The following is a 144,179-nucleotide window of genomic DNA, read 5'->3' as shown; positions in this document are numbered from 1 at the left end:
GGAATAAAATTTGCCATTGTATAAAAAGTATTAAAATATGGCTATTCTTTGACCCAGCAATTTAGTTTTTCAGACTTTACATTCAAGCAGCTATACAATTGGTCACCCAATGATTAATTCACTAAAAAACATTTATTGAATATATACTATGCATCATAAAGGAATACTAACGGTGAATAATGCTATTTATGGCAGTTATGATAAACTTATAAACATGGAGAAAAATGAAAACAATCCATCTCCAACAGCAGAGATATATGTAACCCTCCCCCTTCCTGCCCCTTTCCTCCATTCCCATTCCTGTTCCCCCACCACCCACCAGGCAACCACTAATCTGCTTTCTGTCACATTATATTAGTTTACAGTTTTTAGAATTTTACACAATGGAATCATACAGTATGTTTGTTCTCCTTTTTGTCTAGCTTATTAACTCAGGATAAGTATTTTGAGCAACTCAGATTCATCTGTGTTATAGCATGTATAAATGGTTCATTCCTTTTCATTGCCAAGTAGTATTCCATTGTCTGGATATGTCACAGTTTGTTTATCCATTCGTCTGTTGATAGGCATTTAGGTCGTTTCCCGTTTGCGGCTGCTATGAATGAACATTCTAGTATAAGTCTTTCTTTTCTCTTGGGTATGTTTTCATTTCTCCTGGGGAAATTCCCAGGAGTGAAATGGCTGATCGTTTGGTAGATGTGTGCTTAACTTTTTAAGAAACTGCCAAAGTGTTTTCCAGAGTTGTATTCCCACTAGCAGTATATGAGTTACAGTTCCCCCACATCCTTGCCAACAATTGGTATATTCAGTCCTTTTAATTTTAGCTAATGTAATAGTGGTATCTCACTGTAGCTTAAAATATGCATTTCTGTAGTAACTAATTTTGTTGAACTTTTCATGTGCTTAGTTGCCATTTTATATCTATTTTGGTGAAATGTCTGTTCAAATGTTTCCCCATGTTTTCATTGGGTAACTGGTGTTCTTGTTACTTAGTTGCAAGAAATTTTTATATAGTTTGGACTCAAGTTCTTTATCAGATATATGATGTGTACATATTTGCTCCCAGTCTGTGGCTTATCATTTTATTCTCTTAACTGTGTCTTTTGAAGAACAGTTTTTAGTTTTGATGAAGTCCAGTTTATGAGTTTGTTATAGATCATGCTTTTGATGTCAAGTCTAAGACATCTTGGCTTAATCCAAGTTCTCAAAAGTTTTCTCCTCTGTTTTCCTGTAGAAGTTTTATAGTTTTAGGTTGTATAGTTGGGTCTATATTACATTTTTGGTTCATTTTTGTATATGGTGTGAGAGTGAGTCAAATTTCTTTTTTCACATATGAATATCCAAGTTTCTGGCGTCATATGTTGAAAAGACTAACATTTCTTCACTAAATTGCCTTTATACCTTTGTCAAAAATCAGTTGACAATGTATATGAGGGTTGGACTCTGTTCTATTTATTTTTTTGTTTATCTTTTATTTCTTTGTTTTTGCCAGTACCACACTATCTTGCTAACTGCATCTTTATGACTTGAAATCAGGCAGTGTTATTTCTCCCATTTTATTCATGTTCTAGATCCTTTGCCATTCCATATGAATTTTAGAATCAGTCAGTTTCAACAAAAAAACCCCGAAGAGAATTTGATTGGGATCATGTTGAATTTGTGGGTCAATCTGGGGAGGAATTGACAATAATACTGAGTCTTCCAATTCGTGGCTATGGTACATCTCACCAATTATGTAGGTCATCTTTAATTTCTCTTATCAGTGTTTTGTATTTTCTCCATGTACAGGCCTTTTGTCAGATTTCACATCTTTTGTCAGATTTATTCTAAGTATGTTATATTTTACAAATGGTATTGTTTTCATAATTTTAATTTCTAATTGTTTATTGTCACATAGAAATACAGTCAATTTTTTATATATTGATCTTGTATGCTGCAATCTTGCTGCTCATTTACTAGTTCCGGTAACTTATTTGTAGATTCCATAATTTTTATGTTTTATTGAGATATAATTCACATACTATAAAGTTCACTCTTTTAAACTATACAATTCAGTGTTTCTTAGCACATTCAAAATGTCATGCAGTGATCACCACTATCAATTTTAGAACATCTTCATCTCCCAAAGAACAAACCGATACCCTTTAGCAGTCACTCCCCATTTCCTCCCCTCCCGATCGCCCCTGGCAATCACTGATCTGTTTTCTGTCCCTCTACTTTTTGTCTTTTCTAGAATGTCATATAATTGTGATTATACAATATGTGGCCTTTTGTTACTGGCATCTTTCATGTAACATAATGTTTTCAAGATTCATCTATATTGTAGCATGAATAAGTACTTAATTCCTTTTTATGGCTAAATAATATTGCATTGTATGGAAATCTGTCACATTTTGTTTATTCATTCATCAATTGTTGGACATTTGGATTGTTTCTACTTTTAAACTATTATCCATAATGCTGCTGTGAGCATTTGTATACAAGTTTTTGTGTGGTGATTCTACCAATTTTAAACTCAGTTTGCTACAAATAAAGTATTAATTTTGTAGAAAGGGAAAATTGTAGGACAAAAAACTTAGAAAAGATGTGATCATGGTGAGACAGTATTGTCACTAAAGGTTTAATTAAGGATACAGGGCTAGAAATGGGCCGTATAGGATGGGTGAGGTTATATAAAAATGTGGAATGGGGGAGTGGGGGAGTGAGGTTATTTCAAATGATAGGAAAGCATGAGGAAAGGAAAACAGAATGATGAGAGTGAAGGTTTGGTGCCAGGAAGTGGTAGAAAATAAAGATTATAAGCAGATCAAGGACAAATGATGCAGGGTCTTAAATGCCAAGAAGAGGTGTATGAATGGGCACTAGGAAGCACTATAGGTCTTTAATCCAATGAGTAATATAAAAATGTGATGTTTTAGGGCTGTTTATCTGTAGCAGCCTGTAGAATGTATTATAGTGTGGAGAGTTTGTGAGAGGAATACCAGCAAGGAGGCAATTGTAGCATATTCATAAAGTGACTGATGAAAGTGGAAAGAAAGGAATAAATACAAGTAACGCTGCCGTACATGTGGTAGATGTGCAACCTCAATGACTTTTTTTTAAGAAATAGAAAAACCCATCCTACAGGCTCTGTGGGATCTCAAGAGACTACTCTGAATAGCCAAAACAATCTTGAAAAAGAACAAAGTTGGAGGTCTCATACTTTCTGATTTCCAAACTTACTGCAAAGTTACAGTAATCAAAATGGTGTGGTCCTGGCATAAAGACAGACATATAGAGCAATAGAATAGGATGGAGGGATTTCCCTGGTGGTCTGGTGGTTAAGCATCCATGCTTCCATTGCAGGGCACACAGGTTCAATCCCTGGTCAGGGAACTAGATCCCACAAGCCACACAGCATGGCCAAAAAAAAAAAAAACGGATGGAGAGCCCAGAAGTAAACCCTCGCATATATGGTCAAAGGATTTTTAACCGTGGTGCCGAGTCCATTCAATGGAGAAAGGACAGTCTTTGATGTTGGGAAAATATGTGCAAAAAATGAAGGCTTCTCACTATTGACAGAAGAATGGATAAACAAAATGTGGGATATACATACAGTACTATATTATTTAGTCTCTAAAAGGAAGGAAATGCTGACACATGCTACAATGTGAATGAACCTTGAAAACATAGTGTTAAGTGAAAGAAGACACTCACAAAAGGACAAATACTGTATGATTCCACTTACATGATATACCTAGAGTTTTCAAACTCTTAAAGACAGAAAGAATGGTGGTTGCCAGGGCCTAGGGGTAGGGGAATAGGGAGTTATTTAATGGGTACAGAGTTTCAGTTTGGGATGATGAAACAGTTCTGAAGATGGTTGGTGGTGATGGTTGCACAACAGTGTAAATGTGCTTAATGACACTGAACTGTATACTAAGAAATGGTTAAAATGGTAAATATTATGTTATGTATATTTTACTACAATAAAAAAGAATAGATGTGCAATAAATGTTTATTGAATGAATAAATGGTTAAAAAGTCAACAGGTTTGATAGGGTGAAGGAAAGGCAGGGGCAAAGGTGACTACAACATTTCAAGCACTAGTGGTGCCATTGACAGAGCTGGGAAATGGTGGGGATGTTGATTGATTTGGTTTTGCATGACATCATTGTATATAACACAACAAGTGGAAAAGTTTTGGTGGACAGTTCGAACTTAGGTGGAAGATTAAGGCTGAAAATACAGACTTAGAAATTACCATGGCAGTACTGTTAAAGCCAGGGGAGCTTTCTGATTTTTCCCAAGCATTAATAAGGAATTAAGCACATACTGCCCTTGCTCCACCCTCTGATCTTATTCAAGGGTAGCGTCCTATTGTGTTTCAGATCATTGTTTTCAACTTTTGCTGTTTTCAACAATTCGTTGACATTTGTAGACTTAGGATAAAATTGACTTTTTTTTTTTTTTTTTTTTGCGTTACGCGGGCCTCTCACTGTTGTGGCCTCTCCCGTTGCGGAGCACAGGCTCCAGACGCGCAGGCTCAGCGGCCATGACTCACAGGCGCAGCCGCTCCGCGGCATGTGGGATCTTCCCGGACCGGGGCACGAACCCGTGTCCCCTGCATCGGCAGGCGGACTCTCAACCACTGCGCCACCAGGGAAGCCCAAAATTGACTTTTAAGGTGATTTCGTACTGTGGATTTTAAAATAATTAAAGTGCCTCGCCCTATTTTCATTTGATAGATAAAAACGCAAGATTATGTGTTTGAAAAGATACAGTGGGATTGGGGGAAGAATTATAAAATCTCTTACTAACTCATACCTGACCAGATGCCATAAAACAATAAATCTTAGGGTATTTGTCAAGTCAAGGCTTTCATCAAAAGCAGATAAGATATCTAAGCTGGAGCTGCCTGGATTTGCATAAACCACTAAAGGATTCTGTTTAGGAACAGTGAAAAATTATAGAACTTAGAAACTTGCACTTTATGAGATGTCTGTGGAAAGCTTATTTTGAAGGTTATTTTTATTCCCTTGGAGGAACAAGAAATAGATTAGCATGCTTTGTAGTGCTATAGACTCATTAAATACCAACTCACATCCCTGTCAGTAAAGCTAAGTTCACTGAGGAATGGAATTGCTCTCTTTTGAACGAAGGTATCAGACAAACCACTCATCTAGAACTCATAATCACACAAGTATACAGTCTCCCTGAACAGTGACAGCAAACTATTAACTGAAGGTCATACTTCAGGTGCTCAGTGTAGAAAGGACAATCCTGTCCAGATGAATCTATTCAACCATTCCCGTACCCACTAATGCTAATCATTAACAGTGTATTTAGCTTTTAAAACAAAGGTGTAAGCAACTATAAAGGAAAAGGTTGATAGATTTGACCATAAAAAATCTGACCATATTATAACGTTTGCACTACAAAATATGCCATGAAAACAGTTGAAAAGCAAACAGGCAAAATATTTGCAACATATGACAAGTGGTTTATATCTTAGATATATAAAAAAGTGCATAGCACTGAGACTGTTTTCTACCCATTACAGAGAGAGATAGAGAGAGAGAGAGAGAGAGAGAGAGAGGTAGTTAGTTGCTGGTGAGGGTGCAGGGAAATATGCTTTAATATCTTTGTATGAATAAATAACTTAAAAAGAGCCACGCATGAGCCACTGATGAATATGATTAATCTAGATTTTTACACCTAAGGTCCATTTATTTGCACATAAGTTCCTGTAAAAAAAACTGGTAAGAAAAATGGACCTTAGGCACAAATAATTTGATTAATTATAATTTTTGATCCATGACTCACTGTCTTGTCAGCAAATGCAGCTTCACATCATCACTTTTTTGGTGACTGCTTAGTAATTGATCATATGAGTATAAAGTAATATATTTAATCACTTGCCTATTGCTGAACATTTTAGATGGCTTCAAAATATTTAATTTTCTAAATAATGCTATGGAGCTATTTTTGTATATTTTCCAAGTATTTTCTTAGCGTAAATTCCTAGAACTGAAATTGCTAGGTTAAAAGATACCTATATCTATACATCTGTATGTATATAGATAGACTGATGCATAAATACAGATGTATAAATTATATCGATATCTTTAAATGCAGCAATATATATTATGATATATTCTGATATATTAACATATATATAATATATAATGTTCTAGTTATCTAGTAATATATAACAAACTACTGCAGGACTCTATATTTGTGTGTATATATATATATATATATATATGAATATAGATATCTTTTAACCCAGCAGTATATATAATGTTTTAGTTATCTAGTGCTATATAACAAACTACCCAAAACTTAGTACTTCAAACAGTATTTATTTTACTCATGAATCTGCAGTCTGGACAGGGCTCAGTTAGGATGGCCTATTTCTGTTCCATTTGACATTGGCCAGGGAGGCTGGAATCTTCTGAAGGCTTTCACTCACCTGTGTGGTACTAGGCAGGGAAGAGTTCAATAGCTGGGGGCTGGAACAGCTGGTACTCCCCAGACATTTTTCTCCATCTGTATGTGGTCTTTTTAGCATGTCAGCTTTAGGGTAGCTAGGCTTCTCACATGGCAGCTTTGGGCTCCAAAGGCTTGTGTCCCAGTAGAGCACTGGTAGAAGCAATGTGGCCTTTTCTAACTTGACCTTGGAATCCTGCAGCATCATTTCCATTGTACAGGCCCATGAAGGTTGCGGAGGGCACATAGACTCACACCTTTCAGCGGAGGGGCATTAGCACCACATTGTCAGAAGAGCATAATGGGATGATGGGCTATATTGGTGTGGCCATCTTTGGAAAATATAATCTGCTACATATGTTTTTAAGATTTTTTATACACAGTGCCAAACAGCCACTTCAAATATTGTACAGTGTTGAAAACTATTTTTTTTGAAAAAGGAAATGCTAAACAAGGGTATTATTATTTTCATCTTTGCCAATCTGATCAGCAGAGAAGATGTCTCATTTTTTTAATTTACTTTTTTGGTTACTGTTGGCCATTTTTATTTATCTTGTGAGCTGCCTGTTCTCACAGTTTCCAGAAATAATAAGATAGTCATAATATCTTATTATAAGTTTAATTTTAAATTCAAGTCCCAGAGGGCAGTTTCTTCAAACCCCTTCCTTTCACTGATAGGGAAACTGAGTCACAAAGAGCCCCAAGGTCAGAGTTCCATGAACTCAATGTAAAGCTTATGACAGGTAATTCAGCACTTCGAACCGATACTAAACACTGGATGGGTGTGGCTTTGATGGAAAATAAGCCACTATGTGGAATGGGTTGAAGATAATGTCTTGGTAGAAATTTTGTGAAAAGGAACCCTGTCTCTATAAAGAGGATCCTAACTATATAATATCTCTTAGAAAAGGTTTCAGTACTACTCCAGAGTACATCCCCAACAAAAGAATATGTGGTTAACAGATGCCTTTTTGCTTCCGCTTCCTCAACAATGAGTCAAGCACTGTGTTGGGTCCTGGATACACCATGGTTTGTAAAACCCACTCTCTGCCCTTAGGAGCTTTTCCTCTGCCAGTAGCAATGGATAAGAAACAAAGAGTCACAAAAACAAATATCAAATTGTAAGTTGCCATGAATGTCCTGAAGGAAAAGTGCAGGGTGCATGAAACACCAAGTAGGGGGTCTATTGAAATGCTATTGAGGTAGTGACACTTCAGCTGAAACCTGAAAGAAGTGTAGGAATACCGAGGCAGCGGGAGTTAGGCGAAGGGTTTTCCCTGAGGAGGCAAAGACCCAAAGAAAGGGGGAACTGAAAGGATATCCATGTTCCCTGAGGGGAGTGAGCAAAGATGAAGCTGGAGAGGCAGGCAAGGCCAGAGCAGGTGAGCCAACAATCAAGTTTCTGGCCCTTATCTGACCTACTTGTTAAAAGATCCTTTGGCTACTATGAAAGGGCTGGGGTCGGTAAGCAAAAATGAGAGTGTCTTGGACAAGGGTGCTGGAGGTAGATAGGCAAAAATGTGACAAATATTTTAAGGTAGGGGTTACTGCCGTTCTGCTTCACACTTCAGTACTCTCTGATTCATCCTGTATCCCGGGGCCCTGAAGTGCTTTGCCCTTATTGACGGTGTCCTCTTCTAAATCTGTCCCTGACATGTCAGAGCGACTTCAGTGTGGCCCTGTGGTGCCAAGGCTGTCCGGAGTGAACTGTGGTCTTCTGAGTCGATGCTCCAGCAGGGCAAGGGAGGGAAAGAAGCCGGCTGACATGCTCTCTGACTTCTCTTTGGCTTTTCCTCACTTCCTGAAGCAGAGGAGAAATAGCACAATGAAGGCCTAGGGTTTCAACAGAAGAGAATTGAGTGGCATGGAGCAGCTTAGAGGGAAATGGGGACAACTTCCAGATCCTCTGTTTTGCAGACTTTTTATTCCCCACTGTTTTATCAAAACGTTCTGTTTTCTCTGCGGCAGTGCCCTAAGAAAGAAATTCTTTGTAAGAGAGTTGCCTTCCATGAGGAAAAAAATAAATAAAAGCATCTTTGGACTAGAATCCTTATTTAATTAAACTGATTCAGATCCGCAAACATATACCAAAATCCTGCCATGTCCCAGGCACTGTGGTGAACTGACGTCGTCTCATTTATCCCTCACCGTACGTAGCCTTGGGAGAAGGATGTCATCACGTTCAATGAACAGATGTGGAAATTGACCTTTAATGTAAAACATCGACATCAAAGAATAATAAGAGAACCATCAAAACTTCCCTTTCCCCCAAGTTCAGCTGAAATGAGCAATGGTCTACACCCCATCTAAATGCATTTAAGCAGGACTGAACCTGGAGCAAATTCAGGTCATCTTTGCACCCGGGGAAAAAGTGTCTAAATCTAGAAATAGGATGGTTATTGTCAGGTTAAATCAACCATTGTGAAAACAAAATCAGCCCCCATCAGAGTTGATTAGCCCTCTGCTTGAGGATGTCGTGGACCCCACCCCCACTCCTCTGTGTTAAGAACACCAGACCATAATAAAGTTTTGTCTTATAATTACCTCAAAACTTACAGACTTCTGGAAGATGAATACTCTTTGAAGGACAGATGGACATCTGCTCTGCTGGTATTAATGTGTGAAATCAGATGAAAGTCATGAGAAACTATTAAACCTATAGAACTTTTTAAAGAGCAATTACATTCCAGATGTTTTCATTTCATTCTTGATTTTTTTTTTTTTTTACTGTTCATTCATCTAACATGACCCAGGTCTATACTAGGCTCCAAGAAATACAGAGCTACATGGCATAATATTCGTTTATTAAAAGTATACCCTTCTTCCTACCAAAAGGTGTATGCTATCATTCCCAACCTCAAGTAGTGGGGAAGATTGACAAGAAATGCAGACGATAAATATCCTGAGAGAGAGACGCCAAAGATCTGACAAAGCACTCGGTGGCTGGGGAGGAAGCACCTAACACAGACTGGGGTAGGGGAGTGGGGCACCCCCAAGAGACAGTCCCTGGAGGGATAGGTAAACTACACAAATATCATCAACACCGTCTTGCTGAGTATATGTGGTTCACGTTTTGCTCTGTTTGCTTCTTTCCTTGCTTGCTTGTTCCTGGGAGACCAACCACGACTTTAAGCGGGGGACTGGGTGCCTGGGCTCAGCCACAGGGTTGCTCTTGCATTTAGCCAGCTGCATGGCTGATCATTAGAAAGAAGTTTCGTAGGTTGTATTTGCTGCTCCTCCAGCCCATTCCTCTACATCTCAGAAACTTATGTCCCCCCACCCCCCAAGAGTTGCACTAGCGCAGCTGTGATTAAGTCCGTAGGCACATCCCCCATGGCTTGGGAGACGTCCCGCCACACTGTCTGCCTGATGGATGGGTCACATCATGGCAGCTGCAGTGGAGGAAAGCAGTAGAGGAGCTCCAACCTTGCAGTCTGCTGTTCAGCCTAGGAGTCAGAGTCCATGCTAGAGCAGATGCCGTTTTCTTCCACGTATCTGGTTGACATATAGAAAAGGGCAGACTATAACCCAGTGCTCACGAAATTTCCCTACCCTCTATGGCTATTCTCTCCAATATGGCTGCACATCATAGGGCTTTTGTGTTTTCTGAGTCCATTAATTCCCCTTTTTAAAATTTTTTATTTTTTGGCCATGCCGCGCAGGATCCCACATGTGGGATCTTAACTCCCTGACCAGGGATCAAACCTGCGCCCCCTGAAGTGGAAGCATGGAGTCTTAACCACTGGACCACCAGGGCAGTCCCAATCTCTCCCCACCTCCCCCGCACCCCCTTTTTAACCTGGATGGGTTTCCATCCATTGCAACAAAAGGGGCTTGACTAAAACAAATACTCAAAGCCCCACGTTTATGCATCTTTTTATCTGACCAGCAATCCATTGGCTTAATTCTCCGAGGTAAATTTCTATTCCTGAAATTTCATTCAATTGAGTCTTACTGAAGACGGTTTCTATGCTTGGCTCAGTTTATGTTGAGCCACTGAGGGAAGGAGTGAATGGAAGTAACCAAAGGGAATGATCCCTCCTGATTCCTCTTCCCCTCATTTCATCAAGAGACTTTTATTTCCAACTGAAAACCAGCACTTCTCTTATTCATTCAATAAGCGAATATATAACCAGCAACTGCTATGTTCCAGGCATGGTTTATAGGTGCTGGGGATGTGAGGATAAATAAGACATGGACCTTGTCCTCCAGGAGCTCACGGTTTAGTGGAGGAGAAGGACAAACCAGGAATTACAATACAGTAAATGCAATTTAAGGGAGCACTGAGTGATATGGAAACAGAGGGGCAGCACCTTTGGAAGAGATCTGGGAGGCAGTCAAGGAAGGCTTCTTGTAGGAGCTGACACCTGAAATGAGTCTTGAAGGATGAGTACGAGTTAGCCAGAGAAAGAAGCTGAAGAGTGTGTACCATGTACATAATCTAACATAGGCAAAAATAGGAAAGTAAAAGTCCAGTTCTTTCATGCCAGATTATGAAGTTTTTATATAAAGTTTTGTTCCCAAAAATTATCTTTCAGGATAAAGAGAGTTGCCTTATATTCAGGTCTGTAAAACCATTTTACATTATAAGACACTCTCACAATTACTTTATTTTGAACTACAAACAATTGTTTAGGAAAGACACAATAGCCCCGAACTACCTATGTCACTGCTGGTTTGCATGCTTATAGAGGTCATTTGACAAAGGAAGCAAAGAAATTCAATATAGATTTAATAAGTATTGGGGGGCAGGGGTGGGGAATGACTTCACAACTGCACATCTTGGATATCATTGCAAATGAACCTTTTAAAGATCACTTTAAAATGAAATACAATTAGTGGTTACTTTGTGGAGATCATGAGTATAGACCCACAGGATGAACGGAAAAATAAAACTGTTCTTATTTTAAGCAAATGGATATTTGTGGCTTGAGATAAAATTTCCAGTGATAACATCATGTACAGAGGAAAAAAATATTTCCGGTTTCAAGATAGTAAAGGAAAGCCATTTTCATTTCCTTCTCCTTTTTCAATTCCCTGAAATAATAAAGTGAACAAGAAGCAGAAATTCAGACTTCACCTCTGAGGACGCTAGAAGATGTATGTAACCTTGAACTAGAATTTTTGAAGACTGAAAAGTGTCAGAGGAATGGTCAGAGAACAGGAAGGTCAAACTTAGGTTCCCTCATTTTCAGGCATCCAAAGAACCCCTGAAGGAGGGAGACGCAAGAGGGAGGGGATATGGGTAATATGTATATGTATAGGTGATTCACTTTGTTATACAGCAGAAACTAACACACCATTGTAAAGCAATTATACTCCCATAAAGATGTTTAAAGAGAACTCCTGAAAAGCTCAGAAATAAAGGCGTCTGGGACCACAGGAAATGGGAGGGGTGGGAGGCTGAGAATAGGGGTCTTAGAAGAAAGTGTGTCCAAGGAGCCATTGTACCCCACTTCCCCACCCCCATTCCCAATGGACAGGAAACCAGGCCTCCTCCCCCTCCACCCTCACATAAAACCAGCAGTTTATCCTCTGGAAGAAGTAAACCAGAGGACCGCTGGACTCAGATATCAGGCACAGAGGAGGTAGGAGTAAGGAACCTTATGTACACTTGACAGTGAATGCCAGCAGCCTGCATATGCCAGGGGAGAGGTTGGACGATCCACCTCTAGAAGAAATACCTGGGGATCCTGACATTTGGGAGTCCCTGATTTGGAAAAGACTCTAAAGCCCCCCAGTATCTATTCTCCCTTTTATCCTTTTTACCAGCAGAATACCTCTGAGTTTTGGTAAGGAACAGGGCTGCCTAGGCGGGGACTACATTTCCCAGGCTCCCTTGCAGCGAGGTGCCACCACTGACTAAATTCTTCTGAGCCCTGTGAGCAGCTTCTTCTTCACTCTCTTAAACTTGCTTGTCCTCCCCTTTCTCTTGCTCCCTTCAAGGGTGGGATGTGGATGTGTTGCTGGTGAGACAGCCTCAGCTATGTGGACAAGGGCAAGACTCTGGGGGACAGTGGAACAGCAAAATAGGAAGAATAGACCAGCAGCAGCCTGTCCAGCACCAACCATCGACTATGGAATGTTAAAAGAGAAAGAAGTGAACTCCTAATATGTACGAGCCACTGTATTTGGGGACCTCTTTGTTGTAGCAACTTAGCCTGTAACCTATATACTATGTATTGAAAAACAAAAAATCAACCTGGCTTTTTGCTCAAATACTTTATAGTGAAGCCTACCAGTTCATATCATATGCTAGCTTCAAAACAGCTTTTTCGTGCTTCATTATGAAATATGAATAGACGGCTAAGAATCATTAGACATTTGATTAAAGCATCCAGCATGAAAGGCAGAGACCAGAGTGAAGAAACAGGAAAAAGGAACTCAAAAGCATCAGAAGCAATGCAGGGAGCAGAAGAAAACTTCAAAGAAAACATAGTTAAATCTTCAAAGAGATAAGAGAAAGGCAGTGCCTATGAGAAAAAAGAGTAGGATGCTCTTCATTCAGAGGATAAGAAAGAACTCTCGGAAATTAATCATTTACAAAGTAGATAGTTCAGTAAAAAGTTTGGAAGATGAAATTGCAGAAATTTCCCAGAGAGTTAAAAAAAAAAAAAAAAAAGATGGGCAATGGTGAGAAAAAGTGAGAAAACTGGAGAACATTCCAGTAAGTCCAACATATTATTAATATAAGTTTCAGAAAGCGTGAGAAGAGAAATAGAAAGATTATTAAAGAAATTATCAAAAACTGTTTATTATTGATTTATAAAATGTCATAGTTGAATAATAGAGTATTTCCAGATTAATATATTACTTAATTTAACATAGGCATAATTAAATTAATATAATATTTTAAGAACATGTTTGACTGTATTTCAACTATATCCCTAAAATATTATGTATGTATAGTGATCGAAGTCAGGGAATGGGAAGATGGTCTTCCTGGAAAAATGTGAGAATGCCTGAGATTCAGGACCACCTTATATTTGATATGTTCTGGAAACTTTAGAAGGTTCTGAAGACAGAAGCATAGAGTGTGAAAGAGAGAGTTGACCTGGCTCCCATCAAAATTCACGCAATGATGGTTCCCCCAAGCTAGGAAGGGGTTTCATATGCTGGCAATGATGTTATAGGCCTGATAGTGATTCCCAGATCATGACATGAGTGCCTGAGTAGTTTATGATGCTGTTTCCTGAAGTGATCATAAGATGTTACCTGCTTAGGAAAGAATATGACGGGTTTCGTTTTAGACTGACTGAGTTTGAGGTGTCTATGGGATATCCAAGTAGAGATCCAGTCCACGATCTGAAAAACAGAAGCTTTAGTTAGTTTTTGGCATGTATTTATTTATTTATTTGTCTCTCTCTTTATCTGTCTATCTACCTTACCTTAGAACTGAAATTCAGTTAGCATACATTGGTCTGGTTGTATCAGTTGCTAAAATTATGAAATACTCTGTACTCGTTGGTAAATGGTAACCTCTTCCAAGCCCCCCAGTGCCACCGCTCCCCATACCCTAGCTGTCCTAACGCTTCCTATCCTAACCCATTCAATCCTTTACAGGAACTAAAGAGTTAACATCAGGCCCAGAAGTGGGCTGTCCCAGCCCTGTAGCTGTCCTGTTAAAGTTTTTATTTCACTCCTGCTTACAGCTCGGGAAGGCTGAACCCACTCTCCATGTATCTGTGTGTCTGTCTAGTCTGTGTCATGACCTTCCACGCATCTGGCCTCCCAATCTGGTAGCTCTCCTAAGTCTTGTCTGCCTCCGGCAATCTGAACTATTCACTGCTCCCTGACTCCCTGCGCTTTCTCACCTTCATCTCTGTGCTCATTACTCATAAAGTCTTCACCCTGATTTCTGAACATTCCGTGTTTTTATTCATCCTTAAGGCCAGTCCCTTTTCCTCTTCTACCAGAAAGCCTTCCTTATCTTAGAAATGATCATTCCCTCCTTGAAATAACCATCCCCTTCCCATGTGGCATATCATTTCCTATCTTATATTGGTGATATCTTTATCCTTTCCATAGAGAGTTTTTCATAGTGGATAGGCCATAATCATTGTTGGGTGAATGAGAATATGAATCTAAATTTAAAGACTCTCTACCAATTATCATTGGCATATAGTTGCTAGCAGTTTCATCATTTCTTTAGAATGTCCATATAGTATAACCTCAGGTTCTCCTCAAATCTCCCTGGGCCTGATTTCTATAATATAATATTTCATTACATGCCAAAAAGACAAAATAAGACAAAACAGCAACAATGAAAAACAAACAGATGTAGAAATGTTTGCTGATTTTCTGAACTAAGGCTTTTGGTACTTTCAAGTCGTGTTGGGTCATCTCTCTTTAACGTAAAAGGGTGATAGTGATAGTGTTTTTCCATTTTCTGCACTGACTTTAATCTTTCAGAAATGCTACAGCAGAGTTTTTCTTCTAAGGAGTGTTACATTGTTTGCTCTGCTGCAGCAAATCAAGCTCCTGTTGTAACATTGGCAGCAGCAGATGAGTCATTGCTTTGGCTGGGAGAGTGTTTTCCTGAAGTCAGATGCAAGAGCAGAATACCTAATGGTACCTTGCTGCCTGTAATCTCTCTCAAACATTCACTCTCCTATTGCCCTGCATTGAAGTGAAATAAAAATCAAACTTCCAATGTTTGGTTGAGGTAGCAGATAATTTGCACTTAAGGTTATTGTTATATTAGCATACATCTAATTCCTTTCGTTCTCTCTTCTTTTAAATGAGATTCAGGCAAAAGATAGACTATGATGTGTTTCTCATGTGATGCCTCAGTCTGTTTTGCTCAGAGGCCGTGTCTGGCATTTGCTCTAGGTAGACATGATGGAGAGGAGGCATTGGCAGAGTCCTGCGGGTACTTAAGACTATGACATCCAGCCCCAACCTGCCGGCCTGAGTGCCTGACCGCATCTCCTGTCTGCAGTGCTCCGAAGATCTTTATTTTGCCAGATATAGGGGAAGGGAAACTTCCTTGAGATGCCATTTTCTTATCCTCTAACACTAGGAAATGCTGAATGGAACTAAAATATCTAATCTCTTCCCTCTCAACTCCCTTACTTTAATGACAAGATTATTTATCTATGTACATATCTTCACCTGGGGCCACGTGTGGGGGGTGAAGGTAAGTGAAGTTAGTTGGCGTACAGATAACTTCAGGGTCAGGAAGGAAAGCAGGCACAGTAGCGTGGAGGGCAGCTCTGCCGTTTCACACAGTGTTTCTTGGAGTAACTGTCAGGGACGGAATCCTGAGTTGAGTCCTCCGCTGGCCGTTTTCTCCTTACACGTCAAAAGCCAACCCCACGGTACCTGTACCTAACCTGAGTCGTGCTGTGGAAGATTTTACCCTACATACCCTACTGGGCCATGCATCCCCCCATATTGCAGTGTCTCTGACCGGGATAATTTGCCAGCTGGAAGAGTCTCATTTGTTTGATTGGGAAACTTCAGGCTTTAGTCAGCCCAGAAGGTAAGTGCGTGGAATGTGAAGAAAAGGCCCCGGACTTGCCGTCTGAAATTGGGCAATGGGGGGAAACATAGGCACCAGTGTCACCCTTAATGACATCAGAGCATGGCCTCCAGCTTCTGGCCTCCATCCAACAGTTTTCTATAGCAGTGTATCCCCTAAGCACTCTGTTATTACTAGTCAGGGACTTAAGTTCTCAAAAGAAGTCTGAGGGCATTCAGAGTTAGCCGTCTGCAAACCATTCCCACTTACCTTCATTTTAATAAGTTTTGTTGGATGTGAGGGAAAAGGATGCATTATTGCTAAGGCAGGGAGTTACACATAATCCAAGCTTTGTGGTCTGTGACCATCACCTGTCATGGGGGTTGTGGGAAACACTAAAAGCCTAAGAACCACTGTGGCTTGAGACCCTTCTGCAAACTGTTCCTCTGTTTCTGTCTCATCAGCTGAGAGTCGGGGCCCAGATGTAGTCAATATCTTTTGAAACTCTTAAGTCTTAAAAGAGTTGCTAGATCTATCCTGTACAATGAAGCACTGTTCTCCGCATGGTCTTTTCTCACCTGGCTTTATTTCTGTGTTGTGAGTGAGTCATAATGTATCAGCCACTTTTCCGGCTGTGTCATCTGGCAGTCGTTGAGTGGCAGCTGGTGGTGACTCCGGCATCTAAAGAAAAGCCCATTTTGGTTTGCAGAGTTACATAAGGGATCTCAACTCCTTTCCTCTCTTCCCGTAGTTGGGGACCTTCCAATCAATAACTGGGAGAGGAAAACTCACCAGAGAGTTCTGTCGTGAAATTTGGAAGGGGATTTTGCATGGATTGCTTCCTGCTTTCAGCATCCCACAGTATTTTATCAAGATAAATAATATGCAAGAGTGGATTCCGTGAGGCTGAGGATAATTCTATATGGTACCCCCTTCCCCAAATAGATAAGTAAATGAATAAAACATCCCGGCAGCCCCAGACGTGGAATTTCTTCCCAGTGGCAGGGCTGTGGGATCCCATTAGAGAATACTCAGCTTATCGTTCTCATGCAGGCTCTCCTTGCAGACAGACCAGGAGCCTGATTTGTTTCCCACTGAAAAGTCAGGAGCATCACAGAGGGTGGCACGGTGCGATTTGTTTTCAGAGAGCTTCCTTCATTCAAGTTATTAGAAAATATTTCTCGAAATAACTCGTCCTGAGTCAGAGCTGGCGCCTTACTAGGAAAAATGCACATTTGAGGGACCTGGTGTTGCTCATGCATGAAAGACTCTGTGTTTTAAACCTTTGGTAATTAACCTGCTCAGTTTCAGTGAGCTAGAAGTACAGCTCAGCCAGGAAATATTTATTAAGTGCCTCCTTGCTTCCACCACAATTAGGTGGGTCACATAAGGGGTGGGTGCAAGGAAGCAGAGAACACTGCCCTCGTGGAGCTTACGGTCTGCTTGGAGAGAAAACATCAGCATGGATTTTTAAAAATTAAGATGCAGTCAAGACTCAGTGCATTATTTAGAGGCACTATATTTCACTGAAACACCAGGTCCCTATCTTGACAGTTGTCTTTCAGAGTCTGCTAAAGCCTCCATTTCCAGAGTCCTCTTGGATTGTATTGGAGGGCGGAGGATTCCTCTAGGAATGTGTCTGTGTGCCTTTTACCCCAGAGCCTGGCAGCACCTGCAGAGATAGTGCTATTATCAGGACATAGGTCGGTTTCTAGCCCTCCTAGAAAACAAGAGAATGCCTCGCCCCATGGTTATTTGAACTTTAATTGCAAACTGTATATATGTCTATTATTGCCTGTATATCTGTATGTTACCAACATTACCTGTTTATATGTTTGTCTAGAATCGTAGGCACCCTGAAAGAGGGTTAACATTACTTTCACTATCTAGAATACTACCACGTGCCAGTGAGATTTAATATGTTCTGGGATTGGGGTGAAACAGGATCAAGAAACCTTATTTACATTTTCTGAGTAAATCTGAATTACTCTGACAAATATCTAAAGCTCTTCTCATTAAGTACTTCTTTTTTTTTTTTTTTTTTTTAACATCTTTATTGGGGTATAATTGCTTTACAATGGTGTGTTAGTTTCTGCTTTATAACAAAGTGAATCAGTCATACATAAACATATGTTCCCATATGTCTTCCCTGTTGCGTCTCCCTCCCTCCCACCCTCCCCATCCCACCCCTCCAGGCTGTCACAAAGCACCGAGCCAATATCCCTGTGCCATGCGGCTGCTTCCCACTAGCTATCTACCTTACTGCGTTTGTTAGTGTGTATATGCCCATGAAACAACCTAAGTGCCCGTCATCGGATGAATGGATAAAGAAGATGTGGCACATATATACAATGGAATATTACTCAGCCATAAAAAGTACTTCTTAACATTCTTTTTTCCTCTTTATTTTCTTCTTTCTCCCGTTTGGTCCCCTATTTCCCACTCTTCTCCTCTCCCTTCTCCTTTTCCTCATCTTTTCTCTTTTTAGTAACAACTAAGAAATGCCCCATAAAGGTCAAGACATACCCATTCATCAATTCAGTGAATCTCTTAATACTAACTAGCACTATAATTGCTAGCGTTTTTTGAGTACTTACCACATGCTGACGTTCTGCTAAATACTTTATATGCAGTATTTAATTTAATCCTTAGAAGTCAGTAAGCTTTGTAGTATTATTCGTGTTTTACAGACAATAGAACAGAAATTTAGGAGACTATGGAACTTGCCCAGAGTCTCATAGCTAGTAAGTGAATTGAGACTCAAACCCAGTATGTGACCCTGGAGCTCATCTGCCTCATGTACTTGACTTGGTGTCAAGTAGTGTCACCAAGACACACGTTGGGAATGCAGCAAAATGGTTAAGATCGTGGTATTTGGAATCAGACAGACTTGGTTTGAATCTCAGCACTGCCACTTCTTAGCCATGTAGCACTGGACAAATCGTTTCACCTCTCTGAGCCTCAGTTACCTGACTTATAAAATGTGAAAAATAATAATTTACAGAGTGGCTGTGTGATATTACATGTAAAACTTTAAGCCTGGCACATAGCCAAAGTTTAACAAAGTTTACTAGTCTTATTCTTTATGGGAAAAAATAGCATCTACCCCCTCTGCTAGCAATTTCATTTCATTACGAACGTATTTTGAAATATCTCTTAAGTGTCCCCTGTAACCACTGGGAATTTATCATTCATGAGTATATCTAAAGATTTCTTGAATCCATTCATATCTTCATCCTATGTGGTTGGGGGGCTGAGCACCAAGTTCTGAAATTTCCCACATGATTTGTAGCCTAATACGTTACTTCTGTTTAACAGCTCCAGAATGCCCTTCTTCAGTCTTTTGCCTAATATCCTGGTGCTTCATGTTGGTCTAGGAAAGGATAGATATTGGTCTAGGAAGGGAATCCTCGCAAAAGTGATGGAGAGGAATAGAGTATTCCTCAACAGACTGTCTTCTGATCTGAGTGCCTGCCTGGCTCAGAGTCCGGGGACCTGTTTTCTTCACTCACTTGGCATCTGACCTTGTTCAGCTAACTTAGCTTCTCTAGTCCGACATGGAAAGCAAGTAGTGACTTAACCGTGACTCCCAACTCCTTGAAATTGTTCTGTGAAAGGCACTTGAAAACTAAAGTGATGTGAATGGGCAGAAATGAATCTGGTGCAAGCAGAGTTGACTTCCTGCGTGAAATTTTTTATTGAAGGAATTTTATATTGAAGGGAAACCATATACAAAAGGTAAAGCATAGTACCTTTTTTAAAGTTAGGCCCCAAATTAGGAGTTTTAAAGTAATGCTCCAAAACCAAGCTCAACAGCCATAAAGACTCAAGTTTAATAAAGCTTTCTTCCTTTTTAAATTAAGAAGTGGAAGATTTTGGTCAACTCTGAGATAGAGTTTCTCTGCTCGAGAAGCAGAATGATCAAAGCCAGAGTAGAGATTTCAGCAGTATGAACGTCAGCTCTGACTTTGGCAGTGTCAGGGAGCTTATTTAATCACTTTGGCAGCTCTTAGCTTGTTTTTGCATGCATTACTTTCTCTCATTTAGCCAGAGTGCCTGCCACATATGCCATGGCTTGTGTCGATAAATAGTTGTTGACTCCTGCATCGAAATGCATGCCTAGCTTACTGGGAAGTGTGTTAATTTTTTTATTAGCATTTCTCAAGTATTTATGACTTGATCTAGAGCAAGAAATATATCTTATATCAGAACATATGTGGGTATAAAGTCATAAATACCCATAGACAGAAACACACATATATAAACTAGAAACATAAGTTTCATGAAATTGTACTCACCCTGTTTTGTATTCTACTCCACTTTCTTCTCTTCTTTCCTTTTCTACTGAGTTTTAAAACATTCTAAATCCCACTAAATTGGTCTACTAAATGGGTCTACTAAATGGGCTGTCACCCACTATTTGAAGGACACTGGCCTTAGGATTCCCCTTAGACCAAACCTCCGTGGCTTTATGAGCCCCCGAGGGAAGACTTTACATCTTCTTTTCAGCTCACGCCCAGTACACACACATACCGCCGTCGCCACTACCACTAAAACCTTTGGATCGTTGGATAGAGAAAACCCTATCAACTGCTATCAGGGGGTTTTCCCCTAGCAAGACTCCAGCTTTTTCTCATAGGAGGCCAGAATCTTGAAAACTTTGTGACTTTTGAAAAACAAATTATTCTCCTTCTAAATTTTGAGTATTAGCTGGTGTGAGGAACTCAAGAATTCCTGTGTTATGCCAATGCCAGCTCAGTGCCCTGTACCCAGTAGGACTGCAGTCAATATTTGTTGATTAGTCATCATCCCGGATCTGCACTGATCACCATGGAAACAGGGCTCTTGCAGAGGTAGTGCTGACTTGTGCTAGACAGAATAACACTGCTTCTCCATAGATGGACTGAGTTTGGTAGACAGGGCATAAAGTTGTGGGATTATTAGGTAGAATGAGAATCCAGATAGGGTGTACATTCCTTAATATACAACTGAGAAAAACAGGCAAATCCAAGGCTGGCAAAATCTGAATGTACTGGGGCAGAATTGGTCATCGACTAAAGCTGTCTCCATTTGTATCATTGACCCATAAATCTGAGATTGTCTGGGACCCATCTGACTTTGCCCTTCAGAACTTAAAAAGAACCCTGAGTGGCTAATGTAATCCCTGATATCTTAGAAGTGTGTCTCAAGGCAGGTCCACATGTTTTGCCCAGAGTTGAGGCTCATAGTAGTCATTTTTCTTAGAAAACCTCACTGAGTCCGACCCAGGAAGGCAGCTGGGGGATGAGGTTTGGGGATTCAGGTTCTAGGATTGTGGCACTATTCCTTCTCTATCAGCACTGTCATTCCTAGGACTGGGAACCTGGATTCTGACACAAAGAAATGGAATGACTTGGCTCTCTTTGCCAACTTGCAGACTATGATATTGCCTCTTCCAAACCCTGAAGGTCCTTAATGTTGCAAAATAAGCATGATGTAACAAAACAAGTGTAATTAGGAGACAAACCAGGAATGGAGAAAATATAATGAATATAATTAATAGATAATTTATGAAAAGAGTTACAGGTTTTATGAGCCAGAATACATTCTAAACTTCCCTAACTTTTTAAAGAAATGGTTCATAGAATTTTCGAACAGGGAGGGACTTTAGATAGTATATAGTTTAGTCTCTTTATTTTACAGACGTGGAAACTGAGGTCCCAAGAAGCAAGAAAATGGTAGCGGTGACTAAATAAACCCAGATCTTCAAGATTCTGGGGCTTGTTTCCCCACATTCTCATGACCTGTTGAGATGAAGAGCATGTCTCTTTATTGTTGAGAAAGAGTACACACAAAAACATCACAGTTGTAGCCACTGTTGGACTTGGTGATGCTAAACAGACAACCCAAAACGCAGAAATATTTGCCCAGAGGGCTGCATTTAGGTGATAAAATTAAAGCCATAGTGGTTCAGGAGTGACCTTTGTGAGGTTCCCTGATGTTTGTCGTAGAGCTCCTGTGACTCTCCTTGAAGGCTTTGGACAGGGAGTTGTGTGGCAAATATTTGCATTTCTAAGACACCTGTCACCACAGAACCTAGATTTCCTCACCAAAATGATTCCCAACCATAAAAGGCAAAGGACAGCTTTGGATTTTTTCCCCTGATCCCACATCACACGAACCCAGTGGTTACTAGTCAAAGAAGTAACACATCCAAGATACGGGTGTTAATTTAAATCACTGACCCTTGGAATCTCAGGATTAAGTTGTCATTTATTCTGCCAGTATCTGGTGCACGAATTAATGGAAAGGTTCTACAAAACAGATAGTGGTTGTGTCTTTTTTGTCTCTCCAGGATAGGACGTTGCCAGAGTGAATCTATTACCTGTCTGAGCTATTGTCCAAAATTTAGTCTGGGCATGAGAAACCTGGTGGGAGGGCAGTGATTCTCAAGGGACTGCCTCATCCCCACAGAGCGCTCTCCAGTGAGAACAGAGTAAGGGGCCAAAAGAAAGAAACTTGGTATTAGTGCAAAGGAATGGCGTTCGGATCAAAGAAGCATAGCCTGACCAGACTGTCTGACCCAACCTGGAGTACTGAGACAGACTATATAATTTCATCTGAAAATCTTTTAAAACAGTATTTTTTTCTGTTTTCAGAAATGATATCAGAGTAGCTCTACCCATAGGTAGGCACAGAGGACCAGGTGAGGTTGTATTCCTTTCCTAGACCATTTGAACACTAGCGGTTTCATTCTGCTTCCACTTGGGTCTGTATTTCACAAGGTCATCGACTCAGTAAGCAACAAGCACTTAGCCCAGTGGCTCCAAGACCCATGAATGTCACTCTGACCTTGGTTCATTTCCCACTAGTACCATCGAGAGTGCCTGCTAAATTTATCAAGAATCGATGCTCACATAGTAGAACCTAGTGGCTTCTGTCTTACGTCCCTAAGAATTTTACATACTCATGCAAGGTTTGAGAATTTGACCCTCAAGTCACCTTTTATCCTGTGGGGATTAAAACTGCACCTGCCCTTAAGTTTAAAAAATTATTAGTCAGGGACTTCCCTCGTGGTCCAGTGGTTAAGACTCCACGTTCCCGATGCAGGGGGCCCGGGTTTGATCCCTGGCCAGGGAACTAGATCCCGCATGCTGCAACTAAAGATCCTGCATGTCGCAACGAAAATCCCACATGCCGCAACTGAAGACCCCAAGCAACCAAATAAATAAATTAAAAAAAAAACTAGTCAATCAAATCATTCTGAAATCTGTAACTAATTATTTAACTAACCTTAATTGAATCTCTATTATCAATAATTACTACATTTTTTTCTCAGAATTTTCAGCTGTCTAACCACTTAGCTCATTTCCAGTTAAACCCATTATAGTCACATGAGTTACTAAATATCCTCCACTCATCAATCCTCAGTAAGCATTACATTCTTTTTTTTTTTTTTTTTTTTTTTTTTTGCGGTACATGGGCCTCTCACTGTTGTGGCCTCTCCCGTTGCGGAGCACAGGCTCCAGACACGCAGGTTCAGCAGCCATGGCTCACGGGCCCAGCCGCTCCGCAGCATGTGGGATCTTCCCAGACCGGGGCACGAACTCGTGTCCCCTGCATCAGCAGGCGGACTCTCAACCACTGCGCCACCAGGGAAGCCCTAAGCATTACATTCTTTAGGGCCCTTTTCTGGTTTATGAATACCACCCAGCTCTCACTTTAATGAAGGTACCAACGTAAAGACATAAAGATTTTGAACTTGAACTGTTAACAGTTCAATATTGAAAGAATAGCAAACTGAGACCACTGAATCTTTTAAAAATCGGGTTGTTTTTTTTTTGCGGTATGCGGGCCTCTCCTGTTGCGGAGCACAGGCTCCGGACGCGCAGGCTCAGCGGCCATGGCTCACGGGCCTAGCCGCTCCACGGTATGTAGAATCTTCCCGGACCGGGGCACGAACCTGTGTCCCCTGCATCGGCAGGCGGACTCTCAACCACTGCACCACCAGGGAAGCCCTAAAAATCGGTTTTTTTTTTTAAAGAAATAAGTGATGCATAATGATATCACAGAGGCTACGACCTTGCAAACATGATGATTGGACATGGTAAGCAGAGAAGACCAATTACTCTAGGCATATTGGTAAAATCTTTTCATGCCCAGAGGATGGGAAATAAATCCCACTGAAATTCAGGGGATTTTCATATTAATACAATTTCTAGAGGTCAGTGGCCTGGGGCATGTCATGATATCCCTTTTAAGGCGACGGATAAGTTGTTGCATCTGGCCCCTCCCACCACCAGCAAGAGGTCCAGCACCCAGTTGGCTTCTTTGGATGCTGGAGGCAACATATTCCTCACCTGGGTCTCGGGCCCATTTACCCAGGGACCTGAAAACTGTTCATTTGAGTAGGGCCTAGAACAAGAGAAGGTTCTGCAACAGGTCCAGGCTGCCGCACAAGCTTCTCTGCCCTTTGGGCCATATGATCCAGTAGATGCAGGGCTGCTTGAAGTCTAAGTGGCAGAGAGGAATGGTGTTTGGAGCCTTTGGTGGTCCCTATAGGTGAATCACAGCACACACCCTTAGGACTTTGGAGCAAAACCCTACCATCCTCTGTAGATAACTCTGTCCTTTTGAGAAAGAGCTTTTGGCTTGCCCATGGGTGTTAGCAGAGACTCAGCGCTTAACCATGGCCCACCAGTTACCATGCGACCTGAGTTGCCCTTTATGACCTGGGTGTTGTCTGATCCACTAAGCCGTAAAGCTGGGCATGCATGGCAGCACTCCATCATCAGAAGGAAGTGCTATAGACTAAATCAGGTTCAGGCAGGCCCTGAAGGCACAAGTAAATCATATGAAGAAGTGGCGCAGATGCCCCTGGTCCCCACTCCTGCTCACTGCCTTGTCTCTCCCAGCTTGCACCTATGGCCTCATGGGGAGTTCCCTATGACCAGTTGACTGAGGAAGAGAAAAACTGGGGCTCGTTATTGATGGTTTTGCATGATATTCAGGTACCACTTGAAAGTTGTAATGCTCTAGCCCCATCCTAGGGCAGCCCTGAAGGACAGTGGGGAAGGGAAATCCTTCCAGTGGGTAGAATGTCAGTCAGCACATCTGATTGTTTGTTTTTTGGTAAGGAGAAATGGTATAAGTCTATAACAATTCATAGGTTGTGGCCAGTGGTTCAGCAGGATGGTCAGGGACTTGGAAGGAATATGATTGGAAAATTGGTGACAGAGAGATCTGGGCAAGAAGTATGTTGACAGACCTCCCTGACTGGGTGAAGGATTTTAAGATATTTGTGTCTCAAGGCAAGACTATACAATGGTGGAAAGACAGTCTCTTCAATAAATGGTGCTGGGAAAACCAGACTAGCTACGTGTTAAAAAAAATGAAATTAGAACATTCTTTAACACCATACACAAAAATAAGCTCACAATGGATTAAAGACCTAAATGTGAGACCGGACACTATAAAACTCTTAGATGAAAACATAGGCAGAACACTCTCTGACATAAATCTCAGTAATATCTTTTTCTGTCCATCTCCCAGAGTAATGGAAATAAAAACAAAAATAAACAAATGGAACCTAATTAAACTCAAAGCTTTTGCACAGCAAAGGAAACCATAAACAAAATGATAAGACAGCCCACAGATTGGGAGAAAAATATTTGCAAATGATGTGACCGATAAGGGATTAGTCTCCAAAATTTACAAACAGCTCATGTGGCTTAATATCAAAACAACCCAGTGAAAAAATCGGCAGAAGACCTAAATAGACATTTCTCCAAAGAAGACATGAAAAGATGTTCAACATCACTAATTATTAGAGAAATGTAAATCAAAAGTACAATGAGGTATCACCTCACACTGGTCAAAATGGCCATCATCAAAAAATCTACAAACAATAAATGCTGGAGAGGGTGTGGAGAAAAGGGAACCCTCTTGCACTGTTGGTGGGAATGTAAATTGATACAACCACTATGGAGAACAGTATGGAGGTTCCTTAAAAAACTAAAAATAGAGCTACCATATGATCCTGCAATCCCACTCCTGGGCATATATCCAAAGAAAAACATGGTCCGAAAGGATACATGCACCCCAGTGTTCATTGCAGCACTGTTTACAGTAGCCAAGACATGGAAGCAACCTAAATATCCATCAACAGAGGAATGGATAAAGAAGATGTGGTACATATATACAATGGAATATTACTCAGCCATTAAAAAGAATGAAATAATGCCATTTGCAGCAACATGGGTGAACCTAGAGATTGTCATACTGAGTGAAGTAAGCAGACAGAGAAGGAGAAAGATCATATGATATCACTTACACCTGAAACTAACACAACATTGTTAATCAACTATACTCCAATATAAAATAAAAAGTTAAAAAAAAAGATATTTGTGTCTCATGTAGATGCTCTCCAAAGAGTGACCTGAGGGGAATTTTAATAGTCAAGGGATAGGATGACCCATTCTATGGATACCTGTCATTGCCCAATGGGCTCATGAACAAAATGGCCATGGTGTCAGGGATGGAGGATGTGGGTGAGCTCAGCAGCATTATTGACTTCCACTCACCAGGACCAGAAACCAACACTGAGTCCCCAGTATGACATCATTCCCTGGGGTAATCATCTAGCTACCTGGTACAAGTTCATTAAATTGGACTGCTTCCATCATGGAAGGAGCAGCACTTTGTTCTTACTAGAACAGACATTCTGGATACAGCTTTGCCTCCTCTGCATGCAATGCTTCTGTCAAAACTGTCATCCGTGCAGTTACATACTATCTCATCTACTATAATGGTAGATCACCTGGCATCACTTCTGATCAAGGAACTTGATAGGCCCATGCTCATGGAATTCACTAGTCTTGCCATGTTCCCCATCATCCTGTAGCAGCTGGCTTGATATAGTGGTGGGACGGCCTTTAGAAGACTCAGTTACAGTGCCAGTGAGGTAGCAATACTTGGTGGGGCTGGGACAATGTCCTCTCGGATGCAGTATATGTCCTAAGTCAGTATCCAATATATGGTGCTGTTTCTCTCATAGCCAGGCTTATTGGTCCAGGAATCAGTGGGTGGAAATGGGAGTGACTTCGTTTTCTTTTACCCCTAGTGATCCAGTAGGAAGATTTTTCTTTCTGTCCCCTTGACCTTAGGTTCTGCTTGTCTAGAGTTCTTAGTTCCAATAGGTGGAATGCTTCCACTAGGAGACACAACAATGATTCCACTGAACTAGTTGTTGAGACTCTCACATGGCTCCTTTGGGTTCCTCTCAATCAACAGGCAAGGAAGGGGGTTGCTGTATGAGCTGGAGTGATTGATTCTGATTACCAAGGGAAAATTGCTGCTACTATATAATGGAGGTAAGGAAGAGTTTTTCTGGAATAGAGGAGGTCCCTTAGGGCATACTAGCATTCCCATGTCCTGTGCGGTAATCAAAAACTACAAGAACCCAGTTCAGGACAGCTAATGGACCAAGTTCCTCAGGAATGCAGGTTTGAGTCAACTCACCAGGCAAAGAACCACAACCAGCTGAGGTCCTTGCCGAGAGCAAAAGGAATGTGGAATGGATAGTGGAAGAAGATAGCTATAAAGACCAGGTACAACCACATGACCGTTGCAGAAACAACCCATGATAGCTATGAGTATTTCTTCCTTATTTTGTTATGAATATGTTTGTGTATATATATTAACCAAATATGTTTTTCTTATCTCCTTGTCATCTAACATAAGATGTATTAATAATAACTCTATGTCTCATAAGTTAGAGGAAAAGTGTGAGCATCACTCAAGGACTTCACACCTTCTTCTGGGGAATGGGTTAGTGTGTTTTCAGATGTACGTAGGATACTTGTATCATGTCAGTGGAAGTATGGCTTTGTTATTGGCTTTATGTGGAAATGAAGCGTGGTTTGAGGAGCTGAGCACAAGTGCCAAGTTGACAGAGGGTGGAGTGTGATCATTTTGCTGCGTCAGCTTGACTAGGCTATACTCCCTGGTTATTTAATCAAACACAAATATTGTTTAATTGAGCTGTTGCTCTGCAGATGTTTTGTATGTAATTAAAGTCCATAATCAGTTGACTTTAAGCAAGGGAGATTAAGCAGCATAATCTGGGTGGGCCTGAGTCTATAAATTGAAAAGCCTTAAAAACAGGACTTGAGGCTTCCCTGGGAGAAGAAATTCCACCTGTGAACCAGCAGCAAATTCCAGCCTGCCCTTCCTGAGGACTTGCCCTATGGGTTTCAGACTTGCTTAGCCAGCCTCCACCTGGCATAAGCCAATTTCTTGCAATAAATCTCTTAATGTATTTTACACACACACACACATGCACATACTCATGCACATGCACACATGCCCGTGCAAAAACACCTCCTGCTGGTTCTGTTTCTCTGATTAAACCCTGACTGATACAGCCTCAGATATCCCTAAAGCTTTTGTTTTACCCATTAGTGCTGCCAGCTGGGCCCCGCACGGACCCCACAGGTGTTGGGTGTTCAATAGTATGTGTTGAATTGAATTGAATTTAAGGTGTTCAGCCCTCGTGTAGAGGTAGCCTTTGTTGAGGTAGTTGGCTGCTGCACCAAATATGCAGGGCAAGGTATCGGGCAGCTCCCCCTGTCCGTATTCTCCGCTCAGAGTCGGGCGTTGATTCACAGCACCCTCTGAAACTCAAGTGGCAGAAATTGGCAGTGAAAAGAACCACCACCCACATGTCTTCTAGCATGTGGGAGAAATGTGGCCAAACACTGAGACTTCACCTGAAAAATCGTATCTGCCTCTGTTACTGCTTCTCAGTATTATTTGGTTTCTCTTGTGAATTGTGAAACATGTAAAAGGGGGTTCTGAGATAGTCCAATGGGAAAAACCAGAAAAATGAACCATTAATGTGGTTTGGAGAAATAAAGGGCCAAAGAAACGATTGGTCCTTGCTTAGACCTAGTAAATACAGTACCAACCTATTTCAGTAGGTTCTGCTTAGCATGTACAGTCAATTTTGCTATAACATGACATATGTATTGCTGAAAATCAATGAGCTATGCAGAATCACAAAGTGAAAACCAAGGGCTAATGGGAAAATGGGATAGGAGCACAACACAAAAAATTGTGACTTATTGAAAAGGGTAGGCACCTAATAAAAATTGTAGCACAGTTTTACACATGTTAAATGATGATGAAATAAAACAGTACTCCAATATATATAGTACTTTACCTTGAAAAAGATAAAGTTTTCTCGTGGACTAGAGCATCGGATGGCTGCAACTTGTGAGTTATCGTGAGGCTGTGGAAGGGTTTTTTCCCCAAAATTGGACAGAAAGCTGTAATACCACATGTGCTTGGGTTTATCTCATAACACAGGTGGCAATCTGTGGGAAGTGGTAGACATTTGAGGTGTATGTGGCGGGGGGGGGGGGTTTGGGTGTTCCTACACACCTCAATTCAGCTGAGTGCAGTTTTCCGCACTCAGTGTTTCTCGTGGATGGGATAACATATGTCCATCACATTGGAACAAACTTGCATTTTCAGAACAAGTGTGATTACGGGGCTGACGGTGCTGCCTAAAGAGATCACCACCCTTTATCTGTACTTTCAAACTCCCAAAGGTTCTTTGTAAGTTTGGCGCAAATTCATTTGTTAGCAAAAAGTAAGGTGAATATAAATGTTTTCCAGAAACAAGCATTTGATTGTAAAGGGCTGTCACAGACCCCACTGGGGTTTAAATATGCCTCTGTACAATCTGAAAGCTTCTGATTTCTAAAGCATGTCTAGCTCTAAGGGAATAGGGAACAGTCCATCTGTATACTGAGTGTCTGTTTTGTGTGAGGCATCGTGTTAGGACACGGTACACAGCAGTTGCCTGAATCCTATCATTTTACTAATTTAAGAGGAATTTTGCAGTGCTCTTCTTAGCCCTGGAACATCAGAATACTTTAGAGAAGAAACTGTTCAGTTAAAAAAGATTGCTAGACGTACACTCTAGTAATGTAAACTCATGTTTACTGAGCAGTGTGCTCCGGAATTTAGGGGAGGAATTAGTGTGTATAAAATATATGGTACCTAAAGAAATTAAAAGGTATTTGAAAGAAATAGTGAAGACATTGTTTCCCCGAGTGTGTTCAGAGGAACACTAGTCATGATGGATGTCCAGAAAGTCAAGTTTGAGCAGCACTGCGTATTCTCTGCCCTTCTGGAGCACAATAATGATATCAGCATAGTAAAGACTCTGAAAGGTCCCATAGTAAAGAAGCATGTTTAACTTTGTTTTACGTGGATTCTCAAATGTACTGGTCTTTGAATAACAACCTGGTACTGACCCACAGAGCACATTCTGAGAAACTCCAGACTAAGGCGTTTATGATGCTCCAGAAGAACTATGAGAGGAAATTCTGTTTCTCATTTGGAAGTGTAGCGTATAAATCCAATGCGGAGAAATTGTATGCTTTTATTATTTTAGGTTTAGAAATGAAAATGTAAGAAGTGCATTCTTATGACAAATGGAAAATGAATCAGATTTGCTTGACTTGCCCAGCGATTTTTAATTTTTAGAATCTTCTATATAAACTAGCAATTATGATGATGCAGCCATCAAATGGTATGTAATTATATCCATGAAATAATGGATAGTGAGTACTTTTTTAAATGAAAACAAATTCCCTAAAGTAATTATTGGATGATGAAAATAAATTAATTCAATTCAGTACTTAAAGAATGAAGATTACTGTGATCCCTGAAGCAGTGTATGTGCAGATATAGGTTCTTTCATGTGAAAAATTATGGCAGAGAAATGCTGAAATATTAAGAAAATGTGATACCCACTGTTTTTTCTCCTATAAACTCAGTCTTACCATTTAAGATGGTCAATTTCCACAGAGGCTGGTAAGCAGATGTTTCATAGCTAGTAAGACATGGGATCAGGATTCAGGCCAACTGCTCTCATCTCTGGGGCCTACATGCTTAACCCCTAACTAGAGCTGCAGTCATTAAAAAAACAAATTTAGTAGAAATAACATTTCTTTTTCTCCCTCCCCTCCTCTCCCCACTGTCCCAACCATCCAACAAAAGTAAATTTCTGTTGTAAACTTCTAAAATGCCATTCTAAATACTTTAATGTTAGAGAATACTTTGCGAAGCCATACTCCTTCTATATGACCGTTGTATTTTGGAATGTTAATAGCATTGCAGAAGTGCTCTGTTTTACTGCATTGTGAAAATTGCTTTGATCTTTTAGGCCCCATCTGTACAAATATATTCACAATGACAATTGGCGTTATTTGTCAAGAAAAATAGCTGCTGTTGATGACCATGCACTTAATCCAGTTGATTCCAGGGAGACAGACAGTTATTACAGCCCCCAAATCATAAACTGATCATAAAATAGTTTATTGAGTGGCTATGTGTGGACACATGCTCAGGTTTTCATAATGGTGGTTGTAGCATAGAATTGCAAGTGCTTCATAAAATTTAGGTACTTGCTTTTTTTTTTTTTGGAAAGAAAATCACTTTAGTCTAATTAATTCACAAACAAAAGCATGTTTAAGTGGCCACACAAACACTCACCCAGCCCCAAACTCAACACCATCGCTGTGAGCTTCTATATGGTGAGAATACCCTCTTCCACTGCAGTCCTGAAGCACAAAAGCTATTAATGATCGAGGAGAGGTTTAACTGGTGGCTTCACACTTTATATCTTCACTATCAATTATATTTTTAATGCTAAACCAACGTGGTCATGAGAGATGATTTTTCATGCCTCCAACTGGAACTTCTTGATGAAGCTAACCCGTTCGCCAATCTGCACTGTTTTCAGCACCTCGCTGAAACCTGCACATAGCTTAAGTTCACCCTGGTTCTGGGCACACTCCAAAAACTGTTTCACCTCAAAAGAGCATGGGCCACTCTGCTGCTGCTGTGCAGGCTGGGTTCCCCAAGGCTCCTGGTGAGTGATGTCAAGCCTTGAGGGCTCAGCATTACTTCCTCCACTGAAGCCCCCAGGGAGGGCATGACCCAGAGTGTGGCCGATGGCAGAACCCACAGCCACGCCGGCTGCAGTGGCTGCCATCTGGGCCATCAGACCTGGCTGCCGGGAAGCAGCAGCAGGGGAGCCAACAGCAGGTGGTGAAGCCGCTGTGGGTGGCTGAGCGGCGGGCGCTGGCCTGGGTGCAGTTCTCATCTGAGGTGCCCGGCTGGCCGGAGGGGCCACGCTGGAAGTGAGGCTTCGGCTTCCACGAGGCATCTTAAATGTGTAGCGAAGTGGGATCTACAAGATTGAGACTCGGAGGAGACCCGGGCTGCTTCTTAGTACTCGCTTTTTTTTTTTTTTTTTTTTGCGGTACGCGGGCCTCTCACTGTTGTGGCCTCTCCTGTTGCGGAGCACAGGCTCCGGACGCGCACGCTCAGCGGCCATGGCTCATGGGCCCAGCCGCTCCGCGGCATGTGGGATCTTCCCGGACCGGGGCTTGAACCCGTGTCCCCTGCATCTGCAGGCGGACCCTCAACCACTGCGCCACCAGGGAAGCCCAGTACTCGCTTTTTTGATATAAAAGATCTTAGACCTAAACATTGAGAAGAAAATTGGGGAATCAAGTAAATAAGAGTATAGCTCCTTCCCTGATTTATAAAATTTTATTCCCTATTAATGTTGCTAAATCACAGTTTGCTGTCCGAATGTTGGGTGGACCTCGTTGCAATTACTGACTTTTTTCTAAAGTTAATCCTGGAAAAATAATTAATTGCCACAGTCGGTAATAAAATAATCATAAAAATAAACATTTAAATTTTATTTAAAATGTAAAGATATTTCTGACAGGAATGTATAATTAATTTCGGAAATGAGAATGGGAGAAATTTTTTTTTTTTATAACTGAGATGTCACCAAACACTAAGACTTTGAAGCAGACTTCTAACAAAAGCTTCTGTGTTCTGACTCCTCCTCCGAAGAAAGATTGGTGTTCTTAGGACTTAGAATCTTTTTTTTTCTCATGGTAAGAGGATTGTTTGTTGGATGGAGAGTTCAGGTAGGTTTTACTGTTCTTTTACCTTCCGGTTAATAAGTAAGGCATTGATGAAGCAGCCTTCCCCAAGTAATTTATGAGAAGGGCGGGTGCTATCTGACATCTGGACTTTGACACGTCTTCCAGGATGATGTGTATGGACTCATGCCAAGTGATTGCCCATATAACATGCAGCGCAAAGTGCTAGGCTGCCTGGATTACAAGCAGTCCTCAAGCGGCCAGCTCTACAGATAGGTCACCTGAAGGAGGCCATTCTGTACCCTCATGAAGCCCACCAAGTTCTCCGAGCTGAGGCTTCCATACCCTGGTGTCCTCTCCCAGACTGTCTGTTCACTTTCTGCCCCGCCCCCCCCCAATATGACCAGTGCAGCAAATATTTTATCTGGTGGCTGCCCCCATTCAAGACACCTGAAGCAGGACTTCCCTGGTGTTGCAGTGGTTAAGCATCCGCCTACTAATAATGCAGGGGACATGGGTTCGAGCCCTGGTCCGGGAAGATCCCACATGCCGCGGAGCAACTAAGCCCGTGCACAAGTACTGAGCCTGCGCTCTACAGCCCATGAGCCACAACTACTGAGCCCATGTGCCACAACTGTTGAAGCCCACATGCCTAGAGCCCGTGCTCTGCAACAGGACAAGCCACCGCAATGAGAAGCCTGTGCACTGCAATGAAGAGTAGCCTCCGTTCACCGCAACTAGAGAAAAGCCCACGTGCAGCAACAAAGACCCAAGGCAGACAAAAATAAATTAAAAAAAAAAAAAAGGACTGAGGCATTACTCAGCCATAAAAAAGAACAAAATAATGCCCTTTGCAGCAACATGGATGGACCTAGAGATTCTCATACTGAGTGAAGTAAGTCAGAGAAAGGCAAATATCCTATGATATCGCTTATATGTGGAATGTAAAAAAAAAGGCTACAAATGAACTTATCTACAAAACCGAAATAGAGTTACAGATGTAGAAAATAAACTTATGATTACCAGGGGGTAATGGGGGGAGGGATAAATTGGAAGATTGGGATTGACACATACACACTACTATATATAAAACAGATAACTAATAAGGACCGACTGTATAGCACAGGGAACTCTACTTAATACTCTGCAATGGCCTATATGGGAAAAGAATCTAAAAAAGAGTGGATATATGTATTTGCATAGCAGATTCACTTTGCTGTACAGCAGAAACTAACACAACATTGTAAATCAATTATACCCCAATTAAAAAAAAAAAGACACCGAGCATTACAAAGGCCCTCATCAGCCTTCTTGGCTGACCATGTAGACTAAGTCACCCATTAGTTAATACCCATGCAAGAAACTGTAATTTAATTTGCCTTTAATTATAGTTAACTCTCTTGCTTCCAGCTCAACTGAGCCCCACCAAATCCACCTTGATTTTAGAGAAAGGGATGACTTTTTTCCCCCATCAATAAATTCTAACATTCTAAAATTCTCTACTTAGCTTAAAAGCTAGATTTGTGGGCCAAGGCTGGAGGTAATGATGTTATCATAACTGATACTTTTAGAATTTTGCTATGGCCTTTTAGAATATTTCTGATTAGAGAATTTGGGGTTAGGTATTTCTACAGTGGGAAAAAAAGCAATTGATATAAAAGGAAAAAAAAAGAATTTTACCTCAGAAATAAGTGAAATGTAGCATAAGTGACTGTTTGACCATTTACTATGATGCTGTCAAACTTAGGAATCAGATGTCACTTACATATTTTGAGCCTTGGACAGTTGTAGAGAAAGTACTCACTTATTTCATCAGGCAGTGCCGAAGACCCATTCTATAGTAAGGTAATGATACTTGTGGCACCTTATAGAATTCTTTTAATTTAAATTTTTAAAATTGACTCATTTTGTATAGAATCAATTCTTCTAACATTTCCCTAATATTCTGTGGTGGTCTTCAAAAACTACTGATTATAATTTTTTATATTAGCCTTTGGAGATTTTACTGATGGGAACCAAAAGTAGGTTTCGTGAAAATCTCTGACCTATACTCCTGAATAAATAACCACTGAAAACATACAGACATTCTGAAATTAAACACTCCAATTTTAGGGTTTTTTTTTTTTTACCATTTTTAAATGATATGATCTCAATTATATTGCACATTTCCTTGTCTTTTAAATAATTTAACTCTGAGGACTACATGCCTAGCACAGTGTCTTATGTATGGGGGCATCTGCTATGTTGTAAATCTCCTTTCCTTTTAAGGGTGATACAGTATGTTATTTAAGGGATCGATGAAGTTTGAAGGTGTGTTTGTATTTATACTAAGGATTCCAGACTGTTATCTTTTTTTTTTTTTTTTTTTGCGGTACGCAGGCCTCTCACTGTTGTGGCCTCTCCCGTTGCGGAGCACAGGCTCCAGACGCGCAGGCTCAGCGGCCGTGGCTCACGGGCCCAGCCGCTCCGCGGCATGTGGGATCTTCCCGGACCGGGGCGCGAACCCACGTCCCCTGCATCGGCAGGCGGACTCTCAACCACTGCGCCACCAGGGAAGCCCCAGACTGTTATCTTTTTGTAATTGGTGATTATACTTTCTGCTTCCTCACTGTCTCACGCCACTGCTCAGAGCAAAGTAGTTTCTTCCTCATGTCAGATTTTCTGTGAACTCTTAGTAAGGCCAGAACTGCAGATCACCAGAGGAAATGAGATGACTACCTTGAACATCATTAACCTCATTTTTGTACCCAGATCTCTCTGTAGACTCTGGCCAGCAGAGATCTGGGGGCTCTGATACCCAGCTGCGGGCTCGTACCTGTGTGTTTTGTGCAAGTACTTTTCTATACACATTGTGAGTGTTCATCTCTCCTTTTCCCTCAAAGCTCCTGACTTCAGCTTCTAAGATATGTCTCCCATGACACAGACAAGTAATTTCATCTCTCTGGGCCTCAGGTTCCTCATCCGTGAAATAGGGATGTTAGTAGTATCTACTTCCCAGGGTTGTTTTGAAGATAACTGAGTTAATATCTGTAAAGGTCTTAGAGCAGTCATGCATAGTAAGGGTTAAATAATTTTAAAAAAAGATTGACCACTGGATAAATGACTCTTTAAGCTTCTTAAAGGAAAAGACAGATCTGAGAAGATACTTCTCCTAGTAGAGGGTGATTTACACTTTCTTTTCTGGGGTAGGAATGGAGTAATTTGGAGGGATTTGTATCTGAAGGAGCAGAACTGAAAGGTATTACCTAAAATATCTGTAGAAAGTGCTGGCAGTGAGCCTGGGTCCTGACTGGATCAAGTAATATATGGAAAGATGTTCATAGCAGCTCCTCTGGGGGCTCTTCATAGTAGACCTTAAAAGGAGACAAGAGGAATAAACTGGAAATACATGGGGATGAAGGGAATTGGGGACAAAGCTTACGCCATGAGTTAGCAGTTATCTTCGGTTACCTAACAAAGGCTGAAAGAGAGTGATTCTCAGGGGAGATGATATATATATGTAAGTCACATACATAGATATATAAATCTTTTAACCACCTGTCTGACATAGGTGTTTTTCTCAGCTTCTTCCGTGGAAAGGGGCCCTGGCCATCTGCTTTGTTAAAAGAAAGCAGGCAGCAGCTTCGTGTGGCACGTGCAGGGGATGCCCTGCCGACCACCGTGAAGCTTGGAAGCCCTTCGTGGTGCCCGCGGGCGCTTGTCGAGAGCCGGGGCTGGGGTGGGGTGGGGTGGGGTGCGGAGGACCCATGCCCGGGGCCCGCCTCGCCCACTGCTGCGGCTGCTGCGCGCACTGGCTGCCCAGCAACGGCGCTGGCGCGCGGCCGGGTGGCTCTTGGCTCCAACAGCTGGGCCGCCCTTTGCCCCGGCTCGCAGCCTGGTGGTAATTCGCTCTAGGCTCAGAGGGGCAGCCCTGTCAAACTGCAGCCTGTGTTTATCTTGTAATCCACAGACAAGAAGAAGGGAGGCAAATTCCAGCCTTTGAAGAAGTTGTTTGGCAAAAGGAAAAAGAAAGGCACGTCGACGGCCCGGGAGGCGTCTGCAGGGCGCAAGTGTCGCTCTCCCCCGAGTGTCAGCAATGGGACCTTCTCTTCCGACGAGGAGACCCTGGAGGACAGCCTGAGGTAATCACTCGCACTTTTTTTTCTGACCTTCAGCGGAGTTCCGGGGTGGGGAGTGGGGTCCCGAAGGAGGCAGAGCGGCATCCTCATGGGCTCCACTTCTGGGAAGGTGGAGGACCGGGGTGCGTGGTGCGCTCTGTGCGGAGACGTTACCTCGGGGAATTAGCATACGTGTCTGGCCTCACTTCGTGGGAGAGCATAGGGATGTGCGCCTTCATCTTGCTGCCCTCGCTGGGGGAGGAAGGCAGCAGCTCACTGCCTTGGCTCAACCCAAGCTCCTTGAGTTGGAGGAGACCATGTCCCCCTGTCCCATTGCCTGGCAAGGAGGAAGGGTGGTTCGTACACTAGGTTTTACACCCGCGTTGAGGATGCAAACTCCTGGGGCACAGGGTGTCACCCTTCATCCCCCTGGCCATGTCTAGCAACTTCCAGACCCTGCCTACAATGGGGCTTTTAGTTTCTGCTTCTTGTTCTCTCTCTCTCTCTCCTCCTCTCCCGTCTCCCTCTCGTCGTCCTTCTCCTCTCTCTCTCCTTCTCGTTGCTCTTTCCTCTTTTCTCTCTCTTTCTCTTCCTCTTAGAGCACAGGCACTACATCTGGCTGTTACCGTGTCAAGAACTCAGACAAGCAGGGTAAGGAGGTACTTTCTCACCTGAGTGCTGGGAGTTGAAGTCAGAGATGGTTACGTTCTGCTACTGACAGCTCAGAAGTCGGCTCCTCTGAGAAGCCCTTTCCCACTACCCGCTCTGATTCGTTTGCCCTTGACTGCGTGGCTCCCGCGAAGAACTTGTTACTTTCTCTGGAAATGATTGATGGGCTAGTCTGTCTCTCTCACTCAGCTGCCAGTTCTGTGAAGCCAGGGACCAGGTTTTATTCAGCCTCACCTTAGGCACTCAAAAAGTGTTTCCTATGAATGACTGGCACTGCATTAAGTTGCCCTAGTACGTGTTGAAGGCATAGATGATGTAACCTGTGATATTCTCACTGTGTTTGAAGGACAAAGTCGAAAACAGCCTCGGTGGTCTGTCTGTGAGTACAGTGTTGTCAACTACAGTTGAGCCCAGGTTACAGAATCCTCAGGCAAGCCGTGTACATTAAGCATTACAGTGCCCACAACAGCATTTGTTAGCCCTAAGTAATGCTGACTCTTTTCCTCCACAGGCCTATATTGGTTTTCCATTGTCTTTATTAGGGAAACTATTGAATTTAACCAAAGAGAACGATTTCACTGAAAGGAGAACACAGCTAGCACCAAACTAACCCAATTGTTGGAATGTTAGTATCAATATAGAATTGAGTATTGGCCAGCACGAATCAGGTTTGACTTTACTTTGGTTTCTTCCCTTGCAAAATAAGAATGTGAACGTTTTTTGCTTCACAGCATCAGAATGAGGTACAGATACTAAAATGTGACCAAACAGCAGTTTAAGGCAAAATCTGAGATCAAGTTTGGAAAGTTCTCCTTTGGAAGGACTGTCCTATGAAAACACAACTTGTTCTTTTTATAACAGGTTATGGTTTTGTCAAGTCTCTGATTTCTTGCTGAATTTTATTAGACTCTTAGAAGACCCTAGACCCTTGTTCTCTTCCCATTTAAGTGGTATTCTGTTTACCCCTTGGGGTTTTCCTTAAGGTTTTAAGTTTTAAAACTTAAAGATTTTAAGATTTGCCTTGGGGAAATCTACATTGGATCAAACAGCTACATTTCCATTAAATGTAGGTAATGTTACCTGTTCTTATTGATAAACCTATATTTATGAGACATATACTATATTTTAATTATTTAATACTTATTTGTATAATACAGAAAGCTAGAAGGATAAGCTTGGGACGATGAGTTTAAAAAAGGTTCTTTAAATGTTTTTAAAATTAAAAAAATAGGAAAACAGAAGTTGCTTAAAATATATATTCCCTCTTCCTACTCAGAAACTTCCAATTGAAAAATAATTCCGCCCACAAAGTAAATATTACATGCATCACTTACAGTATGGCTGAACTTTTGATTATTCGCCCTATTTACAGATGGAGAAAATGAAAAATGTTGCTTCCAACCATTCTTATTTTCAGTTCACTGTTCAATTAACAGATACGTTACTTCACATTGTGTAAGGATTCAAGAAATGTCTGTGCCTTTTATTTGCTATTTCCAAAATGGGCAGCTCTCACTACAGCACAAAAGTCAAAATTCCATTAACATGATATCTGGTGGAGGTTCCAAGGAGGCAGATTTCAGCCCAATGTGAGGGGAAATTTCTTAATTACTAGAGCTGCTTAAAAATGGGGAGGCTGGGTATGTGCCAGAGGCATTGGAACTGATGAAGGGCACTTCTGCACTAGGTGAGAATTTAAAGGAGCTGAACTTTAACATGCTGTCAAACTCTAAGAATCTGTAATTCTAGAAATGTCTCCATGGCCAAAAATAGCTCTTTATTGATCTCCTTCTGCCTGAAATTTCTCATTTCCTTTGGGTTTCAAAGCATTCTGTTCTCTCTAGGTTAGAAGCCTTTATTTCTCCTAGGCTACTACTTTTAAATTATACATGCCTATGGGAAAAGCAAAACAGTAAAACGTGATCAGTTTTTAACAATTGAATGTGACTTCCTTTAGTAACTAAATACAGCTAATATTGTGTTTCCCAAAGTGTGTTGAATAGATGTTAAATTTAAAAGGGGGAGAGGGTCAGTTTGACAAAGAGATCTGGGAAATCCTGGACCAAAATGAATTAAATAGGATTCTTTACATGGGACTTTTCAGATCTGTTACTATGCCAGTGTGCCCTGGGAATTTCCGAGAAGAGGGATGTAGTTTGCAGCATTTCCAAGATTTAACCACAAACTTTTGTTTCACAGAGAATATCCATTGGTGTATATTAAAGCTACCACGTATTAAACTTAATACAGTGTGTTTTGCATAGGTGAATTCCTGTAATATTTACCGTGACTCTGAGATTGACATTATTATTCCCATTTCAAAGATGAGAAAACTAGGGCTAGAGAATGACTTGCTAGTAAGTTGCTGAGCCACTATTCAAGCAGTAACGAGTGCATTGCTGCTATTCTGCCTCTGTATTCTGCTGCGGCCGTACTAGGGAGCTAGTCATATGGCCCTGAGTTGTCCTGCTGGTCCTAGGTCACCAGGCTCAGGTATCTTCCTGCCTTCAGCTGCCTGATGGAGGCTCTGCTACTTATTGGGGCACCACTTGTCCTACTTCCAATTTCTGCCTAATACCTGGCATTTACTGTGATCATGAATAGCTACAGCACTTTACAGTAAGCGCCAGCTGTAAGCATGGTGAGAACCAAAGGGGCTTCACGGAGGGTGAGCTCACTGTGGGGTTGGAGCAGATAGGAAGGGGCTCAGGAATGAGGAGAACTTGAGCTGTCTCCCAACAAGGGACAGGACTTGGAGTGCTGAGAGGCAAGGCACGGGTGTTTCAGATCAGGAATGGCATGAGCAGAGACTTTCACACAAGAATGAGTGTGACGCGCATAGAATAGGAGGAAACTTTCCAAATCATTGTGTGAGGCCAGTGTTACCCTAACACCAAAACATCACACACAAAAGAAAACTACGGACTAATAGCTCTTATGAATAAAGACATAAAAAATCCCAGACAAAATACTAGCAAACTGAATCCTCAAACATATAAAAAAGGATTCTACACCATGACCGAATGGGATCTAAGCCAGGAGTACAAGGTTCATTTTATATACAAAAATCAATCAATATAACACACCATGTTAATAAAATAAAGGACAAAAACCACATGATCATCTCAGTTGATGTAGAAAAAAGCATTTGACAGAATCCAACACCCTTACATGATAAAAACACTCAAAACTGGGAATGGAAAGGAACTTCTTCAACTTGATAAAGGACATCTACAAAAATCCACAGCTAATATTATACTAAATGGTGAAAGAATGAATGTGTTCCCCTTGAGATCAGGAAAAAGACAAGAATGGCTATTCAACACTATACTGTACTATACCATAGGTTATAGCTAGGACAGTTAGGCAAGAAAAAGAAATAAAAGGCATCAATTTTGGGAAGGAAGAAATAAAAGCTATCTATTTGCAGATACCATGATCCTGTACATAGAATATCCTAAGGAATCCACAAATAAACCATTTGACTAATAAAGTTGAAACAGACTCCAAAATACGAGATTAGGGTTTTTGCATTTCAATGTACCTACTTCTCCTGAGGAGAGTGCAGGCTTCCCACAGCCCTCCTGTTAGTCCCACTGGCCCTCCAACCAGCCAAGGGAGCTCGTCTCCCCTGTGTTGGACCCCAGGACTGGGGCACCCAATATGTGGCTTGAACCCCTCACTCCCCAGGGAGGTTCTCTGCCCGTATAATCTGCCTTTCCCTCTGAAACCCCTCCCTGGGACGCAGGTTCTGACCTGATCACTTCACACCCATTAGGAAGGCTATAATAAAAAAGACAGACAATAGTACGTGTTGGTGAGGATGTGGAGAAATTGGAACCCTCAAACATTGCTGGTAATGTAAAATGATGCAGCCACTTTGGAAAACACTTTGACAGCTCCTCAAAATGTTAAACATAGAGTTACCATATGACCCAGCAATTCCACTCCTAGGTATATACCCAAGAGGAATGAAAATATATTTCCACACAAAAACTAGTTTACAAATGTTCACAGTGGCATTATTCATAATAGCCCCAAAGTGGAAACCATCCAAATGTCCATCAAAAGATGAATGGATAAATACAACATGGCGCATGTCCATACAATGGAATATTATTTGGGAATGGAAAAGAATGAAATCCTGATACATGGTATCACATGGATAAACTTTGAAAACAATACGTTAAGTGAAAGAAGCCAAATAAAAAAATACCACCTGTTATATGATTCCATTTATATGAAATGTTCCAAACAGGCAAATACACAGAGACAGAAAGATTAGCGGTTGCCAGGTGCGTGGTAGGGTGGGGGTGACTGCTGATGGCTACGTGGTTTCTTTGGGGTTATAAAAATTTTCTAAACTTAGGTGACAGTGATGGTTGCCCAATTTTGTGAATATACTAAAAATCATTTAAATGTACCCTTTAAAAGGGTGAATTTTATGGTTTTGGAATTGCATCTCAAAAAGATTTTGTTTCTTAGGTTTTTCTTTCATATATATACAGCAGGTTCTTATTAGTCATCAATTTTATACACATCAGTGTATACATGTCAATCCTAATCACCCAATTCATCACACCACCATCCCTACCTCCTGCCACTTTCCCCCCTTGATGTCCATACGTTTGTTCTCTACATCTGTGTCTCAACTTCTGCCCTTCAAACTGGTCCATCTGTACCATTTTTCTAGGTTCCACATATATGCATAAATGTACGATATTTATTTTTCTCTTTCTGACTTACTTCACTCTGTGTGACAGTCTCTAGATCCATCCACGATTCTACAAATGACTCAATTTCATTCCTTTTTATAGCTGAGTAATATTCCATTGTATATATGTACCACAACTTCTTTATCCATTCGTCTGTCGATGGGCATTTAGGTTGCTTCCATGACCTGGCTATTGTAAATAGTGCTGCAACGAACATTGTGGTGCATGTGCCTTTTTGAATTATGGTTTTCTCTGGGATATGCCCAGTAGTGGGATTGCTGGATCATATGGTAATTCTATTTTTAGTTTTTTAAGGAACCTCCAAACTGTTCTGCATAGTGGCTGTATCAATTTACATTCCCACCAACAGTGCAAGAGGGTTCCCTTTTCTCCACACCCTCTCCAGCATTTGTTGTTTGTAGATTTTCTGATGATGCCCATTCTAACTGGTGTGAGGTGATACCTCATTGTACTTTTGATTTGCATTTCTCTAATAATTAGTGATGTTGAGCAGCTTTTCATGTGCTTCTTGGCCATCTGTATGTCTTCTTTGGAGAAATGTCTATTTAGGTCTTCTGCCCATTTTGGGATTGGGTTGTTTGTTTCTTTAATATTGAGCTGCATGAGCTGTTTATATATTTTAGAGATTAATCCTTTGTCTGTTGATTCATTTGCAAATATTTTCTCCCATTCTGAGGGATGTCTTTTTGTCTTGTTTATGGTTTTCTTTGCTGTGCAAAAGCTTTTAAGTTTCATTAGGTCCCATTTGTTTATTTCTGTTTTTATTTCCATTACTCTAGGAGGTGGATCAAAAAAGATCTTGCTGTGATTTATGTCAAAGGGTGTTCTTCCTATGTTTTCCTCTAAGAGTTTTATAATATCTGGTCTTACATTTAGGTCTCAAATCCATTTTGAGTTTATTTTTGTGTATGGTGTTAGGGAGTATTCTAATTTCATTCTTTTACATGTAGCTGTCCAGTTTTCCCAGCACCACTTATTGAAGAGACTGTCTTTTCTCCATTGTATATCCTTGCCTCCTTTGTCATAGATTAGTTGACCATAGGTGCGTGGGTTTATCTCTGGGCTTTCTATCTTGTTCCATTGATCTGTGTTTCTGTTTTTGTGCCAGTACCATATTGTCTTGTTTACTGTAGCTTTGTAGTATAGTCTGAAGTCAGGGAGTGTGATTCCTCCAGCTCCATCTTTTCCCCTCCAGACTGCTTTGGCCATTCGGGGTCTTTTGTGTCTCCATACAAATTTTAAAATGATTTGTTCTAGTTCCATAAAAAATGCCATTGGTAATTTGATAGGGATTGCATTGAATCTGTAGATTGCTTTGGGTAGTATAGTCATTTTCACAATATTGATTCTTCCCATCCAAGAACATGGTATATCTCTCCATCTGTTTGTATCATCTTTAATTTCTTTCATCAGTGTCTTATAGTTTTCTGCATACAGGTATTTTGTCTCTCTAGGTAGGTTTATTCCTAGGTTGCAATGGCAAATAGGAGTGTTTCCTTAATTTCTCTTTCAGATTTTTCATCATTAATGTGTAGGAATGCAAGAGATTTCTGTGCATTAATTTTGTATCCTGCTGCTTTACCAAATTCATTGATTAGCTCTAGTAGTTTTCTGGTGGCATCTTTAGGATTCTCTATGTATAGTATCATGTCATCTGCAAACAGTGACAGTTTTACTTCTTCTTTTCCAATTTGTATTCCTTTTATTTCTTTTTCTTCTCTGATTGCCGTGGCTAGGACTTCCAAAACTATGTTGAATAATAGTGGTGAGAGTGGACATCCTTGTCTTGTTCTGATCTTAAGGAAATGCTTTCAGTTTTTCACCATTGAGAATAATGTTTGCTGTGGGTTTGTCGTATATGGCCTTTATTATGTTGAGGTAGGTTCCCTCCATGCCCACTTTCTGGAGAGTTTTTATCATAAATGGGTGTTGAATTTTGTCAAAAGCTTTTTCTGCATGTATTGAGATGATCATATGGTTTTTATACTTCAATTTGTTAATACGGTGTACACATTGATTGATTTGCGTATATTGAAGAATCCTTGCATCCCTGGGATAAATCCCACTTGATTATGGTGTATGATCCTTTTAACGTGTTGTTGGATTCTGTTTGCTAGTATTTTATTGAGGATTTTTGCAGAGGAAAATTGCAGGATTCATGATATTGGTCTGTAATTTTCTCTTTTTTGTAGTATCTTTGTCTGGTTTTGGTATCAGGGTGATGGTGGCCACATAGAATGAGTTTGGGAGTGTTCCTTCCTCTGCAATTTTTTGGAAGAGTTTGAGAAGGATGGGTGTTAGCTCTTCACTAAATGTTTGATAGAATTCACCTGTGAAGCCATCTGGTCCTGGACTTTTGTTTGTTGGAAGATTTTTCTTTTCTTTTTTTTTTTGTTTTGAGGTACGTGGGCCTCTCACTGTTGTGGCCTCTCCTGTTGCGGAGCACAGGCTCCAGACGTGCAGGCTCAGCGGCCATGGCTCACGGGCCTAGCTGCTCCGCAGCATGTGGGATCTTCCTGGACTGGGGCACGAACCCATGTCTCCTTCATCGGCAGGCGGACTCTCAACCACTGTACCATCAGGGAAGCCCCTGTTGGAAGATTTTAAATCACAGTTTCCACTTCATTACTTGTGATTGGTCTGTTCATATTTTCTATTTCTTCCTGGTTCAGTCTTGGAAGATCATATCTTTCTAAGAATTTGTCCATTTCTTCCAGGTTCTCCATTTTATTGACATAGAGTTGCTTGTAGTAGTCTCTTAAGGTGCTTTGTATTTCTACGTTGTCTGTTGTAACTTCTCCTTTTTCATTTCTAATTTTATTGATTTGAGTCCTCTCCCTCTTTTTCTTGATGAGTCTGGCTAATGGTTTATCCATTTTGTTTATCTTCTTAAAGAACCAGCTTCTAGTTTTATTGATCTTTGACATTGTTTTCTTTGTTTCTATTTCATTTATTTCTTCTCTGATCTTTATGATTTCTTTCCTTCTGCTAACTTTGGGTTTTGTTTGCTCTTCTTTCTCTAGTTCCTTTAGGTTTAAGGTTAGATTATTTATTTGAGATTTTTCTTGTTTCTTGAGGTAGACTTGTATAGCTATAAACTTCCCTCTTAGAACTGCTTTTGCTGCATCCCATAGGTTTTGGATAGTCGTATTTTCATGGTCATTTGTCTCTAGGTATTTTCCGATTTCCTCTTTGATTTCTTCAGTGATCTCTTGGTTATTTAGCAACATATTGTTTAGCCTCCATGTGTTTTTTTTTTTTTTACGTTTTTTTCCCCTGTAATTTATTTCAAATCTCATAGCATTGTGGTCAAAAAAGATGCTTGATATGATTTCAGTTTTATTCAATTTACTGAGGCTTGATTTGTGACCCAAGATGTGATCTATCCTGGAGAATGTTCCATGCACACCTAAGAAAGTGTAATCTGCTGTTTTTGGATGGAATGTCCTATAAATATCAATTAGATCTATCTAGTCTGTTGTGTCATTTAAAGCTTCTGTTTCCCTATTTATTTTCATTTTGGATGATCTGTCCATTGGTGTAAGTGAGGTGTTAAAGTCCTCCACTATTATTGTGTTATTGTCGATTTCCTCTTTTAGAGCTGTTAGCAGTTGACTTATGTATTGAGGTGCTCCTATGTTGGGTGCATATATATTTATAACCCTGTAACTGTCGGGGAGAGTGGGCCCGCTGTGGAGATGACGGGGCTCCCCCGAGCAACCTTCCCTGACGGCCTTTCCAGCCGTCCCGGAGCTGGTCATAGCACACTGCTGCAGTGGAACTGCGCCTGGTGGCGGCCGGTCACCAACCAGGGGTCAGTCCCCCGCCGGCCCCACCCCCGGCCCCGCCCACCCCCTTGCGGACCCCCCCCCCCCCGCACCCGCCCGCGGAGACGCGGAGGGAGAGGCGAGGGGCGGAGGGAGGGCTGGGGGAGGGGTCAGGAGGAACGGGGAGCGGGAATGATCCGCTGGGGCCGCCAGCACAGCCAGACCCGCCGCCGGGTTGAATCCTCCGGGAGGACTGCGCGGACCCCACCCGTTTAAGATGTTTTTTAAGAAAGGAATAAATGTAGCCTTGATGAGGTTATACCTGGCTGAGGTGGTTAAGTTCATGTTGGCAGGAGAGACAAGGGGCGTATTTTCCTCCTCTGAAACCCTAAAATAGGAGGTAGGAATTTGAGGTGGAACAGAAAGGGATAATTTTGAAGTAGGACATAGGTGCAGAGTGTAACAGGCTAGCTTGGAAGGGTAAGCAGCTGCTCCCATTTACTTGAGGGTTTTGTGCCCTGCATTGGGGGGTCCATGGGCATCTTGATAGCGGAGAGAGGACCTGGGGAAAGATACAGGTCATGTTTGAGGCTGCCTACTTGAAATATGTGCCTCTGGGTGACCCCACACCCCTGCCCCCCTAATAATGTAAATTGTATGAGACCCTTATTCAGTAGTCTTTCCCCGCCACCAGCACACACAGTTACAGACAAACACACACGCGCGTGCGCACACCAGTGTTAAAATTTCAGGTCGTTTTTAGTGCTGATCCAGTACCTTCACAAGTGCAGTTAGTGTTAGAGATATGACTGGACTCCAGGTCAGCTGATTTTGCACATGGTAATCCTTTCGTCTAGAACAGCCCCACCTCCATCTCCACCTCCTTCCCCCAGCTAATTCCTCTTCATCCTTCAGTTTTCTGCACAAATGCACCTTCCTCGAGGGAGCAAGCTTTCTCTGGCCCCCTGAGCCTAGATCAGGACCCCTGCCACCAAAGTTCACACAACTTCCGTAAAAGCAGGCCTGCATGCCTTGCCTTTCATCGTATTTCCAGCCTCTAGCACTGTGCCCGGCACATAGCAGGCATTCAGTAATTATTCATTGAATGAATGAGTACATAAATCCTGCCCTTGTTACCATACTGACTCTTCCCACTGTACCAGTCAGTGTTCGTCTAATTCATCCTTCAGTTTCCCATCATGATGAAGAGTATCGCTGTCCCTCTGACCTGCTGGAAAAGGAAAATTACACGGTTGGTGTAGTGAGACAGCATGTCACCAGTGAAATTACAGTGAAGCTCAGGCTCCCTGATTACCACGTGTGCTTAGGTCCCTTGGCCTTGCTGCTTTTCAGAAGATGAAGTCAGAAAAGACTTATTTTACTTGATCATTTATCCTCTGTCCATAGGAACCTGGAATGTGCTGAAATTGAACAGGGAGTAGAGAAGAGGTACAAAAGCATTAAATGCATGAAAATTAGGACTAAGCAGGAGAACAAATAGAGCTGGGCTGAGTAAGTCTGGGGGAAAGAAGGATGATGAATCAGTTTCGGCAATTATTGGAGATACAAGATGTGGGAGAGCAGCAGATCAGGAGCTAGGGTCCTCTTGTGAATACAGGTGCTTTCACTCATGAGCTGTGTGACCTTAACCAAGCCAGCCTCTTTATCTGTTAAATGGATATGCCGTCTTCAAGGATTATTATGAGGACAAAAAAATGCACATGACATTACACTATCTGCTATAAAAAAGCACTTTACAAATGCAGGACATAATATTACTACTGAGATAAAGAGGTTGTCGATAACTAGCTTTCTATTTCCAGAGCATAGACCAAGACTAAACTGATTCCAACAGTGGCTAGAGAGGTTTTTTTGGTTTTTTTAAATAAATTTATTTATTTTTATTTATTTATTATTTTTGGCTGTGTTGGGTCTTCGCTGCTGTGCGCGGCTTTCTCTAGTTGCGGCGAGCAGGCGCTACTCTGTTGCAGTGCGTGGGTGTTGCAGTGTACCGGCTTCTCATTGCGGTGGCTTCTCTTTTTGCGGAGCACGTGGGCTTCAGTAGTTGTGGCTCGTGGGCTCTAGAGCACAGGCTCAGTAGTTGTGGCCCACGGGCTTACTTGCTCCACGGGCATGTGGGATCTTCCTGGACCAGGGATCGAACCCGTGTCCCCTGCATTGGCAGGCAAATTCTTAACCACTGCGCCACCAGGGAAGCCTGGCTAGAGAGGTTTATGAAAACATCTTTCTCCAGGTGGGGCATCTGAGGAGTGGAACAGATAGCGTGGAAGCCCGTGGAACCCCTACAGAGCGTTAGAGGCAGGCTAGACGATTGCTCATCCTACGTGATCTAGGCATGGGACTGAGCTAAGGGGCTGAAGTAGATGATCCTTTGACTTCCAGTTCTGAGAATCTGTGTTTTAAGATTCCAGACTTTCTTCCTCTTCCTTGAATTTTTTATGACGTATCCTGTTTCTATTGTAATTATTAGGTGATTTGGTACTCTATAGCCTATTGAGTACCAAATATTTTCATAAACTACCAGAGTCCAGGATGAACCTCCCAGACGCCACACAAAGTGTAATATGACTTCAGGCTCTTCCAGCAACTCTAGTTTGTTTGATGAGGATAGTTAATTGCTTTTTAGCATTTCATTTGAATGAGACTCACGGATCTGCTTAGGAAGAAAAGTGCTGATCAATTACAATTGCCCCTGTTGTCATGGAAACAAGCTGCAATTGGACTATAATTATATTTCCTTATTCCTGAAGTGAATCCCTAATCATTGCCATGGTAATTACCCAATATCTATGGTCCCAAATTACATGATGCTTGTCCAAAAAAGACAAAGGAGAAGTAGAAGGGCTGGCCTGAGACATGTGTTAACTGTGCAGCTGCAGAGAGCCTTCTCCTTTTTTGGGTGGGGAGAATTTCCCTCTGTAGGCTCATACTCCAAGGTTAGATGATGTCACTGGGTCTTAGATGTGCCCAGAGTTTAGAGTAGTGGCTAGAAGACTGTATCAGGTAGGATGATTTCAGTTGTAACAGAAAACACTTCTACTGGTATCTTCTTCAACAGTAAGGAAATATATTATCTGATTCCTGATAGTCTGGAAGACTTTCCAAGTTCCAAGGTCCATTAATGAAGCAACCCAGCAACATCAGCAAGATCCAGTCTGATTCCTTTTTTTCTCTCGTATTTTCAGGGAGTAGGCTCTTGTCCTCAGGCTTGTTTCCTCATAGCTCCAAGATGGCTGCCACTGCTCCAGGTGTCACATGCAGACGACACAGACCAGGAACAGAAAGGGGATCATCCCTGTCCTGTGTCACATTTTATTCATGAGGAGACCTTGCCCAGAAACGCCTCCCCCAGCAAACTTTCCCTCCCTTTTCATTGTTCCTTTCACAGCAGACCCCACTGCAAACAGTAGTTCCAGACAACAGAACTTAAAATGAAGATGGCTCTGCTTGACTCCTCCCTGCGCTCCTTAGCACTAACTGCACAGTGGGTGAAGGATGGAATAGCATGTCTAAGGGATAACTTGGTTTTGCTTTCCTTCTCACCTTCTCTCTTTACTGTCACCTTCCAGTGCCTAAGCTCCAGGCCACAGGCCCATCACACACCCTCTGTCTGATCTCTACCACTTCTGCAGATAAGCATGGGCATAGGGCACTGGACCTGGGCTTGGACATCCTAGGAGCGTGGGGCGTGTCATCCTTTGCTCTCAGGCAGCAGCATATGCCACCAAGAGAGAAAGGCAGCCTCTTGGGGGAGAAGTGATATCAGAACACCAGAGAACTGTTCAAATGAGCTGTCCATGCAGAGGGGCTAGGTGGGAAAGGAGAATCCAAAGGAGATCCAAAGGCATAGTGTGATGGCTGTTTTTGGTCATTCAGCTGTTAGCATGCGGTTCTTCTTCTCAACAGCACCCACATCTCCTTTCAGGGAATCAACTTTGCCTCGCTGTGTGCCCTTATGACAGGACGTAGTGCCTGCTTCCTAGGACAGAAGCCAAAAGGGCCAGATCTTTTACTTGCCCTCCCGCTGAAGCCTGGCATGAGCATGTGACCCAGCCTGGCCCATCAGTCTTTGTCTCCTAGGGCTTTGACTTGGCAGGTGGGTCCAGGAAGTAAGGACACAACCACGAGAGCAGCCTGTAACTGGGCTCTTTGCACCGTGTGATGGCCGCTGTGGTTCCTGATGCCTAGACCTCTAGACCTTTCTTTACCCCTGTCTTTCTCCAAGCTTTGACTCTAGCTTTCATTGTTCTTTGAGCCCTCACTGTTCATCTAGTAGATTTTCTTTTGGTTGAGTGAGACAAAGTTAGTTTCTGTTAACTTGCAGCAAAGAACTATAACTGACACGGAATGAAACCTGAAAAACTTGGTGGGTGAGAGAGACGGCATGAAATAGAAGGTGGGAAACAAAGCCTGGAGCAATTCCCTGGTTTGAGTTGAAAAGGAGGCCTGGAAGGAACCTTTAAAGGTGCTGAACATCCTGACTTGCCCACCCTTTGGCTTCTCAGAACTTTCTCTGATAGCCTCCTACATAGGCCTGCCCTCCCTGAACAATACCCACCATCAGAAAATGTTCCCCCTCCTCCCATCAGTATGTTTGCATCATGCTTTCACTCCCTCAGTGACCTCTCCATGGGAAACACATCCGGTTAACTACCCTTCAGTGTTAATCCTTTACTCATCCACTGAAAAAAAACTTATTCACAAACTTTATTTGGTAAAGTTCTGTGGGAGAAACAAAGATAACAGATGTGATCCCTGCCCTCACGCAACTCCTAGTACTGTGGTGGAGACAAGATGATACCATTATCATTATTAGAATCACATCTGTGGAGCATTTTACAACACGCAAAGCACTTTTATTTTCCCTCTCATTTAAGGCATGATTATAGTAACCATAACATAGACATGTATGTAACAAGAGATGCATGCATAGGGCTTTCAGTGGGAGAAAAGATCCCCTTCTTCCAGGGAAATAGGAAAGGCTGTGTGGGGGTTGATAAGATGTGAGCTGGACCTTGAAGGATGGGTAGGACCTGAACTGAGAGATTGGCATTGGGCAGTCCATCCATGGGGAGGAAGAGCCCATGCAGTGATAGAGCCCAGAGAGGGTATTTGGGGAACTGAATGGTTGGGTTTGCCTTACAGGATGTTTGAAGTAGGGTGACATTTGATAACAATAGGTAACACTTCTATAAGAACTTAACTCATTTAATCCTAACAAAAGCTCCATGAGGTAGGTCCTATTATCATCCTCATTTACAGATAAGGAAACTGAGGCACCTGGAGGTTTAGTGACGTGCCCAAGGCCACACAGCTAGAAGTGGGAGAACCAGGTTTCACAAGAGGCACACTGGCCTGAGTCTGAGCGCTGAATCCCTGCACTGCATGGACTCTGTTTCATAGAGCCAGAGTGGTTCAGTGTCCTTAAATGCCAAACATGAAGAGCATTAAATGCCAAGCAACCGTTACAGCTTCATCTGGTAGGACTTTGGCAAAAAGAGGTTTGGCACTAGAGGTTTCTGAGCTGGCAAAGTAATTGCTTGAAGATTGATGTAGGATTTGAGAGGAAGTGGAATTGGAGAGGACTTCAGTTGGAGACCATTTACAGGTGTCAATCATATTACAGAAATGAGCAGAGGATCCTCTGAGGGCAGTCGAAAGGCCAGCGAGTATTACTGTCACTGTCCCCCTGGTTTCAGTTCTGTCTTGATCAAGCCTCTCCAGGGCCTGAGCTCCCAGGGCCTGAGCTTCTTTGTCCGAAAGGATTCCAGTCGTGGCCTCCGTGATCACAGAGTCAGCAGAGACTGCTGGCTGTGCCAGGGCTGCCATCTGCCAGAGCTGCCGCTGCCCTGGATTCGCAGCTCCCTCTCTTGATGCTCATTTCCATTAGAGACCCACTAGAGACGTGATGAGCAGCTCTCCGGGCCTCCAAGCACAGTCGTGGAGGAGTGTGGCAGGCAGAATCCAGTGCAAGCCTAAAATGGGTCTGGGAGCTCAGGATTTGCAGTCCTACTCATTGATTTCTGTATTGTTTTTGAAGGATTTCTGCCTGTGAAAGGACAGATCATGTTACTCACTAAGGTCTTTTGCACAATACCTTTCCCCTAACCTGGGTCTGACCTTACTTACAAAATAATATAGCACAGAACCTGAGGGATGATAGTAACACAGAAATAGGAAAGATTGGAGTTTTGTGGGAAACGCTTGATGAGTTTGGTTTTGTTCATGTTGAGTTTGCAGAGACAGTGGGATAGCCAAGTAGCTGGAGACACGTGGCTAGAAGAGAGTGTAGTATTGGAGTTAGATAGACAGTTATTAAAAGTGATTGTTAAAGCCCAAAGAGTAGCCTCAGGTTGTTCTACCATCTCTGCCTTTGGAAAGATAACCATAGAAGTCAGTGAAGAGTTGAGGAGAAGATGAAAAGCTGGCCTCCATGGGCTGCTTAGACGCCTCTGATTAGATGTTTGGAATCCCAACCTCTCTGCCTATAACAATATCATCAATGACAACAACAACAAAACCTTTCTTTGCATAAAGACCCCAGGAACTTCTGCTCTTTGGACCTCTAAGTCCAAACGGACCATTTTTCTGGCATCTGTAAGTCATGGCTCTGCGATTCTTCTCTAAGCTTATGAAAACTGTTCCTCAGAGCCCCATGTTGTTCCAGATTTCCCAAGTGGACCTCTTTTCCTCTCCTTCTAGAGTTTGCTTTTCCCACATGTGCTTGACATTTGACCTCAGGTCTTGTTTACATTAAGATGTCTGTTAAATGACTGTATTGACAATCCTTCAGTTACAAGTTAAAAATCTGGGGGATTTTAGAGGCCTTTATATACCTCACAATCGATCAAGAGGCTACTCCGTGTTCTAAGCATCACAAGAAAAGGTTCCCACACAGCAAGTCCCATTTCTTCCATCTGAGCAGATAGTCTGAGGGTAAGTTGCGGCACTGAGGCTCAGAGGCCCCTTGCCTCTTGACCCACTCGTAATAAATGGAAGGGGGGAGAATTGGCCTACTGTGCAATCAGTTGTGAAAGATCTTTAAATGTCAAGAGTAAAGAAGTCCAGATGAACTCGGTTAAGGTACAATTTGTGGTAAATTGCCCCTCCATCTCCTAATCATGTAGTTTATAGTTCCCAGCTGGTTAAGGACAAATATTCCCACCGAGCTCTTTGTTCACTAGAACATAATTTCAAGCTGAGATCGCCACACGTGGGCTATTCAGTTTCCATTCCACCCCTGCCTGAAAATCTGGAACTTTGGGCAACCTTCTTACCCATTCTTTGTCTCAGCTTCCCCTTCAGAGAAAAGGAAATAATCTACATTGTAGAGTTGTTTGGAGCCGACATTGGTAACCATGATGACCGAAGATCTAAAGTGACACAAATTGCCAAGGATGTAATGTTAACTTGCATTATGTAAACTGAATTATTTAGAAGAGAGTGTTCATTAGTGTAACTAATAAACCAATGACCATTCTCCTGCACTGTTTCTTCTCAGAGCTTTAAAAACCAAATATAGGAAGAAAAAGGTACAAATGTTTTTTATCACTTTGAAAAGTAATCCTCTTAAGAACAATGGCCTTATCAAAAAGTAGGTTCTGGGGCTTCCCTGGTGGCGCAGTGGTTGAGAGTCCGCCTGCCGATGCAGGGGACACGGGTTCGTGCCCCGGTCCGGGAAGATCCCACATGCTGCGGAGCAGCTGGGCCCATGAGCCATGGCCGCTGAACCTGTGCATCCGGAGCCTGTGCTCCCCAACGGGAGAGGCCACAACAGGGAGAGGCCCACATACCACAAAAAAAAAAAAGTAGGTTCTGTCATGTGTAGAGAGTTAATAAATATCAAAAAATTATTTAGTTACTTTCGCTTCTGGCTATGACGAAGTAGCTTGTAGCAAATCGGTGCTCCCACCAAGAACAACTGGAAATACATATAAAATATTAAAACAGAGACATCTGTTTGAAGGTGTCAGATTGCTGCTAAGGCACCAGACTTGAGCAGTGAGATCCTGGAGAGAAGGGAGGCCCACTTAGTTGAGGCCAACTTTCTGCAAATTGCTTCTCTCCTGTTGGCATTAGTTGACTCTCAGGTGCAGGTCAAGGCTCAGAGTGGCTGCCAAGAGGAGGAGAAGGCAGCAGAGCTGTAGGCAATCTCATGGAGCTGGGAACACAAAAATTAGAGTTTGAGGCTGCCATGACAGCCAGGACTTGAGGGACTAAGTTCCCCCCAAGAGAAGAGAAGCCCAGAAAGAACCTAAATCTAGGCAACAGTTTTCCTTTTGAGGAATCTGTTGATACAGCTGCACAGGAATGCAGGCTGAAAAACAGGGCAGTCTATGGTGCTGGAAAGACAAAAATTGGAGTTTGAGAATCCACCAAGAAGGACCTTAGGAAATAACACGGATTCTTAGTTAAGACTCCAGGAGGCCTGTACCCTACAAGTGGGGATGAAGCAGAGGTAGTCTGAGCCTGACAAAGATTGCTAACCAGCCAAGATCAGCTTGGTTTCTGATTGGATTGAGGTGTTTTTGCTCCTTTGCTGCTTGCTAGAGGAGCGAGCAAGTCCTCTCTGAAAGGAGAGAACCCAGCCTCTACAGTTTTGTGTGCATTATGTGCAGAATTCAATTAAAAAATTACCAGGCAGTTAAGAATCAGACTATGAGGAAAACAAGATAATAGAAATAGACCCAAAGGGGACTAAGATATTGTAGTTTCAGAGAGAGCCTTTTAAACAATTGTGATTAATATATTCAACAAAATAGTTGACAAGGTGGATAATTTCACTAGAGAACTAGAATCTATTAAAAAGGATCATATGGAAATTCTTGCTTTTTCTTAACATCTTTATTGGAGTATAATTGCTTTACAATGGTGTGTTAGTTTCTGCTGTATCAAAAAGTGAATCAGCTATATATATATCCCCATATCCCCTCCCTCTTGCATCTCCCTCCCACCCTCCCTATCCCACCCCTCTAGGTGGTCACAGAGCACGGAGCTGATCTCCCTGTGCTATGCGGCTGCTTCCCACAAGCTTTCGATTTTACGCTTGGTTGGAAATTCTTGATTTGAAAAATGCTACTGATAGTAAGAACTCAGTAGGTAGTTTTAACAACAGACTGGACACCACTAAAGAGAGGATTAATGAGCTAAAAGCTAGGTCAGTAGAAAAATCCAGACTGAATCATATTGAGTAAAAAAAACAACAGATACAGAAAAGAGCATGAAAGACATGTGGCTCATGTTGAAAAGGTCTAACATTGGAGAATCAGAGGGGGAATAGAGAAAAACGGGGCAGAAGCAGTATTTGAAGAAATAATGGCTGAGAATTTTCCCAAACTGATGAAAGACACCAAGCCACAGGTTTAAGGAGTATTATGTACCCTAAGCTAGATAAATTAGAAGAAATTCACATCTAGCCACAACAGACTAAAACTGAGAAAACCAAAGACAAAGAAAAATCTTAAAGTCAGCTATAAGAGACCGACTGCTTGTCTTTTCAAAGAAGCAGTAATATAAGTGCATCTATAGAAGTTCTATAGCTAACATCATGACTTAACGTAAAATATTGAATACTTTTCTGCTCAGTTTGGGAATATGACAAAGTCCACCATTACCACTTCTACTTAAGTTCATATGAAGATCCTAGCTAATTGCAGTATGGAAGGAAGGAGAAAGGAAGGAAGGGAGGAAGGAGAGAAGGAGATTGACAATGAACAAATAAAGCTCTTTTGTCATAGATAACATGATTGTATACATAGAACATCCAAAAGAATCAACAGTCATTATGATTAACAAATAAATTTATCTAAGCCTAGTTATAACATCAATAATCAATAACCAAGTGGCACTTTAATATTCTGCCAATAAACAATTAGAAAAATAAAAATTTTAGCCTATACCATTTACAGTAGATTTAGAAACATCAAATATGTAGCAATAAATCTATCAAAATATGTAAAAGACCTCTATACAGAGAACTACAAAACATTATTGAGAGTAAGTAAAAAGGATCTAAATATTAATAAATGAAGGAATATCCAGTGTTCATGGATTAAAAGATTGACTGTTGTAAAGATGTCAGGTATCCCAAAGTTTATCTATAGATCCAATACCATCACAAAAGTAATCCTAGGAGTGTATTACAGTCTGTGTGTGGGGGGCGGCGGGGGGGAGTTTATGTAGAAATGCAGAGACAAGAGTAGCCATCTGGGAAAAAAAAACAAAGCTAGAGAACATAAACTGCTAGACATCAAGGCTCATTAAAAAGCTATAGTAACTAAGACAGTGTGGTATTACTGCTGTAAAAACAGACAAATAGACCCGTAGAACACAGTCCAGAAACAGGTTCACACGTATACAGTCATTCAATTTACGACAAGTCACTCATTGTCTTTAAGCCTCAGTTTCCTCATCTATAAATAGGCTTAATAATAGTGCCTTCCACATAAGGTTTAAGTATTATATATCACAAGGATTTAGGTGTTATATTAAAGAAGTTAGCACACATGGAGGGGACATAGCAAGTGCCCAGTAACATTTAGCCAGTATTAATATTACCACTGTGACTACCACTATTATTATAATTATCACTACTACTACTATTACGATTCATTTTCTCTATTTTTCAGTAAGATCATCTGGAAGTAGGGACATTAAATCCTGGTTGGCAACAAGGAATATTTGGGGCAACACAGAAGAGCAGGAAACTGTCAGTTCTTAGCCTTTCTGGAAAAAAGAATTAGAGCAGAGAGTTAAATTTCATGAATCAGTCAAAAGATTGACTTGGAAACTGGAAGGGAACTTGGCCTAGCGCTGGTGTATAATGTACATACAACTGTGCGACATTAGTAAGCATTTATTGAGCATCTAAAGTGGACTTGTCCATATATGTGTTTATAAGAATATTTCAGAGCCTGAGTGCGTATATAAGCCATTTGTAAAAACACTGTGTAGAAAATGAAGTCAGTTACCTCTTCTTTCATCTGAATCATAGCCAGGGATCTGAGAAAAAAGTTTAGACACAATATTAAAAGGTTTGATTCCATAACTTTGAATGGAAAGTTTATTTCATAGCATCTTTAGGTGAACTTGGAAGTTCATTTTGTAGCATAGATCACAAAGTCTCTGAGGACAGGAAGATAGTGGTACATTTAATTTCCTTTTCATATTCATATTCATATCCTAAAACAATGCCTCATATTTCATAAAGTGGGTTGCTGCTATATAGTGCCTTGTGCTATTTAGCTGAAGGCTTACCCATTATTCCAGCTGTTTAGTGTCTCCAGCCCTCCCATATTCCAGCCCACATGGCATTGGCATCCTGTCTTCCTCTCCCACTGATCCGCCCAAACCCCATCTCACTCATGGGAAGGAATACTAGAGACCTTCCACCACTTTAAAACACTTCAGCTGCCTGGCCTGGGATTATATTCAGCAGATCTGAATTGTTTCTTATGCTACAACTTCTATTTAGGCGACTTTAAATAAGGTTATTTACTCCCTGAGTTTTATTTGCCACAAAATATTGGTGATGAGACAATGAAAGTAAAACTCTCAGCACAGTGTTTTCATCAAAGTAGGGATTGGTGGTTATTATTATTATTGCCGGGGGCTTCCCTGGTGGTGCAGTGGTTAAGAATCTGCCTGCCAATGCAGGGGGACACGGGTTCGATCCCTGGTCTGGGAAGATCCCACATGCCGCGGAGCAACTAAGCCCGTGCGCCACAACTACTGAGCCTGTGCTCTAGAACCTGTGAGCCACAACTACTGAAGCCCACGTGCCACAATTACGGAAGCCCGCGCACCTAGAGCCCATGCTCTGCAACAAGAGAAGCCACTGCAATGAGAAGCCCGCGCAGCTCAATGAAGAGTAGCCCCCACTCGCCGCAACTAGAGAAAGCCCGTGCGCAGCAACAAAGACCCAACACAGCCAAAAATAAATAAATAAATTTTAATATATATATAGTATTATTGCCGAAGATCACACAGCCAGGAGGCTCACATCCCAGTCTTCTGTTTCTAAACCTCACATGCTTTGTTACCATGCTGCTCGTAATTTGGCAAATTTGATGAAAAAATTTGGTACTCAGTCTTTCCAAGTAGGTCTAAACTTGGTTGGGAACCTGCCTGCTGCATTTCTGTAATTCAGTTCAGAGGTACAGCTGGCGGCCCATTTCCCCCAGTACTGCCTCTTCTTTCTTGCCCTAGGTCACTGAAAAAACCTCCAGGTGGAACCCCTTTCTGGGGAGGGGAGAGGGAGAAGTAGGGCTCTCTCACCCTGAGAGAGCTGCCTGTGTGCCTGGCATCATGGAAATTTGCCTGCCTTGCCTTATGGGGAGTGTGTGATTCTGCCCCTGTGTGTTCCTTCCCAGAGGTAACTTAATTTCCAAAATCAAGTAAGGAACGGTTGGTGTCTGCTGCTTCCTCTTGCTGCAGTTCACCTGGCCTATACCTCACAGTCAGAAGTCCAGATTTCCTTGAAGTCCAACCTTTCAACTGAAAAGTGTTTATTGTTGGGTACCTACCACCTATAAGCCATCCAATGCATGACACCCATTAGAATCTCCTTAACACACATTTCCCCTCCTCTTCTCTGAATTCCTAGAGTCTCGACAGAGAGACTCTTTATTCCTGTAGTCCCTATAGCAATTCCAGCCCTCATCAAGTCTTTGTTTTAGATGTATATATCTTTCTTCCAATTTGATTGCAATCTGAAAGAAAGAAACTCTTGCCTCTTACTTCTAGATCTGCATGTTACTTAAAAACTACTTGTTGACAAGACTTTACTGGGCTAAAACTGATAGTGACAGCTCATCAGGAGAAAGGCTCCTACAGTTAACATTTCTGCAGTGCCTTCTGTCCTGGGTTCTCTACAAACAAGTAGCAGTCTGAGTTCTCCCACTGAGCGGCTCTGAAACATTGTTGTGTTGGAGACATGCTCCCTTATTCCAGTGGGACCCTTCTGTCTACCCAGCTACTTGGCTGACCTCTCACAGAAAAGGACACCCTGCTGGAAGTGCTTTCTGAATGAGACCGGGGATGTGGGTGGAGTCCCCTAAATCAGGAAGAAAAGGAAATTGAATTGCCAAAAGGAATCTTATCATCCTAATAAAATGAAGCACATGATTTGCATTCCAGGTCCTTCAACTATTCTGTGGGAACCCGGGCGTTTTCCCATGACAGTATTTTTATCCCTGATGGGGGAGCAGAAAGTGAGCAGACAGTTCAAGCAATGTCACAGGACAACATCCTGGGCAAAGTCAAAACTCTTCAGGTAAGACAGCTTGAGATTGGAAGGTCAGAGCCATAGGGAAGGGGCCCGGCTATGGAGGGAAGTGGGGAAAGTTCCTAACTTGGCCTTGAGTAGTGGATTGGGAGGTCCAGGGGATAGCTCCTGGGGAGAATGTTTGCTTTCTCAAACCTCACTCAGTTTTCTGGAAGCCTCTGTCCACCTGTGAGAGGTTCACTATCACCGTTGTACCCACCTACATAACACCCCCTCTCCTTTTCTCTCAAGTTGTTCCCTCATTTTTAACTGGACTTAATGAGGACAAGTACCCTAGAGAGGCTGCAGAACTTGGGTGAGAGGAAAGAGCTCCTGACCATTAAGTGTTGGCCATAATCCCCGAGCACAGGGTTGACTGCCAGCTGAGGGTATGCACAGCAAGTGTTCCCATTCCAAGTCTCCATACTTGGACAGTGAATGGTGAGACTCTTTATTATTCTGTTGTGTTTGTAAATCTGGCTGCCCTGAGCCACCCTGTCTCAGAGGGGTGCTGTGAAGCTCTTCAGCTTCGCTCCTGTTCACACTGCAGAGTTGGGCAGTTTTCCTACATAACATTGACTCAGATGGTAACTCCTTAAGAATGAAAATATAATAAAATAATTTTTCACTAAATGAGACTGAAATAACGGGAAGTCCAGGAAAAGCAAGGGAAGCAAAGACCCCTGGGATCTGCCCAAGTAAGTTTGCCCGAGTGCTCAGTAGAATTCACTCACCCGACAGAAGTGCATAAGCAAGCACTTCTCTGAGCTGGGGGTGCTTGGAGGCAACGCAGACGATGAACAGGGGGCTCTGGTCTGCTGGTTTCCATCTAAGTCTACAACAACGAATGAACCAATAAATGAATGAGTGAATGAACCAGCAAAAACATAAAAAATAAAGGGGACAGCTGGCTTGAATAGCTACTGACACTCAAATTTTTCTATTTTCTTGAAATATTCTTGTTTCTACTGGTTATTAGCTATGTATTTTGTGATCTCTGTTTGGTTACATATGCCACACACACTCAGCTGAATATAGCATATGGTGAGGTGGGAAATAGCCAACACCCTGCAACCACACCCAAACTTGCCTAGATCTTTGTACCTACCACACCCCTGCCCAAGGCCATAGTCCTGCCCTCAGAACTAAACTAGGCACTTCAAGTTTCAGCTTTCCTAACTAGCTCCCCCGTTCTGGTTCTTGCTGGTTGTACTGCCACACGTTTTATAGACTCAGAAGAAAAAGTCAGCTGTGTCTTTTCATAAGCTGGAGAAGGGGGAAGGGTGTGACGGCCAAAGAAAACCTCGATCCCCTTCCTCCTTACCTTTCCTTCTTGAAGTCTTTTATTTCCTGGAATATTATTGCTACGAAGTAATGAACCCTCATAATACTCCCTTTCTAAGGGGAATGACTTACAGATTTCAGTCTACAAAACAACTGTATTTTACAAGGGCTTTCAAGGAGTTCTTTAAAAATTAGATAATAGTCTGTCGTCTTAAATGGTATCAGCTTTGTAATGTCACACCACCTGCCACTGCCACTCCAAGAAGTGGATTTGGAGTTGTTAAAAATAGATAATTCCTCAGTATTGAATATACAGAAACTCAATAGAAATATGTGAATGCCAGTTGGTTGTCTTAATGATGTAAGCCATAAGTTTAAAGAATCTGATCTCATAACTAATAAAATGTAAAACAACTAACTTCCCTGAAGCAACAATTCTGATAAAACAGGAGAAGAAATGTGAGTGAAGCAGAATAGCTGTCTAATTGGAGTGCTCTCCTTTGGACATCATCTACTCATACAAGGTCTGCCTAATTTTGCTTCTGCTGCATGGATTCACGAGCTTCCTTACAGCTCTAAAGTTGTGTTTTTAAACAATAAAATAAGAGACTTTTGCTCTTCGAAGAGGGAAATGGGGACCATTATCATAGCAAATGTGATTTTTGGAGTGACATAAGATATAACTGTATCACCCCCAAAAGACTGTGCTTTATTTTTCAGTCGACTAAGCAGTATGTTCCTGGTAAGTTGTAGAAATAGTAGTTAACTTTATTAACTTGCATGAATGCTTTGCATTTTTCCATAAAAACGTTATGCTGGTATTGATGCTTAGTCAGCAGCATAAAAGACCGCCCCCTCGTAGACTCCAGCATGGAATGAGGGTGTTTAGTTACGTCAGAGGCATGTATGTTTTTTATGTCTGAAATTGTCCTTGTGTATGTGTGTATGTTTATTTTAAAAAGAGAGAACTAATGGCTAACACCTATTTGACAGTAAATGTCCTAGCAAGCTGATTTGCCACCATTATTAAGACATTCTTTTGAAATGAGATTTCTACTGGAATGTCATTTAAAAAAAAAAATGCCATTTTTCTCTGGCTTAAGAAACTTCCTAGTCCTTGGAAACCGGAGCCACGCCTGTAATGACTGCACTTGGAAAGGTTGCCCCCTAGTGTCCACACGTAGTCATCTCAGCCAGAACTGTCCTGTGTTGCACCCGTGATGGTTAGTATCTGTCTGCTGATGCTGAGTACAGAATGACTGAATACAGCGTAAATAAGCCTGCTCTTTTCTGAACATCTTCTCTGAACAAAGTGAATCTACCACCTGCCAAAATTTCTGTGGCAAGCAACTGAACCTTTAAAAGAAAAATTACTTTTTTCCCCTGAGTATAAAAATAATTCATGTGCAGAGTGAGAACAGATTTTAATATATAGGACAGTTACAGGGACAGAAACAACAGTGCTGCCCTTTTTTAGGACCCTATCCATAACAGCCGGTTGTTCTATGGCCAGTGGGTGAAATAAAAAGCCCCCGGCAGGCCTCTGCCACCACCTAGCTGTGCAGCCTTGGAGCAGGTCCTTTAACCTCTCTGACCTTCATGTGCCCTATCTGAAAAATAGGAGGATGCATGTGATGGATGATGTGAAGGGCCCCTCCAGTTATTAAAATCTGCCATTTATACAGAATCACTGTTCACCTGCTGTAGCACAGAGTGGCTTTGTAAGCTTTGCACTTCACTGCCTTTGGACCACAGTGACCTTGATGTTCCCTCCAGCTGCCCAGAGCACAGATAGGGAGGTGGCTGTTTATTTCAGATCAAACCAGGCTGTGAAGTGTGTATGCACCTATCGATGATAAGACTCAGGAACATCACAGTCTAAGCCTGCAAGTGATTTTTTAGAATTATACCAGATCTTTGTCAGAAAATGCTTAGTCTATTAGTCCACAGACTGTTTAGCTCAGGAGGGAAAACCTCCATATTCAGTAGCTGCTATCTCCTGCTGAGCTGGATTTCACTTTAAAAAATGCCAAAGTGTCTTACCTTTGAGGATTTGGGCACCTCATGCAGCTGTCGAGGACACAAAGAATAAATAGCTGCTCTTAGCCACTTGTGCACAGAGCGAACGTCTTTAAATCTGTGTGCTTTTGATTTTGCTTGTTCTTTTAAATTCATTTTAACTATGGGAGTATACGTAGTTCGCTCAAGAGGACAGCAACTTTATTCTTCTTCTGCCTTGTTCTTACAGACGTGGTCTGAAGGATGGCTGTGAAAAGTCTGGGGAAATCTAAACTGGCAGTGTGAGAGCTGCAGAATATGATGGGCTTGGAATTTCCACACCATAGGAGAAAAGCCTCATAAATATGGATGTGCATTCCTATAACATCATTCTCCAACATTCCATATTACAACAAAATGGCCCCATTTGAGTGAATAAAATATCACCCCTTTTAGCTCACATTCCAGTCTTACAGTAACTCCATTCATAGCCACAAGTAACATGGACTCAGTTTAGGCACAGCGGTTCCACTCTCCCCTCTGGCTATTATCTCAGTACATATAAAGAATCCATGAGTATGTAAAAAATATATATCTATATATGGAGGGAGTGGTAATAGTTTATTTTCCTGAAAACTTAAGGGCAAGCTCATCTCAACAGACTGGTTTTCAGTGATTGCTTATATCACAGTTCTTCCCATGACAATGCCTGAAAGGTGGGCAGAATAAAAGTCACCAAAAAGCCACATTTATCCCCATATTCAATTCACTCGACACCTGAGATTGCCAGATAGGTTTCAGCAGTCACCTTTTAGTTGTCAGTAAATCACACAAAGTGTCCAACAGCCCAGTCTCCTTCGAGTCAGCTGAAGGAAGCATTTGGAGTAGGAACCCCACAGGGCAGGTGCAAGGGCCTTGGCCTCGAGAGCCCAAGGCTCATTCACCATGGCCTTGGACCTTCAGCCCTGGCCTGGCCTGTTCCACTGTCTCGTTCCCAACCACTGCAGGGTGTGTCTGTGAAGACAGCCCTTTGTCTGCACAGAGAGGCTGGAGCCCTCTCCCTAGACGATGGCCGTCATTTCTTTTTTTTTTTTTTTTGCGGTACGCGGGCCCCTCACTGTTGTGGCCTCTCCCGTTGCGGAGCACAGGCTCCGGACGCGCAGGCTCAGCGGCCATGGCTCACGGGCCCAGCCGCTCCGCGGCATGTGGGATCCTCCCGGACTGGGGCACGAACCCGCGTCCCCTGCATCGGCAGGCGGACTCTCAACCACTGCGGCACCAGGGAAGCCCTATTTCTTTCATGACTTGGGTCCTCCCCTCCTCCATCCCACGCCCTCCTCTCAAGCTCCCTAGCCAGCAGCCCGAACTTGTTTTCTCTAGAGGGATTTTAAATCCAGCTGTTTTATGGAGATGCTCATCGTTATTCTCAAAGGCAACAGCATTGTGTTTCTTTTGCCAGGATGCCCATATCTGTGACATAAATCAACCCTCTGGTATACACACACATTCTCCCTCCCTCCCTCCCTCCCTCCCTCTTCCTCTTCCTTCTTTCCCACCCACCTTCCCGACCCCGACCCCGCTCCCTTCAGCTGTTGTCCCTGCCACCAAGGCTGCAGCTTCTCCCTGTGCCTCTTCTCTGCCCCCTGCACCCTCCTCTTAAGTTGCTTCTTTCTTTAACTCTCTACTTCATTTCTTAATATCACTCTCTCCATTTCCCAGCTTTGTCCCATGTACCTTATTTCACCTGTTCCTATTGCATCTACTATTTTCTCCCATTTTCTCTTTCATTTTCCATTGGCAGCCATGATACCCATCCCATCTTTGGAGTTTATTTCAATCCAGACTAGGATTACATTTGGCCATATTCTTTCTTTCTTTTTTTTTAACCTAAGCATCACGGTGGACCAACGTCAGTGTTCTAAAAAGTGCCCTAATGAAGAATAATATCAGCATATTCATTCTTTTCTGTGATGGTGGCAGAAATCCTAACTAAAGGGCATTTAGGGTATTAAGCCTACTCTTTTCTGAACATACCCTCATCTTAGACATTCAAGAGCATTGGTAGATGGTACACCCTGACAGCAGGGGGTCTCCATCTAAGGTGATTGGGAAGTTTCCAGCTCTTGGCCAGCACTCCTAGAGAAGGGATAACTGGTCAACCAAAGGCTGGGCTGGGGGTCCCAGAATGAATCCCTGCTCAGGCTGTCACTAGGATGCTGGAACTCCTCCGGCCACTTCTGCCCACGTCCGTGTCCCTCTCCCACAGGGTAGCAAGTGAGACGGGCCTGTGGCTTTGTTACACCGTGTCCTCTCGTCTGACGCCATCGGCTGTTCTAACTGTGCCTGCTTATTGATCTGCTTAGAGTAGATACTAACTGCCGCTTCCTGCTAAACTTGTTTTTAGAAGATACAATTTTTCAGCCTGCTCCTCCCCGAAACCCTTTTAGGCTGCTCGAGCTGTACTTCACTGGCTGAACTCGGGCTTTTGATGTGTGCTCCCTCCCTGGGGTGCCAGGGGAGCCAGGCTCAGGCTGAGATACCAGCAGATCAAATACGAGTCCTTGTCTCTCTGTGCTCCTGACTTGGCATGCTGGGGTGCGTGCCCCCCGGGATGTGGGGAGGGGGGCCTGGGGCTCATCTCTTTCATGTCTCTGCAAATCTCACCATCCACCATGCAAGGCCGAGGGGGAGCTGAGTGAAGGTGGGTGGATTTGATATCCTGGAGTTCAGAGAGAGAAGGGGAATATTTCCCTCGAGAGAGCCCTCTGCTGGGGAACTTCAGTGAGGTAGTAAAAAATGCTGCATCCTCTCTTTCTTTCTGCCCCTGAAAGAAGAAGGACGTGTGATGTTAAATTTATGAGAACCAGTGGAGTGCAATGAAAATAACACTGAATGTGGTTTAGAAGACATGGATTCAAATCCCTTTGGGGCCACTCATTCTTTCCATAAGCTTGAGCCAGTCGCCTCTCCCCACTGGACTTCTGACTTTTTTTTGTAAAGTGAGGGGGTTGGATAATGTGATTGCTAAGGCTTTTTGCAGCTTTGTGGTATTAAATATTGGCCACATTAGAGATAAATATCCGATAATGTAGTCTCTATTTTTTTTTTTCCCCTTGAAGCATAAAAAGACTGTGAAACCCAAGTACCTAGATCTAGAGCAGTAATTCTCAGCCGGAGGCGACTTTAGCCCCCAGGGGACATTGGACAAAGCCTGGAGGCATTTTCGGTTGTCTAAACAGGTTGAAGAGGGGTTGCTACTAGCATCTGCTGTCCCGGGGTGATGCTAAACGTCCTACAGTGCACAGGACAGCTCCCACAACAAAGAATTATCTGGCCTCAAATGTCAGTAGCACCGAGCTTGAGAATCCCTGATGTAGATAAAGGCAGTAGTTTGTACAATATGTTCGATTCAGTACAGTAGTCTTTCGGATGACCACGGCTTACCTCTTTTCCTTCCTGAGTGTCATTCACTTTCTCTACCCATTAAATATTTTATATCTAATATATCTAGCCCATTAAATATTTTGTCTCTTATTAAAAACTATTATGTTTATATATTTTTCTTCAGGGAATAAAATTCCTTTTTTTAATCTGGCTTTTCTCTAATTCTGAATACTATTTATCTTCCTAATTTCTATCCCCTGTTTTTCCCTCCTTCTCCCCATCCATTCAGCTCCCTCCCACCAGTGATCAGTCCCTCTTTGGCCCTTCCTCTGGCCTCCTTCTCTGTCCCTTACCCACTTGGTTCCTTCTGGCCGGTAGGGCACAGTGGGTAGCTGCAGCAAGGCGAAGAGGCCGTCCTATTGGCAGGACAAGATTGCTTCCATCTTTTCCGTGAACTCAGCATCAATCATGGAAAGACTTGTGGGCCCTGGGGTCTTCTTCCATTTGGCAGTGGTACCCACTGTAACCCGAACAGGATGTTCAAGCTAGGGGCTGGTGAGGAAGGTAGATGAAACCTAAATATTCAAGGGGAGATATGTCCAAAAGGGCTGAAGGGTTCCCTTCTTTGTGCAACCACAAGGGTCTTGATTTCCCCCAGTGGTTTTTGCATTTCATGAAACTATTTTCTATCCAATTTTTGTACCTTTAAAAGACTTTTATATAAATAAACTTATAGGTTAATCAAAACATTTTTGTCATGCCCAACTTTTGGATCAGAAATACGGTCTCTCTACCCCCCCTGGAAATGTTGGCATCTCCATGAAAGAGGTGGCTGGATGAAAAAGCTCACGGCTCGAAGGTGGGAAAGAAATACCAGGAGACAGATTCAGTTATTACAGGACTGCATCAGGGTTTACTGGCATGGTGTCTAGTCTGGAAACTAGTCGTGTACAGAATATGCCTCAGTGCCTGCTAGCTATGGGGAATCTGGCTGTGGTTATTGTGAACCGCTTCACTGCTTCAGAATGTCTTTCTTTTGTTTCTCTCCAGCGACAGTTGGGTAAGAACATCAAGTTTGGGCAGCCACCACCCAATGCCATTCCCATGAAGAAGGCAGACAGTGGCGAGGCTCGCTTGGAAGAGGATCCGGTCCTGACCAGTCCCATGGAAATTGTGACTCAGCAGGACGTCATCCTCTCAGACACCGAGAACAAAGTAAGGCTCCTCCAGGGAATGACTTGATTGCTAAGAAGCCCAGGAGGGTGCTGGGCAGTGGACAGGGGCATCAGTAACCCTGGGCTCTGCAATGTAGGGAATAAGGTGGGAGAAGCTTTCCTGATGAGTAGCCCAGGGCTGGAGGGCACTTCCCGGGCCAGTGCATTGATCTGCAGGGGGGCCAGCTTGGAAGAGGGGGAGGCAGGGGAGACGTGCCCCTTGCCCCAGCTCTTCCCAGTGTCTTCCACTTACTCCCGGAGACCCGGGCTGACCCACCTCTTCTGGGAGCCTCGCCTGGCTTCACCTCCAAGCTGCACTATCTCCTCTGTGCCTTCACTGTGCATCCTTAGTGCTTCTTACACATCTGTACTCCGTCTGCATCTGTGTCCACGTAACTATTTTCTCTGCATCTCTAAACGTTGAGTTCCTTGAGGACAGACTGGATCTTACGTGTCTCTGTCTCCCCAGGACATCGTTACTGCTTACTTGCACTGAATGATTACTTGTCAAATTGGACCAGTTTAAAGGGAAATGAGGAAAGAAGTAGGTGCTCAATAAGACAGAACATATCAAACAGACCCGCTTGAAGTCTACTTAGTGTGGAAAGAAAGTCACACTGGTCCAGCACTGTCCTATCTAAATTTGGTCTCTTGACGCTTTGAAAGAAACACTCTGAGCATATCCTGAAATGAGAGTCCCTCTAGCAGCAGAAGGGACACCCTCAGGCCTCTTACGGGAAAAGGAAGAAAAGCCCTACCAGTAGCTAGATAAACTGTTCTCTAGCTGAGGCTCCGAGTCTTCCCATGCTTAAAAGAAAGTATTCTCTGTGCTGTGCCTACCATGGTGCCTGAAATGACATTGGGTGTTATTAAGATGCCCCTGGAAGAAGTTGTGCTTGTTATCAGCTAACATGTCATAAGAGTAGAACAAAAGATAAGTGACTTGTAGAGCAAAGGAAGGAAAGAAAAGGTGGACAGTCTCCTCTGTTGCCCAGCTCTGCCTGGCCCTGGCCCTGGCCCTGATGACTCCTGGCGCCCACAGTTGTGGGTGGTGGTGAAGCAGGCGTGGGGCCCATCTCTCCCACTGGTCCAGCAATGCTCTCTCCAGCCTCTTGAGTGCTGGGCAGCAGTGTGGGTCATCAGCCTTGATTCAGGGATTTCCTATGGACCAAAGCAAATGTCTTCCCTGTTACTGAAGATGTAATAAGTGCAGGGCACTGTGGCCTGGGGGAGAAGGAGGGTCATTCGTTCAGCAGGTGCTCCCCCAGCTGTGGGCATCGCAGAGATGGGTCAGATTAGACAAGGGGCTGCTTCTGTGTCGTTTACATTCTAATGAGAGGAGAGTCAGACAACAAACAAGTCAACAAATAGATACATATCATAATTTCGGATTAATAAAAATGCTGCACAGAAAATAAAACAGGGTGATGGAAAAGTGAGTAATATGGTTGGAGAGAGGCTGCTTCTTTAGATAAGGAGGTCAGAATAGCCATGAGCAGAACCGGAGGGGTAAAGGGTGTTTTAGGAAGAAGGGAGAGCAAGTACAGAGGCCCAGAGGTGGGACTGAGCTTGTCCTGAAGGAGGAACAGAAAGCAGGCCAGTGGGGACGAGGGCAAAGGGTAGGTAGAGCACAGTATAGAGGCTGGATCATGTAGACCACAGGAGAAGGGGTGAATTTTGTTCAAAAAGTAATAGGAAACCTCTGAGTAGTTGTAAGCAGGGCAGTGATAATCTGACTTGTGTTTTCTAAAGGTGTTTCTAAGTGTGGTACAGAAAAGGGACTGAGGTAGGGCAAGCTGATGTTATGGCTCTGTAAGAGACAATGAGACTCTTTTTTTTTTGGCGGTACGCGGGCCTCTCACTGTTGTGGCCTCTCCCGCTGCGGAGCACAGGCTCCGGACGCGCAGGCTCAGCGGCCATGGCTCACGGGCCCAGCCGCTCCGCAGCACGTGGGATCTTCCCGGACCGGGGCATGAACCCGCGTCCCCTGCACCGGCAGGCGGACTCCCAACCACTGCGCCACCAGGGAAGCCCCCAATGAGACCCTTTTGTAAATATGGGCGATACAAGACGGAAGGTATAGCTGGTGCAGATGACGTGATGTGCATGTACCCAGGGCAGGCAGGGCGACTGGGAGGTGAATCATCAGCCTTTTTCTTCTCCTTCCTTGCTCCCTCCCTTCCTCCCTTCCTTCCAAGTTTTCTTGCCTCCTCTGGTCATCCACTTCCTCAGCCCAGCCCCTGTGTGCCCCTGGAAGGGCCCTTCTTTCCTTTTCATGGGGTGGAAGGCAGCCAGCAAAGCCGAGAGCTCTGAAGTTGGGGCCCTGCTTCCCAGGTAGGGTGGCAGCAGGGCAGCACCTGAGATTCTCTCATCAGTGGGGAAACACATCAAGGACGGAGGTTGGAGACCGCCCAGATGGGAGATGTGTTGAACTCGGGGGAGAGGGGAGCACACACCGTGCCCCGGGAGCCCTGGTGGAGTCCGGACATTAGCAGAGTCCCCGCCGTGAACCTGCCGGCTCTCTGCAGCCAGCTGCGCCCCTGCGTGGAGGAGGGGGTGGCCCTTGCCTGCACAGACACTGTCTGGTTGTCTGCCCAGGACTTCCTGTGCTGGCGTTTGACTTGAGCACTCTCTCTACTGTTCCAGTCCAGTGAGACGCCAAGTTCTCCGGGTCCTCTGAATCTGCCTGGAGCCGGAAGTGAGATGGAAGAGAAGGTAGTATGATTTGAACTTGTGTATGCAGCCTCCTTACTTTAACTTCCATTCTTCCTTTTGTTGGGCGATCTGCTGCCTCATTTTCCCATTCATAAATGCTACCTTTGTCCATTACTTTAACTTCCTTCAAAATGCAACCAGTGGTAGATGTTGGAGCATCTGTTTCTATGGTGATGTAACTGCTGGAACTGAACCCTGCTCTGAAAAAGAGCCACACTCCCGCCACGCCTGTGTTTGGGGTCTCAGGTGTTGGTAGTTTTCCTAGGTGTAGCATGTATTTTAAGACACCGGTAAGCCATTGAAAAAAACATTCAAAAACACCTGAACATAAAGAGTGTGTAAGGAAAAGTCTCCTTCTATTTAGAGATGCCTCCCAAAAGACCTTAGCATTTCTCTACTTGTGTGTATTTTTGGTTTTTAACTTACACACGTTCCACTGAAACCTGCGACGTTACCTGCAGGAGCCTAGGGAGCCCTGTGGAGATCACGTGCGCCACTTCTACAGAGGCCAGTCCGCTCGCATGAGGACCTTTCACCTGCACAGGGGTCCAGGGGTCTTCCCGGGGTCTGGCAGACAGTACGGTGAGAACAGGGCATGTCCCTGAGTCTTCTGAAGGGGATGACTCAAGACAGTTCCACCACCCAGATGAAGAGGCCCAGCTTGAATAACTAGAGACGAAACATGGCATTAAATCTCAGCTTGAAATGCTTTATCTGCGTCTTCAGTCTATCACATTTGGCTTTAACTCCTCTTACTCACACATCCATTAGGGGATGGAAATAAATGTTTAATTCATCTCTCTTCAACAGTAGTTTAGAATTTGACACCTATTATAAAGACAACCATAAATAAATAAAAGCTTAGGAGACCAAAGGCTGGGATTATTTTTCCTTACTTCCGTGCTTCTTGTCATAAATTAGTATTTACCGAGCGTTCGTTTTGCTCTTGGAGCTAGCTGGCTCCTTTATCTTTGTGCATAAATATGGAAGATAATTGCAAAAAGCAAAGCCACCAGCTCAACCCCATTGACTCTGCCCTTACTGTGCACGGACACAGTCAAAACAGGAGCACCCTGGCCTCCGCTGATGCTGAGCCTGTAGCTCAGCTGCTGGAGAAGGCAGTTAGGGCCGTGAGCGCCCTCTGCTGTGCGGTGGCGTGCTGTGGCCAGGAGCCCTTGCCTCGCTGCTTGCCTGTGAATACTCTGACGTTACAGGCGTGGCTCCTTACCATCTGATTCAGCGTGGACTGTGAGCCTGGGTCTCTCTGACCTAACTAAATGTATACGGTTGGTCTGAGGTTGCGCTTTGTAAGTGACCACACCTGTATTACAGAGCCGCAAGCAGGTCTGCGGCTCATCCTCTGCAGAATTGCCTTTCCCCTGTGTGTAGCACATTTCTGCCCTTCACCTTCTCACCCAGGCCTCCTCCTTTTCACTTCCAGTGCACCAGTGCTCGGTGACTTTGGCATGATCGTGCTAAAACATTTTTGCTGATTAGAAATTTTATGCCCTAGGCAGAGAGGTTATTATACTTTATTGTTCCTTCATTCTTTTAGCAAATATTTATTGAGCACTTACCAAATGAGATTTGCTACTTGGGCATAAAGAGGATTGATACAAAGGCCAGAAAGACACATTCCCTGTTTGAGGAGGCTAAAGTAGGAGCTGAGGTATGTACACACCATGTCTGTGGCAGTGGAAGGCTCTTAGAATTACAGAGTTCTTAGCACAGAGATGAGCTAGTCCAGCGCTTAGCAAACTACTACTTATTTTAGGCCTCGTGGCCATAAGTTGCAACTACCAGACTCTGCTTTGTTCTGCTCTTCCTTTCAGCGCAAAGGCAGCCAAGGGCAATGGTGTGGCTGTGTACCAGGAAAACGTTATTCAGCCAAACAGTCTTCAGGCAGGACTGGCCCACCTCGCCTGTGTCTTACTGACCCCTGATCTAATCTAACCCCCGTACCATTCAGAGTAGGAAAATTAGTCCCTGAAAGATTAAATGATTTTTACAAGTTAATAACAGATTATCACTGGCAAAACAAATACTCAACGTCTTTTGATTCTAAAAGCAGTGTTCACTTCACTGTGCCCACGAGCCCCGCCCGCATACCAGCATCTCCTGGGCCAGGTTGGGCAAGGTGCGAGCTCCAACCAGTGCCGCCATGCCGGGATTCCTTGCAGGTTGTTCTCTGATCCCGACTGACTTCACATTTCAATCTCCACCGTAGGCTGCTCCAGTTAAAACGTCTCGGCCAAAAAGGCACTTCTCCTCTGCCGGCACCATCGAAAGTGTCAACCTAGATGCCATCCCCCTGGCCATCGCCCGCCTGGACAACAGTGCCGCCAAGCACAAACTGTCCATTAAGCCAAAAAACCAGAGGGTGTCAAGGAAGCACAGGCGACTTGTCGGGGTACGTATGGCCCGGTAGACACCCTTGCTGGCTGGGCATTAATGTTGCCTAGCAGGATGGTGCTGTTGAGGGGCCTATGGAAGGAACTCGGTCTGTCCCCGTCGGGGATGGCTGTGTCTCAGGCACAAGGGTGAAGGGGCCCATTTCCTTTCCACCACCCTTTCTGACGTGTTGCCCGCCGGTGGCTGGTGGACCTCAGAGAGAGAGAGGCTGCCTGCGGAGGGGCTCCGGACACTGTGTGCTTTGCAACAGACGGGTGGCCCACTTTCCTGTGCCACGGCTTAGCCAAAGCTTCTTCAGTTTGATTAGAGGAGACTTCTCAGTCACAAGTTTCAGGGGACGTTGATGAAGCACAAATTGCATTTTTCCTCCCCTTTCTAATGCTGGACTACCAGTTTTCCTATGATTATTCATGTGTATTAAAAAAAGAAAAGAATTTGAGGATGACATGTAGAGAGGAAACACAAAGATGAAATTCTTTTCCCCACCCCCAGTTTACTCTTGGTGTGAGGGATACCCAAGGTTACCTGTCTCTGCGTAGAGAGGGGAACATTGCCCCAACTTTTGAGATTAGGAGGGCCACCCACATTGTGAGTAGGATTGTAATGGTAGCCTGTGCACAAGGAAAGCTAATTCTGTTTCCCTTACCAATGTTAGGATCGACAGAACGAGCAAGGTGGCTTCCCGCATCAGCTGTCCCTAGACCAGAATGGGCACCCTGGAGAAGACAAGCCAATCTGGCATGAAGAGGAGCCAGAGGCGCTGGACTCGGAGGAAGAGAAGCGACGCCAAGAAGAATACTGGCAAGAACTTGAGGCCAAGTGCAAACGGCAAAAGGCCGAAGCGGCAGAGAGGCGACGCCTGGAAGAGCAGAGGCTCCAGGCCCTGGAGAGGAGGCTTTGGGAGGAGAAAAGAAGGCAGGAGGAGCTCTTGGAGGAGGAAGGGGAGGAAGAGGAGGAAGGAGTCCAGCTAGAGGCAGCAAAGAGGCAGCGTGAAGAGGAGGCGCAGAGTCCGGAAGAGCCGGGCTGCCCAGGCCCAGCTCGGAGGGAGCAAGACGAAGAAGGGCGCCTGGGAGCCGAGGAGCCGGGTCGCCTGCAGGAAGAGGCGCGGCGCCTGGAGAGACGCGGGCAGCAGGAGGAGCTGGAGGCGCGGAGCCGGCAGGAGGCCGAGAAGCTGCGGCGGGAAGAGGAGGAGAGAGCACTGGAGGAACTCAGAAGGCTGGAGGAGCAGGGGCGGCGGGCGGCCGAAAAGCAGCGGCAGGAAGAGGAGGAGAGGCGGCAGGAGCTGGAGGCGCAGAGGCGGCGGGAGGAGGAGGCGGCGGAGGAGGAAAAACGGTTGCAGGAGCTCAGAAGGCAGGAAGAGCTGGAGGCGCAGAGACGGCAGGAGGACGCGGAGGCGAAGAGGAGGCAGGAAGCGGAAGAGAAGCTTCAGGAAGCACCGAGAGTGGAAGAGGAGAATCAGCCGCTGCTGGACCACAAACGGGGCTTGAGGAGCCCACTTCAGAGCGACACTGCAGAGAAAGCAGAACAAGAACATCTGACACCCGAGAAGCCAAGAGAAAACTCTGAGGAGCCGAGTGTTTGGGTGAAGCAGAGCCCAGAGGCCACCGAGCCATCAGGCGAGCAGGCCGGAAAGCAGGGGGATGTTCCCGGGGATCAACCTTGTGGATGGCGGGAAAAGAGGGAAGAAACCAACGCAGAGCTGCCCCAGAAACAAGAGGCCCAGGTGGAAGAGGCGTTGGCTCCAGGAGAGAAGAAAGAAGCTGCCGCTCCAGAAACAGACAGAAAGGTGGAGGAGCTCAGATGGCAGGAGGTAGATGAGAGGCAGACCATGCCCAGACCCTACACCTTCCAGGTGTCATCCGGAGGGAAACAAATTCTCTTCCCCAAAGTCAATCTGAGCCCCGTGAAGCCCATGAAAGATGAGGGGCTCGCCTCTGGTCCCCAAGAGCCAAAGGCCCCCAAAGCCAGCCCGGCCTCCCACGCCCTGCCCTCGTCCCTGAGCATCCCACACACGGCCATTCTGGTCACGGGAGCCCAGCTCTGCGGCCCGGCCGTCAACCTGAGCCAGATCAAGGACACGGCGTGCAAGTCCCTCCTGGGCTTGTCAGAAGAAAAGAAGCACGTGGATGTCCCCGCCCTGGAGAACCCACCCCGAGCCCCAGGCGACCCCCGGGCAGGCAGTGGGAAGACCAGGCCCTCCCAGGAGTCTCCGAGCAGCGCGGCCGCGCTCGCTGAATGGGCTTCCATTCGGTCCAGAATCCTGAGGAACGCAGAGAGTGACCAGCGCGGCGAGAGAGACCAGTCTCGGCCGGGTGATGAACACACGCCCAGGGGCCGATGTGATTCCCGCGGGAACCTCCGGAGGACCTCGCCGGTAAATGCAAAGTTCTCCATTAAGCCTGCCTGGCAGAAATTCTCTGATGGGGGCGGGGAGATCTCCAAACAGAACACGGAAGCGGAAAGCGTTAGAAAAAGATCCCAGCCGGGTCCCAGCGAAGAGGCCCGGCCCCAGCTCCCTGCTGCTGATACTAAAGAGCCCGTGAAGAGTGCAGAGAAACCGGGGGCACACCAGGAGCCAACGGACACCACGGAGGGGTGCAAATTTGCCAAAGACCTTCCATCTTTCCTTGTTCCAAGCCTTCCTTACCCTCCACAGAAAGCAGTGGCCCAAGCAGAACCCGTGGTCACTTCGGACAGCGAGACCACAGGTGGAGCAGGAAAGCCGGAGCCCGTGATGCCAGGTGGGGAGGATAAAGCTTCCCCTTTTGGAATAAAATTGAGAAGGACCAACTACTCCTTGCGCTTCCACTGCGACCAACAAACAGAACAAAAGAAGAAGAAAAGGCACAGCAGCACGGGGGACAGTATCAATGGGGTGCCGTCAGCTCCGGGGAGCACAGCTGGAGAGAGAGAGAGAGAGGCTGCGGCCCTCAAGCATGGCCCGTCTCTCCCCACCGAGAGGAAGCAAGCCCCGGCCCCCTGGAAGGACTCTGCTGAAAGCCCTCCCAGCCACTCTCCTCTTGCAGCCCAGCCTGGGCCCCCGGCTCCAGAGCAGGACAGGGCAGCAAACAGAACGCCCTTGGCCCAGAAGCCAGCCCTGGCTCCCAAGCCCGCGGGCCAGACTCCGCCGTCCTCCCCGATCTCCAAGCTGAGCAGGCCCTACTTGGTGGAGCTGTTGGCTCGCCGGGCGGGGAAGCCTGACCCGGAGCCCGGCGAGCCATGCAAGGAGGGCCGGGACAACGGGGGCCCCCGGACGCCCTCACCCCCGCCGACTGAGGAGAGGAAGGACCACAAGCGGGATGAGGAGGAAGAGGTGGAAACAGAGAGGAAGCCAGCTTCCCCGGCGCCGTCTGCCGCCCGGCAGGAAAAGCCTTCCGCTACACCCGAGGCGGGGAGGAAAGGTGCGTAACCGTATGTTGCAGAACCTCTGCCTCTGTCCAGCCTGTTGTCCGTGCCCAGGGCCAGAAGTAGCCCCCGGAGCTGGCGTTGGAGCACTTCCTTTAATTAGAGGCTGGTGCCCAGTTCCCCAGGGGCCCTCACTCATGGATCATAGTGAGGCTGTTTACTTTTCTTTACAGTTTTGGAAATGTGGACTGACTGTTGCGTGTCTGCAGTCCACACCGTTAATGATCCTTACTTACCCAAGTAATAAGTTGGAGGTGCTGGCAGAGACCGATTTCGCTTTCGATTGGCAGTGGAAATTGAAACGTGGTCCAAGTTAATGCAGATGTCATTACTCTTTATGAGGGGCCTGTGCAGTGACAGCAAAGACTGGAGTTTCCTAGACCAGTGTCTGTGTTCTGTCTCTGGGCACTTAGCGGCACCCAGGTGGGAAGTTAGGGGGCTTTGGACAGCCCCCCTAAGGAGCCTCTGTGTGTATAATCAAGTTTGTCTCAGTTTAATGCACAATGCCCACATATACATCCTGACCCCACCAGCTTGCCACTGAGAAGCCCTCCGATACGGAAATTTTAGAGCGACCGTTACTCCTGCCTCTGCCCCTAGTGTTTCTTCATGCTGGATGTTTGGGGCAGCATGGTGATCACCTGGATTGGCTTTGGGGCCCCAAGAACCTTCACCTGATACTTTTTCTTTTCTGTTTTGCAGAGTAGGTGGTCACGTGTGGTTCATAGCCCAGGAAGTTACTCGTATTTCTTAGAGAAATTCTCCCCTCAGGTTTTTTAGGGAAGATTTAGGTAATTGTTTAGGTTTGGGGTGATTTTTGCAGAGAAAACAGCTGTTTCCCAGAGATGTTGGTTTGGTTACTTGCCTTATGGAAGACACTATCGTCCTTTTTAACCAAGCCTTGCCCCAAAGGAGGGGATTGCTGAGGCAAGTGAGGCCCACACGTCCAGAGGACCTGTGCACCTCCTTTGTAGGCGTCCGCGGTTCTGCTCAGATGCAGCGCAGGGTTACGTCCCTTCCCCTGTCGTGTTCATCCTCGATCTGGCGCAAGGCTGTGGGGTGGAGTAGGCTGGGGACCCGGGTGTTGTGGCTGCAGGAATTGAGATGGCTGTGCTGCCACCAGAAACACGGGCTGCCTCTGTGGCCGTTTTCTCCCGGGACCTGTCTGCCCCAGATCCAGAGTGAAGCTGCAGTGTGGAGTGGGTGGGGCACTCTTGCTAGGCTGGGGGACAGACTGCGGCATGCTCCTGTGGGGCCGCCTGAGCACACACTGACAGTGACCACCACCCCACCGGATCACACCCAGGGCCCCCAGTGTGTCTCTGTGCAGCTAGACTGAGTCTTTCCCCAGGGGGCCAGTTGGCCCAGGTCTCACGCCAAGCGGTGGTGTGGAGTGAGTGGGGCTGGGGTGTTCACCCAGCTCAGACTGGGGAGTGCAGCAAGGTGGCAGCCACCAGTGCAGAGTTCTCTCCACCATGATTGTTGACCAACCAGTGCATGCACACTCCTCACGAGTAGAGTCTAGGCTTCTCCAGCCCTTCTGTCTGTCCCAGAGGTTCTCCCGGCGGCCAAGGGGACTTGTCTCCTTCCATGTACAACACTAGGATTGGGATGCCCAGTCTGTGGCTCAACCTGCTGGCTCCCCAGGGCAAGGGTCCACCCATACCGACCTTCTCTTCCTTTCAGATCCCTCTCAGGGGCAGGGGTCCCAACCCTATGCCTTTTTGTCCATCCTACCCAGTCATGTGGAAATCTTTCTTGCAACTTTGGTTGATAGTTCTTCTGCCAGTTTCCAGCTAGCGTTCCATGAAAAGTGTTCTGCATGTAGATGTATTTTTCATGTGTTGGTGGCAGGAGGTGAGAGCTCTACATCTTCCTACTCTGCCATCTCCATCCCTCCCCGCTTCCGGAGTCCTTAAACATACCATTGGTTATACACAGCCTTCTGATACATGGGCTGAGTGAGGTGTCTGCATCTGGGTACTCAGTATTAGAAAAGCTCGATTCTATTATTTCTGGATTTTAAAATAGGTAAATAGAAATTTTAATCTTTTCTTTCTTCACTCTCAGTGAATTGCCTTGCACATCCTTGAAGGCACACACACACCCTTTTTTGGAGACACCAATTTAGAAAGGGGTCTCCATTCCCTAGGTAGAGGTCAGCAAGGACCAATACATGGGCCCAAGGCCCTGGGAAGGCATTGACTGAACCCACTCCAGTGGGAATGGAAATAGCAATGATAATCCCCCAGTGTCTGTCCTCCTATGCTTTGATTATAGATATCACCAGATATCATCTCATGCTGAGATTCTCACCTCCTTCCAGTGGGTAGGACAGATACTAAGTGGTCCTTTCTCCCAAGAAGTGACCTACAGGAGCAGTGATTAGATGCCAGGATACACTTGCTCGTCTCCCCAGAGCCTAGAGGGGGGAACTTGAGTGGGCTGGCTGTGGTTCTCCTCATGCAGTGAGTTTAGAATGAAAGAGAATAGGTTTAAGCATTGTCACAAAATAAAACTTTAGACACTTTGAACTCCCCCATTAAAAAGATTATGCGATTAACAAAGAACTTCTCTGTCTTTTAAAACCTTGACTGAAGTTAGGGATTTTACTGTTGTGGAAAATTTCAACAACAGTAATCCTTTGTGCTTAATCACTTACAAAGGGCTTCTGTTTACACCATCTCATTTCATCTCACAGCACGTGTGCATTGTCCTGGCTCCATTTTACAGATGAGGACATCAACATCCAAAAAGTTAGGTGACTTGCCTGTTCCTCATAGTGGTAAAACCTGGATGAGGACTTCTTTCCCGGGTTAAATGATCTTCCCATTTGTTACCCTAGGACTTCTTGCTGTAATTCTCACCTGGTATTTGTAAAATGCTGTAATTAAGCCTCTAGAAACACTTTTTACATTAATGTTCCTAACGTTACTTCTTGGACTGAATGACCATAGTCATATATTTGTTCAAAAAAATTATTCAAAAATTCCATAGAATTTAGCAAAACCTTGTTTTATTTACTGTTTTTTTTTTTTTTTTTTTTTTTGGCTGTTTTGCTCATTTTTCCCCCATCTCTTGGATAATATCTTGGGCATAATTCTTTTTTTTTTTTTTAACATCTTTATTGGAGTATAATTGCTTTACAGTGGTGTGCTAGTTTCTGCTTTATAACAAAGTGAATCAGTTATACATATACATATGTTCCCATCTCTCTTCCCTCTTGCATCTCCCTCCCTCCCACCCTCCCTATCCCACCCCTCTAAGTGGTCACAACGCACCGAGCTGATCTCCCTGTGCTATACGGCTGCTTCCCACTAGCTATCTATTTTAAGTTTGGTAGTGTATATATGTCCATGCCACTCTCTCGCTTTGTCACAGCTTACCCTTCCCCCTCCCCATATCCTCAAGTCCATTCTCTAGTAGGGTCTGTGTCTTTATTCCTGTCTTTTTTTTTTTTTAAACATCTTTATTGGGGTATAATTGCTTTACAATGGTGTGTTAGTTTCTGCTTTATAACAAAGCGAATCAGTTATACACATACATATGTTCCCATATCTCTTCCCTCTTGCATCTCCCTCCCTCCCACCCTCCCTATCCCACCGCCTCCAGGCGGTCACAAAGCACCAAGCCGATATCCCTGTGCCATGTGGCTGCTTCCCACTAGCTATCTACCTTACGTTTGTTAGTGTATATATGTCCATGCCTCTCTCTCGCCCTGTCACAGCTCACACTTCCCCCTCCCCATATCCTCAAGTCCGTTCTCCAGTAGGTCTGTGTCTTTATTCCTGTCTTACCCATAGGTTCTTCATGATATATTTTTTTTCTTAAATTCCATACATATGGGTTAGCATATGGTATTTGTCTTTCTCTTTCTGACTTACTTCACTCTGTATGACAGACTCTGGGTCCATCCACCTCATTACAAATAGTTCAATTTCGTTTCTTTTTATGGCTGAGTAACATTCCATTGTATATATGTGCCACATCTTCTTTATCCATTCATCCGATGATGGGCACTTAGGTTGTTTCCATCTCTGGGCTATTGTAAATAGAGCTGCAATGAACATTTTGGTACATGACTCTTTTTGAATTATGGTTTTCTCAGGGTGTATGCACAGTAGTGGGATTGCTGGGTCATATGGTAGTTCTATTTGTAGTTTTTTAAGGAACCTCCATACTGTTCTCCATAGTGGCTGTACCAATTCACATTCCCACCAGCAGTGCAAGAGTGTTCCCTTTTCTCTACACCCTTTCCAGCCTTTATTGTTTCTAGATTTTTTGATGATGGCCATTCTGACTGGTGTAAGATGATAACTCATTGTAGTTTTGATTTGCATTTCTCTAATGATTAATGATGTTGAGCATTCTGTCATGTGTTTGTTGGCAGTCTGTATAACTTCTTTGTAGAAATGTCTATTCAGGTGTTCTGCCCATTTTTGGATTGGGTTGTTTGTTTTTTTGTTTTTGAGCTGCATGAGCTGCTTGTAAATTTTGGAGATTAGTCCTTTGTCAGTTGCTTCATTTGCAAGTATTTTCTCCCAGTCTGAGGGTTCTCTTCTGGTCTTGTTTATGGTTTCCTTTGCTGTGCAAAAGCTTTGAAGTTTTGTTAGGTCCCATTTGTTTATTTTTGTTTTTATTTCCATTTCTCTGGGAGGTGGGTCAAAAAGGATCTTGCTGTGATCTATGTCATAGAGTGTTCTGCCTATGTTTTCCTCTAAGAGCTTGATAGTTTCTGACCTTACATTCAGGTCTTTAATCCATTTTCAGTTTATTTTTGTGTATGGTGTTAGGGGGTGATCTAATCTCATACTTTTACATGTACCTGTCCAGTTTTCCCAGCACCACTTATTGAAGAGGCTATCCTTTCTCCACTGTACATTCCTGCCTCCTTTTATGAAAGATAAGGTGACCATATGTGCGTGGGTTTATCTCTGGGCTTTTTATCCTGTTCCATTGATCTATATTTCTGTTTTTGTGCCAGTACCATACTGTCTTGATTACTGTAGCTTTGTAGTATAGTCTGAAGTCAGGGAGCCTGATTCCTCCGGCTCTGTTTTTCGTTCTCAAGATTGCTTTGGCTCTTCGGGGTCTTTTGTGTTTCCATACAAATTGTGAAATTTTTTGTTCTAGTTCTGTGAAAAATGCCAGTGGTAGTTTGATAGGGTTTGCATTGAATCTGTAGATTGCTTTGGGTAGTAGAGTCATTTTCACAATGTTGATTCTTCCAATCCAAGAACATGGTATATCTCTCCATCTATTTGTATCATCTTTAATTTCTTTCATCAGTGTCTTATAATTTTCTGCATACAGGTCTTTTGTCTCCTTAGGTAGGTTTATTCCTAGATATTTTATTCTTTTTGTTGCAATGGTAAATGGGAGTGTTTTCTTGATTTCACTTTCAGATTTTTCATCATTAGTGTATAGGAATGCAAGAGATTTCTGTGCATTAATTTTGTATCCTGCCACTTTACCAAATTCATTGATTAGCTCTAGTAGTTTTCTGATAGCATCTTTAGGATTCTCTATGTATAGTATCATATCATCTGCAAACAGTGTCAGCTTTACTTCTTCTTTTCAGATTTGTATTCCTCTTATTTCTTTTCCTTCTCTGCTGTGGCTAAAACTTCCAAAACTGTGTTGAATAAGAGTGGTGAGAGTGGGCAACCTTGTCTTGTTCCTGATGTTAGTGGAAATGCTTTCAGTTTTTCACCATTGAGGACGATGTTGGCTGTGGGTTTGTCATATATGGCCTTTATTATGTTGAGGAAAGTTCCCTCTATGCCTGCTTTCTGCAGGGTTTTTATCATAAATGGGTGTTGAATTTTGTCGAAAGCTTTCTCTGCATCTATTGAGATGATCATATAGTTTTTCTCCTTCAATTTGTTAATATGGTGTATCACGTTGATTGATTTGCGTATATTGAAGAATCATTGCATTCCTGGAATAAACCCCACTTGATCATGGTGTATGATCCTTTTAATGTGCTGTTGGATTCTGTTTGCTAGTATTTTGTTGAGGATTTTTGCATCTATGTTCATCAGTGATATTGGCCTGTAATTTTCTTTCTTTGTGACATCCTTGTCTGGTTTTGGTATCAGGGTGATGGTGGCCTCGTAGAATGAGTTTGGGAGTGTTCCTCCCTCTGCTATATTTTGGAAGAGTTTAAGAAGGACAGGTGTTAGCCCTTCTCTAAATGTTTACTAGAATTCGCCTGTGAAGCCATCTGGTCCTGGGCTTTTGTTTGTTGGAAGATGTTTAACCACAGTTTCAATTTCAGTGCTTGTGATTGGTCTGTTCATATTTTCTATTTCTTCCTGGTTCAGTCTTGGCAGGTTGTGCTTTTCTAATAATTTGTCCATTTCTTCCAGGTTGTTCATTTTATTGGCATACAGTTGCTTGTAGTAATCTCTCATGATCTTTTGTATTTCTGTAGTGTCAGTTGTTACTTCCCCTTTTTCATTTCTAATTCTATTGATTTGAGTCTTCTCCCTTTTTTTCTTGATGAGTCTGGCTAATGGTTTATCAATTTTGTTTATCTTCTCAAAGAACCACCTTTTAGTTTTATTGATCTTTGCTATCGTTTCCTTCATTTCTTTTTCATTTATTTCTGATCTGATCTTTATGACTTCTTTCCTTCTGCTAACTTTGGGATTTTTTTGTTCTTCTTTCTCTAACTGCTTTAGGTGCAAGGTTAGGTTGTTTATTCGAGATGTTTCCTGTTTCTTTTTTTTTTGTTTTTTTTTTTTTGTTTTTCTTCTTTGCGGTACGCGGGCCTCTCACTGCTGTGGCCTCCCCCGTTGTGGAGCACAGGCTCCAGACGCGCAGGCCCAGCAGCCATAGCTCACAGGCCCAGCCGCTCCACAGCATGTGGGATCCTCCTGGACCGGGGCACGAACCCGCATCCCCTGCATCGGCAGGCAGACTCTCAGCCACCGCGCCACCAGGGAAGCCCGTTTCTTAAGGTAGGATTGTATTGCTATAAACTTCTCTCTTAGAACTGCTTTTGCTGCATCCCATAGGTTTTGGGTCGTCGTGTCTCCATTGTCACTTGTTTCTAGGTATTTATTAATTTCTTCTTTGATTTCTTCAGTGATCACTTCGTTATTAAGTAGTGTATTGTTTAGCGTCCATGTGTTTGTATTTTTTACAGATCTTTTCCTGTAATTGATATCTAGTCTCATAGCATTGTGGTCGGAAAAGATACTTGATACAATTTCAATTTTCTTAAATTACCAAGGCTTGATTTGTTACCCAAGATATGATCTATCCTGGAGAATGTTCCATGAGCACTTGAGAAAAATCTGTATTCTGTTGTTTTTGGTTGGAATGTCCTATAAATATCAATTAAGTCCATCTTGTTTAGTGTATCATTTAAAGCTTGTGTTTCGTTATTTATTTTCATTTTGGATGATATGTCCATTGGTGAAAGTGGGGTGTTAAAGTCCCCTACTATGAATGTGTTACTGTTGATTTCCCCTTTTACGGCTGTTAGTATTTGCCTTATGTATTGAGGTGCTCCTGTGTTGGGTGCATAAATATTTACAATGGTTACATCTTCTTCTTGGATCGATCCTTTGATCATTATGTAGTGTCCTTCTTTGTCTCTTCTAATAGTCTTTATTTTAAAGTATATTTTGTCTGATATGAGAATTGCTACTCCAGCTTTCTTTTGGTTTCCATTTGCATGAAATATCTTTTTCCATCCCCTCACTTTCAGTCTGTATGTGTCTCTAGGTCTGAAGTGGGTCTCTTGTAGACAGCATATATATGGGTCTTGTTTTTGTATCCATTCAGCAAGCCTGTGTCTTTTGGTTGGAGCATTTAATCCATTCACGTTTAAGGTAATTATCGATATGTTATGTTCCTATGACCATTTTCTTAATTGTTTTGGGTTTGTTATTGTAGGTCTTTTCCTTCTCTTGTGTTTCTTGCCTAGAGAAGGTCCTTTAGCATTTGTTGTAAAGCTGGTTTGGTGGTGCTGAACTCTCTCAGCTTTTGCTTGTCTGTAAAGGTTTTAATTTCTCCATAAAATCTGAATGAGATCCTTGCTGGGTAGAGTAATCTTGGTTGTAGGTTTTTCTCCTTCATTACTTTAAATATATCATGCCAGTCCCTTCTGGCTTGCAGAGTTTCTGCTGAAAGATCAGTTAACCTTACGGGGATTTCTTTGTGTGTTATTTGTTGTTTTTCACTTGCTGCTTTTAATATGTTTCCTTTGTATTTAATTTTTGACAGTTTGATTAATATGTGTCTTAGCGTGTTTCTCCTTGGATTTATCCTGTATGGGACTCTCTGTGCTTCCTGGACTTGATTAACTATTTCCTTTCCCATATTAGGGAAGTTTTCAACTATAATCTCTTCAAATATTTTCTCAGTACCTTTCTTTTTCTATTCTTCTTCTGGAACCCCTATAATTCGAATGTTGGTGCAATTAATGTTGTCCCAGAGGTCTCTGAGACTGTCCTCAGTTCTTTTCATTCTTTTTTCTTTATTCTGCTCTGCAGTAGTTATTTCCACTATTTTATTTTCCAGGTCACTTATCCGTTCTTCTGCCTCAGTTATTCTACTATTGATCCCATCTAGAGTATTTTTAATTTCATTTATTGTGTTGTTCATCGTTGCTTGTTTCCTCTTTAGTTCTTCTAGGTCCTTGTTAAATGTTTCTTGCATTTTCTCTATTCTATTTCCAAGATTTTGGATCATCTTTACTCTCATTATTCTGAATTCTTTTTCAAGTAGACTGCCTATTTCCTCTTCATTTGTTAGGTCTGGTGGGTTTTTATCTTGCTCCTTCATCTGCTGTGTGTTTTTCTGTCTTCTCATTTTGCTTATCTTACTGTGTTTGGGGTCTCCTTTTTGCAGGCTGCAGGTTTGTAGTTCCCGTTGTTTTTGGTGTCTGTCCCCAGTGGCTAAGGTTGGTTCAGTGGGTTGTGTAGGCTTCCTGGTGGAGGGGACTAGTGCCCATTTTCTGGTGGATGAGGCTGGATCTTGTCTTTCTGGTGGGCAGGTCCACGTCTGGTGGTGTGTTTTGGGGTGTCTGTGGACTTATGATTTTAGGCAGCCTCTCTGCTAATGGGTGGCGTTGTGTTCCTGTCTTGCTAGTTGTTTGGCATAGGGTGTTCAGCACTGTAGCTTGCTGGTTGTTGAGTGAAGCTGGGTGCTGGTGTTGAGATGGAGATCTCTGGGAGATTTTCGCTGTTTGATATTATGTGGAGCTGGGAGGTCTCTTGTGGACCAGTGTCCTGAAGTTGGCTCTCCCACCTCAGAGGCACAGCACTGACTCCTGGCTGCAGCACCAAGAGCGTTTCATCCACACAGCTCAGAATAAAAGGGAGAAAAAGTAGAAAGAAAGAAAGAGAGAGAGAAAGAAAGGGAAAGAAGGGAGGGAGGGAGGGAAGGAAGGAAGGACGGAAGGAAGGAGGGAAGAAAGGAAGAAAAGAAAGAAAGAGGAAAGGATAAAATAAAATATAGTAAGATAAAAGTTATAAAAATAAAAAATAATTAAGAAAAAAAAAATTTTTTAAGAAAAAAAACGGACGGATAGAACCCTAGGACAGATGGTGACAGCAAAGCTATACAGACAAAATCTCACACAGAAGCATACACATACACACTCACAAAACGAGGAAAAGGGGAAAAAGTAGTAAATCTTGCTCTCAAAGTCCACCTCCTCAATTTGGGATGATTCGTTGTCTATTCATGTATTCCACAGATGCAGGGTACATCGAGTTGATTGTGGAGCTTTAATCCGCTGCTTCTGAGGCTGCTGGGAGAGATTTCCTTTTCTCTTCTTTGCTCGCACAGCTCCCGGGGCTCAGCTTTGGATTTGGCCCCGCCTCTCCGTGTAGGTCGCTGGAGGGCGTCTGTTCTTCACTCAGACAGGATGGGGTTAAAGGAGCAGCTGCTTCAGGGACTCTGGCTCACTCACGCCGTGGGGAGGGAGGGGTGCGGATCCGGGGCGAGCCTGTGGCAGCAGAGGCCGGCGGGACGTTGCACCAGACTGACGTGCGCTGTGCGTTCTCCCAGGAAAGTTGTCCCTGGACCCCGGGACCCTGGCAGTGGCGGGCTGCACAGCCTCCCCGGAAGGGAGGTGTGGATAGTGACCTGTGCTCGCACACAGGCTTCTTGGTGGCGGCAGCAGCAGCCTTAGCACCTCATGCACGTCTCTGTGGTCTGCGCTGTTAGCCGCGGCTCACGCCCGTCTCTGGAGCTCCTTTAAGCAGCGCTCTTAACCCCCTCTCCTCGCGCACCAGGAAACAAAGAGGGAAGAAAAAGTCTCTTGCCTCTTCGACAGGTCCAGACTTTTCCCCAGACTCCCTCCTGGCCAGCTGTGGTGCACTAGCCCCCTTCAGGCTGTGTTCACACCGCCAACCCCAGTCCTCTCCCTGCGCTCCGACCAAAGCCCGAGCGTCGGCTCCCAGCCCCGCACGCTCCAGAGGGTGAGCAGACAAGACTCTCGGGCTGGTGAGTGCCGGTCGGCACCGATCCTCTGTGCGGGAATCTCTCCGCTTTGCCCTCTGCACCCCTGTTGCTGCGCTCTCCTCCGCGGCTGCGAAGCTTCCCCCTCCGCCACCCGCAGTCTCCGCCCGCGAAGGGGCTTCTAGTGTGTGGAAACTTTTCCTCCATCACGGCTCCCTCCCATTGGTGCAGGTCCTGTCCCTATCCTTTTGTCTCTGTTTATTCTTTTTTCTTTTGCCCTACCCAGGTACGTGGGGGGTTTCTTGCCTTTTGGAAAGTCTGAGGTCTTCTGCCAGCGTTCAGTAGGTGTTCTGTAGGAGTTGTTCCACATGTAGATGTATTTCTGGTGTATCTGTGGGGAGGAAGGTGATCTCCGCCTCTTACTCTTACGCCGTCTTCCCGATTCCCCCCCATAATTCTTTCAGTCACTTTTACAAGTTTTTTTTATTGTGGTAAAAAATACATAATGTAAAATTTATTATCTTAACCATTTCTCAGTGTATAGTTCAGTAATGCTACATTCACACTGTTGTACAACCAATTTCCAGAACTTTTTCGTCTTGCAAAACTGAAACTCTGTATCCATTAATCAACTCCCGTTTTCATCTCCCCCAGCCCCTGGCAGCCACTGTTTCACGTCCTGTCTCTATGAATCTGACTACTCTAGATACCTCATATATGTGGAATCATGCAGAATTTGTCTTTTTGTGACTGGCTTCTTCCACTAAACATAATGTTTTTAAGGTTTGTCCATATTGTAGCATGTGTCAGAATTTCCTTTTTTTTTTAAATTAATTTTTATTGGCATATAGTTGCTTTAGAATGTTGTGTTAGTTTCTGCTGTACAGCAAAGTGAATCAGCTATACGTATACCTGTATCCCCTCTTTTTTGGGTTTCCTTCGCAGTTAGGGCACCACAGAGCATTGAGTAGAGTTCCTTGTGCTATACAATAGGTTCTCATTAGTTATCTATTAGAATTTCCTTCCTATTTAAGGCTGAATAATATCCCATTGTATGTATACACCACATTTTGTTTATTCATCTGATGATGGACATTTGGGTTGCTTCCACCTCTTGGTTATCGTGAATAGCACTGCTATGAATATGTATGTGCAAATATCTTTTCTAGATCCTGTTTTCAGTTCTTTTGGATAAATATCCAGAAGTGGACTTGCTGGATCATATGGTAATTCTATTTTTAATTTTTTGAGGAACCACCCTACTGTTTCCATAGTGGCTGCACCATTTTATATCCCACCAGCATCACTCAAGCGTTCTAATTTCTGCACATTCTGTTCAACGCCTGTTATTTTCTGGGAGATAAACACACACACATACACACACACACACACGTGCCATTCTCACAGATGTGAGGTGATACCTCATTGTGGTTTTGATTGCATTTCCCTGATGATGAATGATGTTGAGCACCTTTTCATATGCTGTTGGTCATTTGTATGTCTTTTTAGGAGAAATGTCCATTTAAGTCCTTTGCCCGTTTTTTAATTGGGATTTTTAGTTGTTGTTGAGTTGGAGTTCTATCTTTTCAGTTACTTTTTGATAGTAAAAAGTCCTCTAGGCACCTTTAGTAACAACTATCTCATGTTAGTAATTTATATGCTGCCTCCAGTGTCATAATCAAACTCCAAACAGTATTTCAAACTAAGTGTCTCCCTCCTAATTTGGCCTGCTTTGGGCTGAAATGCCTAAAGTGGGGGTGCAGGCCTGGTCGACTTCTGCCCTTCCTCCTGGCCCAGAAACAGGCTCCATAGCTAGAGCAAAGGAAGGGAGAGAGGTGAGGCAGCAACGTTCACTGCTCTTGGGGGATGTTCAGTGCTGATTCTTCTGTGTGTTCCTCAGACCCCTCATGTGCCACCTGGGCTCTTTCTCCTCCTGCAATTCCCCTACTTCAGTGGTGCCTCCTCCAGGCAGCCCTGGGTCCCTGGTTCCCCTCCAGACTGCCCCTCTCTCCCCCACCCACATGGCTAGCACCTGAACCTCAAGCATCACTCAGTAACAGATGTCTTCCCAGCACAAACGCCTCTTCTACAGGCCCCTGGCAGCCACCGTCCTTGCCTTTGGACTTTTCCTGGTGCAAACAGAACCTCAAGTCTGTGCCCCACAGACTCCGGGAGTTTATCTGAGTGCTCTCATTAGAGATTCTCTCACTTGGCTTAGCCCCCTTTCCTCTGCTGGGGAGAGGACGTGGGAACACACCATGCTCCAACAATGTATTTCAAAGAAATTCTCTACTCTGGCTGCTTCTGCCTCAGCTCTGATTTTCCTAGGACCTTGAGGTGGCTGTTTTGGTGTCCTGAGTAGGTGATCAAGCACATCACTTCAGAACACAGGAGGAAGTGCCATTGATTATTTGTTACGACCTTTGGGGGCATCCCTGGCTGAAACTCAGGCATGGGTCCCATTTTAACATCCTGTTTTCTGTTTATTGATCCCCAACTACAATCCAGACCCGTTAGGCCCTTAATACATATTATGTGACAGCCTTTCAAAGAATCTGGTCCATAACTGCAGGATGTACTATTCAAACTACAGATCTAAGAAGATAAAAATCTGGCTAGAGATTTATCTTTTCAAATTATTTTCGTCAACTGTAAGTTTAGGCAATTATGCTTTAAAGGTATTTCGACCCTTGTGATAAACCCAGTCAAAGTTGTTGGCAGGAAACTGGCCTGTTGCTTGAATGACCTTCCCAAGCAAGTTCAGGTGAGACTCTTTTACATAACTGCTTTAAATGGAAATCACTTAGATCTGGGGAATTTGGTTTTTAGCCATTTTGCACACGTGTTACACAGCCCTTGAGTAAAAAGGTGAAACTCATTTCGTTCCAATGTACGTAAAGCTTCTCAGTTAAGTAGAATGCTCCAAGTGGTAAATATTTTTTGATGTTCTGGTTAACTAGTCAAAAACTCCTTTCAGTTTCAGTTTTAGTTTTTTAAAAATATACTTCTGAAATGTGTCGGTTTTCTTTCCTATGTTAGATCATGACTGAATCCTTATTTGGTTAGGAATATTACAATTCACAAGGCTCATCATATGAATTCTTTGTACAGCATTACAGATCTAAGAGCTGTAGAAAATTAAGGATCTGCCTGAATTTTTGTGCTTGAATTCCCAATTCGAACTTATTTTGGTTCTTTCTCCTCAATATGAAGTTCACTTAACTGAAAGCCCTGTGTGGTAAGGTCTGGAACAAAGTGTAGACTTCTGTTTGGTTTCAAAGAACAGGACTAGAATGGGCCCTTTCCCTTGGAGATAGCAAAGGATTCAATGCCAATGCCAGAATGGTTATCTCTAAAAGCGCATAATTTTTACTTGGGGAGTAGAAGGGGAGTGGGGATCATTGTCTCACAGACATAAATAACAAGAACACTCACTTTTGTAGAGCGGTTACTACATGCCAAGCACTATTCTAAATGTTTTCATACCGAGGACCTCTTTTAATCTTCACATCAGCCTGATGAGGCATGTGCCATTCTCATCTCCATTTTATGGATTAGAAAATGAAAGCTTGGAGAGGTTAAGTAGCTTTTCTAAGGTCACATAAGGTCAAACCCAGGTCTGCTCAATTCCAGAGCCCAGTTACTACTCAGTGTTAGACCCCATCTACCTGGGAAGTTTGTTGCCCCCAGTTGCATAGGCAAGACAGTCCACCACAATAAAAGTACAGACTGGAAGTCAGAAGTCCTAGGCTCAGGCTTCAGCCCGTGCACTAAGTGCTGGGTGACCGTGGTCACTGCAGTTGATGGTTATGGACCCAAGTACTCACATCTATCAAATGAGGGCACTGGGGACTCCCCTGGCGGTCCAGTGGTTAAGACTCCACGCTTCCACTGGGGGGCACGGGTTCTATCCCTGGTCGTGGAAGTTCCACACGCCACCCAGTGTGCCAGTAAATAAATAAATAAATAAAAATTTAAAGCAAAAATGAGGGCATTGGACCAAAATCACAGCTTCCCACTGTGTTCCTCAGAGTCCTGGTGCCCTCAGCAGCCCCACTAGGCTGCAGTGTCCCCTTTTCCTCTTTCATACGTTGGGATTCCACTTGTTTGGATGGAGGGGGGTGGGTGGGGACATGGAGAAGTTTCCATTGAAAAAAAATGTGAAAAAGCAATAAATAAAAGCAGGACAATGAATCAAATAACTACCTGGGTCCTCTGTAGGCCTGAGGTTTTTTGACACTTGAGACTACTTTTTCTTCCATTTTGAGGGGAGACACATGCTCCTGTTTTTTTCCCACTGATTGAATATATTACTTTCCCACCCAGTGGAGTCACTCAGGTATTGGCACTGTATTTGTGTTAGAAAGGGATAGTTGACTATTTCTTGGCCTGATGACTGTCATAAGCTTTAGGGGATGAGGGACTGAGACAAGGGAGTAGTTAGTTTCAATGCACATCTGATTTTTTTACTGACTCTGTTGGGGAGATGTGGGGGGTGGATGCCCACACCTCCAAACAATTCTCTGACACCAGCTGGTGTCAATTCAACTCACTTCTTTCAGTCCTGACTTTCTACCTGGAGATAACATCAGATTGCACAAGTTACAGGCTCAGTCCTACCAGACTGCCCCCATCTAATTAGATGCCAATTGCAAATTTATGTTGCTCAATTAATTTGCTAGAGGGGCTCAGGGAACCACTTTACTTACTAGTTTATATATAAAGAATACAACTCAGGAACAGCCAGATGGAAGAGATGAATGGGGAAAGGGGCACAGAGCTTCCATGCTTTTGGAGCTAGTCACTCTCTCAGCACCTCCACGTGTTCCCAACTCAGAAGCTCTCCTTACCAGTCTTTTTGGCTTTTTATGGAGGCTTCATCACATAGTCGTGATCAATTAAATCATTGGCCATGGGTGATTGAACTCAGCCTCCAACCCTTCGCCCCTCCCCGAGAGCTTGGGGGTGGGACTAAAAGTTCTAACCCTCTAATCACATGATTGGGTCTATTGGCAACCAACCTCCATCTTTAGGTGCTTTCCAAAAGTTACCTCATTAGCAGAACAGAAGACACCTTTATGCTCTCATCACTTAGGAAACTGCAAGGGTTTTAGTTCTGTGCCAGAAACAGAGACAAAGACCAAATATGTATTTCTTACTGTACATCACAATATCACAGTCATTTTTCCCACAGAAAAGCCGACGCTTCAGAGCAGACACTCTTTAGACAGCTCCAAACTTGCGGAGAAAGTTGAAACCGCGCAGCCACTGTGGATAACGTTGGCACTGCAAAAGCAGAAGGGGTTTCGGGAGCAGCAAGCGACTCGAGAGGAGAGGAAGCAAGCCAGGGAGGCCAAGCAGGCCGAAAAGCTCTCCAAAGAAAACGTAAGTAGCTTAGCCTTCAGCTCTAACTTTGTTTTCCTGAGCTTGGCTCTCCCTTCTTTTGGCTGCCCTGCGCAGCTTGCGGGATCTTAGTTCCCCAACCATGGACTGAACCTGGGCCCCGGCAGTGAAAGGGCCGAGTCCTAACCGCTGGACCGCCAGAGAGTTCCTGAGCTTGGCTCTTTTAGTTCACAGGATTTAAGACGACAATAACAAAACAAGGCTAGCTGAGAGTGGTGGAGAATACTTAGACAGTAGAGCAATAAGCTGACCACTGTTAGGACAAGGAGGCGTTTTAGGTTAGAAATTTGGTTTCCTTATGCTCTTCGGTTAGCCTGATTTGGCAGAATCCGCTCACACAGGTTATATGAGAAATACAAGCAGCATTTTATTTGAGCAGTGAGTCGAGAGGAAATTAGGAATCTTGCTCTGTGGCCCTGACGGTGTAGTTAATTTGAAGGGCTCTTCTGGGAGAGTATGTAACGTCCCCTCTTCGGGACATGTGCACTGAGCGGCTCGGTGGTTGAGCACACACTGCTCCCCCTTGCAGTCTGGCCCCTCCTCTGGGACCAGAGAATGGGGGCTGGCCAATGGAAGCCTCCAAGGCCTTGCCTTGCATGGTCAGTCTCCCCCTGACTTTCTCTGTCCATCCAGGTCAGTGTCAGCCCGCAGCCTGGAAGCAGCAGTGTCAGCAGAGCTAGTTCCCTGCACAAGTCCACCACTCAGCCAGAAGAGAAGAAGCCAGAGACAGCAGCGTCCAGGCTCGAGCGCCGAGAACAGCTGAAAAAGGCCAACACTCTTCCTACATCTGTGACAGGTAGAGAACAGGTCCATTTCTATTTAACCGTACTTAAAAGTTTTTCTTCTTAGGGTGTGTTTTATTTCCTCTAGCGTCATAACTAGCACAGCATTTTAGGCATTTCAGAGCACAAGCTGTCTCACAACCCCATTCATCAACTCTGACAGTGATAAAGCTCGTCTGATAAAGATCATCAGAAACTCACCCACTATCAGTGGTGTGATGATAAACTTTTAACAATCAGTTCTTCAGGGAGTGGAGAGACCTCTGATTTGTAGTATTTGCTGTGGTGTAAATACTCCCAACCATGGCTAATTTCAGGCTACTAATGTGATATCAAGTGACTCTTCCTGAACCTTTAACAAGGTGATATGAGCCCTCTCCAACTCCACTGCCTGTAGTCCAACAAAATTAGGTTTATTAACTTCCTGCAGCAAGGAAGACTGCACACCATAAGAACCTTCTAAACAAAACAAGAGATAACATTATATTAGGATTCAGGGGAAAGGGTGAATTTTAGGTAAAATTTAAATGAAGCAGTGACTCAAAGCAAAGTAGTTGGTATCAAGCCTGAGCTGAAAAGTGGACTCAGGAGCCTGTTTCCTTTGACACCACAAACTTAAGGTAAATGTGAGGAAGCTGTATTGGAAAACCCCTACCTGGAGCTGTGCTCCAGTTGGAAATGGAAATTGTTTCTCTGAATCATGGTCATCCAAGTGGCTCAGATGCTCCAGGCAAAAGTGGGGTGGTCCCTGGTCCCTTCTCACTGATGTGATTTCAGACAGCAAATTTCTGACCCAGGTGTGACTTTACAGAGCAAAGTTGTTGTGCTCTAAGTCCTTGATGTTAATTAACAACAGCAGTGTTTATATGTTCATGACACATAGGAGACACATGCACGTTAAAAAAAACTCTTTATTCTGTTAAAAGATAAAATGATCCAATGATGTTTGTAACTATTTCTGTGTTACATATCACTTGGAGGATGGAGGGTCTGAAAGAACTTCCTCTCAGGGGTTATTAGGGCATCTGTTTTCCCACTAGGCAGCCCTGTTCCTCAGAGGACACCCAACTTCTGGACCCAAGATTTTTTTATGCCTTGGATACCTGCTAGCTGAGGTCTGGAAATGTAAAGAGGTCTCACTATTAAAGCTATATTTACTATTTGGTGAGGAGAAAAAAACTTTATATTTGAAAACCACTTTGGAGCATTTTCTCAAGAACCTCCAAGGGCATTATTTCGTTTGATCTTATACTCAGGAATTAAGGATTCTAAACATCATATTGGTGTGTGTCAAGAGAGAATTCTTGCAGAATAGTGAAAGCTCCAAAGTCAAAGAGATCAACCTCTGTCTGCCTGGTTTCTTAGAAGCACCAAAGGGTTGATGCAATTCAGAGCTGGCTCCACCACACAAAGCCTCACCACACAAAGGGACGCTCACCACACAAAGCCTCTAAGGTCTGATAAATAGTGATAGGATGCAAAGGAATTGTCAGAGGAGTCTGAGTGATAAGAGCTGGCAGGATCCATGGGCCTCAGAGGGAGGAGGGACCCAGGGCATGCTTGGTAGAGGAGGTAGCTTTTAACCTCACCAGCTAACAGGTTCAAACTTCAAACTACTTGGTTTAAGCTTTTTCTTCATGAAATTGACTGGTTGTATGCCTAGAATCACAGAATTTACCTCATTATTACACAGGCATAGCTTCTGTGCACAGAGAAAATTAGGTTTCTAGAAATTCTCTGAAATTAGAATCGACTGCACTGTGATCACCATAATTCTGTATGTAACAGTTATGATCACGTAGCTTTCTTTCTCTAATTCTTCTCGCCAAAGATACCCAGTGTTTCACTGGGTTTTCCTTTCTGAATCTCATACTTCTGCTAAATCAAAATGTGGCTCTGACTTATTCCTTTCTCCTTTTCCTTCAAAATGCAATCTAGTGGAGATCTCTGATTCGGCTCCCCCAGCACCACTGGTGAAAGAAGTCACAAAGAGATTCTCTACCCCAGACGCTGCCCCCGTGTCAACAGAACCAGCCTGGCTGGCTTTGGCCAAAAGGAAAGCCAAGGCCTGGAGCGACTGTCCACAGATTATTAAGTAAAGAGTGACTCTTATCCATTCCTACTGCCAGTTATTGGCTCTTCTCTTGCCCTTTTTATTTATTTATTTTTTATATGAGGTAAAGAAAGAAACGAAGCTAGGGAAAAGCAGCATGTTTTATAGGCTCTAAAATAATGTTCAGAAACTGAACTGGTGGTGTTCCTTGTAAAGAGTGTATTTGCACAGCCCTAGGTCCTGGTGCCTTGAGGTCCTCCTAATTCTAAAGAGAAAATTCCGTCCTAGGGACCACATGAAGCAAAATCTCCAGACTGAGAACTTCTCACGAGCGCCTGCCACACCCATTCCATGGCCCTTCCACACACGTACACCCACACACCACTCAGAACATGTACTTTTGCCAATCTTTGTAATAGTTTTCTCGATTCTGTACTCCTGTTTCTTTGTTCCAAACCATTTACCATGTGCTTGGGGATTTCTACCCTTTTCTGTAGTAATAGTGAAAGGATCTTATATAAACAAGAGTGCCCATTTGCCTGAATGCAGTGAGTAACTGGGAATTGCAAGTAAAAGTCTGGCTCCCAACTCTTTGCCCATGTCTGCTTCTCATGATTTTGCCCCAACAGGAAACTGTAACACAGACAGCGAGTCCACTGACTCTTCTACCGCACTGTTGAGCTACGGGCCCCGTTATACCACAACTCTCCTCAAGGACACGTTAACCATTTGGCCCAGCTGGCTCCTAGGGAACATTTTTATTTAAAATGATTAAAAAAAAAAAAAAAAGAAGCTACAAATTCTCTGTCTCTGAGAATCCCCATCTAGTGCAGTTGTTCTTAAGAAGTTCAGGCTCCCTCCCAGACCTACTCAATCAATCATCAGAGATCCTGTGAGGATGGGGCCAGATGTGTATATTCTGGTAAAAACTCTTCAGATACTTCCGGTATATCACAGAGGTTGAGAAGTGTGGGACACACTGCTTCTGGTGTAATCTAGATTTTAAAACTCTGAACGGGAGGCTCATTTCACCCAAAGCAGCAAAAGTGAGACAGGAAAAATAATAAAACAACCCCCCCAAACCAGCCATTTATTACAGGGTATAAGAGTCTTATTGACATTACATGTCTCTGAAAATCTTTTAAATCTTTAGGGAAAGTTAACAGTAAGACAAGATTTGAAGTCTTTGTACTAAAGGACTTCCTGTGGGAAGTTTCTTTCTTTACCATAATCAAGTAATTCATATTTAGAGTCAAATGTTCAATAGCATTTATAATGTAGAGCATTCACCTTGCTACCTTTAAAAACATCTCAGTTTTAAGTGGCCTTGTTGTTATACACGTGATAAAAAAAAGGACTTGGCAATTTAAAAGCCACATATGTTCACTTTTATTTCCCTAAATTTGCTTTACATGACACACAGAAATACAGCAAACCCACACATTGCTGGTACTAACCTACATTTCGTGGTGTTGGCATATTACCTTTTTCTTCAATCCTGACTTCAAAATCTAAGTACAAATCCTTTGCCTAGTACAGCAGGGGAAGGAATTACATCCTTTTCTCCTCTCCTACAAAAACACATTAGTATTTTATTAGTATCATTTTCCTCTATGCTTACTCAATAGACAGTGTGCTGTTACACTATTATGTACCTTAAAGAAAGGATGACAGCAAAGTTATTTACCATATACAAGGCATTTTCTTTCTGGAAACGATGGCTCAGCCTCATGGTAGCAGCTGGCATGTGTGGTGAAGTGGATAGTTGTACTTTTGCAAGTTGGAGTTAATATTATATATAGTGGACCCTCAGACTGTTAAGAATCAATGGAACGTTAACTTTTTTTATGGCTATGAGAAGCAATTAATATTCCACTGCATGTTTTCCACAGTGATGTTCATTTCTAAATCAAATATGTAGACATTTGTTAGTTTCAATGATTTCCTCACTAATATAACACTTCTTAATAGGAATCTCTCTCTCCACCTAGAGCCCTGGAATTATACTGCTACATTAATTCTTCTGCATTGTCTTTTTCTGTCATCCTGTCAGCTTTGAATAATATCACAGTAATGGCAGAGAACAGGTGCATAAATCAGATCATTAACAAAGAATAGTAGACAAGTCAACTCTGTACTGGCTTACCTACCACTGATCCCATACAAAGGAGGAGAAATACCTCAGTTAAAAAATTTCCATCAAAATCTTTTTTAAGAGTAATACTGAGGAAAGTATACTGGAAGTAAGTCATAACACTTACTTCCAACAACTTCTAAAGGCTACATGTTTAATATTTCATGTAAAAACTACTCCTACTTTGCACTAAATACCAATGAAGTGTTATTTTGCTTTAGTTGTGTTGCAGTCTTTTCTGATCAACAAACTATGGGGGAAATTCTATAAAGCATATAAAAAATTCAAGACTTAAAAGAAATGAATGATTACTAGTTAAATACACAAGCTTTTTTTTTTTTTAATTTAAACAAACATACACTTCTCCTGGCAAGGTTATAGATGATTAACCTCTGTTCATAAGACATATTACAAAACTAGAGGTTTTTTCTTTACTTTTTTAATTTTTCAAGTGCAATTGTTTCTTATACATTAATTACTATTAAATTATCATTTTAGCCAGTTATTAGCAAATTGTAGTATGTATTCATTGTCTCTTCTTGTGATGTTTAGTTTTAATTGCTTATTTTAAAGCAGAAACATTAGAGTTACAATTGTCTTGCAATATTTTTATCAACAATAAAATGAAGTAGAGACTTAACAATAAAAATACCTTAGTGTGATTTTATTATTATTTTGAGATTTTGGTTGTATAAAGTTTTAATGTAAAATGTCCATTATTGAAGGAAAAAGATCTTTCAATAAAAAATACCCACAAGATCTTCGGCACTGATGGAATTTCAAGCTGAAGTTTTTACTGATTTCAATGACCATCTATAGAAAGCTTGTATTTATACAAAGCTTTTGTTGAGAAAGAAAAATTTCAAGGCATTTTATATGGTACCTTATTATACTTTTAACTAGATGTTTTTGGAGAAAAATAATGAGTAGGGACAAATAAAATGTTTATCTCAATCCTAAACTGGAATTGAATGGTCTGGCATCTCAGACAAAATGATCCTACAACCTCTTTACTCAAAGCGTGGGCCATGGAACAACAGCATGGGCACAAGCCAAGAGCATGTGAGAAACGCAGCTTAGGGCCGCAGACCAGACCTACTGACTCACGAGGCCAGACAAGGGCAAAGTGAGTGACGTGAGCAAGGCACTTGCCTTGGGTGCCAAAAAACCAAGTAATCAAGAGGAATGCTATTTTAATGCAATATTTTAAAAATCAAGGTTAACGCAAATTCCATGATGAACAAATATCAAAATTTTAAAGAAAGACAGGGTCAGTATTACTGATTTTTCCTTTTGCCTCAGTCTCCAGTGTGGCTAAGCCAAGCCCCCCTCCTTCCAGCCCTCTCAATTGTAATGTGCATTTAGCAAGAGCTCCAGGTGGTTAATACATTAAAGATGAATCCACACGGGTCTAAAACCTAGCAGAAGATATGTTCTTTTGGGCCACCTATGGCCTCAATCCCCTTTCTGTGTTTGCGGAAATCTCTACCTTGTAGGTCTTGGTAGAGGACAGCACTCACCTCCTACCACAGTTGAAATGCCTGTTAGGTGCCTTCCTATACTCTCTCGTGGGCATAACAACATGTTTCACTTCAAATTGGAAGGGACTGTGGTTTGGGAGCAACTGACCAAAAGATGGGGGGACTGTGAGGAAGTCTGGCAGTGGTAGGGAACAGTGTCCAGCGTTAGTGGGGTCAGCCATAAGGTAATAAGCATTTAGAGCCTGAAGGACAGCAGCTACTTCTGGCCAAAATGATATGATTTCAGGCATTCATTGTTTCTGGCTGTATATAGCTCTAGCCCTCTTGGTAATTCTGCAAGAGACTCAATATTCTTCTAAAAATTCATTCTGGAGGGACTGGCCAAGACAGTGGAATAGAAAGATGCTGAGCTCACCTTCTTTCATGGGCACACCAAAATCACAGCTATTTGCAGAATAACCTTTGATGAAAAAGACCAGAACCGTCCAGAAAAGATCTTCTACAACTAAAGACATAAAGAAGGAAACACAACAAGATGGGTAGAAGGGTAGGATTTGTGATATAGTCAAGTCCCATACCGCTGGAAGGAAAACCCAAATATAGGAGAATAACTACATTGCAGAGGTTCTCCCAAAGCACTATGAGGTCTGAACCCCACATCGGGCTCCCCAGCCTAGGGGTCCTGCACCAGGAAGACAAGACTCCAGAGCATTTTGCTTTGAAGGCTAGTAAGGTTTACTTTCAGGAGTCCCAGAGGGCTAGGGGAAAGAAAGACTTCACTCTTAAAGGGCACACACAAAATCTCACATGATCCAGGACCCAGAGCAAAAGCAGTCATTTGATAGAAGCCTGGGTTAGACCTACCTGCTGATCTTGGAGAGTCTTCTAAAGAGGCAGGAGGCAGCTGCAGCTCACCCTGGGGACATAGACACTGGTGGCAGCCATTCTTGGGAGTTCCTTCTACCACATGGACATTGGTGTTGGCAAGGGCCATTGTCAAATCCTCCCTCTGGTTTTTAGCCCCAAGACCCAGCCGTGCCCTGGCCGTGCTGTCCAGGCAGCCAGTTCTAGCCTCTGGACCAGCCTCAGCCACCAGGGGGCAGACACCAGATGCAAGAAAACCACAATCCCACAGGCTGCAGACCCATCCAGCCCATCAGTAGGCCAGAGCATGTCCTGGGACTCTCTGGGCCTGGGTCCTGGCCCTGGCCACTAGCAGGCCAACATAAGCTCTGGGACATCGCAAACCCCATACCCAACTGTGTCAGGAACAGCCCCTCCCCCTTCCCCCCCCAGCGATCTGACAACAGATCTGGGACCACTGGCCTTGCATCCAGACTCCAGGACCTGGCTCTGCCTACCAGTAGACCAGTACTAACCCCAGGACTTGGCTTCACCCACCATAGGATAGGCAACAGCCCTGGTGTTTTCTAGACCCTGACTCTACCCACCAGTGAGCCAGCACTAGCCCTGGGGCCCCTGGGGTTCTGCAGTCAGCCATCTTGTGACCTGGTCATGCCAACCAGTGGCCAGCAGCCTCTGCACAGGGCAGGGCTTAGCAACCAACCTGAACAGGGGCCAACCAAGCCTACCAGACGGCCCACATAGTTAGCTCACCACAACAGAAGGACCCACACAGCCCTCATAGCAGGAAACCACCAGAGCATATAGCTTGGGTGATTAAGCGGGGAATGCACTGCTGGGACACATAGGACGTCGCCTACAGGAGGCCACTTCTCCAAGGTCAGGAAACATAACCAACCTACCAGAAACATAAAAATGCAAACAGCAACTTAGGCAAAATGAGGCAACAGAGGAACATGTTCTAAATGAAGGAACAAGATAAAACCCCACAAGAAAAACTAAATGAAGTGGAGATAGGCAAATACCCAAAAAAGAGCTCAGGGCAATGATTATAAAGATGATCAGAGAACATGGGAAAAGAATGGATACATAGAGTGAAAATTAAAAGTTTTTAACAAAGAGCTAGAAAATATAAAGAATAACCAAACAGATGAAGAACATGATAACTGAAATTAAAAATACACTAGAAGGATCAATAGTAGACTAAATGATACAGAGAAACAGATCAGTGAGCTGGAAGACACAGTAGTGGAAATCATTGATGCTGAACAGAAAAAAGAAAGGAAAAGAAATGAGGACAGTATAAGAGACCTCTGGGACAACACTGAGTGCACTAATATTCTCATTATAGGGGTCCCACAAGGAGAAGAGTGACAGAAAGTGACTGAGAACATATCTGAGACATAATAACTGAAAACTTCCCTAACCTGGGAAAGGGAACAGACATCCAAGTCCAGGAAGCACAGAGAGTCCCATACAAGATTAACCCAAAGAGGAATACACTAAAACATGTTGTAATTAAAATGTCAAAAATTAAAGACAGAGACAATATTAAAAGCAGCCAAAGAAAAACAACAAATAACATAGAAGGGAACTCCCATAAAGCTATTGGCTGACTTTTCATCAGAAACTCTGCAGGCTAGAAGGGCAACATATTTAAAGTGATAAAGGAAAAAACCCACAACCAGGAATACTCCCAGCAAGGCTCTCATTCAGATTTGATGGAAAGATCAAAATCTTTACAGACAAGCAAAAGCTAAAAGAGTTCAGCACCACCAAACTTACAAGAAATATTTAAGGAACTTCTCTTAACGAATAAGAAACGGCCACAACTAGATAAATGAAAATTATGAAATGAAAAGACTCGTTGGTAAAGGCAAACATACAGTAAAGGTAGGAAATCATCCATGCACAAAGTTAGCAGGGAGGTTAAGAGAGTAGTAAAATCATCTATATCTAAAATAAGCAGTTAAGGGTTACACAAAACAATCAGAGGTAAAATATGATACCAAAAATAATAATTGTGAGGGGAGGAGAATACAAATGCAGGATTGTTAAAATGTATTTGAAATTAAGAGATCAACAACATAAAACAATCATGTATAAATACAGATTACTATATAAATACCTCATGGTAACTACAAGCCAAAAATCTATAATAGATACACAAAAGAAGAGAAAAGGAATCCAAACATAACACTAAAGATAGTCATCAAATCACAAGAGAATAAAAGAAGGAACAAAACAGCCCTACAAAAAAACCCTAAAATAATTAACAAAATGGCAATTAGAACATACATATAATTACTTTAATTGTAAATGGACTAAATGCTCCAATCAAAAGACACAGAGTGGCTGAATGGATTAAAAAAAAAAAAAAGACCCATATATATCCCGCCTTCCTGCCTACAGGAGACTCACTTCAGATCTAAAGACATACACACATTGAAAGTGAAGAGATACAAAAGGTATTGAACACAAATGGAAATCAAAAGAAAGCCAGGGTAAGTAGCAATACTTATATATGATAAAATAGATGTTACAATAAAGACTGTTGGAAGAGACAAAGAAGGACACTACATAATGATCAAGGGATCAATTCAAGAAGACATAACAACTGTAAATATATAAACACCAACATAGGAACACCAAAACACATAAAGCAAATACCAGCAGACATAAAGGGAGAGATCAATAGTAACACAATAATAGTAGGAAAGTTTTACACCCCAATTACATCAATGGACAGATCATCCAGACAGAAAATCAGTAAGGAAACACTGTGTCTTAAATGACACATTAGACCAGATAAGACTTAATAAACACATTTAGAACATTCCATCCAATAGCAGCAGAATACATTGTTTTCAAGTGCACATAGAACACTCTCCAGGATAAATCACATGCTAGGCCACAAAACAAGCCTCAGTAAATTTAAGAAAATTGAAATCATATCAAGCATCTTTTCCAACCACAACGCTAGAAGACCAGAAATCAACTACAAGAAAAAAATTGCAAAACCACAAACACGTGGAGGCTAAACAATATGCTACTAAAAAACCAATGGATCACTGAAGAAATCAAAGAGGAAATTTTAAAAAAATACCTGGAGACAAATGAAAATGAAAAACAATGATCCAAAATCTATGGGACACAGCAAAAGCAGTTCTAAGAGAGAAGTTTATGGCCATACAAGCTTATCTCAGGAAATGAGAAAAATCTCAAACAACCTAACCTTACATCTAAACTAGAAAAAGAACAAACAAAACCCAAAGTTAGTATAAGGAAATAAATCATAAAGATCAGAGCAGAAATAAATGAAGGAGACTTAAAAAACAATAAAATGAAACTAAAAGCTGCTTCTTTGAAAAGCTTAAAAAAAAAACAGATAAACCTTTAGCCAGACTCATCAATAAAAAAAAGAGAGGGCCCAAATCAATAAAATCAGAAATGGAAAAGAAGAAGTTACAACTGACACCACAGAAATATTAAAGATCATAAGAGACTACTACAGGGACTTCCCTGGTGGCGCAGTGGTTAAGACTCCCTGCTCCCAGTGCAGGGGGCCTGGGTTCGATCCCTGGTCAGGGAAGTAGATCCCACAAGCATGCCACAACTAAGAGTTCGCATGCTACAACTAAGGAGCCCGTGAGCCACAACTAAGGAGCCCACGTGCCGCAACTAAGGAGCTGGTGAGCTGCAACTGTGGAGGCTACGTGCTGCAACCAAGGAGCCCATGAGCCACAACTAAAGGAGCCTGCCTGCCCCAACTACGACCTGGTGCAACCAAATAAATAAATAAATAAAATATAAAAATAATAATAAAAAATTTTAAATTATGGAAACTAATTTGATAAATAGATCCTTTCTTTGAAAATCTTGTTATGAATCTCAGTATAAATGAGTGAATGGTGTATTACATCACAGACTAATTTTTTAACCCACCAAGTATATTCTGATCTTTTTTTCCAGAAGTCTTTTATAAAAAACCAAGTAGAACATCTGTAGCCTAATTAAAAGAAACTGTCACTTAACATATTGATGTGTTTTGTTCTATAATTCCTTTTAAAAGCATTTGTTGCTCCTATAGGAAGTAAAATACGGTTGTTTTCCAATAAAGTGTAATAGACAAGTTTCTTAAACAAAATATAATCTTTAACATAAAATAAGACTATCCACATGCTCCATAATGTAAAATATTTTCAAACATCTCACAGATATTTTCTAGTAAAGACTGTCCTTCATTATCTTTGATTGCCACCCAATAAATCCAGACAATAAACATAATTATTTCTACATCCAATAATAAGCATTGATTCCCAGACCACAGGAGAAGAGAAAACTTCTCCAGGAAGTTGATACACACTTTCCAACTCTCCACTCTTAGATTCCAAGATCCATAGCTTCCCATCAGTAGATGCTGCTGCCAGCAACACTTCATTGCCACGACTGTGGTTATGGAAAGCAAATGGTGTTGAATACACCCTTGAAGTAGTTTCAAATTTCCATTGGAGGTGACCTTTCATACTACAACAGTAGATAAAGCAATCATGGGAACCAAAAAATATTTCTTGCTCTGATGCTGAGGTACATGGGGATGAAAAGATTGGTCCATTGGTAGAGAACTGCCAAATCTGAAGGGTGATAAAGGCAAAAATAATTCATTCATCTCATTTCCACAATTCTATAAAGCTTTTTGAAATTCTTAATAAAATGTGAGAGATGCAGGCTACTGAATGGTAACTGTACATAGAGAAAATAATGGCTTTCTCCCAAAAGTAGCACCCTCAGATTAGACCTCTGTCCCAATGGTAAAATCTAGCACAAAACCCACCAGTGAGTGTCCTTATTACATAAATCACCGCTATGCATAATATTATGAAGTAAAATTCATTTCGAACCCCATTCAAAAGTTATTACTTATATGTTCAGAGACACTTATTTCAAAGAAAAAACTACACAGTTTTCAGTGTATGTTATTAAAAATTGTATCTTATTCTGGTCTCCTAATGGAGGAATAAGGGGGTAAGTAGGCTGAAAGGAAAAGTTTATGTGCAATAATTTAAAGCTTTAAACAAAGAGCTATGAGTTGTGTGTCTACCCTGTAGATATATACACTGTTTGCTTATTTCAAAGCTACTATAGATTAACCTGTCAGCCATACTTTAAAGAAAACACACAAGGAAGAAAAAGCTTAAGTCTAAGATAGTGTTTACAAATCCATAGTAATAGCAGTACAGTAAAAGCAAAATAAAAAGAGTGGGTATATTCACGAAATATGATTTGTAATCTCAATTCTGTCCCTGACTTGGACAAAATCACTTTAATCTTTCTTTGGTTCATTCAGAAAAGGTAAAAAAAAGGGGTAATAGCATTTGCTGCTTTTTAGAAATCCAAAGGTGAGAATATATTCAAATTACTTTGTAAATAAAAAATATTAAGTGAACTTAATAAAAAATTTCATCACAAAGTAATTGTCACACAGAACAAAAGAAACTGCTAGGCTATGAGGGGTGAATGTAGAATAAAAAGCACCCAAAGTCAACTCTAGCCAGCAATGGGCTAACTTACGTTGGAGCTAGTACACTCTCAAGTCCACAAAATAATCCCCAAAATCAAAAACACAGAAGTTGTGCCACAGTCACTTATGGGTAAAGAAGTAGAGATTATTATCCCAACGAAAGACCTATTATGACTCAGAAGGAGCCTACCCTGCCGATCATGAAGTTGAAGATGGAACTTCCACACAATGCAAATTGGGTTATGTAACAGATTTAGGTTTTCATAGAAAAAGCAGGAGTTTATTTCAATGTTCACAATCGGAATAGAGGTTATAATAAAGTTGGCTAAAAACTGATAACATGGGCTTCCCTGGTGGCGCAGGGGTTGAGAGTCCGCCTGCCAATGCAGGGGACACGGGTTCAAGCCCCGGTCCGGGAAGATCCCGCATGCCACGGAGCGGCTGGGCCCATGAGCCATGGCCGCTGGGCCTGCACATCCAGAGGCTGTGCTCCGCAACGGGAGAGGCCACAACAGTGAGAGGCCCGTGTACCGCAAAAAAAAAAAAAAAAAAAAAAAAAACCAAAAAAAAGCTGATGACATTTTTTAAATTGTGAGAGAATGGCAAAAGTAAAACAATGTTTGGATAGAATCTTTTAAATCTATTATAGCGTCATTCAAAATTTTAAAAACCCGTGGTTTGACAATTAAAATAGAATTAGTTTTCAACACAATGGGTCGAATAATGTTTAAAATTTTACTTCAGTTGTCACCAGCTACTATGCCTTTGAGAAATGTAAATAAAACAGAACTAGAAATTTTTACCTGTTCTCCAAAGTGAGTAAAGCAGAGAAAATTCCCATCTACACAGCCAATACAAATATACTGTAGGCAACACCGTGGAGAAGAAAAGAGTGGCTTTCCACAGGAATGTTTCCAAACTCTCTTCCCAGTGGCCTGTCAGGGGCAAAAAGCAATTCACAGCATTTAAATCATTCTACTAATCAACTACCCTTTATAAAATAAACTCATAAATCTCCCAGAGGTAAAGCTATAAACACCAGAAAATGCTATAATGGCATGCTGACATTATAAATGAAGCTAGTACACATATACACAGCTATAAAATTAATGAGTGCTACTTATGAATGCTAAAAACTTGCAGTAAAACCAGGAAAGAAATAACTAGCACATAAACTCCATCCTTAGAATGGACACGAAGTTCTTGACAGGACCGAGAACAGTCTGCCAACTTAAAAATTGATAGGACTTCCCCGGTGGCACAGTGGTTAAGAATCCGCGTGCCAAAGGAGGGGACACGGGTTCGATCCCTGGTCCGGGAAGATCCCCACGCCACAGAGCAACTAAGCCCGCACGCCACAACTTCTGAAGCCCACGCCTAGAGCCCACGGTCTGCAACTACTGAAGCCGGAGCACCTAGAGCCCGTGCTCTGCAACAAGCCACCGCAATAAGAAGCCCACGCACCACAATGAAGAGTAGCCCCTGCTCTCTGCCACTAGAGAAAGCCCATGCACAGCAATGAAGACCCAACGTAGCCAAAAAATAAAAATAAAAATAAAATAAAAAATTGATAAAAGACATACACAGAACTTAGATTTTTCTCATCTTTCTATACTTTATGTCAGTCATTTTTAATGAATTCTGGTTCAGTAATGTATGGACTATAACTGAGATCTACTTCAAATTTGCAGAATTCAAAGCAAAAATAAAAAATATTAAAGAAAAACAGGTAATAAAATCAATAAATATTCTTTTATGCCTACAGGATTTATAGCCAGTAAAAGTCCTCCCAGCGTAGCAAAATACAAGTGATATGGAATCAGGCTCAAACAAGGAGAAGAAAAAACAGTTCCTCCGCATTTCAACTTCCAAACACACTTCTTTTTCTGCAAATAAGAAAGCAAATTAAAAAAAAAAAAAGGAAAGGAAAAGAAAGCAAATTAATTGGTTTCTGCTGGTGATTAACAAAATATACATATCCCGTCCCTCCTGATGTTATGTCTATCTTAGTTAATATAACTTTTATTTTTAGTATAAAAATAATATATACTCACTGTGGAGAATCAAGTTAGTATAAAAAGATGACAAAAGCCAATACCCAGAGATTACCACTGTTAACATTTTAGCATTTTCCCTTGTGATCTTTTTGGTGCACGCACACACACACAGCTTAATATACTTGAGATCATCACTCTGAATATCATACACTTTGTATCTAATTTAGCTCAATTACTTTGTAAAACTCTTTAAATATTACTTTAATGAATCATATCCCATATGAACACAAAATAATTTCTCTACCTTATCATTGAAAATTGTCTTGAACTAATTGCTTGGTGTTATAAACAATTTGGAAATAGACATCTTCGTGCATATATCTGTCCATGTTTCTGATTATTTTGCCAGGACAGATTCCTAGAAGAATTTTACTGAATCAAAGGATATGAAATTGTTACCTATGGTCAAATTGTTTTCCTCGAAGGCTTTACCTCCCACCATTGTCACCAGCATTTAATGCTACACTCTAATAACATTTGCTTCTTTATCTCAAAGTTTAAATTTTCATTCCTTTGATTCTTAAACTATGAAATATTTAAATTCATTTACTAGCTATTTCTTCTTTGGGGTCCTGTGCATTTATATCCCTTGTTTATTTTTCTATCTGGACCTTTACATTTTTCTTATTAATTTGTATTTGCTCTTAATTTATACTTATGAATATTTTAACTGTCACACTTGTTTCAAAAACTTTTCCCAACTTATTTCTTTTTAATTTTATAATTCTTAAATTTAAAAATTTTATGTGATCAGTTCTTATTGATATTTTTGTGATTCTTCTCTATTGTCAAGATGGCATTCTAAGTTCCTTATATTTCAAAACTCTGAGTAGTAAATTTATTTGAAAATTCGGTATGGAAGTTAAAATTGTCTTAAGATATTATGGCTGTTAATTAACCCCTTAATCTTCCCAGATCGCAAACTTGGGAAGAGTTAATACCTGCTCCCCTAGTCACCACCACCTGATAGTTTCACACTCTTCTATCTATGCTTATGGTATGAAATTGATGAAGTGAATTCTTACATATATATCTAAAGCATATGCATGCTGGTCATGAGAACCAATGTAAAAAAGTCCTGTGGTTGGATCCACAGTTGCTGAGCTTTTGACAGCATCATCAGTAGTAAACATCCAGTATTTTTCTCCACTATTACTCTTCAGAATATAAACCAACCCATTGTAACAGCCTGTTGGGAAACAAAATACAAAAGATGAGATTTAGATATGTCACTGGAAAATAAGTATTTGGCTTAAATCATGACAATATATATTCGATGTTCTTCATGTGTACTTAGGCTCTATGTTTGGCTCGATTTACATTTCAGCAAAGCAGCAACCATTTGTATAAAAAACCTATTTAGTAGGTACATCTTACATTTTAAAAGTACCATAAAGTGCTTCACTACCAGGAAAACAATGAACATGAGCATGCTGCAGCAGAAAGAGGCTTTGACAACTTGGATTCAGATCTTGTCATGGCCATCCTTTGGGCAAATTACCTAGCATCACTGGGCCTAGATTATCTTTCTGCTGAATGTGGATACATCTACAGCAGGGTTACTGTGATAATTAGGATAAATGCCCAGTACATAGTACGTGTTCCAGAAATGCTAACATTAACAATGACCAAATGTTTATTGACCTTTTACCTTGTGAAGGGAACTACTCTAAGAACTTTATATCTGTCAACTCATGTAATGCTCACAGTGAAGTGCTACTATATGCATATATATATATATATATATATATTATTTTGGCAGTGTTGGGTCTTCGTTGCTATGCATGGGCTTTCTCTAGTTGCGGGGAGCAGGGGCTACTCTTCGTTGCGGTGCACAGGCTTCTCATTGCAGTGGCTTCTCTTGTTATGGAGCATGGGCTCTAGACGTGTGGGCTTCAGTAGTTGTGGCGCATGGGCTCTAGAGCACAGGCTCAGTAGTTGTGGCGCACAGGCTTAGTTGCTCCGCTGCATGTGGGATCTTCCCGGACCAGGGATCAAACTGTGTCCCCTGCACTGGCAGGCGGATTCTTAACCACTGCACCACCAGGGAAGTCCCTGGAGCAGTGGACTCTTGATTGTGGTAGTGGTTACATGATAGTATGTATCTGTCAAAATATAAAACTGTATACTAAAAAGGGTTTTACTGTATATTATATTAATAACAAATATTCAAAGTACTAAGTGATAGTTAACAACACTGAACTATATATTTGAGGTGATGTATGCTAACTAGATTTACTGTGGTAATCATTTTGCAATATACACATATCAAACATTATATTGTATACCTTAAGCTAATAAAATGTTGTATGTCAATTACATCTCAATAAAACTGGAAATTTTTTTAAAAAGAGAAAAAAAGTACTAAGTGACCACCACGTGCCAGAGGCTTTGGGTTTAGACACTTGGAACGCAAACAGTAACCTCAATGAGCTGACTTTCATGAATAGGGATTACTCATGATCATTCACATGTATAACTGAAAGTTTCCTGTAGTATAATTTTCAAAATGTAAGTTTTCAATACAGAAGAATCAAACTCAGATTCAAGTAGATTCTAGCCAGGCTAACATAAGTAGGGAGATATATTCCTAAGCACTTAGTCTGAACAGCTTTGGTAAGCACATGCCATGAGCATTAAAGTAAAACTTGATGTAGTTTGGGGGGTAAAAAGAGAGTGGTAGTTCAGGAGACATTACGCCTAGACCCCCATATCTTTGTAAAGTAAGAGTCACCTACACCTTAATGAAACTGAGTAGAAGGTAGTAGCTAACACTTGTTGAAGGTCACAGAGCTGGTAGTAGCTTTACAGCTAGGTTCAAATCCAGAAACTCTGACCTAAGGCCCACACTGTGAATCAGCATGTAGTTAACTATTATTCTTTGAGCACTTAGTCTGTCCCTAGCAATGTACTAAAGGATTCACAAGCAATTATTTCATTTAATCCTCTCAAAAGCTCTATGATTATTGTGGTAGTTTTAAAATATATCCACAAATTCTTTGATACTCAGAGATATTCAACAGGTGAAGCTAATTCCCCTCCCTCTGAGTGTGGGCCAGACTTAATGATGTTCTTCTAATAACAGAATAAGGCACAAATAATGGTATACAACTTTAGACACTGAAAGTACTGCGTTCCTCCTCAATCACTCTCTTGGGTCACTCACTCTGAGGGAAGTTAGCTTCCATGTTGCAAGGGCATTCAAGCAGCCTATGGAGAAGCCCATGTGTCAAGAAACTGAAGCTTCCTGCCAAAAGCCAGCAAAAACTGAAGTCTTCTGTTTGCAGCAATGTGAGTAAGCCATCTTAGAAGCAGATTTTTCCAGCTCGTCAAGGCTTCAGATGGTTGCTGCCACATGAAAAACCCTGAGCCAGAACGTTCAGCTAAACCCTTCCTAAATTCCTGACCCATAGAAACTGTGAGATAATAAATGTTTATTAAAGCAACTATATCCCAATAAATAAATAAATAAATGTTTATTATTCTAAACCATTAAGTCTGGCGATAATCTGTGATGCAGCACCATGTTTTATTTATTAAACCCATATACTCATAAGAAAACTGAAATTCTAAGAAGTTCAGCAACTCGTTAAAGGTCACAGAGCTGGTTACAGCTTTAGAGTTAGCTTCAAATCCAGAAACTCTGACCCAAGGCCCACACTATGAATCAGCATGTAGTTAACTATTATTCTTTGACAGCAACCAAACCTACTATGCATAGGTTTTTAAAATTTAACTTGGCCCTACTAGCATTACCATATGGTAATTAAATTTAACTCTATAAACCTCAAATTCAGAAACTTACCCACTACAATAAAGTTTCCACACTTAGATACACATGCTGAGGATTCAATGCGATCTCCCAAAATCTGTTCCCATTTCACCTTTCCAGAGTAAAGATCAACTGCCATCATTCTATGAGAATGGGAGCCAATGTACACAGTTGCAGATGACTTATCAACAGCTGGTATTACAAGCAGAGGTGAAGCATCCACACATTTGCCTGTGTCTGACCTCCACCTCACATGAAACTCCATTTTCTCAGCCCCCATCACAGATGTTTCCTCTTCAGAAACTTTTGCAACACAGGACATATCTTTTGACTTCCCAATAAGAGCTGGAGGATTTAAGCTTTTCATATTTTGAATGTTAGTCTGTGAAATTATATCAGAAGAACAGGCTGAAGGGCAATGTTCCAACTTAGTTAAAAACCTAGTAGTATTCAGAGACAAAATCTGACTCCCTCGGCTCAGTGCAATAAAAGCATTGATCTCGTTGTCACAATTTAAAGGCATGACAGATTCCTGATGTAAAGATTTTCCACTGGTTTCCTCTTGATTAACATCGCTGGATTTTCTTTTTGTGGAATAATTCTTGCTAAATGTCAGATCTTCATCTGGAAACACTGTTTGAAGGATGTGATTGTAAATCTCTAAAATAGAACTGCTAAGAATAATTTCCAGAAGCCCAGGTACTGCTGTGCCAACAAGGTTTTCAATCTCATTGAGGAGCCGTATGGACTTCAAAGAATCTCCACCACTATTTAAGAAGAGTGACTCATCAGGAACCTTCAAAGGGTCTTCTGAGAGACTCAGAACAGACTACAGATTAGAGAAGTGAGAAATATGGTGAAGTTAAAGATCTAAAACCAAAAGAATTCAGCATTTAAAGGTAATATATAGACGATGGTAACTACATTAATGAGATGAACACAAACAAAATAAATTTTTTAACAATTAAAGTAAATTTTAAAATTATTTTCTATATAGTAAAGGAGACCATCATTATGCTACCAATTTTGTCACAAACTACCCTAGAACTGCAAATTATACTTCCCTTTAGAGCAGTTTTTCTACCCATACAATAGGGAATGGAATTATAAAAACACCTGATTTAATATCAGATATTAACAATATCTGATATTTCTATAATATGGGAATAATTATTTTCATTAACTTCACATAAACCGAAATTATTTTCCAAGAATCTAAAAATGAAGTGGATATTACTTTTATCTAGATATCTATTTTCAGACAAGACTGTACAGTTACATCCTCTTGTTAGAACCCTTTAGAAAACTCCAAATTTTATCTAAGAAAAATTATACTGACCTGTAAATCATAGGTAATAAAATATATATATTTTAAAATAAGTTTTTAATTGTTATATACATATATATATTAATTCCCTTAAGCAGAAGCATACATGTTGTTACTGAAAGTTCTTCTGGAATAATTATGTTAAGCCTTTATACCACAGATTGTGGTACAGCAAGATTTGGCTATTTTTTCAACTCTGACAAGTGTTACTGCACTTGACTGACCATCTTAGGGAAAAGTTATGTCAAGAGGCGTTTTGTCTACTCGTGCCTTTTATGACTACCTCACTTCCAATAAATTTCTATATAGGGAGCTTAATCTAATCTTGCAGTAGAGAACCTAACCCTTATTTGAATACAAATTGAATAAAACAAAGCTATACTACTTAACATCTGGGCAGCAGTAATATTCTTAGAAAATTTTATCAGACTTATTAGGATGCTACATTCCCTGAAGATATACAACGACCTCTTTATAATAACAAATTTGTATCTTAAAAGTTGTACCTTCCACAAATGATGTAATTTTTCCCAAAGTTCCTCTTTTCCATTGAGTTTACATTCAGACTTCAAGTTTATGGAGTTTAAATAAATCTTATTTAACTCAGAAACATCAATTTTGCCTTAATACAAAAGAGAAATAACAATTTTTAAATTTCAGCTTGACCCCTTCATGTCTTTGTTAGTCACAATACACACATTTTTCATTGTTAAGGTTAGAAATCCTATAAAATAGTTTGTCATGCAGAATCAATAATCAAGAAGACAGTCCCATGCTACCCAGAATGTAGTGGGTAGCAGATAAGAAGAAAGGAGGGACTTCCCTGGTGGCGCAGTGGTTAGGAATCCGATACCTGCCAACGCAGAGGACACCTGTTCAATCCCTGGTCTGGGAAGATCCCACATGCTGCGGAGCGACTAAGCCCGTGCGCCACAACTACTGAGCCTGTGCTTTGAAGCCTGCGAGCCACAACTACTGAAGCCTGCGAGCCTAGAGCCCATGCTCCGCAAAAAGAGAAGCCACCACAATGAGAAGCCTGCGCACCACAACACTAGTGCACCACAACAGAGTAGCCCCCGCTCGCCGCAACTACAGAAAGCCCACGCACAGGAGCGAAGACACAACGCAGCCAAAAATAAATAATATTTTTAAAAGAAAAAAAAAAGGAGAGAAAGCCCGCACACAGCCACAAAGACCCAATGCAGCCAAAAAATAAATAATTTTAAATAAAAGAGAAAAAAAAGAAAGGAGGGGCTAATGTTGCTCTCATTTAAAGAGCTAAAGAAATGGTACTATTTACTGAGCAATAACCACATTCTGAAATATTAAATAAAGATGAAATTGGGAAAGTAATAGAATATGGTGATTAAGAGCACATGTTTTGAAGTCAAACAGTCCTACAGAATTTCAACTCTACTACTAACTAGCAATGTGATTTTGGGGAAATTATTTAACCTCTTAAGCCTTATTTTCCACATAAGTAAATGGGAATAATACAACCTACTCACAGGAGTTTCTGGAGATAAAATGAGTTAATTATACAAAGTATTTAACAGAGGGTCTACCACAATATATATTAGTATTACTTATAATAATAAGGATTTAAGTGGCCTTTAAACTAGTTAATACAATTAGTATCATTTGGCACTGAAACATAGCTGCTTCAAATTATTTTACCATGAGATGTAAATGGTAGAGAATCAATCAATACAAGCTCATCCGGGATTGCATGACTTGGAAGATGTTTCTGCAGTTCTTTAAAGACGTAATCCTTTACTAAATCATTTTTGGACACCATGAACAAAATTAATTTTTCCTGATTATACCATGTAACTGCACAAGATTCCACTTGTTGAAGACCTTCAGCAACCTATGAGAGAGATTATCTCAATTTGCCAATAAGGACATTTAAAAACAAACTTCCTAAATACTCTGCATTCAATACAGTCAAATTAAAATCTGGAATTCACTAGAGAGTTTTAAAAAATTGTTTCCTACTATCACTATTACCAGCACACTGGGTTCTTAATGTTTTCCAAAAATAATAGCTCCCAGAGCAAAATAAGTCAACTTATCTTCAGTTATCAAAATCCCCTTTGTCACTTATTTAAAAAACAACTCTTCATGCTGAGAATAAAGTGCACAATGAATTATCCATATCTTCTACTGTAATTCAGCATTAACACAAAAGTCTTAGGTTTAAATAATACTGACAGAGAACCCTGGAACAGAAGAGTAGTTATGGCTGCCTCTAATACCTACATATATTAATAGATGTTTAATATTTAAACAGTTCTACCTGTTGCACAAGTTCAATGTTAAGACGTTTGCCATGACGTTTGATCTGACTGTCCTTTCGTCCCAAGAAAAATATCTCTCCATCTTTTATAGTCACAAAGTCTCCTGTGGCCCTCATTGTGCCAAGTGGTACTGTCATTTCATCATCAAGAAAACATACTCTATTTCTGCCACCTTCACAAGATATAAACAACAATGTAATTTTAAAAATTCATGGAAAATATAATAAAAACCAAGAAATCAGAACATCTCCAAAAGCTCCGTTACTAAGTTTCAAAGTCTGAATATTTATATAAAAAGGGGGACTCACTTTTAAATGTTATCTTATAAAATTATATACAATAAGAACCTTAGTAAAGTAAGCAAAGGGATGAAACACAATCTAGTTCTAAAAATACATGTGATTAAAAACATTCTTAAAATACTAATAGAATTTTGGCTATAAACAGAAATACAAACAACCAATTTACAGTTTCTAAATTACTTTTATATCTTCTCTCAGAGTATTAGACATTGTTATCTGAAATAATTATGGTAACTAATTAAATGTTTCATGACTGTGAGGATGAGATTAAAAATTACCATCACCGAAAAGAATACTAGACTTAAGAATAATTGAGGAAAGAATAAAATTAACACATCAGATTTTTTTTCTTGGAAAAAAAAAGAAATTATTCCCAATCAACAAATGTAAAACAACCTAAAAATACTTGGCCATTGCCTTCTTGAACTGTGAAACCATTAGTATCTTTGACTTCAACTACTGTTCCAAGCAGTGGAAATCCCAGTTGTACAGGCAAGTCACATCTATGAAAACACAACAACCCAAACCAAATTAAAAATTTTTCATTTGAATAGAATATTTACCAGTGTATTTAAATCACATTGTACCAAATAAAGAAAAAAAAAGTTTTTGTTATAATTCAAAGATTGACAAGAGGAAAAGGTTAGGTGGAAAAGTTATGTTATTCATTGCTGTTTAGTTACGAAAACCTCTAGCAGGATCTGTAGCACCAGTTAAAATAAGAAAGGTTCTGGATTCCCAGCTTAAAATTCTAGATAAAATAGTGTTTATAAAATATTACTCCAGTGCCTATCAAAAATACTGTTTGTGTTAAGATACTGGAAAAATAACAGTTTCTACCCTACCCTGAAGTAACTGAAACCCTTACTTCAAAGTAGAGTTAAGAATTTTCTCTGGTATCCTGTAAAAAGTCGCCCAACTTGAGACCTCGGTGATACCATAAACATTAAATATTTGTGTTTTATTGCCTATTCCTCTCCAGCTTTTGAGAACAGTTAATGATGGAAATGCTTCGCCACCAAGGGCCAATACTCGAAGAGAAGTATTGGTTGATAAAACAGTTGACTTGATAAGCTGAGATCCAAATCTTCTAAGCAATGTCGGTGTTGCCTGTAGATACATTAAAAATAAATTATTTCTTTCCCTTCACTTCTTAAAAAAAAAAACAAAAAACAAAAAACCACACTGTAGTGATTAGTCCAAAGCTTAACACTGAGAGCTCACAAGGAAATTAAGGCTGTGTTTACTAAATGGCAAATCATATTTGGAAAACTACTGAAGCAGCATTACCTTTTTAATGTGGACATAAATTTTGCTTCAGTAAAAAACAAGCAAATATTAATTATGTTTCATTATGCAGTTTAGACAAAAAGGTTTAAGGACAAAAATTTATTAAATGAATTTACATTTCCTTTCCCATTATTCCTATGTAGAAAAAGTATATAAAAGTGTTAAGGAAGTGCCTAAGCAAAACAATGAATAAAGATTTTAAAAAACAACTTTATTAAGATAATATAATTGACATACAATAGACTATACATATTTAAAGTGTACAATACAAATTTTGAGATATATTATTGGTGAAACCATCACCACAATCCAGATAATGAACATATCCTTCAACCCTAAAATCACCTATGTACCATTGTAATTCTTCCCTCCAACTGGACCTCTCCTCCAGACAACCACTGATCTATTTTTTGTCACTGATGATCAGCTGGCATTTTCTAGAATTTTATAAAAATGGAATCATACAACATGTATTCTGTTTTGACCTAGCATCTTTTACTCTATGTTCAGTGAAAATACTTTGTGATTCATGTTGTATATATCAATAATTCATTCTTTTTTGTCTTAGTCTGTTCAGGCTGCTATAACAAAATACTGTAGACTGGGTAGGTTATAAACAACAGAAGTTTACTTCTCACAGTTCTTGGAGGATAGAAGTCCAAGACCAGGGTGCCAGCATGGTCCAGTTCTGGTGAGAGCTCTCTTCCAGGTTAGACTTCTTGCTGTGTCCTCACATGGTGGAAGGGGATAGGAAGCTCTGTGGGGTCTTTTTTACAAGGGCACTAAATCCCATTCATGAGGGCTTCACCCTCATGACCTAAGCAGTCCCAAAGGCCCCATATGAATTCTGGGGGGACACAAACACTCAGACCATAGGACTTTTTATTCTATTGTATGGATCAGGACTACCTTTTGAATTTCCATATAAAATTTAGGATCAGCTTGTCAATTTCTCCCCCAAAGAAGTCCATCAGGATTTTGATAGGGGCTGGGTTTAATTTATAGGGAGAACTGCAATCTTGACAATATTGAGACATCCAATCCATAAACATGAAATGTCTCTTCATTTATTTAGCTCTTCAATTTCTATCAACAATGTTCTATAGTTTTCATCGTACAAGCCTTGCTCTTCTTTAAATTTATTCCTATTTTATTATTTTTGATGCTATTGTGAATATAATTATTCTCTTAATTTCATTTTTGGGCTTTTTTTATATAATGTAGAAATATAGTTGATTTTGCATATTGATCTTGTACCCTCCAACCTTGCTGAACTTGTTTATTAGTTCTAGTAGTTCCCCCATGTTGTCTGCAAATAGTTTTACTTCTTCCTGTCCAGTGTGGGTGCTTAATTTCTTTCTTCCTTTTTGCTTTATTGCACTGCCTAGAACAACCAGAATAATGTTGAAAAGAAGTGAAAAAGCAAACATCCTTGCCTTGTTCCCAATCTTAGAGTGAAAGCATTCAGTCTTTTATCCAATTATAATGTTAGCTGTAGTCTTTTTGTAGACATCCTTTATCATGTTGGGGAAGTTCCCTTCTATTCCTAGTTTGACTTTTTTTTATCATTGGCATTGGATTTGCCAAATAATTTTTCTGCATCTGCTGACATAATTATGTGCTTTTTGTTCATTATTCTTTATCTAGTATATAGCATCAGTGGATTTTTGGATGTTAAAGCAAATGTGCATTCCTGGGACAAATCCCACTTAGTCACATTTGATGAAATAAAATTATTTTTAAGGCAGGACAAAAACAATATTTTAACATAAAATTCTCTCTCTGCCCATTTGGGCCCCACTACGCTCGCTTTACGGTGCAATGTGCATCTGCATTATATATTAACCAGACCACCTTAGAAGACACAGAAATACCTGCTACATCGTAAAAAGCAAATTTCTCCTCACACCAACAAGGTAATTCCTTAGAAGATAACATTCCTTTCTTAATCCTGTGATGGGTCACAATGACCCGCTACTCGCCTTATATGTGCAGATCTAGACTATGTAAACTATCAATATGTCACTTTGATGTATAACTCTTTGTTTCGAAAATGTATATAACTGTGCTTTGACTTCTAACAGGCAGGAGGGTCCTCAGATCTTTCTGAAAGACTGTCCCTCGGGTTATAATCCTCAGTTTGGCTCAAAGAACATTCTTTGTTTCTTTCTTAGATTGACTAATTAATTTTTCATCAACACATTTTACATTTCCTGAGACTTATTTTGTAGCCTAGCATATGACCTATCCTAGGAAATGTATACTCTGCATTTGGTGGATGGAGTGCTCTACATGTGGAATTTGGTTGATAATGTTATTCAAGTCTTCTTTATTACATGCACACTGATTTCTGTCTAGTTTTTCAATGAATTACTGAAAGTAGGGTACTAAAATTTCAAACCATTGAGTCATCTATTTCTCCTTTCAGTTCTGTCCATTTTTGCTTCATGTATTTGGAACCTCTATTTTCAGGCAGATATCATGTTCTTGATATAACAATATACTTCTTTTTTAAAAATTAATTAATTTTGCACCAGGTCTTAGTTGCAGGAGGCAGGCTCCTTAGTTGCTGCTTGCCGGCTCCTTAGTTGCAGCAGGCGGACTCCTTAGTTGTGACATGAGAACTCTCAGTTGCAGCATGCATGTGGGATCTAGTTCCCTGACCGGGGATCGAAACCGGGTCCCCTGCATTGGGAGCACAGAGTCCTAACCACTGCGCCACCAGGGAAGTCCCAGCAATGTACTTCTTGATGTACTGACCACTTTATCATTATGAAATGTTTTGTTGCTGATTTTTTATTTGCTTGTTTATTTCTTTGTTTGTAACTTGCCTGGGCTAAATGTGAATCGTCTCCCCCGTATGGTCACTGATGTCACTGCTCAGTTGGCTTTTAAAATAGGTATTTGGGAACTCCCTGGTGATCTGGTGGTTAAGACTCAGCATCTTCACTGCCGTGGCCCAGGCTCAATCCCTGGTGGGGGAACTAAGATCCCACGAGCTGCATGGTATGACCAAAAAATAAATTAAATTAAATACTTTTTTTTTTTTGGCCCTTCGCAGTGAGAGCTTGGAATCCTAACCACTGGACCACCAAGGAATTCCTAAAATATTCTTTTTTTTTTGACTGCATCAGGTCTTAGTTGCGGCACACAGGATCTTTCATTGCGGCATGCGTGCTTCTCTCTAGTTTTGGCATGAGGGTTTTTCTCTCTCTAGTTGTGGTGCGCAGGCTCCAAAGTGCGTAGGCTCTGTGGTTTGCGGCACGCAGGTTCTCTAGTTGAAGTGTGCAAGCTCACTAGTTGTGGCGCACGGGCTTAGTTGTCCCGCAGCATGTGAGATCTTAGTTCCCTGACCAGGGATCGAACCTGTGTCCCCGGCATTGTAAGGCGGATTCTTTACCACTGGACCACCAGGGAAGTCCCAAAATACATATTCTTGTTTTCACTTTTAAGTCTTACTTCCTAAGCGTCGCCTCATGTCTGCATAGCTCAGATGTCAACCAGTGACTGGACAGATTGTCTGTACAGATGGATCTGTGTGTGGATAGGGGAGCTCATTCAAAGTTACGTCATTTTCAAGTCTGATCCAGCTTTTATTTTCCATGGGCTCTTTTGTGTCTCTTATGTGCATGCACATAGCCTCAAGGTCAGTCAGGAATGTGCTTGCCCTCCTCACCATAGCAACCTCAGGCTGTTGGAGCTGTAGGCCCTTCTTGCTGGCTAGAATGCCACAGATTCCCTTTTCTAAAGCAAAATTCAGCAGTTTTTAAAAACATAAACATATTTCTGTAAAAAAAAATAAAACAAAAACAAAAAAACATATTTCAGATAGTTATATGCCTTTAGTTGATTTCTAAAGTGTTGAAATGGTTATTTTTGTCAATTTTGTCCAGCTTTATAGTTGCTTTTTGGGAAGAATATCTGCCAATCTCCTCACTTGGCTATAGCCAGAGGTTACATGAATGAAGATTTTAAAATGGCTTCTTTCAATAAAAGCTAAAAGGACAACCTGAATTTTAATTTGGGGAGATTATTTAAGGTCATGGCTTGTCAAAATATTTAAGCAGTAGGATGACCCTATATCCCAGTACGTACTTATTGTTCCAGATTACTATCTGGGAACTTAGTGCTTTCATTCACTCTCAGGATTCCAAGTTTTTGGTAATAAATTACAGTGGTCATCCTATTTATCCTGAAATGATCCTAAATCAAGCTCTTAACTGTTCCACCAAGAGTTTTTTGGGTTTTTTTTTTTTTTAACAAATTTATTTATTTATTTCTTTGTTTTTATTTTTGGCTGTGTTGGGTCATCACTGCTGTGCGTGGGCTTTCTCTAGTTGCGGTGAGCAGGGGCTACTCTTCGCTGTGGTGCATGGGCTTCTCATTGTCGTGGTTTCTCTTGTTGCAGAGCATGGGCTCTAGGCACACAGGCTTCTGTAGTTGTGGCACGTGAGCTCAGTAGTTGTCACTTGCGGGCTCTTGAGCGCAGGCTCAGTAATTGTGGCACACGGGCTTAGTTGCTCCGCAGCATGTGGGATCTTCCTGGGCCAGGGCTCGAACCCGTGTCCCTTGCATTGGCAGGCAGATTCTTAACCACTGCGCTACCAGGGAAGCCCCCAAGACTTTTATCATATGGAAAATCTCTTGTCAAAATGACGACTGAATGGTCCTGCTCTCCATTTTCAGTAAAGCAAATCTGAAACATTCTGGCCTAATTTCTAGTGTTAAGGATAATTTCAACTTTGAACTCTACAAATGAATGCACAACTATGAATATTCAGCAAGGTAAAGCATAGTAACACTTTTCGGATACTCATAAACTGAAATCATCAATTTATTGGCACAGGACAACTCAACATCCTTTGCTACCAAATCATCTTAGGCATAGGGAAACAGGACTTAGCAAATAACAGAAAAAAGTGATAGAAAATGTTATAGTTTTCTTCCAGATTGCCTAAGTAAAAATTTATGTAAAAATGAAAAACACTTATGTTGACACTTTGGTAGATAGCAACCTAAGATTTTGCTCTAACTAAAAGGTTTCACTTTTAAAAGGCATCAAGTTTAAATAATATAACTTTGTTACCCAGAGTATGCAAAAAAATCCCAAATATACTTTAGGTTTGTAAGAAACCAAATACTGGCCCTTTCTTTGCAAGAGAAAACTCTTATTCCTGAGATAAAGAGGTTCTTAATTTCCTCAAAAGCTTAGTCCATCTCACTTTGGGGCCTTTCTCTCCCGCAGTAACTCAAGATATTCTATTTTTTCCAATTTTCAAAACTTTAGTAGCATGTATTCTCTTTGAGAGCTTTTAAGATCCTTGCTTAATATCCAATTAGGTTTGGGCAAGGTTATTTGTAAATAAAATCTGTACAAGAAGCTCTTAAAAATATATATATAGGGCTTCCCTGGTGGCGCAGTGGTTGAGAGTCCGCCTGCCGATGCAGAGGAAACAGGTTCGTGCCCTGGTCCGGGAAGATCCCACATGCTGCAGAGCAGCTGGGCCCGTGAGCCATGGCCGCAGGGCCTGCGCGTCCGGAGCCTGTGCTCCGCAATGGGAGAGGCCACGACAGTGAGAGGCCCACGTACCGCAAAAAAAAAAAAAAAAAAAAAAAAAAATATATATATATATATATATATATATCCATGATGACTTACATATTATTTGGTAAGAAATTGACTCTGGAGGGAAAAGATGAACGATGATAATAAAATAAAGCAAAAATTCACTATAAGACATGTGTCTTATACAAAAGAAAGGTTAGCCTGTCAGCTTTTGTGCTTCTCTTCCTTACTCAAACCAAGTCAAATGTGATCTGCTCATAATATTCCAAGTAGATATGTATTGTGAGTTATATAAAATCACAATTAAACTATATGCAAAATTTGCTGTATTTTGGGAACAGAGTTAGTAAATGTGTATCCATTTCTCAGAAGGATCTATGATCCCAGAAAAGTTAAAAAAACCACTGCTAAAGTAAATTTATCTGAGATTGTGTTTTAACATTAAGCAAGGGGTCAGATTTAAAGAGGTATAAGACACTATTAAGGTACTTAGCAAATATTCCCTGAAAAATTATGCTCCTTGAATTTTACAGGAAAATAAAATTGTATTATTATTATTTTTTTTTTTTTTTTGCTGTAGGCGGGCCTCTCACTGTCGTGGCCTCTCCCGTTGCGGAGCACAGGCTCCGGACGCGCAGGCTCAGCGGCCATGGCTCATGGGCCCAGCCGCTCCGCGGCATGTGGGATCCTCCCGGACCAGGGCACGAACCCGTGTCCCCTGCATCGGCAGGCGGACTCTCAACCACTCTCAACCACCAGGGAAGCCCCTAAAAGTTGTATTATTAAAATCGTGCCCAGATTCATAGAATGATTCACCAAGAGATGAGAATTTATACCACTGATACCTAGCAAAACTGCATTGCTATACTCATTTCATTTATATATAATGGTTTTTTTAATAGGATGAAAAACACATTTCCTAAAAAGAAAGTCAGCATCAAATTTTGTCTCTGGGAAGAAATTTAACATCCTCTCAAGTCTCATTTAAAAAAATTTTCATTTATCATGATATGCATATAATTTTATTAATTCTCTCTAGTTTCATTAACCACTTGCAGTGTTATATCTTAAGGCTAGAGTACAAGTCACATACTTTCACATATATATTTTTTAAATCTTCAAAAATGCCAAACTTAAAAAATACATTTTTTAGGTTAATATAAAACATACCGATGTAAAAATCAGAAAATCTAAATTTCTAAGTCAATTATAACTTAACTTACTTAAAGCAGTTTTTAGTGGGAAACACAATAAACTCAATACTTTAAGACAAGAGAGGCATATCCCAATGGATTTGAGTAAAAGTTCCCTTAGTTATTATAGTATGTACAAAGTGCATAGTAAAAGAATTTTCTAGACAGAATTAACTGATTTTTTTCATTCTCAAACAAATGACATCATCAGGAAGACAGCCCTTGACATTCTAACTAGATTATCATTAATCCATTGTAAAGAGCTACAGGAATATAAAATATTCTCTAACACACTTAAAATATTGAATAATTAAAAACAAAACATTTCATTTGCTACTAAAATGTACCTGTAAAATAGTCACTCTGTGATGGGAAAAGAGAACAGCAGCTAATTTTGATGGGAGCACTTTGACAGAAGTTGGTACAATAAGCAGAGAGGCACCACTTGATAGAGCAACAAATATTTCCACAACAGAAGGATCAAAGGTCAGAGGTGAAGCCAGAAACAAAACATCCTCCTGAGTGATCTCAAAAAGCACCCTAAGGCAAAACAGAATGTAATTATGAGAAATGCCTAACATTTAGTGAACACATATCCTAAAGAAGTATTTATAACCATTAAGTTTCCAGATGTTGGCCAGATTTTTTTTTCTCTTAGATTAACCAAAACGGTGCTATTAATTCTAGAACTCTTCTTTATAAATATAAGGATTAAAAGCCATTTAAAGCAAAGCCGCTTTTTACCATGACGTATTTTATCATATGTGATGCCCTTCTGATGCGTCAACTTGACTGGACTGAATTACAGTCCTCAGAATTCCCTTTCTATTGATAGTGTGTTTCCCATTAGGGTAGAAGACAAGGGATATTCTCTCTAGACAGTTGGAGGACAGAAGGCGGACAGCTGTCATTTGACAGCACACACACCTTCTCCCATTTATTCAATCAAACACTAGCTTAGGTGCTGCTGTGAAGGGATTTTGTAGATATGATTAAAGTCCCTGATAAGCTGACTTTAATCAAAAGGGAGGTTATCCTGCGTTGGCTGGATTTACTCAGTTGGAAGGCCTTTAAGAGAGTGTTTAGGCATTCTCTGAAGAGACTCCAAACAGCAGCTGGATCAGCAATTAGCTAGTTCAGCAATTACTCTCCCTTTCCCCTGGATCCTCTTTCCTGACTTGCCTGTGGACAAGCACATGCCTGTGGGATTCCAGTCTGTTCACAATCACCCCTAATTGTCTACCCAATGGACTGCAGTCTTGCTTACCAGCCCCACAAGTGTAAGCCAATTCCTTGTAATAGATCTCTAATATATACTCCCAGTTCTGTTTTTCAGGTAGAATCTTGACTTATTCTATACTACTTATTGAATGATGATTAATAGAGACCTCTGACTCCCTTTTCCCACCATTTGGCATTTTCTCTCAGTAACTCAACAAAGAGCAGAACAGAATATATGTGATAAGGGTATTATAGAGCATGGATGGTCAGCAATGAGCCTATAACACTCTTCAATTTAAAGACACAAAACTCATTCTATCTAAAAGCAGGGATTACCTTAACTTCAAAATATCTTCAAGTATGGTATTGTGGGCACCCACTTGGAACCCCAGGGTTGGTATGAAGATTATTTTAAGCTGAAGACATTTTGGATTCAACAGATGCAGAAAGAAGCCTTCCTGGAGCTTCCCTTTTCTGATTGATAGCAGAAACTTCTGGGGAATGAGACTACCATAAATTCCATCTTCAGGATGACTTTTACTCCCAAAAGTACACCAAGAGTAAACCTACCATAAACCCCCTCTACTGGGGAGTTTTATGGCCCTGACGACAGGATGAAACTACCCTCATATGCATAGGCCAACATTACCACAAAGTTTCTTATCTGCTTTTGTCTTTCCTAAAGAAACCAATTTGTATTTCCCATAGAAGCCTTTCTTCCCTTCCCTTTCCCCTACTAAGTTAGGTAGATAAGCCCCAACTTTAAGCATTTAATGATGGAGTTCAGAACATGCTATCCCAAAATATGCAGCTCTGGTATATTGACCATTTTGAGTTAAATGCACTTGAAAAACTGCAAAACAAAAACACTCTGACCTTCCTGTTTTTCATAAAGGCAGATGAAATTCCCACATGAAAGATGTCCTCCCTATACCAGAAGGAAAGTAATATTCTTAATATCAAGGATGAGACGCTGAAAGCAAGAGAACTCTATACAAAACAGACTTGGTTAAAATAATTCTTATCTTCCTTTAGCCTCCCCACACAGTTTAGTCACTTTTCCACAATTGCCTCTCTTTGTTTAACCTAATATAGTCTTGTCATCTCTTTGGGTCATTCCTTATGAAGGATCCTGTGTCACCTAAAACTTGTTATACTTAAATGTATGCTTTTCTTCCATTGACCTTTCTTTTGTCAATCTAATTCTCAGACCTAGCCAAAAAGAACCCTAAGAGGGTAAAAAGTGATGAAATAAAATTTACGTTTTAAGGTGGGAGAAGACAATTTAAACATAAAATTCCCTGTGTCTGTTTGGGTCTCCCCCACCTCTTTTCCAACTGTGCAGCGTGCATCTACATTACACATTAACCAAGCCTCCTCAAAGATGTGAATGCCTCCTCCACTGTAAAAGATCGTTTATCCCCCCTGTTTTATTTATTTTTGACTGCGTTAGGTCTTCACTGCTGTGCTGCTTTCTCTAGTTGCGGCAAGCGGGGGCTACTTTTTTTTGCGGTGCACGGGCTTCTCATTGCGGTGTTTTCTCTTGTTGTGGAGCACGGGCTCTAGGTACACGGGCTTCAGTAGTTGTGGCACGCAGGCTCAGTAGTTGTGGCACGCAGGCTCTAGAGTGCAGGCTCAGTAGTTGTGGCGCACGGGCTTAGCTGCTCCATGGCACATGGGATCTTCCCGGATCAGGGCTCGAACCCATGTTCCCTGCACTGGCAGGTGGATTCTTAACCACTGTGCCAACAGGGAAGCCCTAAATCTGATTATAATTTAATCTAATTATATATTTGTGTCTCAGGTAAGCTAAAAAAAATCAATGTACGATAAAAGCTACACTCAAACTTCAATTTTTAATGGACTTATTCTTCACAAATATTGTCTGGTTTCCTAGTTAGAATTCAGGGGAGAACATATAACAGGCTTTCAATAATGCTTGAGCCCTGAAAATCATTTTTTTTGTCTCAATTCTGTGAACAAAGTGGGCAGTGTTAAGCATTCATGGAGAATCTGGAAGTTAAGGAACGTAGCTTAAGAAGTATCCAGTATAGGAAAAGTTAAAAGAGACAGATTTTAAAGAAGAAAAGAGATAGCATGGAACAAATATTTGTTGAACTTACTACTTCTGAGGCTTACGTGCTGTATATCTAACTTATTGTTTCTCATTTTCCCAACCACCCTATGTTGCAGATATGGTTATTACCACCATTTAAAAATGGAGGAAAAGGAAATTCAGGGAGGTTAAGTAACTTGTACAAAGTCATAAATATCAACTAAAAAAAATAGTACTTAAATATCATTTTTAAAAGGCTTTACAACTGTATGTTCCTGTTTTAATTTCAACAGAATATCCAAGATATGTAATATTAGAAAAGATGTCCGTCCAACAATTTATTTTAGGAAGGTCAACTGAGAAGAGAATTCAGCAAGAAAAATAACTATAGTTCTTTTTTTTTTTTTTTTTTTGGCTGCGTTGGGTCTTTGTTGCTGCGCACAGGCTTTCTCTAGTTGCAGTGAGCAGGCTACTCCTTGTTGTGGTGCACGGGCTTCTCATTGCGGTGGCTTCTCTTGTTGTGGAGTACGGGCTCTAGGTGCAAGGGCTTCAGCAGTTGTGGCTCGTGAGCTCTAGAGCGCAGGCTCAGTAGTTGCGGTGCACGGGCTTAGTTGCTCCACAGCATGTGGGATCTTCCCGGACCAGGGCTCAAACCCATGTCCCCTGCATTGGCAGGTGGAGTTTAAACCACTGCGCCACCAGGGAAGTCCATGTAGTTCTCTTTAAGATATGATTACAAAAATATATTTAACAAGATAAATAATCTAAACAAATATATAAAAAGGATAAGTTTTGCTGGGCATTCCTTCAGAGTACTATATTAAGTCATCAAGCTCCAGAAGTAAAAGGGGGCTTAAAAAAAGAAGCCACCATAAAATAATAGAAAAGTTCTACTTTTTTTTTCTTTTTTTTACTTTTTTTTTAACTTCACTGAGCTACTTTTCTTGTTTGACTGAAACAAAAGGAGTTTTAAATTTCCACTTCATTTCTGACTCTGCAATCAAACTAGGTAATTGTGCACAAAAAACAAAATAGTTCCTTATAAACTAAAAGCTCACAGGGCTTCCCTGGTGGCGCAGTGGTTGAGAGTCCGCCTGCCGATGCAGGAGACACGGGTTCATGCCCTGGTCCGGGAAGATCCCACGTGCCGTGGAGCGGCTGGGCCCGTGAGCCATGGCCGCTGAGCCTGCGCATCCAGAGCCTGGGCTCCGCAACGGGAGAGGCCACAACAGTGAGAGGCCCACGTACCGCAAAACAAAAAAACAACAGAGAAACCCTAAAGGCTCACAAATGCTTATACAACTAAAGACTATATATTTGATGCACAGCTATTCAGCTTTTTTTTCTTTTTTTTTTTTGGCATAATCTAGAAAGATTAGTAAATATTTTAAGGGAAGTTCAATTCCATGTTATCACTACAGAAGATACTATATCTGTCTTTGTAAAATGCCTGTGGGCATAAACAACACAATTCTTCTCACATGTTCTTATAAAACAATAAAGCAAAAGACAAACAACAAATCAAAGTCCCATAATCTGCTTTCAGAGAGTAGCACTGTCACAGCTAAAAAAAACAAAACAAAAAAGGTTTACCCTCACACAGTTTACTGAATTTACTGCCTATATTAATAGGACTTACTATTTACATTGTCTTCATTAGCACAGTTTTATTATTCTAGGAGATTCTAAACCAAGAAAACAGAAGTTACATATAACTTTACTGTTCATTAATGAAAACCAAATCATCTCTTTAACAAAAGCATCAAAAACGGTTTACAACCCAAGACTCTCTGAACCTCTTTTCTCAAAAGTTCCTTTGCTATTTCCACCAATCCATCATTGTTATATCACAAACCTTACCCAATCCTTAAATTAAGCCCCTGTATTGAAAGGTCTAGGGACCTCCCTGGTGGTGCAGTGGTTAAGAATCCACCTGCCAGGGACTTCCCTGGTGGTGCAGTGGTTAAGAATCTGCCTGCCAATGCAGGGGACACGGGTTTGATCCCTGGTCTGGGAAGATCCCACATGCCGCGGAGCAACTAAGCCCGTGCACCACAACTACTGAGCCTGTGCTCTAGAGCCCGCGAGCCACAACTGCTGAAGCCCGCGCGCCTAGAGCCTGTGCTCCACAACAAGAGAAGCCACTGCAATGAGAAGCCCGCAACCCGCAACTAAGAGTAGCCCCCCTTCGTCGCAACTAGAGAAAGCCTTCACGCAGCAACGAAGACCCAACACAGACAAAAATAAATACATAAATAAAGAATCCGCCTGCCAATGCGGGGGACACGGGTTCGAGCCCTGGTCTGGGAAGATCCCACATGCTGTGGAGCAACTAAGCCCATGCACCACAACTACTGAGCCTGTGCTCTAGAGGCTGCGAGCCACAACTACTGAAGCCCGCGAGCCACAACTACTGAAGCCCACGAGCCACAGCTACTGAAGGCCACGAGCCTAGAGTCCGTGCTCTGCAACAAAAGAAGCCACCGAAATGAGAAGCCCGCGCACCGCAAAGAAGAGCAGCCCCTGCTCCGCTGCAACTAGAGAAAGCCCGTGCACAGCAATGAAGACCCAATGCAGCCAAAAATAAATAAATTAGTTAATTAAAAAAAAAAGATCTACCTTACTTCAAAATCTCAGTAAATCAGATCCTGCCCTTCTCCCTCTGAGACCATCATACTCTTGGAGGTAGGCAGCATTCTCTCCTACCAATGTAAGCAATAAACTCAGCTTTATCTTACTATCAGGTTATTCTGATAATATCTGGGGAGTCAGCTGAAATTTGGTACTTCCTAGCTTGGTGATTTAAGTCCAAATCAAATAGAAAATTTAACATCACTGTTTCAATTTCTAAATTGGATATCTGAACATTTCATCTTTCAGAATCCAATTATTTAGCACTTTGCTTACTTGTGAACCTAAAAGTAAACCAAAAAGCGTTTAATAAGCAAATAGATTTCATTAAGTTCAAGCACAAAATAGCTATCAAGAAATCTGTACACTCTACTCACAAATTAGCCCCTCATCCCTCACTGAGCACATATTTGCTCTCACCTTACAGACAATTCCTGCCTGTTAGGCCCAGTGCCTCTTAGTCAGCTGTCTCTCCCACCTCTCCTAGATTCCAAATCAGCTCCACTCTCCTCAAGTTGCCTGTATCTCCATCCCCACCTCACTTCCCATAACGTTAGCATAGGACATTGCATCCTATTTCTTTCTAAAGTTACAATCCATCAACTTCCTCTAACATTCCTTATTACATAAAGAATTTATGTAACTTATTATCCCTCTTATCCTTTTAAGGCTCTCTAAAGAACAGAGAGTATTTTAAATATCATCTCCTCCCATCTCAAAGTATCTTACTCCTTTACCATATTCCTACCACTTGATTTTTCTAACCAATCCTCTCTACCAGGTCTTTATGCTCAGCCTACAAGTCTCTCCCATCTAAAAACAAAGACAAAAAAGCTACACCCTCCCAGAATCCTTTCTCTTCTATTAAAACTAGTTTCTAGAAAATAACACTTTACTTTTGTTGTCTCCATTTCCTTATCTCTCATTCTCTTATCTCCAGCCTGTACTGTTCAGCCCTGGGAATTAGAAGTGAAAGCACTAAAGACCAGATTGTCAGGACTTCCCTGGTGGTCCAGCGTTAAAGAATCCGCCTTCTAATGCAGGGGGTGCGGGTTCAATCTCTGGTCAGGGAACTAAGCCTGCACACTTCAACTAGAGAGAAGCCCACACACCACAACTAGAGAGAGAAAACCTGCACACCAGAACTAGAGAGAAGCCACATGAAGAGCCCATGCGCCACAACAAAAGATCCCACACGCCACAATGAAGATCGTGCATGCCACAACTAAGACCCAACGCAGCCAAAAATTTAAATAAATAAATAAAATATTAAAAACAAAACAAAACCAAAAAAAAAACAGATTGCCAATTACAATAGATACCTCTGCAGCATTTAACCATTCCTTCCTTCTAGACCTGGGCATCCAATATAGTAGCCACTAGATACATGTGCCTACTGAGCACTAACAATGTGACTGGTCCACATAGAGATGTTTAAGTATAAAATACGTGCTAGATTTTGAAAATAATTAGTATATAAAAAAGAATGTAGGACTTCCCTGGTGGCACAGTTGTTAAGAAACTGCCGCCAGTGCAGTCGACACCAGTTCGATCCCTGATCCAGGAAGATCCCACATGCTGCAGAGCAACCAAGCCCGTGCGCCACAACTACTGAGCCTGCACTCTAGAGCCCATGAGCCACAACTACTGAGCCTGCACGTTCTGCGACAAGAGAAGCCACTGCAACGAGAAGCCCGCTCACGGCAACAAAGAGTAGCCCCCGCTCACTGCAACTAGAGAAAGCCCTTGTGCAGCAACGAAGACCCAACACAGCCAAAAATTTAAAAAATTTAAAAAAAAAATTGTAAAGTACCTCACTAAATTTTTATATTGATTACATATTAAAATATTTGGGGTATACTGAATAAGATATATTGTTAAAATTAATTTCACTTTTTACTTTTTTTAAATTAATTTATTTTTGGCTGCGTTGGGTCTTCATTGCTGCACACGGGCTTTCTCTAGCTGTGGTGAGCGGGGGCTACTCTTTGTTGCGGTGTGCGGGCTTCGCATTGCGATAGCTTCTCTGGTTGCAGAGCACGGGCTCTAGGCGTGCAGGCTCGGTTGTTGTGGCTCGAGGGCTCTAGAGTGCAGGCTCAGTAGTTGTGGCACACAGGCTTAGTTGCTCCGCGGCATGTGGGATCTTCCCGGACCAGGGATCGAACCCATGTCTCCTGCATTGGCAGGTGGATTCTTAATCACTGCGCCACCAGAGAAGTCCCCTTTTTACTTTTTAAATGTGGTTACTAAAAAAATTTTAAGTACATAAAACTTATAATGACATAAAATTACAGATGTGTCCCATGAGGTTTCCATTTCTATTTCTGTTTCCTCCTCTGATTTTCTAAGCCTACTCCTCTCTGGTTCCCTTCCTCCTCTATTTCCTCCTTTCTTCAAAAGTTGAGAATCTCAACTTTATAGAGATTTCTCATTTCCCATAACAGTAAAACCAACTCAACGATGCTACAAGAGTAAACTTAATGAAATGCAAAATTTTTTAATGGTTCCTTGGATTAAGTTCAAACTTCTCCAACAGAGCACACCAGGTGCCTGCCCCCTCAGGTCATACGACTCCTACCCTCCCACTCTTCAGCTCTGCCCAGTACACTCTAGCAAGCCAAACTCCTTCTTTCTCCCATACCTCTGTAGGTACCTCTGCCAGGAATATGTTTCCTCTCTTCTTACTAATAATTAAGAAGCAAAGCTTCCAGCCATATCATTTGATTGCTGTTTGGCTCCAGGTCTGGATCAAACAGGTAAAGCCCTACTCTGCTAAAGAGAGCTAAAGTTCAGATATAGCTGAAACAAGAGACCCAAGTACTTAGGACTGTCAATTTAGGAACAAGAGTTATAAAGAACAGGTATTTCAAAATTCATTTTTCCCTTTAAATTACAAGTTCTGAAGAAGGATTCTAAGGATAGAACTTACCGAAAGTGCTGGATGTTTGGCACTATACATGCATGAGGGACTCTGACAATCTTAGGTATCCCCGTGGTGCCTGATGTACGGAGAACATAGGCCAAGCAATGCTTTAGCCTCACATCCATGTGCTCTTCTAACTTTTCTTCACTGCTGTTCTCAGAATTCACACTCTTTGTCATTTTTTCTTTTTCATATGTCTCTCTTCTTATGCTATTATTTAGCATCAAGCTCACCTCAACATTTTTCCAGTGAAGTCTGAAGAGTACTAGGTCATTATGTTCTACTGTAAACGTATCATAGTTCAATAACGTTTCATAGGAAGATTTGAATTTCTATGTTAAATGGGGAACAAAGTTTTACAACATTAATATGTTAAAACGCATTCTCTTTTATATAGAATATTAAGTATTCATTTACTCATTCAATATAGCTTTTTTTTTTTTTTTAAGTACAGCTGACTTTTGAACATGGGTTTGAATTGCACAGGTCCACTTATATCCGAGGTTGGTTGAATCTGCGGATGCGGGTACCAAGGACAACTGTAAAGTTATAGGCGAATTTTCCACTGCGCAGAAGTCACTGCCCCTAACCCCTGAGTTGTTCAAGGGTCAACTGTACTTGCTATATATCCAAGAATAAAAAGATAAATGAGAAACCTCCAAGAGTAAAGTGCGTTGCTTACTTTCAAACTCATCTTTAAAATAGAGACATAAAAACACACAACTGCAGTGCAATGTGGTGTAATAATGAAATATGCTTTAAATGTGAATGAGAACAGGGGATTTCCCTGGTGGTCCAATGGTTAAGACTCCATGCTTCCACTGCAGGGGGCGCAGGTTCGATCCGTGGTCCGGGAACTAAGATCCCACATACTGCGGCACAGCCAAAATCAATCAATCAGTCAATCAAAAAAAAAATTAAAAAACATGAATGAGAACAGAGAAGGCTGAACTTAACTTGCCTGGAAGGTCAGAGATTGATTCTTCATATGTAATATTTGTGTGTTATAAGTAGCTATTCTCCAAATAAAGAGGGGTACTTTAAACAAACAAGTCAATACACAGTATCTGACCTGACAAAGCTGGTGTTATGGAGAACAGTAAGCATTCCAATAAGCTGCAGAATTGGGGAAGATGGAGAAGATAAGTAGTGCTGTTGATAGGAGATGAGATGCTAATCCTTAATAACTGTGTACTCAACACCAAGGAGTTTAGACCTTAACCTGTGATGGGATCCAACAGAAAGTGGCAGTAGCACAGACTAGACTTTGCTTGTCAAGGAGAGACTTATATGCAAGACTCTGATAAATGAGAGCCTTTAATGAACCTTTCATAACAATTCAGATATGCTATATGGGCCTGAATGGTCTGTTGCAGCAGAAGTAGACAGAAAGGGTCTATGAAGAAAGAATCAATAGGACTTGATGACTTTCTGGATAGGGAGTGAGCTTGAGAAGATTGCTGAGTTTCTGGCTCAGTTACTTGGTAGATGGAAATAGATTAATACAGAAGTTTCCTTTGAGTATATCTTTTTAGGTTGATAAGCAGCAGCTTAATGAAGCATAACAAGTTTTCACAGTAAAGAAATCAATTTAAACGAGAGGAAAAGATCACAACCCAGGACCAGGAGTTTTCTGTTTGTGTCTGTGTTGTGGTTTTAGGTGTAAGGTGTGGTATATTCTGTAATGTAAAAAAAATTAAGGCCCACATATTCTTAAGACCTAGCTCAAAAACCATCCTCCTCCATTAAAACTGTCCTGTCTCTACTGGGCTACGTATACTTCACTTAGGGCAATATCACACTATGCAGACCTGGGAAGTACTAACCTTTTCTCTCCAACTATATAAGCAACTAGAGGGCAAGAATCATATTTTAGACTGCTTTCACATACCAATGCCCTCCCAAACACCCTGTCTCTAGTGCAGAGTTTCTCAATCTAAACACTACTGACATTCTGGAACAGTTAAATCTTTGTGGGGACTGTCTTATGCATTGTAGGGTTTTTAGCAGCATCCCTGGCCTCTACCCATTAGAAGCCAGTGGCACCCCCTTTCCATCATGACCATAAAAAATATCTCCAGACATTGCAGAATGTTTCCTGGCAGGTAAAATCATGGCCAGCTGAAAACCACTACTCTAGTGGATCATGGGCATACAGTAGATGCTCAGTAAATACACTGATTGTTCCTGTGTTAAGTGAAGGAAGAACACTTACACCATCATCAAAATCATGGAACAGGAAGCAAGGTACTTTCTGTGGGGTTTGCTGCTATGTACTCAACTCCTTCCTATATGCAGTTATGAAGAATAGTTTGATATTGACAATTAATTCTCCCACCCACCCACCTTGTCTATAAAAACTTTCACCAAGGTTGTTAAAAAAATGAATATCACATCCTCATTTTAGTCTTTCTAACTTATCAACAAATAACCAATGTGAGGAACAGAAGAGAAAACTGTGGCCAGACACTGATATATGTGTACTTAGAAAATATTTATTAACTAAATTAATACTTTATTGTCTCTTTCTGGAGGCCTTACTCTAATACCCATTATTCTCTAGGAAGTCCTCCATATAATATCTGAAGCTTTTGAATTGTCTTACTGCTATATATTACAGATATAGATGCATACACATATACACAAATAGGTAAAATTCATTTAAGTTACCCCCAATATAAAATGGTTCATATAGGTAATGGGCTAAATGATAGGCTAAATTGAATATAGTTTCTATAATGTTTTCTCCATGGTAAAACAATATTTTATAAGCAAGAAATGAAGAAATAATAATGAAACATGGGGTACCCTGCTTAACATATAATACCAATTCTTGCCCCTAAAGCAGTGTTTCTTTGCTAGATCTCTGGTTGGCAGTCACTTAAAAATAAAAAAAAGTAATAAATTTAGTTTTCCAGAAAGATCTGGTTTAAGTGCCAATCTCTTTTGCAAAATCTAAGCTTGGATATAGTTCTTTAATGTTGCTGACCACTGTAAGTTACCATAAATACACCAAGATAAAAGTATCAAGTATTATAAAAGTTTCCTACTATAAAAACAACTTTGGAAAGAGAAAGTAAATTCAAAACAATGCACAATACATTATTATGAGGCTAGAAGATACGTCCATGCCATTGAGCAGTGGTTCTCAGTGGAGCATGTGGGGTGGAGGGTGCCTCCAGGAGACGTTTGGCAATGTCTGAAGACAATTTTGGTTGTTGCAACTAGGGGGTGCTACTGGCAATTATTAGATATGAGGCCATGGGGGTTACTAAACATCCCGTAATGTACAGGACACGCCTCACAACAAACACCCAACCCAAAATGTCAGTGCTGAGACCAAGAATTTTGCTGAGTTAGTGAATTTAGAAATCAAGACAGGGGATGGGACCCCTTCAATTGAAAAGTAAATGTAACACATAAAAATACAAACAAACATGGGCTTCCCTGGTGGCGCAGTGGTTGAGAGTCCACCTGCCGATGCAGGGGACACGGGTTCGTGCCCTGGTCCAGGAAGATCCCACATGCCGCAGAGTGGCTAGGCCCATAAGCCATGGCCGCTGAGCCAGCATGTCCGGAGCCTGTGCTCCGCAACGAGAGAGGCCACGACAGTGAGAGGCCCACATAACGCAAAAAAAAAAAAAAAAAAAAATACAAACAAACAACTTAGATACCCACACTTACATTAATTTGCTGTTTTTCAACAAGGATATACTTTAGATTACATTTTTTCATAAAATGAATTGATAATGCTGGTGGTGAATCTGGATCAATAGGTGCATAAGCAGCAGGGACTTGGAGAATTCTAAAGAAACAAAGTACAGAGTCAGCACAGAATATCTTTTGAAAACAATCTTACTTTAAGATATCAAATTTTTAGTTCTAAAAAATATTACCCTAAAATCCAAGAGGGTAAGTTTATCCCAGGATGGCAGTAGAGACCAATTTCCCGAATTCCTTGAAAGTCACAATGTAACAGCAGAAAATTTGATAATTCTGAAGCAGCGTTAACCACAGTCTTGTAGGTGTAATAAACTGGAGGTTGGTTGTTACACTCATCAAAACATACAGCTATTTTATCCGAATAACGGGAGGCAGCCTGATGCACCAATTCCTGAAGAGTCATTTCACTGAAGTTTATCTGAACATCACTGGTAGCAGAGAGTTCTACCTATTTCCAGAAATGTTAGGGGGACAATGAGTTTTAGGGAGTTTGCTGGGGGGCGGGAAGTAGAGAAAAAATTCTATACAATCACTCCTCACAAAAATAACTACATCAAAGACACACAGTTAAAGAATCTCTGAACTACCAACTGTCTATGGTAACTTTGCTGAGAACACTGAGGTTGAAATTTTGATACAAGCAACCTAACTCCCTGTCAGAGGTGGAAGAAAACTTGAGAGGGGAATGGTATATACATAGATGAGGATGAAACAAACAGAAATGTAGAATTCTCTCAAAACAGAACACAAAGTAAAAAAGAAATGAATAATAATAAATAATTACCCAAAATAAAAGCAAATTTAAAGTACCACATGCTTAATTTTTTCATTTTTCTTCAGTTGTTACAGATTGATTAAAATAAAGTGGTTACAATCCTGCATGGTAACTTTGAAAAGACTAATGCAAATGAAGTCTGCTTTTAGGAACTGAATTTAGGTGAAAGCAAAACCAACCTCTGATAGAAAGAAGAGAAAAAACCTTTACATCCATCCAGTTTTAGTCCTGTATATAAAAACTGTGCTTATTATTATTATAACACAGCAAGCCACTTTTATAATTGTTAAGAAGTAAGCTCTTCATACTCTAGTTTGATATTTATTTATTTGTTTTTTTGTTTGGTTTGTTTGTTTGGCAGCTTGCAGCATCTTAGTTCCCCGACCAGAGATCCAACCCAGGGCCCCAAGAGCGCCAAGTCCTAACCACTGGACCGCCAGGAAATTCCCTCTAGTTTGATTTTTAAATTGTCAATAAGTTCATTTAAATTTAGACTCTAAATATAGTATTACAACTCAATAAAGTATTGTATCAATACAATATTCTCTGGGCTTCTCAATGCAGATTCTATAAAAAGAAAATCTGGGGCTTCCCTGGTGGCGCAGTGGTTAAGAATCTGCCTGCCAATGCAGGGGACACAGGTTAGAGCCCTGGTCCGGGAAGATCTCACATGCCTCGGAACAACTAAGCCGGTGCGCCACAACTACTGAGCCTGCGTTCTAGAGCCCGCGAGTCACAACTACCGAGCCCGCGCACCACAACTATTGAAGCCTGCATGCCTAGAGCCTGTGCTCTGCAACGAGAAGCCACCGCAATGAGAAGCCCGAGCACCACATCGAAGAGTAGCCCCTGCTCACCGCAACTAGAGAAAGCTCACGCGCAGCAACGAAGACCCAACACAGCCAAAAATAAATAAATAAAATAAAAAAATTTTTTAAAGTTAAAAAAAAGGAAAATCTGAAACAGTATTTCATCAAAGAAACTTTAGGGATGACTGAACAACAACAAAAAAACTTCACAACTCCTAGTATTTCCTTGAAGGTAAAGGTGATTTTTGTTTTCCCGCTGTGAAATTTATTTTCTGGATTTCAAAGCAAATAAGATTTATCAAACAGTCTATTTTAATTATTCAAGTTTTTTATTTGTTTATACTTTTGAACTCATTTCCCTACTGATTCATCCATGTCATTTAATCAATATCAATTACAGAAAATAAAACATTTCTAAAGAGCAAAATGAACCAATAACTGCTGACACCCATAAGGTTTGGAAATGCTATGATTTCTAAACACAAAATTTTAAAATATAAAATAACTTTAGTACTTAGTCTTTTCTATAAATACTAGCTCTTTCTGTGATGCACAAGATAAAATTTGTAAGCTTTCCTCATACACACAAATGACCATTACGTAAATATAAGGAAAGCTTTTCATAACATGCACTAAGATTATGGGAATGAGTCCATTCTGCAAGTGCAGAAGGGGACCTTCTGCTTCCCTCTCCCCAAATGAATAACAAATTGCCTATACTACAGAATGTATTATACTAAAGCATTTTAACAAAAAGTTATAGTCTACACGGAAAAAAAAAAAGCATTGTTTTAATGCAAAAACACATCCAGCAGTTAATTTTCCACAGGAGGACAATCTAATTAATATACTATAATCTAAAATCCCTTGACATCAAAGTAAGGGGCAAGATTATAAAATGGATTAAATTCTTTTTAAAAAAGTCTTTTTTATGACAAATTACAAGATTCGCCCCACATAGCTATACAACAATTAAGATGTTTTTAAACTTTTAATTGCCAGTTTCCCAGTGGCTGCTATAGAGAATTAAGGCAAAATCTATTCTTGTTGTCTAAGGTTTTCATTTTCATTAATTGAATCATAAATACATTCGCTCCAATAGAGAATTTTATAATAACTGGATGCCCAAACATTTCTGGGACCATATAAGGGGGCGGGGGGAAGCAAAATCTGATAAACAGATTATATATGTAATGGGATCATTAAGTTTTAAGATATTTGCTACTTTGTATCTGTAGAGGCTGCTACTTTAGTTATCAGAAGTCTCAGGGGCTCTTCCTAGGTTATTGGCTATTGTAAAGACATAAATAATCTAAAAACTTTATTTTCCCGTATCCACCGGCTTCTTAACTTTCACTAAGCAACTACGTTTAATAACAATGCACTTTATACCTTCCAACACATTTTTTCAATTGCTTTTCGAAACCACGCTAACAAGACAGGGTAGGCTTATTTCCATTCGAAATAAGGAGCAGAGGGCCTAAGGCAGGGTGAGGGGAGAGCACACGGGTCAAGTTCAGCTTTTGCACCACTCCATCCCTCCAGACACCACTGATTCAACTCCGAGCCAGGCGGTTGCCCGAAGCTAAGCAAACCTGTGCGCAGTCAGCCGCAGGCGTCTTCGTACTTCGCCTCCCTCGCACGTGTCCCCAGTGGATACCGCCTCCTGCCGAGACCCACTCAGAAGGCGTAGGGGTGAGGGGGTAGCGGGGAGGTCCGAGCCCGTCCGGACCTTCTCCCGACAATCCAACCCCAACACTTCTTCACATACAGCGAATAAACCAACACCTTAAAGCCGGCCCACCGCGCAGCCCACCGGGCTCCCGGCTTCCTAGAAATCTTCCCCGTCGCCTTGCTGACGTCAGCACGAGCGACCCGGGGCAAGCAGCGTCCTACTGCCCCGCCCCTTCCCGGAGCTACGGAGCCAATGCGAGAGAAGTGTTGGCTGCTTTGCTGGCGGGTCTCGTTTCAGATCTCAGGTGCGGCCTTGCTTGGTTTTGGACAGGGTTTGCAAGGACTTTGAAGTTGACCTGGTCGGAGTCGTACCCTTTCATATTTGCCAAGAAACTCCGGGCAAGAAACTTTAATTCCAAGCAGGTGTCTCCTCGTTCACAAAGTGGGGATAAAGATATTACGTAGAGTTAACGTGAAGAGCGATGAAATCATTGTGAAATAAGAGTGACTGGACTTCATGCGTTGGACTTTTTTTTATAACCTGCCCTACACTGTGGGGAACTGTTCAACAATAAAGCCTGCAAACGAAGTCCCTGTCATAAGTAGGCTGACATTTTAATTGGAAGAGATGAATTTAAACGGTAACTAAGAAAATTTTAACTTTCAAACAGCTATAAAGAAAACAGGTCTGAGGAGAGTTACTTAAGCTATACGCTGAATAAAAATCTGTTTTTAAGGGAATTTTAGTTGGAGGCGTTTAAGTTAGTTATCTAAAATGTCAACAGCAATAATAGTGATATTTTTTAAAGCTACTGTGCCGGTAGCAGAGAGGAAATTGAAACCGAGTCCCCCCTACTGAGTTTATGATTAATCTCTCCCTCCACAACTGTATTCCCTTTCTTGTCCCCTCTGACCTCAATCCTGTGTTAACTGAACACTAATCAAAGTCAGATGAGTAAGACTGCTGTTGTTGATAACATCGTTAATGTACTAAAATTGCTGTTGTAGATATATGCATCATCATTAACATACAAACTCAGGATGTTTCTCCAAGGTAAGATGAGCTCGCAGACCTGTATCACCTGGCCAGAATCATAAACTGGAGACAACCTGACTCACAAAACCATGATTAAGAAATGTAAGAAGACTGTGATTAACCCCAATTTCTTTGTTCTTCCCCTTTAAAACGTCCCTAACTCAAAGACCAAGATGGGGTGGATCTGAGATCTATCTCCCACTTCCTTGCTTGGCACCCTGCAAATAAACCCGTACTTTGCTGCAAACACCTGCTGTCAAAGAGTTTGGCTTTCTGCACCCCGCACGCAGGATCCCTTGCTCAGTTACAAAGTGATCAGGGTTTTGGTTTTGTTTTGGCTAGGGGAAGGATTGAGGAGGCAGCCGGGCATCAACAAACGATACATGAAAAGGCATAGGATGCTTTCGTGTCCTTAGGTGTTGGTGGCAAGGAACTGTAGCAGTAATCCAAGCAAGACATACCTCCACTTGCCCATGAGACTTTCACCAAGTTGTACTATGGGTCTTTTATTTGGGGAGGGGCCACTCAAAGGTGTCTCTTTGTTTCTATATTTGGGAATGACACCATTATCCACCCAGTGAGACAGTAAAGAAACCCTAGATATCCACTCCCACCCAACTTCTTTTTTACCTTCCTGTATGCAATTAGATCCTACGTCCTCTACTCCCCAATCTCTAGACCAATGCCCAGCTGTCTATATCAGAATCGCTTGTGGTAATGTTAAACAACACAGATTCCAGATTCCTGGATCTCCATCCCAAGAGGCTCTGAATTCATTTTCTAGTGATGGAGGGGCCTGCAATCTGCATTCCTCCCCTGCCCCCCATCTGCATTCTTTAAATGATAACATCGTCATCTCCACTACTGCTATCTTAGTTCAGGTCTTCTTGGTCAGTGTTTCCCTAAAGCCCTTCCAGTCTTGCTTGGCTACAGTAGACTCTGAACTGCTACCAGGATAATGTCTGTTTCATTATTGAAAATATCATTTTTCAATTCTGATATTAATGATAGCTTTTTTAGTTTTTTTCCCCCCTTGCAGTCTCTATTTCTTCTGTCGGTTTTGGATTCTTTCATGTTAGAGGCTTCCACGGGTGTCTGGTAATAATCATTGATTATCTGATCATATTTAAAAGTGGGCATTTAAAAGCTGATTGGAAGCTCTGAATCCATGGAGCAAGTGTTTTGAAAATCAAGTGAGAGAAAAGGGCTGCAGGGGTGGGAGGAGGGTCTCAGAATTCAGTATAAAATTTTTCACTTAATTCTATTCCAGGTGCCTGATGCCCTCCAAAGACCCTCTGTTTTACTCTCTCCCAAACAAAACGGCCTTCAGAGTTAAGCTTAAGGGTGATGGGAGGTAGCATAAGGGTATAACTCATTCCTAAGTGAATTTCCAATCATTTTAGTTACCATCTTTACCCCTGCTTCCAAACGCCAGTTTCTCCGTTTTTTTTTTTTTTTTTTTTTTTTTGCGGTATGCGGACCTCTCACTGTTGTGGCCTCTCCCGTTGCGGAGCACAGGCTCCGGACGCGCAGGCTCAGTGGCCATGGCTCACGGGCGCAGCCGCTCCGCGGCGTGTGGGATCCTCCCAGACCGGGGCACGAACCCGCGTCCCCTGCATCGGCAGGCGGACTCTCAACCACTGTGCCACCAGGGAAGCCCCAGTTTCTCAGTTTTTAAGGGTGCTCTATGATGTAAATAGGATTGCTTATTGGCTTTGCTCACTGCTGGTTTAGTCTAGCTTTTCCAAATCAGCCGAGCCCTTTGCTTTTTTGCTTTTTTAAAAAAATAAATGAGTTTGTTTATTTATTTATTGGCCGCGCCATGCGGCATGCGGGATCTTAGTTCCCCAATCAGGGATTGAACCCATGCCCCCTGCAGTAGAAGCGCAGAGTCCTAACCACTGGACCGCCCAGGAATTCCCTGAGCCCTTTGCTTTTGATTTTAAAATTTTGTTTCTGTTATCTCTTTCGCTCTATCCTTGAGAGTTTGTGACTCTAAAAATCCCTTCACTGTCATTTTCAGGGGGTCTAAGAGGGAGCAAATGTAGAAGACTATGTTCATTTTTACCTGGTAATCTAGAGCGATCATTCTAAAACATACACCAGAGCAGTAACAGCATTCTCCTGCTTAAGAAGCGTCAGTGGCCTCTGATTGCCTGCATGACATTCAGACTCTAGCAAGGTAAAAAAGATAGTTCGTTATCTTTCTAGCCTAATCCCTCACAGTTGGCTACTGCTTCCTCACCCCATGCTCCACATTGCCCACACCTGGTACTGTAAGAGCCAGCTATAATAAGACCCTAGTAAGTCTTCTGAGCCTACCAAACCCTTATCAAGTTTCCACACCTGTGCTTTGGCTGAGTCACAGGCTGAAAAACCCTTTCCCTCCCCACACCTGCTTGATCAACATTTATTCCTCTTATGAAAACAGTTCTAACATCACCTCCTCAATGCCTTTCTTCAAGCCTTGTATGAGAATTTACCTATCCTCCTCCAACCCCCATCCCATAAACCTAGCATACCGCTGGGAAAATCAATTTTCCATGGGCCCCGAGTGTCCCTGCAAATTTTTGCTGGGTACGCAAAGAATGCAAGGTACTGACTGCTCTTTATCCAGGTCATTTTTCAGGGCTGTTGGGGGTGATCAATCTTCAGAGCTGAGGTAATGTCTTCCCCAAGCAGCAAGCTTTCTTCCACTTACTGTAAAAGGAATGAATCCCCCCAAACTTAGTATTCCTTTCCTGTAACGAACCCACTGTGTGTGCAGACATCCATCTATGTCTATCTTAGTTACCCGAGGGGGACTTAGGAGGCATGGAGAATTGACAGACATGAAGCTCCGGCTACTGCTTTTGCCATGAGTAATGAAGTTCTCTTTAACCCAGGAATCTCATGTCCGCTACCACGAAACAGTAACAAACTGGCTTATTAGATTTTAAACAGGGTAAAAGCCTTCCCAAATGGTGACTTACACTTCTCATAGAACCTGTAACAGCTGCATTATTTCCAAGTCTGTCTTCATTTAATCCCTTCTTGACAGCAGAGATTCATGTGTTTTGCACCTGTTTCCTGAACTATCTTTTTACTGTTCCCTATCTATTTACTACATCATTCCAATTCCCAGCAAGTATCAAATGCCTGCCCCAGTACCTTGCTGATCCTTTGCACATTTATTGGTACATTCTCATTTCACTGCTTCTCTTCAGCTACTTCCCAACTCATCTCTCAGTTGTCAATGTCATTGTTTCTTTTGAAAATAAAAATTATTTCAAAAATAATTTTGAGGGACTTCCCTGGAGGTCCTGTGGTTAAGGCTCTGCATTTCTACTGCAAGGGGCACGGGTTCGATCTTTGGTCGGGGAAGGTCCCGCATGCCACGCAGCACGGCCAAAATAAATAAATTAAAAAAATAAAAAATACGCTTAAAAAATTTCTAAACAACAACAAAAAAATTTGAAAACCTTTGACCCTACCCCAAGACAAGGTTAGGTCCCTGTTATGTGCTCTGGTAGCACTGTAGCCCACGTCACAGTTGGGACAGGAGTGTGTGATTTACTCTAAGGGAGCTCAGCTGCCCATGGGTTCATTCAGGTTTGGTATTTTTGTCAGGTGATTGTGAAAGAACGGAGGGATGAGGGAAGTTAGGCTCTTTGCAAGAGTGAGTCCGTTCGAGTTCTCTAGAGGGAATTCCCTGGCGGTCCAGTGGTTAGGATTCTGCACTGCCACTGCAGAGGACGTGGGTTCGATACCTGGTTGGGGAACTAAGATCCTGCATGCCGTGGCCAAAAAAAAAAATTGATGTTGCAGTCTTGAAACAGGTTGGAGACTCTGGTAGGGTTTCTAGGGTGCGGTCTTGAGAACTCTATCTTCTTCTGGAAACCTCAGTCTTTACTCTTAAGGCCTTCAACTGACTGGATGAGGCACACCCACATTACGGAGGGTAATCTGCTTTACTCACAGCCTACTGATTTACACGTTCATCCCAGGTAAAAAAAAATACCTTCCAGGCAACGTCTAGATTGGTGTTTGAACAACGTAGCACCAAAGCCTAGCCAAACTGAAACATAAAATTAACCATCACATCTAACATACCATCAGTGGAGCCAAACAAGCAATCTTCAATGATTGAGGTAGAGTGCAGGCACCCACTTGCGTCTCCGTTGTGTAATCATTTTCTGTTTGTCATAGTGCAGTGAGAAATTCTGATTCACTTTGTTATAAAGCAGAAACTAATGCACCATTGTAAAGCAATTATACTCCAATAAAGATGTTAAAAAAAAAAAGAAATTCTAAAAAGGTTAAAAGCATTGGTTCCTGCCAGCCAACAAATTCTCAGCTACATGAGAAGACAATTTCTGCACACAAAAACATAAATTTACATGGCATTTTTTGCAGTTTTCTCTAAAATGTCTGAGTGAGCAGTTTTTTTCTGAGAGGGCTGGATTTTCTTTTTGACCTCTTTATGAAACATGAAGGCAATTTTCCTTAGAGGAGTTGACTACACCCTATTTGAAACCCTAAGAAAGGCATCAGAAACTCAAGTACTTGAGTTAATCATATTAATATGATGAACTTAAGTCTACCTGTCAGAGCAAACTTTGCTAGATTCCAGGGAAGAAATAGAGATAATATCTAAAGTTGGTACAGTAAGAAGTAAATAGTATGAGCTAATTGTTTAAAACAGAGATTAACAACAGAAAAAATATTTAAATGTGGATGCACTACAGAGGACTGGAGAGGGCAGTGACCTCTTTATTTTCTTCATTTTTAACTATATGCATGTATTATTTTGATAGTTTTTTTTAGAGGTAGGACCCTGGTATCTTTATTTTTAAACAGACTGTTTTTTAAAGTAGTTTTAGGTTCATAGCAAAATTGAGCAGAAGGTACAGAGTTCCCATATGCCCCCTACCCCCGCATAAAATAATCTTCCCCATTATTAATATCCCCCCCCGGAAGTAGTCCATTTGTTACAGGTGATCATTACACTGACACATCATTATCAC

The 144,179-nt window shown here is 41.9% G+C and overlaps 2 protein-coding genes and 1 pseudogene across 4 annotated transcripts; 1 reads left to right on the top strand and 2 right to left on the bottom strand.

Annotated features, from left to right (window-relative positions):
• Positions 1-31,616: 31,616 nt before the first annotated feature.
• Positions 31,617-32,270, bottom strand: LOC309822144 (coiled-coil-helix-coiled-coil-helix domain-containing protein 2-like; annotated as a pseudogene). The gene has a single exon. The product of its transcript is annotated as a coiled-coil-helix-coiled-coil-helix domain-containing protein 2-like (transcript).
• A 27,087-nt stretch (positions 32,271-59,357) lies between these two features.
• On the top strand, positions 59,358-94,564 carry CRACD (capping protein inhibiting regulator of actin dynamics; the record flags this gene model as incomplete). 2 transcript variants are annotated; one of them, XM_082652909.1, is made up of 9 exons in its annotated part: positions 59,358-59,455; positions 61,451-61,472; positions 67,163-67,327; positions 69,973-70,041; positions 72,269-72,451; positions 73,109-75,854; positions 91,475-91,665; positions 92,317-92,479; positions 94,404-94,564. In XM_082652909.1, the coding sequence occupies 9 exons, from the start codon at positions 59,358-59,360 to the stop codon at positions 94,562-94,564; spliced, it is 3,798 nt and encodes a 1,265-aa protein (XP_082509035.1). The 2 variants fall into 2 exon arrangements, with proteins under 2 accessions (XP_082509035.1, XP_082509034.1); XM_082652908.1 differs by lacking the exon at positions 61,451-61,472 and having other exon boundaries at positions 59,369-59,455.
• An 8,621-nt stretch (positions 94,565-103,185) lies between these two features.
• On the bottom strand, positions 103,186-138,300 carry AASDH (aminoadipate-semialdehyde dehydrogenase). The gene is made up of 15 exons (XM_082652910.1): positions 138,059-138,300; positions 135,053-135,327; positions 134,841-134,961; positions 131,163-131,488; positions 122,673-122,865; positions 115,145-115,386; positions 114,673-114,779; positions 113,974-114,146; positions 113,352-113,544; positions 112,181-112,296; positions 110,381-111,176; positions 107,601-107,764; positions 106,282-106,404; positions 105,322-105,453; positions 103,186-103,631 (listed from the first exon to the last, which is right to left on the bottom strand). The coding sequence occupies exons 2-15, from the start codon at positions 135,280-135,282 to the stop codon at positions 103,242-103,244; spliced, it is 3,306 nt and encodes a 1,101-aa protein (XP_082509036.1). The 5' UTR covers positions 135,283-135,327; positions 138,059-138,300; the 3' UTR covers positions 103,186-103,241.
• Between the last annotated feature and the right edge of the window lie 5,879 nt (positions 138,301-144,179).

Source organism: Grampus griseus (assembly GCF_964374135.1).
Source record: "Grampus griseus genome assembly, chromosome: 4".
In the NCBI taxonomy this organism is placed as follows: Eukaryota; Metazoa; Chordata; class Mammalia; order Artiodactyla; family Delphinidae; genus Grampus; species Grampus griseus.
The sequence above is the reverse complement of the archived record's forward strand: the minus strand, read 5'-3'. Positions and strand labels throughout refer to the sequence as shown.

Coding starts and splice junctions, on each gene's coding strand:
- AASDH (XM_082652910.1), bottom strand. CDS start 135,282: ATGACTCTTCAGGAATTGGTGCATCAGGCTGCCTCCCGTTATTCGGAT. Junction 122,866..131,162: donor CCAAACATCCAGCACTTTCG/GTAAGTTCTATC, acceptor GTTTTGCCTTAG/GGTGCTTTTTGAGATCACTC. Junction 114,147..114,672: donor CAATGGCCAAGTATTTTTAG/GTTGTTTTACAT, acceptor TATCTTGTGAAG/GTGGCAGAAATAGAGTATGT.